The following is a 132,920-nucleotide window of genomic DNA, read 5'->3' on the forward strand; positions in this document are numbered from 1 at the left end:
GAAAATACCTATTAGCATGAATATTCAAATGGCACTGCAGGCCATTAAAACTCCATTTGGTCTACAAATAGAGCTCTTGATGATTTTGGAACCAGGCTCTTTTAAGTAGCATCAACAACAGAAACTTCTAGATCTTCAAAGTCAGTCTTTTGAGTTCACAATAAGAGGCAGGATTGTATCCATTTGCTGCATATGCCGTAAAGCTGGGAATTTAATCTCTATTTCTTCCTCATTTCCCAGGATCATGAGACTCTGAACTGTATCATAAATTCCAACTCCATGTTAGCAGTCAGTGGAGCCTGGACCAAATTTGTTGTTTCCTGCGGTTTAGTGGCATGGTCACTTGGAAATGGGCTGGGACCACCAGTGTTTCTCCAGCTCCGCCAAAATGTTTATAGCTCCAAGAAATTACTTCTGCCAACAGAAGCTTCATGCTGCAATAGACTTGAAGGAAATTCAATGCCTGACATACGGTGCAGAATGTAAAAAGATTGAACCCCTGAAAAAAGGGCACAGATTTCCCAAGTGGACTGTAAAGCAATATCCACAGATTTCCTTTCATCTTCCCTCTGACTAACGTGACCTGGTTACCATGTTCTAGGAGGAGACTGCCTAGGAGTGGTGGGGAAGAAGAAGAAAAAAGTGTCTCTGAGGCAGCCAGACAAGAAGCATGGGTTAACCACAATGCACTCCTCCCCTGGGACTCAGGAAGTGGATGTGTGCCATCCTTTATGACCAATATCTGAATTAATAAAATGTATGGGACTACAGTCTTTACCCTCAAGCAAGCATGGAGGTATGCATGATTATAAAGGAGGGAACAGTGCTTAGAACTTTGTCAAAGGAACACCCCATTACAATTTAGAATATGGCCATGACACCTGTGTCCCCGCCCCCAGTGACCTTTCTCATCTTCTAAAATGCATGCCAACAAACTGGGATTTTCTCAAGAATAGCCATAGGTGTTTTATGCTAAGAAATCTGTCTCAAAGGAACTAGCCACACAAATTGCAACCATGATAATCACGATTGTGGACTGCCTTGTACGCCCCAGGCGCTGTGCTAGGAGTTTATACACGGTATTGCCTTACATTTAATCTGCATAAAAGATGTTACTCTCCATGCTCAGATCTTCATCTGAGGCTAAGAGAAGTCAAGAGACTTCTTCCGGGTCAAGCACAGCCAGAAAATGGCTCAACTGGTGTTTGGACTTCCCTCAGTCTCACTCCAAGAATGAGTCTCTATTCTTGGCAAATATATTATACTGTCCTTAAAATATGATAATAATAATGATATTATTGTATTATTATTTGGTTGTTTCTCAGTAGGGGAAGATGGTACCCATGTGAGTTAACATCCAACACGTGAGCTCCATGTATAATGTGAGAGGAAAGTGATTTTGGGGGAGAGCTCCACCTGCCTGCTACACTTCTCCATAACCCTTGGGAGAGAGTCCATCCTTCACTAATGGGGTGAATAGAAGGCAATTCAAACCCCAGGTAGACTAGGTGGTAAAAGTCAAAGAAAGATCAAAGGTTCAAATCTGAACAAAATACAAACAGATAAAGCCTGATGGTCACCACTCATTTCTTCATTTATCACATATTTGTTGAGCATGTGTTACCTGTCAGACACTGAGGATAGGAACTGGGTATCCGTCCTCAACAGTGAACATGACAGACAAGGGCCCCGTCCCCATGGAGCTTTCATTCTCATGAGGAACATGGAAGCAAGAAAACAAATAAATATACACCCTGATTTCAGTTCAGGACGGATCTTTATGGCTTTACGTTGGATCAGCTCTGAGCCAAGTCCACTCTAAGTGAGGATTCCCAAGGCCAGAATTATAGACCCATAGCAGACTGCTATGGTTTCTGATTGGGCCAGTGATATTCAGTGACATCCGGAATGTAGTACATCCTATGAGAGGGTTTGCATCCTCACAATGTTCTGTCCCAAAGCCTCCATTTGTGGCTATGCTCCCATTTCTCCCCTTGGTTGGGCTCATTCCCTGTGTTCTGAGCTATTGTGGTTCCTACACTTTTCCCTCTGCTTCTCCCAACCTCCCCTTGCTCTTCCTGCCCTCACCCCCTCCCCATCTTCTCACCCATCCCTGTTGACCGTGACCCTCTTCATGGGGGAGTGTGGGCTGCTCTGCCAGCCCCTCCCCTCCCGCCAGAATCAACAGCAGTAGCAAGTCCACATGCTGTGGTTTGAAATGCAAGGAGAAGTCACCTCTGACCTCAAAGATCTCCCTCATTCATTCTCCAGGGAGCTAAAATGCCATTATTGGAGACTAATTCTTTGGGATTTTTACTCATCCAAACCCTTTTGTTAAGTGAGCAATTGTCTGAGTAGTACCACCTAATTCAAGGCTTTACTCCCAAGTCCCAATGTTTATGTGCAAATACTAAAAATCCCAGAGCTCTGCAAAGGGTCACCCTCCAGGAATCAGGCAGGGAATCTCCAAACAATATCTTGGGAGGAAGAAAGCAGGTGGAATCCTGCTTCCGCTGCGGCAGGCTTTGACTTTCTAACAAATATCTCCTGGAAATTGAGTTAGAACAATGCTGTGGCCTTTTTCTCTGCTGTGCATTGTGGTTTGAGAGGGGTGATGGGTTGATTAGTGTCTTCCCCCACAAGATATGTCCACTTGGAACCATGAATGTGACCTTATTTGGAAAAAAGGTCTTTGTAGGTTTTAATTAAGAATCTCAAGCTAAGGTCATCCTAGATCATCCAGGTGACCCTAAATCCAATGATAAGTGCCCTTAAAAGAGAGGAGCAGAGGGAGATTATACAGACAGAAGAGAAGGTTGTGTGGCCATAGAGGCAGAGGTTGGAGGGATGCGGCCACAAGCCCAGGAACACCTGGAGCCCCCAGAGGCTAGAGGAGGCAGGAAGGATCCTCCCCCAGAGCCCTCAGCAGCAGCATGCCTCCGCTGGCACCTTGATTTTGGACTTCTTCTCAAGAACTGAGAGAATACATTTCTGTAGTTGTAAGCCATCCAGTCTGTGATCATTTGTTATGACAACCCTAGGAAACTAAAGGATGGGGTGAAGAGAAGACACCTCTGTCCACAACAATCTTTCCATCAACTCTTCAGGAAGCCCACATGCCATTATTTGACATGACTCTTGTGGGTCTGGAGAGTTTCCCAGTTTTCAGAAGCTCTATATTAAAATGTGTTTGCTTAACATATTAAAAAGCTTAGTGGATATTAATCTTCCAAACGTAACATCTAGCAAAATAACAAGAACCTATAGTCATGAAATCCCATGTAGGTACCCAAAGAGAAGGTGCAGAATACAGGGTGGGGGCCGAGGCAGGAGGCACGTGAAACAAAGCTCCCCTACGAATATTTTTGTGTCACACACACACAAACACACACATGCACACAACGAATGACTTTTAAACCCAAAACTGTACCTTCTGTTTTCCGGAAGAGCTGAATGTGCCTTTATGACTGTTACATAGTTTTTAATGACTCACAAATCCTATTAATTTTTAATATGCAATTGATGCATTAAGCCCAGATGCAAGCTCCCTGGGAGATATTTACCAAGGCTGTTGTTAGGTTTTCCTAATTAGACACTCTGGAGTACAGATCTCCTGCTTACGCCATGCCTCTTTTATGTGAAATCACCCCACAAATTCAGTTCAACTGACACTGCTGTTTAGCCACAGACCATCAGCAGAAGTTAGCTGAAATAATTTAAAGAGGCAGTTATGTGCTTCTGGCAATAAAAAATAAAAATAAAATCAGCATTTCATGGCTTTCAGCTAGCTTGAGACAAAAATACGTGGGGATGCAGCAATTTCCTGCCATTTGAAGTTGACTGTACTTGCTTTCTTGTGGCGGCAGGACCCTGAAGAATGGCCTCCTGGGTCAGGAGCACCATGGGTAGAGGGACGGGGACACCAAGAGCAGTTGTGTACCCTGACTCAGTGGGTCATCCCAAGGGTGGGGAGATACAGGGCTGAAAAGAAGCTGACCCTCTCCTGGGAGAGGTAGTACGTGCATCTGGAGTTTATTAAAGGAGAGGCCCCAGGCTACAGGCGGCCCAGAATGGCAAACGTTCCGAGTTCATGCCTTTGGACCGACATAGGATGCTGGCCAAATCTCGGGCCATCTGTACTCACGGCCTTGGTGTATTTGAGACAAATCAGGACTCCCAGAAAGTGGCAATAGGTAACAAATTCATCAGTAGATGGTGCATTCTAGAAACCCACACAGCCAAACATTCTATTGGGTTTTTTTTTTTTTTTAAAGCACACACTAAATAACAAAACAAATCTGAATATTTGCATAGATACTGGTGACCGAAAGAATAGAAAATTCCCCCAACATAAGAGATACTTTGAAATAAGATCACAGGCAAGGCTGCAGAATAGCCAGAGTCCTCAGGGAAGTCCAGAACCTAAAGGGCAGTCATAAAGTTTAAGAATGTCAAGTCAAAAAGGGGTGGATTGACCAAGTAATGTAAGGAAGTTAAAGTCTATTTCAAGTGATGAAATACCTTTAGACCCGCTCCTCCTAAATGATTGTTCTATTTGCTTTGGAAAGACCAAGGGGCAAGCATTCCCCCTGAAGGCCACAGTTGACCTTTGCTTTCCGTGCAGACTCAGCCAGGGGAATTCAGCAGGAAGACTCAATAGCACCGTTAACTCCAAAATGGATTTTTAGTGGCCTGCAACATCAGACCCAACATTTATCCTTCCACTTCTTCTGGATCTCTTGGTAGGTCTTTGTGAGCCTTGGAGGCTAATCTGTTTCTCTGAGTTATCTCAGCAGAGGCCCTGACCCACTGAGAATTAACGTCTACATCAAAGCACCAGGGATGCTTGGGAGAAGAGGAGGGGATCTTAAAAGAGCGAGCAAATATTTTGCAGAAAGAGTAAACCCCAACGTTGTTATTAGAAAGGAAGAAATCATAGCTTCCAACTCTTTAAAGGAACATTATTTGACAAATTGCCTTTCAACTTGATTTTTGAGAGCTGGTACACTGTCAGTTAAAAGGTCATCTACCCTGGCTATGCCAGTCTGCAGCAAATGTCTCCACTTAAAAGGCTTTCTCAGGATTTCCAATATTTTGTTTGCACAGATAAAAGCTGCTTTAGAACACAAAGGTCATATTTACAGGGATTTATCTTTTAAAAGGAGGCATGCTGGGTGTCTTTTAAATAAAGTCATCCAGAATAGATTGAGAAAAACCTTTAAATGGCTAGCTGATGGATGGCGACTTGGGGAGTTCCCTTTCCCTAAACTACTTTGGCGAAAGTAAAAAGCTGCCATCTTTGATTACTGACAGGAAAATCGCTTTTGGTTTCCTCTTCTCATAAGTGTGACAGCACCCACTTACGGTGGACCTACTGTGTGCCCGGAACTTTCCCTTGCCTACTCTCTAACCTTCACAGCATCACTGGGAAACAGAGCCTCCATTCAACAGAGGAAACAATGAGGCTTGGGGATCTGGAATCACTTGCTTGGTTGCAGACATAAGACTTGAAAACAGACTCTTCTGGCTCTGACACCCCAGACTCAGAATTTCCCACTAGAGCCACTGGAATTGTTCCACTGAGTGAGCTAAGTCTGGTGAAGATTTATTCAACTCAACTAGCTGGGTGTTGAATATTAACAAATAACAGAAAATTTCAAAAAAAGAGGAAAAATTTGCCCTTGGCTTCTAGGAACTCAAAATTCTTTAGAAAATTAGGATTTGTGACAGTGAATTTTATGTGTCAGCTTGACTAGGTCGTGAGTGCCCAGACATTTGGTCCAACCACATAGTTCTGGGTATGTCTGTAGGGCGCTTTGGGATGAGATCAACATTTGAATTGGTAGACTGAGTATCGCAGATTGCCCTCCCCAATGTGGTGGGTCTTGTCTAATCAGTTAAAGGCCTGAATAGAACAAACAGTCTGGGTAGGAAGGAACTTCTCTCTCTGCCTAACTGCTGGAGTTGGGATGTTAGTCTACTGCCTTCAAACGCAGACTTGGACTTGAACTATGCCATTGACTCTCCGGGGTCTCCAGCAAGTCAGCTACAGATATCGGGACTTCCCGACCTCCATAATGACATGAGCGAATTCCTTTCCATTGTCTGGAGAACCTGACTAATACAGAACTCCTCAATATGCCTCAAGTTATTTTCTTTATTACTTGAATGTACTTCAGGGTCAAGAATCAGCCCTGGGGGTATGTAAAATTAGGCTGAGGATGAAGTAGTTTGATCTATAGCCCTCAGGATGAGCTACAGATCAGTCAAAACTGGGTTGAGCCTCAATTTTCCCATCTGAAAATCAGGATGATAAGAATAACAGTAACTGTCTCCAAGAGTTCTGAGGATTAAACGCATTTGTGCTTAGGAGAAAATGCATTCGAAGCATTTAGCTCAGTGCCAACATGTAAGTGCTTATTTAATGAATGCTAGCTATTCCTGCAGCAGTGTGTCACCATTAAAGAGTCATTCATTTGGTCTTGCAAACTTTAACATCTTTACAAGCTCATGGTAATCAATACATATAGCTCTGCCTAGCTGACATTTAAGCCATTCTCAGCCTTAACTACATTGACAAACCTTAGCTGACCACCAGCAAGAATAAGACTCAATGGCATGGGGGAAAAGGAACAGAAAGTGGGAAAGAAATGTGGGAAGGAAAGTAGAGGTGCAGAGGAGGCAGATGGGAGTGTTGGGAACACACAGAGGTGGGTGCCTGAGGCTAGCTCCCCCACTTCACAATTTTACCGAGGGCCAGCCCATGGGCTATCTACTATTTTTTAAATCTGGACAATTCCATATTGTTAATAACAATGATCATAAAATAACAGTAATAGACAATGTTTGTCGAGTGTTCATTACAAGCCCACCTCAGTGGTAAGTGGCCCCATATAAATATAATGTTGCTTTCCTTGGTATTAATGCTGATTTCATTCTTATCAAATTACATTTGTTCATGACTCAGTTGCAACACAGCAGTGAACATCATTTGAGGGTCTTGCTTACTGGGATTCTGAACACAGTTCCTTTAGAGAGGGATCCCCGAACTGTGTGCATCTTGGTGGATGGCCAGGCCAGGTGTGCCATGCTGACTGCTACTGAGTGGGTATGTGACCTCCACTCGGCTGGCAGGAAGCTCCTGCCCCAGCCTCTGCATCCAAGAGGGTGACCCAAAGATGCCGGGATGGTGGAGAAAGTTGCTCACAGTGGCTGCTAAACAGAGCGGGTATCCAGAGTGGCCTCTGCCCCCAGGGCATGTCAGCATTGGCATTCAGTGTCCAGGAGGGACCACACTGCCAGCAACAATGACCTGACTGGAGGGCCCTTGGCTCCAGCCCTGCTGCTGAGTCTACCTGGGTCACTGCTCTTTCTCTGAGTCAAATTTTCCAGGCTTCCCTTTAGTTCTGGAAGTTTCCAGGGACTTCCTCTCTGCTTCACCCTAGAGATTTTGACAGTTCACTCACTGACTAAATGGTCCTGGCGATCAGGAAATGGATATGCTAATATCTGGGCCAGCAATGCCTAGTGATGTAAGTCACGTGGGTGCGTGTCACCCCCCCCCCCCGTGACTCCCTGACTAGTTTACATTTCATATGAGCATCTGTATTATTAACATGCATTCCTTCATTCAACAAATAATACTGAGAGCCTCCTCTATGCTAGTTGTAGAAGATGGCATGTCTTTGAGCAAAGAAATAGAGCCTGAGATTTACGTAGGTCTTTCTTCATCAGCAATTAAAAGATATGCTAAAGTTTCCCTCCCACCCACCACCCACACCCCTTTCTAGAGGGGTGGGGTAGGGAAGGTGGGAGGGAGACGCAAGACGGAGGGGATATGGGGATATATGTATACATATAGCTGATTCACTTTGTGATACAGCAGAAACTAACACAACATTGTAAAGCAGTTATACTCCAATACAGATGTTAAAAAATAAAATAAAGTAAAATGTGTTGGTCACCCTTAAAAAAAAAAAAAAGTATGCCATATCTCACAAAGCCAGCTTTTTCCAAGAGAAATTAGAAACTCACTCAAGGACACAGAGGACTAACTATAAGTGAGGCAGATAAATCTCCATTCCGTGTCTGTGCTTCAAAAGTCGCATTTTTCAAAACATCGTTATAATAATTGATCTGAGTGACAAAATAGATGGGTTTTGGCTTTACAATCGAACCATCGGCAAGGGCTTTATGAAGAGAGATGTGCAGATTCCTTCAGCCCTTGGTGTCCATGGTTGTGAAAACTTTCAGCTACCATAGAGAACAGTGCCAGCCAGAGATGAGGAAGAGATTCCAGTTCTCATTTAAGGAAATTTATACTTGCTATATCTCCTAGCCTGCCTCAGTCATCAGGTGTGAGGAAAAACTGGAAGCTTCCTTCTGTTCCATTCAACTTCTAACTGTGGTCGATACAAATGAATAAGATGCAGAGGTGGCCACGGAGGAGGTTCTGGTCCAGGTGCACATAACGCACCATCAATCAGTCTGACGTCCTAGACACGCAGCCGCTAACGTGGTGATGGACTGACTTTGTCATTCTCACTCCTGGGGACTCTTCTTGTGCCCTCTGCTGCTTCCCCTGGGTCAGGAGGCAACCTGGACATCATGGGATCTTTCCCTGTGTGATCCCTTCCTGCTGGGATGGTGCAGCAGAACCAGGGCATCAACCCTCAGCTTTTGAGTTCAAAAATGCCCTTTGCAACTCACTGGAGAAAGCATGGTTTACAAGAAAAGCCATTTGAGTCACAGAAACTAAAATCCTGACGGATCCAGGGATATACATTTTATACCATAAACAACAGATTTGGAAGAACATAGGATAAAGTGAGAGCCAGTTTTTCCTGCCCCATGGGAGAATTTTTAATCATCCCCAGGCTGGGATGAAGGAGCACAGAAAAGGGTGCCTGACAGTTAGGGGTCAGTGGGTGTCCTGAAAAAGGGCCCAGGCTGGTCTGTCCTCTGGAGCCAAGTCATGCGCGGAGGGGTGTGATAGTTAATGTCATATGTCAACTTGGACAGGCCAGGGTGCCTGCTCGGGTGGTCAAACACCAGCTTAGATGACGCTGTGAAGGTATCTTGTAGATACGAAAAAGATCTAAATCGGTAGACTTTGAGTAAAGCAGATTACCCTCCATAATGCAGGTGGGTCTCGTCCAATCAGTTGGAGACCTTAAGAACAAAGGCTGAGCTTTCCCAGAGAGGAAGGAATTCAGCTGGAGATTGCAACATAGAAATCCTGCCTGAGATTCCAGCCTGCTGCCCTGTGCAACTTGAACTCAGGACTGAGACTTGACCTCTCACTGGAATTTCAAGCCTGTTGGCCTGACCTACAGGTTTCACACTTGCCAGTTCTCACAATCACACAATTCTGTGAAACAATTCTTTAGAATAAATCTCTCTTGCTCTCCCCTCTGTCAATAGACAGATAGATGAGAGGAAAGAGAGAAAAAAAAGAGAGATCCTATTGGTTCTGCTTCTTTGAAGACCCCTGAGTAATACAAGGTGCGGATGACAGACGTCCCCTCCCCACCTAGAGAAGTTAGGGCACCCAAGAGTAGAGGCAATCTGTGCCTTACTTCTTAGCTGGGGACCGACATCCACCACCCCAGGTGGTGTGATACAAAGTGACCACTGGTGCAGCCCCGCAAAGTTCCACACAAAACAGAGTGTCTCTTCTGTAATAGTCAGGGTTCTCCAGAGAAACAAAACCAAGAGACCAATAAGAGAAAGACAGAGAGAGAGACAGAGATTAATTATAAGCATTAGTTCACGTTGTTATGGAGGCAAAATTCCCACAAAACTAGGAAATCTGATGGTGTAATTCAGCCTCAGGCTAAACCAGTTGGGAAGGGGTGTAAGTCTTGGAGTCCAAAGGCCAGAGAAACAGGGGAGCCAATGTCATGGGCAGAAGATGGTTTTCACAGCTCAGGAAGAGAGAGAACTTGCCTTTCTTCCACCTTTTGTTCTGTTTGGGCCACTCCGGAGGGTGGATGAGTCTTCTGATTCAAATGCTAATCTCTTCCAGAAACACCCTCACAGACATGCCCAGAAATGATGTTTTAGCTGTCTGGGCATCCCTTAGCCCAGTCAATTGACACATAAAATTAACAATTACACCTTCCCTGCTGAGAATTGCTCAGTGGATGCTGAAGGGGAGGTCAAGGACACCTGCCAAGGGCTCCAGGTAGAAAGATCTGGGTGGACCAGTGACCCCCAATTAAATGGGAATGTGGATGTCTCAGAAGCTCGCAAGAGTAGACAATGGCATCCAAGGACAAGACGCCCCCTCCCGCCCAGGGTACGACACTTTCTAAACTCATGGCCCTTGAGTGGACTCACCACGATGTGGGGAAAAGGAGGAACCCTTAATTCCCCGAGAAACCCCTGAACTGGCTGTGCTTGTGTTTAATGAACCAGGACTCATTCATTTGCACCATTTAGTGGGAGCTTAGGGTATACCTGAAACGAGATTGCCTTTTGGATGCTTGGGTTTGAGGACTGACTCTTGCTCTCTGCAGCAGCTTGAATACTAACGTGGCAAATTCTACACCTTCACTCAGGAAAGTTAAAAAATATTCTCTGTCATAAGTCATGGTGTTTTTCAATCTGGAGTCTATAAATTCATGGAGAGCACTCAAGTCCTATAATGATAGGGATCTTTCTATTGATGTTAACCTTTAAAAGCATAAACATAATCTGAGATCCTGGACATTCAGGTTTGCCTCTGATTCTGTGATAATATTAGACGAGGTTGCAACCAGATAAGGAAGGGGGTCCCCAGAAAAAGAGAACCAGGCATGGTTTTCTTGACATAAGAGAAGCCATTTCTGGCCTAAGCCTGGTCACAATGCTTGCCCTTGAACAGGTCTCAGTAATGAGTCTTAAGGGAACAAAATAAGGCAGAAACAAACAACTGTTATCAGGCAAGCAAAGTAACAATAGCAAAGATAATGTATCAGTTGTAAGGGCCCCCAGTTCTGTTTCAGTGGTAAGGATTGGCCTGAAGATCAGCCACCAGATCAACTGGAACCTAAGGGAGGATGATGTGGACCTTTTCTGACCCTCATGACTTCAGTCAACTAAAGATTGAACTCGTTGACCACCCAAGCCCCTTCATGAATATACACATGCCCTTAGCCTAAAACATCCCCAATTTTGCTGTTCCAGGGAGACACTGCTTTGGGAAAGACCCCTGGGTGTTCTCCTTACTTACTGCAAGGAGTAAATCCTTCCTTCTCCCATCTTTGGCTTGGTTGTGTCTTTTGGCTGGACACCCATCAAAAGGTGAACCCAGTTTTCAGGTAATAATGTGATCACCAAACTGGCAGCATTTCCCTTTTGTGTTTCTCTCAGGGATCCGTACGAAGGCTTTTTCCCTTTCCAAGGGGTCTGTACAATACTAGTAAAGAAGAACGTAGAGGAACTGGGTCAGAAGACTTGATCTCGAGTCCTGGGAACGTCACTCCCTCATCTCTGGTCAGTTTCCTCACCTCCAGTGGTCATTTTGGAAATTAAATCAACTAAAACACAAAATGTGTGCTGCAAATTATAAGGCCCTGTAGAACTGTAATATCCATTGAAATTCAGTTAGATGTTCTAGTAGTTTTCATGGCAGTTTGCTGTGTATGTGAGTGTGTGTGTGTGTGTGTGTGTGTGTGTGTGTGTGTGTGTGTGTATTTTGAAAAGGAAAATGGAACTAAATGTCTAACATTAAAACTATAACCGTGGAAGTCCTTTGCTTTCGTATTGCAAAACAAACAAACACCTATTTTGTCCATTGAGGACACAGCAGTTTGTATAAACTGGTACTGCTATTGAAACCTGTGGGGCTCCTGGGCATGGAAGCCTTTCAAAACATTGCTACTCTGGGAAGGGAGGGGGTGCAGAGACAAGGGAGGAGTGGTCAAAAAACAATAGCGCAGCCTTGGGGCAGGGTCCTGGTTCCACCACAAGAGGTACATATAATATCTTTGAGCTCTTTACAGAACGAAAACCCTCAATAAATGGAAGATGTTAGCATTCTTCATTCCGGAGAAGCTCATCAAGAGACCACCTGAGGCCAGATTAAAGGAGTGCAGGCTCTGCCCACACCCTGATCCTTATCAGCAAACTTTCCCTTGAACCTTTGCTGTAAAACTCCTCACCAAGCCCTCCCAGGTTGGGACACACAGTTTTGAGGGCATTAGCCCACTGTGTCCTCCTTTGCCTGGCAAAGCAATAAAGCTATTCTTTTCTACTTCACCCAAAACTCTGTCTCTGAGATTCGATTCAGCATTGTTGCAAAGAGGCTGAGTTTTTAGCATCACTATTTTGAAAAAAAACAATTTATTAATTTTGGAGTCCAAATGAAAATGAATTCAAAACAGCTGGTGGGGCTGGAGAGTGTGGATCAGGGCATCTATTATCTTTCTCTTTTCCTTTAAAGAGCTTGATGACTTCTTACACAGGATCTTGATTCTGGCTCATGGCCTAGGGCACTAAGCGTGTCATAGCCACTTGGGAGCAAGATGATTATGCTATTAAATTGAGTGCAAAGTCAATCAACAATCTATCATCAAAATAAAAATGTAGCTTCTAAATGTAATTTGGCTTCCCCATGATATGCTTGTGTTGGAAGCACAGAAAACCTAATCTAAAATGCCTGGACGTTTCCTAGCCAGAGGCAAAAAAGAGACACCGTGATTTAAAGTGATAGAAATACTTTAAGGGGTCATTCACAAGGAGGATGTTGAATGTTCTTCTTTTTCCCTAATCTTCTGACTATTCTAGTCTTCCCTAATAGAGTAGGAACCATTGCCTCTTCACAAGGTATTTAAAAACACTTTCAAAACAGGGTATGAATAAGAGATAATGTGGCTATTGAAAGCATAACCCTGTGGGGCTTCTGGACACAGAAGCCTTTCTGTCCCCCATTTCTTGTTTGTAGGGAATAGACTCCAGTCTCCGTGACCTGCCCTGAGTTCCAAAGGGCAGATTCTTAAGCTTTTCTGCAGCGCTAAAAACCCCACCAAACCGAAGATGTTCCAGAGAGAAGGTCACAGTTTGATTACCTCGAAGCGCATCAGGAGACCACCTGAGGCCAGAGTAAAGGAGTGCAGGCCCCGAACACACCCTGATCCTTATCAGCAAACTTGCCCTTGAACCATTGCTATAAAACTCCTCGCCAAATCCTCCTGGATCATACTTTTTCAGGGCAGGAGCCTGCTGTGTCCCCCTTTGCCTGGCAAAGCAATAAAGCTATTCTTTTCTGCTTCACCCAAAAACTCTCCAAAATTTGATTCAGCACCAGTGCACAGAGGCCAAGTTTTTAGCATCACTATGACATAATTTCTATATGAACATGAGTTTGAACCTCTCAGAGTAGTCACCTTCTGTCTCCAGAAGCTGTTTCAGTGATGCTAAAACATATAAAGCCATGTTGGAATGGCTTTCTGAACTTATTTATAAGTGATCCAAGAAATACAGGCTTAAATTTTTTATTTATACTCCGTTTTTAACTCGCAGAGAAGGCCTCAGGCTAATCCCCTTTACTCACTAGTCTCAATTCTGAAAGACTTTAGACAATTTCAAAAATTAAAATCCACCATCAAAGAGCAAGGGTTTGCCAACAGTGAGAAGAACGGGTCTGTCTTTGAAAGAATTTGTTGTTTACCACTATATGCCTAGTTCCAGCCCATAGGACTTGTTAAGTGAACAGCCATACTTCTGAACTTGTTCAAAATGTTTTGGATGTGTGCTGTAGAGGAAGAAAAACTTAACTTTTTTTTCCTCTACCATTTTAGGCTTATTGGCTGGAACCCTGTAAACTAGACTGACAAAAGTCAGATTAACAAGAGGAAAACAGAAGTTTGTTGAAACGTGCAGCTTCTATACACAAGAGAGTACCCAATGATGAGTAACTCGGTGGTTAGAACTTGGGCGTGTATAGCACCTTAACAAAAGAACAACACATTTTCATAGAAGTGATAAGACATAGAAAAAGGACTTTGAACTTCTAGGGAAGGCAAACTCTGGGAAGGTGAATATATGAGGACACTAATGGAAGAAAAGGGCTACCTAGTAAAGTGAGTTTTGTAGGCTTCTCTGGGGCATCTCTGGGCTGATAAAGGTCCAAAGTTGTCTCCAAGGACTATCTTCTGTCCTTTCTTGTAGTGTGGGAATGGGGGAACACCTCTACAAATGTATAATCTGCTTTTAGGCAAATAGGGGGAGGGCAGGGAATTTTTCTTATATTGGCTTTATCGTCATCTCAAAATACTCTTTATTTCAAAGTGTCATATTTGGGGATGGCATATTCTGCTACCCTTCAGTGTTGTAAGCCAAGTGTGACTATTCAGGGATATGCTTGGTTTCTTTTTTATTTCAATATATTAAAACATTCTTGTATTTATATGCTGAAATAAATATAAAATTGAAAGTTATATGTATATAAATCTATTCTTTTTCAGATTCTTTTCCATTATAGGTTATTACAAGATATTGAATATAGTTTCCTGTGCTATACAGTAGACCCTTTTTGGTTATTAATAGATGTTTACTGAGTGCAAACAGTGAGTCAAGCACTGCAGGCTCACAGATTAGGAAAACATGCTACTACTTCCTGAAAGGCTCATAGTTGAGGTCATTTTCTCAGAACCAGAAACTGGTTTGGGGGCTGGATAATCCTTTGCTGTGGGGGCCATCCTGTGCCTTATAAAATGTTTAACAGCATCTCTGGCCTCTACTCACTAGATGCTGTTAGCAACCCCCAAAGAGTGACCACATAAAAAGTCTCCAGATATCATCAAATTCCTCTGGGTGGGGAGAGTGGTTCAAAAGCTGAGTAGTTGAGAACTACTGCTCTAGGGGAGCAAGAGAGACAGTTAGCAGGGGACGCAATCCCGGGTGGTGAATGCATGATGGAAACACACAGAGAAGCCCCATCCGCATCCTGCCTCCTGCAGCCTGAGGGACCAGAGATGGGTGCCAGAAGGGCAGCATGACCTGAGTCTTGAAGAATAAGTGGAGATTATGAAAATAAAATTTCAGGGAAAAATATTGTTTTTAGGGTAATAATGACCCAATCATATGGAGATGTCTGGTAAGCACTTGAAAATTCAGAGATCACACAAATAGAAGTGGATGCTGAAATCCTGGGTTTTAGTGAAATTAGGAGAGAACATCCAGGAACAGGATAAAAAAGCACAGCAAGTGGGGAAAGATGTGTCAAAAAAAGGATCCCTCAAGGGAAACACCAAAGAAAAGAACAGAGGGGGAGAGTTTGTAACAGTAAACACGGCTGGATGTTTGGGTGTGGAGAAAGCTGAGAAGAAGACTCTTGGCTTCTTCAAGAGGTCAAGAGGTCACTTGAGGACCTTACAGGGAACTTTCAGAAACCAGAGTATAAAGGACACATGTGGGAGACGAGGCTGTTGTGAAAGGGGAGAGGGAGTGTAGTTTTAAAGCGTTGTCAAGGTTGAAAGAAAAAATGGATTTGTTTAGAAGAGCAAAAACATAGAGCTGTTTGGAAGCCAAAGGAGCAGAAAAGGAGCGAAGGGAGATTCCAGGGAAAGGGCATACACTTCATGGAGCAGGGCCTCAAGGGCTCAGAAACAAGAGAACAAACAGGATGCTTCCTTTCAAAGGAAGAGTGTCTGCTTTTGCCTCAGGCGAGGATGTAGTCAGGCCAATGCTCCTACTGATATAATCACAAAAATGTGGATAAAGTACAGAATTATATTTTCAAGGCATCAAAGAACTGTGGAAATGATAAGGTCTAGAGGAGCTAAGATTCCACATATGGGAAAACCATTCTGAGGTGAAATGATGGTGGCCATCCGTGTTTCCACAGGGGCACTTTCCATTCCTGGTGGGTGCCGGGGATAAGGAAAAGCAGAGAGCTTCTGTTGAAACAAAGAGAAGCAGCAAAGCATGTAAGGGCAAATGAGACTGCTGTGACAAACTGGAAACGAGAGGGGCCTCAGGACAGCTTCTGGGCTCTGGAGCGGTGTGGGAGACGATGGAAGCAAGCCAAGATCTCTCAACAACAAAGTGACTTTGCTTGCATTCTCTTGGTGCTTAAAAGACAAAGTTTTCCTGGGAGTCTGCCTCAAACACAAAGCAGATCTTCGCTGAAGTCGTATGCCAGATTTTGAAAAATGTGTGTGGAGGTGTGGCGGTTAAAAATACGTTCACAGATGCTTTGATACTCTTCCCTTCAGTGGAGCTAATTCCCCTTAGTGACTCTCTTCCAGGGAATAGAACGTGGCAGACATTGATGGAGTGTGACTTTTGAGCCTAGGTCATAAAGACGCTGTGATTTCGCCCTTGCTTTCTCTCTTGAGTCACTCTTTCTGAGAAAAACCACCTGCCATGTCATAAGGATGCACAAGTGCCCTGTAGAGAGGCTACGTAGTGAGGAAATAAATTCTCTGGCCAAGAGTCAGAGAAAAAAGGAGAGCTCAGGTGAACAGCCAGGTGACTAAGCTTGTAAGATCTTCCAGCTCCGGTCCAGTCTTCACCTCGATGGCAATCCCAGCCCACGTCTTGACTGCAACTTCGTGAGAGACCCTCAGCCAAATCACCCAGCTTAGCTGCTCCCAAAGTCATGACCTACAGAAACTGACATAATAATGTTGGTTGTTTTAAGCCTCTAAGTTTGGGGTAATTAGTTATGCAGAAATAAACAAATATTACACATATAAAGTTAAAGAGCTACTTTGAAAACCTCTGAAGGGCAGAACTGAACTTTCTGGTCTTTCACAGCTGAGATGAAGTCTTGCTAGGCTCTCTATCAAAAGCCAGAAACATGGGCTTCCCTGGTGGCGCAGTGGTTGAGAATCTGCCTGCCAATGCAGGGGACACGGGTTCGAGCCCTGGTCTGGGAAGATCCCACATGCCGCGGAACAACTGGGCCCGTGAGCCACGACTACTGAGCCTGCGCGTCTGGAGCCTGTGCTCCGCAACAAGAGAGGCCGCGACAGTGAGAGGCCTGCGCACCGCGATGAAGAGTGGCCCCCGCTCACCGCAACCAGAGAAAGCCCTCACACAGAAACGAAGACCCAACACAGCCAAAAAATAATAATAATAATAATAAATAAATAAATAAATAAAATTTATTAAAAAACCAGAAACATAGTGAAGCAGATGTAAGCTGAGTCTTACTAAAAGTGCTGCTCAGCACCTAACTCAGCTCAATCTTGATTACAGTAAGGTGATCAGTCTCTTATCTTCTCTGCCTAACAAAGGAAAAAGCAAGTCTTTCTGGTGGAAGATAACATCCCCTGGAGTCCCTACTGTTCTTTTATCAATATATACAGTATACATTTTAAAAATTAGATATGCAAAGAGGGGAGATCATATTGAGACAGGGGGGAAGGGACAGGGTACAACCTTTAAAAGAATGACACAGCCATTGAGGATACAATATAAACAGGTTAGAACCAACTAGGCCCAAGATGGCAGAAGATTCAACTTCCAGTGGACCTTGAGCTTTATTATAGGTTCGTTGTAATACATTAGCTAAATGACACACCCACAGTTGCCATGACTGTTTTGAGTCTAACCCTAAAAGGCCAAAAAGTGAGTGGTGACCCAATTCCTGGAAATCTCTCCCCCTTTCCCAAAATAGTTGGAATAATCCTCCCACTTGTTAGCCTATGAAAGTGTCCAACCCATAAAAACTAACTACCCCATATCTCAGAGCCTCTCTCCCTTCTGGGACAGACTGCATTCTGTCTATGGAATGTGTATCTCTCTAAATACAGTTGCTTTCACTTTACTATGGCTCTCTCTTGAATTCTTTCTTGCGTGAAGCCAAGGACCCTCACTTGGTGGCCCATCCTAGGGACTCGCCTGAGACTGAAGACATGACCATCCTCTTGCGCCCCATTTTCCTGCAACAATATGACAAATAGTCAATCGAAAAAGAAAAATTCAATAGAAGTAGAAACACAGATAAACTGGATATTGGAAATAGAAAACAAGGATTTTAACTTGATTGATATGGTTCTTTAAATGAAGGAGAAGAATCATAATATAGACAAAAAGATGAAGAATTTTTGCAGAGAACTTAAGTTCATAAAAAGCCAAATGAACATGTAAAATTGAAAAAAGTATAATATCTCAAGTTGAGACAATAATGGATAGATTTAACAGCAGACTGGACATGCAGAACACAGTATTAGTGAGTTGGAAGAAAAGCTAGTAGAAATCACCCAAATTGCAGAGAGAATAAAACAGTAGGAAAAACAAGAACGTAAATGGCCTATGGGATACTCTCAGAAGGTCCAACATATGTATGTTCAGTGTCCTAAAGGGAGAAAAAAAGAGGGAAAATTGGGCAGAAGTAATAGAGAGATAACAGCTGAGAATTTTCCAGCAATGAAAAAGGAAGAGAGATACTTTATCTTCTGAAATATTAATTAGCAAAAGAGAAGAGAGGAGGAAGAGGAATTCTGATGTTGAGGTGCAAGAAGCCATGTCTTCTCAGTGAAGCAGGACACAAGTTCACCTTCAGAGAGTGAGGCAGTTTAAGGAAGTCAGTGTGAAACTTGAAGAGAACAGAAAAGGGGTAGATCAGCCATTGTGGCAATTCACTAGGGAATTAACTAGAATAAACTACAAGAAATGTCAGGTAGCAAGGAGGCCTCAGATGAGGTTATATAATAAAATAATTTTGTGATGAGAGCAATGAATGTGATTGAGTATCTTTTTCTAATAACATCTACAAGCTCAACATCAAGACCACACACTCACACACACACACACACACACACACACACACACACACACGAATCTAATCAAAGTTAGGCAAAAGCAAAAGGGGGGTCAAGAAATCAAACAGGTACTGAAACTTAGGACACTAGTAATAGAACAGTTAAAATGGTTGATTATCTAATCCAGACAAAGTGGGGAAACTAAGATAAAAGAATACTGCTGGACTGGGAAAAGTAGGGGAAGGTTGCAGGACTGCTGGTTTGATGGAGGGGTAAAAAAGGACATTCAGAGTGAGACAGTGGAAGATACCAAAGGTCGTAGCCATGGTGAGGAAGTTTCCCTCCTTGAAGGCAGAGTAACTCTCAGTGGTTATAAGATCCAGAAAAGGGCCATCAATAACAGTTTTTGAAATGAAATTGAGGTGAAGATTGTTGATGTCAAAATGGTTGAAAACTGTGAAGCCAAAAGTTGCTTCATTTCCCTAGATCTGAGGAAAGAACCCAGGTGAGACCCCTACACTCTCCCCTATATTTTCTCTCTCCACACAGTTTCCTACCTTAAGCTAAAACGTAGTGTTTTTACTGGGATTTTTAGTTAAGTTCGAATTTTTAAGGAAAGTTTCATTCCGCAAGCTTCCTTGCTGACATGAAGTATTCTTTTTAAATGTCTGCTCAAACGGTTAAAACTAAAAATAGAGAAATAGCATTCTTTGAAAAGTCACCCTTTTATAAATGCTTGCCTATTTTCTTTTTGAATCCCAGCTAAAGATAACATACAAACTTATAGAATTTGTACTTCCAAAAAACTCCACCTGGCTCTTGAAATTCAAGGTGAGAAACAGGCCAGCACGTTTTTAAAAAAGAAGCAGGTAAGAACATCCAGCTCAACCTGGCAGCTCAGCTTATCCATAAAACATCAGCACTGATAGAAGCAAGTTGTTGGGACAACTTAGAGAAGAGGTGACTTGGAAAATGCAACAATGCTATGTGTGACCATGGCCTCCCCTTTACCCTGACTAGATAATTAATGCTGCCTGTTTGCCTGATGGTGAGCTATACCTTGTGGAGTTACAGGTGGTAATTTGTGAAACATAGTGTTGAAATAGTCTATAGATTTGTGGTTGTAAGGCACTTGGAGCATCAGTTAACTCTCCAATGCATGTTAGATGTCTCTCAAAAGGGGCTCCATGATTTAATCACACATCCATAGAAATGTCTTCATCCTCAGATGAAGTTAACTCCGAGAACCTCAGAAGTGTCACTTCTTTTCATGAAACTTAGTTTCTTGCCATTGTTTCTTTAAATTGAGTACTTATAGGCAAAATCCACCTTTATTTTCTTTCTTTTTATTGAAATATAGTTAATTTACAATGTTGTGTTAATTTCTGCTGTACATCAAAGTGATTCAGTTATACATATATATATATACATTCTTTTTTTATATTCTTTTCCATTACAGTTATTCACAGGATATTGAATATAGTCGCCTGTGCTATACAGTAGGACCTTGTTGGTTATCCATCCTATATATAAAAGGTTACATCTGCTAACCCCAAACTCCCACCCCATCCTTCCCCAACCCCCTCGCCTTAGGCAACCACCAATCTATTCTTTATGTCCGTGAAAATCCACCTTTAAAGCCAAGGACAGTTAGTGGACTTACATAATTTTCTAAAATACTATTTCTATTTTGTTTTATTCTGTCATGTACCATACCTCCCCAAGGTCAGAACTTATTTTAAAAATCTATTTTGCAGTGTTTATTGAGAGTGCTAAAACTAGAAAGAGACTAATTTTTCATAAGCTTCATTTCATTTCCATGACATTGGCCTGTACTTCTAAGTTTTAAAGACATTAGTAAGCTTCTAGAAATAGTTCTTCGAACAATAGCTGAGAGAACATGACCAGTTTTTATCAGCAGGAAGCATGACTATCTTTGGATGTACTTTTTCTTTTGTAGCATAATAAGTTCATTTTATAAAATTCACCTTGGATTTGGGACTTAGGAACAAAGTGCCAAAGAAAATCCAATGGAAATTTGTAAGGACCTACATAAACATTTTCCTAGCTTTGCACCAAAGTGACTAATGCACGATTTTTAGTTTCTTAAATCATTATCTCCACATTGATAGGAGATAGCTTGTTCTAGGGTGACTTTAAGCTTTTCTTTCTCCAATTTAGAGCTTTTGTGTGGCATAACATCAACAATATTCAAAAGCAGTCACTCTCTCTTCTGCCAACTGCAGTCTCAATAAAATCAGTGAATAAACCCAAAGAAACCATCACTACATTGTCGATAGCTTTGCAAACAAAGCATCTTTTTAATGTTGGGCTTACCAAATTAAAAGTTGCAACGGTAAACCTGTGAATTAAAATCCCACAGCCATTTTAGCTTACTAACAATTCTGCTTTTTTGAGAAAAGTTTGCAGAGCCTGTTACACTAGCCCATTGCATCTCGACAGGTTACTTCTATTTTTAGCAATAAGAACTTTAATTTTCTCTAAGGTCATCCTCCATGGAGAGCTAAGTATTGAAACTTACATGTTTATGTTTTATAAACTCTATGTTCATCACTTCCTCTTGAAAATCACTATTTTAACACAATTCATTAGAGCTGTAGTCTGAGCCAGGCTTCTTCTCAGGCTACGAGGAGAACCCTGAACTCAGGGTTCAGAAGGAGTAGGAAATAATGTAACAAAGCACAAGATACATCTTCCCTAAAGATTGATTGTATTTCCTGAGGGGTAATTTACAAGGCAAACGCTGGAGAATAGAATAAACATTCATGTGAATTTTGGGGACAGAACACCAGATTTCAAACACCTTTGGGCCTTTGGGCTGGTCATGTCCTGGGCTGGACATGACATTAAATTTAACTTAGAGTTTTTGTTTCTATGGTCTCAGAAAGTAAGTCTAAACAGAGCAGCCACTGCAGAACTTGAGTTTCAAAACAGATTTCCTCTATGATGCAAAACACCCCAAGTTAAGATATGTAGGAAAAGTTCCAGAAGTGGCAGGTTGCCCTGCAACGGTCTTTGAATTCTATGCCTTGGGCTGGTTTGGCCCTATTATAAGATGTTGGACACAGCTAATCCTCTCGGGCAGCGTTCATTCAGCAAAAATTCATTGAATGTTTGCAAAGGTGCCAGGTATTGAGCTGTGCCCGCAACTCAACTATCCTCCCCCAGGTCTGCTGTGTTGGCCCTCTCTCCTCAAATTCTGGAACATTTAGCCCCCTTTTGAGGTCCGTTCTGGGGGACCCCATTCAATTCACAGCTGAACCAAATGGTTTTTATTAATATTTAGATCCAGTAATAATAAAAACCATAGTGGGAAACCACAATTACATCTCTACTAGATAAGATCCTACTGTGTGCCAGACCTGAGTGTCTTGAGAGTGAGGAAAGGCAGATAGCCTAATTCTTGTCTTTAAAGAATTGGTCATCTCAGTGTGCAGAAGAGTGTACATGAGACAACAGATGAACAAACTTAAAAAAATAAACAGGAGAAAAAGTCTAACATGTCACAGTATATGCTGGGTATGTACAAAGTATAGGCAACCTAGACAGGGTAATTCACACAGTGCTATGTTCAGAGAATAGTCCAGACGTTGACCCTCAGGAGAAAACCAAGACTCAGATCTCAGCAAGGATATAGGAGCTGGAGAACCCTGAGGAACAGCCAGTAGAAAACCCAGAAGAGATGCAGAAAACAGAGGACTGCAATCAGGGGGCCCCAGACAGATCCACACCTGATTTTCCAGAGCAGAGCCAGCCCAAGGCATAAAATTCAAAGACTTTTGCAGAGCAACCTGCCATTTCTGGAGCTTTTCATACGTATCTTAACCTTCCCTTTCCAAGCATTTTGGCCCCAGGAGTGACCCAGAGTTGACAGGATGTGCCCGCCCTCAGGGTGGTCCAGCCCTTTCACCTGGGCTCTGCCTCTGTGTGGCCCAGTCATGTGCCATCACCTTCTCAGAACACAGAAAACCCTTCAACACCTGGTGTTAAGGTGCTTTCCCAGTGGTCGGGAGTGCTAACAAGCCCCAAGATCCTCTACGTGCTCTCTGTTCTGTACCTAGAGCACAACTGCTCCAGGACATTTCTGACGGAACGCCCACCCTTGCTGGGCCATCATATCCTGCATGACAGAGTGGCACATTTAATATGAATAGATTTTCTAGTTACCTCATTTGCTGCTTAATGACCTACTGTACATAATCTTCAGAATTTTTAATATATCAGATTAGCTGTACCACATTGGTTTCTAGCCTATTCTTTCTGGGAAGCATTTTTACAGACTCATTAGTCAACCATCCAGTCTTTGTGGAGGCAATGTATTTTCAGAATATCTTTTTTTTAATTGAAGTATAGTTCATTTACAATGTTGTGTTAGTTTCAGGTGTGCAGCAAAATGATGCGATTATACATATAAATGTATATAGGTGTATATAAATTCTTTTTCATATTTTTTTCCTTATGGTTTATTATAGGAGAATATCTCCCTTTTGATCAGTGTAAGAAACAAGAAACCCCCCAAATAGAAGAGCAGTGGTTAGGGCAAATGTATTAACTTCCAATGGCTGCTGTAATAAATCCTCTCACAGTTCTAGAGAAATCCAAAATCAAGGTGTTGACAGGGCCACACTCCCTCTGGATGCCCTAGGGAAGAGTCTTCTCCTTGCCTCTTCCAGCTTCTGGTGGCTCCTGGGGCTCCTTGGATTATGAAGGGATCAATCCATACTCTGCCTCTGTGATCACATGGCCTTCTTTTCTACCTGTATAATCTCCCTTGGTCTCATTCTCTTAAAGACCCTTGTCACTGGTTTTGAGGCCCCCCAGATAATCCATCATGATCTCCTCATTTCAGGACCTTTAACTTAATTACATCTACACAGACCCTTTTTCAGAATAAGATCATATTCACAGGTTCTAGGGGTTAGGATGGGGATACACCTTTTTGGTGACCATCTGTCCCAGTTTTCCTGAAGACGAGGGGTTTCCCAAGATGTGGGACTTTTAGCACCAACATGAAGACCAGCTGGTTACCCTAACGGTAAGAAGCAAACTTCAGAAGACGGACATCCTCAGGCAGAATTAGGCAGTGATTCTCAAAGTTTGGTCCCCAGACCAGCAGTGTCAGCGTCCCCTGGGAATTTGTTAGGAATGCAAATTCTTGGGCCCCACCCCAGATCTATGGAATCAGAAACTCTGAGGGTGAGGCTCAGAAATCTGTCTTAATAAGTGCTCGAGGTGATTTTAAATTACACTAAAGTTGGAGAATCACTAGAAGTAAGATTTGAGTCTTGGCCAAAATTTGGGCAAAGGAAAAAAACTAACTGGAACTGTGGCTCCCAGCTCTGGCAGCACATTTGAATCACATGAAAAGCACTGATGCTCAAGCCTCATAACTGGTCCAGGGTGGAGCCTGAACACTGGTGTTTTTCAGAAGCTCCCCAGGTGATTATAGTGTGAGTCAGGGCCAAGAACCTCAGCCACAAGACTTAATCCAGCATAATGAGTGTGTGACTGAATTTGGGTTTCAGAAGAGGTTTGCCTGGCCCCTTCTGCTCCAAGTCATAGCACAAACAAAACCATGCTTTTATTTTGAACTTAAAAAGAATGAAAGACCATATTTCTTTGGTCTAGTTACAGATGGACTACAAAATGTAATTTCAGGGTAATTCGAGAAAGAGAATTATGTGAATATTTTAGGTGTGAAAAAGGTCCCAAATTAAGACAGAGTAAGGTAAAGACTTAATGTGGAAAAAGAGCAGAAATACTGAATCTTTAGCTGGGCTGGAGGCTATTTCCCGCGCTTGATGATGTGGGCTCACTAAGGAATTACAGCATGTGGACAGCGTGCTGTCCTCTGCACATGTGACCCCAGCCACCATAGCAGCATTTTGACTCCCATCTTTTTCCCCCACATAATCTAAAATCAAGTTTTAGTTTTACCTCAGGAGTACCTTATATGGATGGAGCCTGAGCATTTAAAACCAGGAAGTTGGTGATGAAGATCTGGGAGCCAACTGATAGACGCCATGGGTATAAATAAGAGTATCCCGGAGAGAAGATATGAAGGTTGAGTGTAGAGCCTGTAGCAATTCGTCCACTTGTTAGCGAGTGGGAGGAAGAGGAAAACCCAGGAGAGGGAGAGAAGAAATCAGTAGAGAGGAGGGGCAGGGACAAGGGGGCAGAGAAACATGGGAGCATCTGTGAGAGGACACTGGGCAAGATCCTCATGACGAGTGACATGACGAGGGCTGGTCCACAAAGGTCAGGTGGGAAGTGCTTTCAAGCAGTTTAGACAACTTTTACAAAAATATGTGTCTGTAAAGGGTAGGATAGGAGTCTTAGGAAATACCAGGGTCATGGGATGAGTTTGTTTTTAAAGACAGAGCAGATCTAACCATATTTTACAGGGAAAAAAGAGGCTATGAAGACGGAGAGACCAAGGATTCAAGAGAAAGATCAAGACATGGAAACGACCTAAATGTCCATCGACAGATGAATGGATAAAGAAGATGTGGTACATATGTACAATGGAATATTGTACTCAGCCATAAAAAGAGTGAAATAATGCCATTTGCAGCAACACGGATGGACCTAGAGATGACCATACTAAGTGAAGTAAGTCAGACAGAGAAAGACAAATATTATAGCTTATCACTTATATGTGGAATCTAAAATATGACACGAACTTATCTGAGAAGCAGAAACAGACTCACAGACTTAAAAAACAAACATGGATACCAAAGGGGAAAGGGGGGAGAGATAAATTAGGAGTTTGGGATTAACAGATACACACTATTATACAGCAAGGGCCTCCTATATAGCACAGGGAACTATACTCTCTATTTTGTAATAACCTATAAGGGGAAGGAATCTGAATATATATATATAAACTGAATCTGAATACATATATAATCTAAATACATATATAATCTGAATATATGTATACATATATATATATATAACTGAATCACTTTGCTGTACACCTGAAACTAACACAACATTGTAAATCAACTATACTCCAATTAAAAAAAAAAAAGATTTAGGAGAAAGAGTAAGGCTGTGGAGCACCTTTCCTAAAGAGACCAGAAGGAGTAGATCCCGCAAAAGGGCAATTGTGCACATTTTGGAGGGAATAGGTATTCCTTCGTAAACAGGAGCAAGAGAAGAGGTGGGGCTGAGAAATGTTGTCCATGAGAGAAACGGAGTCAGGGACTTATGTTGAAATGGCTTCAGTCTGAGAAGTAAAATGAGAGGTGAGCCCGTCTACTGAGAGCTGAGGGAAGAGTTGGCAATAGGATGTGTGTGGCAGTTGTCGTGGGAAAGCAGCGGAGTTGGTTCTGAAGGAGGGAAAGGGCCCCAGGGAGGATGGGCCAAGTTTAGAGCTCAGGTGAGCAACAGGGAGACAGGTGTCACCGAAAACAAAAGCATTGATTGAAAGTCTCTGTAAGAACTGAGTTATCCACCTGGACCTGGCAGAAGGCTGAAGCTTATTCTATGGAGAGACTGAAACAGAGAGTATATAGAGTTGAGCTCAGAGTATAGACTGAGACACGGGAATTAAATCAAAGTTTACACACTCAATTGTAAGACCCTGGGCCCCTTTCCTTAGTTTGGAGCACACGGGCTGCCATGCTTAGACTCAACCCCCATGTCCTCACATTAGGGGGAGTTTGAGGATTTCTCTTCAGCTCTGACAATGACCTACACATAGCAATGAAAAGACCCAGCCAAGTTTCTCTTCTTTGAATCCACCAGTCAACGACCTCTTCCCATAGATACTCTTTAATGCATTGCGCTTTAAGTATGAACTGACAGTCAGGGATCAGCAGACGTTTGACAGAAGCATCCAGCATCACAGGGTTTCTCAACCTCCACACTATTGACATTTGGAGCTGGGTAATTTTTTCTTGTGGGGAAGGGGTGAGTATCCTGTGCACTATAAAATGCTTAACAGCATCCTTGACCTCTACCCACTAGAGAGGGTAGCACCCCTACCCTAGTGGGGGCAACCAAAAATATCTCTAGATATTGCCAAATATTCCCTGAGGGTAAAATCTTCCTCCTGTCAACCTGTTCACTCAGTGGAAAAGGAAAGACAAATCCTAAAACAAACAGGAAAAGGGAAACTAGGGTGATGAAAGGAGAATAATCTATCTTTGGGGAGAAAAAACTACAACTAATATCCTGATAAATATGGGTAGATACGGTTTTATTAAAATAAGAATAAAGTATATTGAGTACTTATTGAGGCAACAAAAAAACTAGATGTTGGAAACTAAAAATATGAGATCAAAATGGAAAAGATAAGAAAAGAATTAAAAGACAAAACTGAAAAGAAATCTTCCAGTTAGTTAGAGAAAATGATAGACAAATGAAAAAAATAGGAGAGAAAAATAAACAAAATGAAAGTATCATTCAAGAAACCAACATTCAAACAATAAATGTTTTAGAAAATGAGTTCGGAGAAAAATAGAGGGGAATAAATTACCAGATAAATAATCTAAGAAAATTTCCAGGAACTGAAGGACATGAGACTCCAGTTGGAAAGATGTCCTTAAACATTCAGTACAAGAGGATGAAAGCCACTTGACTTCAAAGCACATCTCTGTAAATTTTCAGAAAATTGGGATAAAGGGAAGCTCAATAACAAAAATTGGGGCACAGACAAAAATTTGGAAATAATAATGGTATTTGATTTATTTTCAGCAACAATGGAGCCTATAAAATAATAAAAAACACCTTTGAAAATCTTAAGAAACTACCAAGTGTTGACAAGGATCTTCAATTAATAGAACTCCCATACATTGCTGGTGGGAATGCAAAATATCACAGCCACTTTAGAACACAGTTTGGCCATTTTTTTATAAATCGAAACATAAACTTACCATATGATCCAGAAATCCTACCCACTTATAGAGAAAGAAAAGAAATAAAAATATATGTCCATATAAAACTTGTGTGTGATGTTTGTTGCAGAATCCAGTGTCCATCAGCTGGTGAAAGGACAGATTGCAGTATATTCATACTATGGGATACATCTCAGTTGTAAAAAGGAAAAAATATTAATGCATATAACAAAATGGATGAATCTCAAAAACATACTAGATGAAAAAAGACAAACACAAAAGTCTATAAACTGTAGGATTCCATTAATATGAAATTTTGGAAAAGGTAAAACTATAGTGACATAAAGCAGGGCAGTAGTTGCCTGAGAACTGACTGTAGAAGGACAAATTTTTAGAGTGATAAAACTGTTCTATATCTTGATTGCAGGGGTATTATTTACACAATTATACATAATTACCAAAATTATGAAGCTATATAATTTTTTTGAATTTTATTTATTTTTTTATACAGCAGGTTCTTATTAGTCATCAATTTTATACACAACAGTGTATACATGTCAAGCCCAATCGCCCAATTCATCACACCACCATCCCCACCCCCCCACAGCTTTCCCCCCTTGGTGTCCATACATTTGTTCTCTACATCTGTGTCTCAGCTTCTGCCCTGCAAACCAGTTCATCTGTACCATTTTTCTAGGTTCCACATACATGCATTAATATACGATATTTGTTTTTCTCTTTCTGACTTACTTTGCTCTGTATGACAGTCTCTAGATCCATCCACGTCTCAACAAATGACCCAATTTCGTTCCTTTTTATAGCTGAGTAATATTCCATTGTATATATGTACCACATCTTCTTTATCCATTCATCTGCGATGGGCATTTAGGTTGCGTCCGTGACCTGGCTATTGTAAATAGTGCTGCAATGAACATTGGGGTGCATGTGTCTTTTTGAATTATGGTTTTCTCTGGGTACATGCCCAGTAGTGGGATTGCTGGGTCATATGGTAATTCTATTTTTAGTTTTTTAAGGAACCTCCATACTGTTCTCCATAGTGGCTGTATCAGTTTACATTCCCACCAACAGTGCAAGAGGGTTCCCTTTTCTCCACACCCTCTCCAGCATTTGTTGTTTGCAGATTTTCTGATGATGCCCATTCTAACTGGTGTGAGGTGATACCTCATTGTAGTTTTGATTTCACTTCTCTAATAATTAGCGATGTTGAGCAGCTTTTCATGTGCTTCTTGGCCATCTGTATGTCTTCTTTGGAGAAATGTCTATTTAGGTCTTCTGCCCATTTTTGGATTGGGTTTTTTGTTTCTTTAATATTGAGCTGCATGAGCTGTTTATATATTTTGGAGATTAATCCTTTGTCCGTTGATTCATTTGCAAATATTTTCTCCCATTCTGAGAGTCGTCTTTTCGTCTTGTTTATGGTTTCCTTTGTTGTGCAAAAGCTTTTAAGTTTCATTAGGCCCCATTTGTTTATTTTTGTTTTTATTTCCATTACTCTAGGAGGTGGATCAAAAAAGATCTTGCTGTGATTTATGTCAAAGAGTGTTCTTCCTATGTTTTCTTCTAAGACTTTTATAGTGTCCGGTCTTAAATTTAGGTCTTGAATCCATTTTGAGTTTATTTTTGTGTATGGTGTTAGGGAGTGTTCTAATTTCATTCTTTTACATGTAGCTGTCCAGTTTTCCCAGCACCACTTATTGAAGAGACAGTCTTTTCTCCATTGTATATCCTTGCCTCCTTTATCATAGATTAGTTGACCATAGGTGCGTGGGTTTACCTCTGGGCTTTCTATCTTGTTCCATTGATCTATGTTTCTGTTTTTGTGCCAGAACCATACTGTCTTGATTACTGTAGCTTTGTAGTATAGTCTGAAGTCAGGGAGTCTGATTCCTCCAGCTACATTTTTTTACCTCAAGACTGCTTTGGCTATTCGGAGTCTTTTGTGTCTCCATACAAATTTTAAGATTTTTTGTTCTAGTTCTGTAAAAAATGCCATTGGTAATTTGATAGGGATTGCATTGAATCTGTAGATTGCTTTGGGTAGTATAGTCATTTTCACAATATTGATTCTTCCAATCCAAGAACACATCTCTCCATCTGTTGGTATCATCTTTAATTTCTTTCATCAGTTTCTTATAGTTTACTGCATACAGGTCTTTTGTCTCCCTAGGTAGGTTTATTCCTAAGTATTTTATTCTTTTCGTTGCAATGGTAAATGGGAGTGTTTCCTTAATTTCTCTTTCAGATTTTTCATCATTAGTGTATAGGAATGCAAGAGATTTCTGTGCATTAATTTTGTATCCTGCAACTTTACCAAATTCATTGATTAGCTCTAGTAGTTTTCTGGTGGCATTTTTAGGATTCTTTATGTATAGTATCATGTCATCTGCAAACAGTGACAGTTTTACTTCTTCTTTTCCAATTTGTATTCCTTTTATTTCTTTTTCTTCTCTGATTGCCATGGCTAGGACTTCCAAAACTATGTTGAATAATAGTGGTGAGAGTAGACATCCTTGTCTTGTTCCTGATCTTAGAGGAAATGCTTTCAGTTTTTCACCATTGAGAATGATGTTTGCTGTGGGTTTCTCATATATGGCCTTTATTATGTTGAGGTAGGTTCCCTCTATGCCCACTTTCTGAAGGGCTTTTATCATAAATGGGTGTTGAATTTTGTTGAAAGCTTTTTCTGCATCTATTGAGATGATCATATGGTTTTTTTTCTTCAATTTGTTAATATGATGTATGACATTGATTGCTTTGCATGTATTGAAGAATCCTTGCATCCCTGGGATAAATCCCACTTGATCATGGTGTATGATCCCTTTAATGTGTTGTTGGATTCTGTTTGCTAGTATTTTGAGGATTTTTGCATCTATATTCATCAGTGATATTGGTCTGTAATTTTCTTTTTTTGTAGTATCTTTTTCTGGTTTTAGTATCAGGATGATGGTGGCCTTATAGAATGAGTTTGGGAGTGTTCCTTCCTCTGCAATATTTTGGAAGAGTTTGAGAAGGATGGCTGTTAGCTCTTCTCTAAATGTTTGATAGAATTCACCTGTGAAGCCATCTGGTCCTGAACTTTTGTTTGTTGTAAGATTTTTAATCACAGTTTCAATTTCATTACTTGTGATTGGTCTGTTCATATTTTCTATTTCTTCCTGCTATTATCCCAAAAAATGTTTTCCTGCCTCTGTGGCTGCCCCTGTTGGAATGTCCCTTTCCCTATCTCCACACGTCCAATTTCTGTGCTTTCTTTAAGACCCATACTTTGCCATGAAGGATTCTTTGGGTTGAAATGTATCTCACTCCCTTCCCATTCTTCATCTATCTGTCTGCCAAAGAACATGCCACTTTTACCTTCTTTGTGGGCATGTCCATCACATCCATTAAAAATCAAGCTCCTTGCAGACAGATGGTCATGTCTTAACATCATGCTTAATCAAAGCAGACCTGAAAGAAAGATTTGTACCTAATTACATCATTCTCTCTATGTTCCTGTAGAATTGATACAATGCCTCCTATATAGCAGGTACCAAGTAAACTGATGCCAACTCAGACCCTCAGGTGCCCCCTTCCCCCATCCATGGATGGACCACGGCACTCCAGCTCCAAGGATGAAATCTACTGCATCTACAGTAACTGAGAGAAGATTTGCCAGAACTTTTAGCAGGCGTGTCCCCTAACTATGTCCTTGTCAAGGGCATGGTGAGAAATACTCTCTCTTACCTCAAAACCAAACTAGAGGGAAATTATTTTCTCTCCTCCTCTTTTTCTCTTCCCTTCCTCTCTTCCCCTTCTTTTTCTCTTGGATTCTTTTTTTTCAGTCTTACCCTTCCTCCAATCTCACTCCTCTCCTGGACTTTATTTCCTTAAACAAATATTTATTTCTTTGTGTCTATGTGTACAAGACAGATCTGGATCAATAATCGTAATGAAGTACAAAATTACACAAGCGTGTTTTTCGCTCTTTGGACTTCTGCAAGCCAGCAGAAAATTTTCTAGAACAGACGGGACAGCAGGGAGAGAGACAGTAACCCTGGTCCCCTCCTTCCCACCCTCCGTGAATCCAAGGCCCTCTTGCTTACAGATACGCTGCATGGCTCTATTCAGACAAGGTAGTTTGGATCCACCTCAAACGAGCTGCCAACTGACGTTTTGCAGCTTGATGCAGATTATGCTAGAGCTGCTGAAATGCAGTTCTGTGAGCAGCCAAAATAGAAATAAATTTCCAGTGACCTCTCACCCAAAGGTCAATAATTGTGCTTGGGGTACATATCATGCTCCACTAGCCAGCTTTTCTTCTTCGGCAGATGATCTTGTTAACATTTACTTCAGTCAACTTGGGGTATCTGCATTATCATCCTCGTTGATTGGTGTCATCCGGTTTCGGACCTAGACGGTAAGAACTTTGGCTGTTTCATCCTTGTCCATTGAGGTGTCCTTGAACAAGTCATTGTGGGGAGAAGAAAGATGAGACCCTCTCCAGAGTGAAGGAAAGAGCATGTCACCCTGTAAGCACTTTGCTCCAGCCAAGTCAGTGCCCAGTGATGAGTATGGGTCTGAGAACAGACTAGGGGACGTGTGGAGGAGGGTAACAATTGTGCCCACAAAGACCAACAGCCAGGCATCAGGGCTGTTAGAGGCTTTGTCATAGGAGCTAAAGGCACAGACCCTGAAAACAGTCTGCTCAGGTGAAAACAGCGGTTCACCCATTTACAAATGACATGGGACGTTGTTCAGAGGACTCTGTGCTTCTGTTTACTTATCTGTATAACAAAGAGCATCAACCCCAGAAGTTTCTTGTGAGAATTAAGATGATTAAAATGAGATGGTCCTTGCAAAGTCCTTAGCAGGGCACCTGGCTCAGAGGAAGTGCTCCCTGAGTATCAGCCAATGTCGGGGACTGGCCGGACGCCCACCGCCTCTGTCTCCTCCCTCTGAGCAAACAGAACGACTCTATTTCCCAGGCTCCCTTGCAAGTAGAGCTGTACTGTGCAACTAGTTCTGGGCAGTGGAATGTGGGTGGACTCTTGTGCCACTTCTAGGGCTGACAGTAAAACAAACCGTGTGTAGTGCGTTGAAGAGTGGCTCCCAAAAAGACATATCCAAGTCCCCAACCCCCAGAGCCTGTGAAGATGTCCTTATCTGTGAAAAGGGGTCTTTGCAGATGTAACAAAATCAAAGATCTTGAGATGAGATAATCTTGAGTCTAGGGTAGGCCTTAAATCAAATGACAGGTATCCTCGTAAGAGGAGAGAGAGAGAAAGAGAGAGAAAGAAGGAACACAGATACACAGTGAAGAGGTCCAAGTGTAGATAGAGGCGGAGATTGGAGTTATGCGTCTACAGCCAAAGAAACTCAAGAATTGTCAGAAACACAAGACGCTAGGAGAGAGGCATGGAATGGATTCTCCCTCAGTGTCTCCAGAAGGAACCAACCCTGCCAACATCTTGATCTTGAAATCTGGCCTCCAGAGCTGTGAGACAATAAATTTCTGTTGTTTTAAGCCCCCACTTAGTGTCCATTTTTTATGGAAGCCCTAGGAAACTAAGACACCAGGTAATCACTCAAGCTCTTTCTCTCACAAGCAAATGACCTAAGGAGAGCAGACTCACCCAAGAGATGGAGCCTGAATCCCTGAGTCACCACCTGGGTGGAGAGCTGCCCGGGAGAGCTGACAGCGCTCATCAGATTGTACAGGAGTGAGAAACACGCTTCTTGTATAGTGAACCGCTGAGATGTGGGGTTGTTTGTTACAGCAGCTAGCATTAATTACCCTAAGCAATACAACTATTATGATGAAGGGATCAAAAGTAGGAATCCAGGTGAGACAGAAAGGAAGAGCAACCCAAGAGCAGGAAAGTTGAACAGAAGAGGAGGCAAGCGGTTCCCCCTCCTCACCCTCAGTGGTCTATCAAGTTCTGGGTCTTGGGGATTCCCTGGCGGTCACTGCCAAAAAAAAAAAGTTCTGGGTCTTTCTCGTTCAGTTGCATTCAAAACTCTGCTGGTCCCACCTTTTCCTCAAAACCTGCTGGAGCTATTGTTGGCTCAGAGACATAGTCAGACCCCTTATTACAGAACAGGGCTGTCAAGTCCAGGACCCCATGGAGAAACACTGACATGATGTTCAGGGGAGACCTCACATAGAGGAGGAGCGTGGTCTCAGGCCAGAGCCAACCCAGGAGCACACCCAGGACCAAGCCAACCCTGCTCAGGCATCCGGGTTAAAGCAAGATAAAGATGGTATAATCTGTCCGGAAGACAACTCAGCTTGTCAGATCGTCCATTAAGAAAACTGGGGAATCATAGCCTGGGGCTTAGAAACTATAGGAAAAGAGGAGAGATGGGGCTCAGGAAATTCTGAGGGGCCACAGTGCAATCCGTGTCATCCCAAATGGAACTGATTTTAACTGGAATAGCTTATCATGGTCCTAGGACAGCACAGGTGCAGCCAGGATGCCTAGATCTTGTGTCCATCAGAGAATTATTGTCACAGGCATCAAGGACCCTCCTGGAAAGCAGTAACCCTCTGGCAGAGAGCCTTGAGGGAACAAGACTGGACCAAATGCAAGGGAGCGAGGATCATTTGGAGAGCAGCCTGGAGGGCAAGGGGGCCGGGGGAGACTCCACAAAAAGCAAGGAAGTGAACATCTGGAAGGAGCAGGGAGAGTGGGCCCTGGGGAGCATCCCTGGGGGGAGGGATGGGTGCACACATGCAGAGAGCATTACCCCTGTTCATCCTGAGATGCAGAAGCCACGTCCCAGAGACCTGAGCGCCAAGTCATAACAAATCAATAAAGAAGGCAGCGTCCCTGAAATGACCTGAAATTCCTGTTCTCTGACCTGAAAAAGCAGAGGAGCATTCACAGGAAATTCCCAAGAACAAGAGGGAGGGTTTCTTGGCTGAAGTTCCGGTGATGGAGCGGGTGAGGCTGCTCCAGAAACATAAGTCAATTCTTCCCATTTTTTAATTCTTAAGAAGCTGATTTCTTCATAAAAGGAGGTTGTAAAAAATATAATATAAACAAAACATATCTTCCATATGGTCCAGAATTCTTGGAACCTGGAGTTTTGGCTAAAAATGCCCACACGTCTCCCTTGTCTCACAGTCTTGGGCTGGATTCCCCCAGGAGCAAACTTTAAGGCAGGGATTTGGATGAAGGTGGTTTGACGGGGTGGTTGTCAGAGGGAGCGTGGGCAGGGAAGTGCTGACATGAGGCAGGAAGGGATAAAGCCAATCAAGAGCATGTGGTCGAGGAGGTCACTATGTGCTATTGGGGTTCACCTCCACCAGGGTCTCTGGAAGGCAGGGTGGTACAGCCTCGGAGTGACCCCACCTGAGGAGCAAGGGAGCCACGATGGTTATCCTCTGGCCCCCCATCGGGCATTGGCCAGGGACTGCCTTGAGTAGCAGTGATGTCCCATCACCACTGAGACCTGCATGCAGGCTGAGACCAGCCCCTGGGGAGTAGCAGAGGCTTGCAGGAGGCCATAAGCATTAACTGGAGTGACCAGGGCCAGGACACACGGGAGACACGCAGACCATTTGTCTCACCACATCAATCCCACCTCCCCAGACCAGACATACCAAGAGAAGTGGACAGACAGCAACTGTCCAGGGAACTTGGGCCATAGACAATGCCCATCTCTGTAGTTAGGCCACCAAAGGTGACCCTTGTGGCAGAGAATGTACCATCCCTCTATATCCATCCTCCCAGGTGTCCGTCCCATGTCCCCTTCCTGGAACTGGAATGTGGACATTATGGTGATCCATCTTAAACCAGAAGGGCAAGGGCAGGTCCTCAGGATGGATTCAAATGAGACAGAAGGAACGTGTTTCTGATCCCAGGAGCTGCTCTCCCAGCCCCAGAAGGCTTCACCCAGACTGTCACCTGTGAGACAAGCCTGTCGTTGGAGACACTTTTACTGGGGGTCTTGGTTAAAGCAGCTGAGCTCAAATCTTGACTGCCACCCCCCTACCCTCCGCTTTTCTGAGATTTGGACTGTAAAATAGCAATGGTGTGGCACCACATTTGTTTGTTTCTGAGCTTCTTCCACTTCCATTCCCAGGGAATTTTAGCGAAAGGTTGTGCAACCTGGCAAGTGGGTGGCCTCCTGAGGCCTGGCTGGAGGAAAGCACAGCCTCGTGTCTCTGATGGAAAGTCGGGGGTGTGTTGAATCAGCCCTGTTTGTGGGCTAAGCTTCATCAGGACACGCTGGCCCTTTAGGACTGTGGGCCGGGCCCAGGTGGTGCAGCCGTGGACCAGCCACTCCAGTTCTCGGAGCCTTGCTTTATTTGTTTATGAAACGCGGGGGTGGATGAGATCCCTATGGTGGCTTGAAGCATTGAACGCTTTTTGATTTATGAACAGGAAGCCACATAAGGGAGCGGTAGATGGGGGTGAGAGGACCGAGTCAGTGAGTGCTGGATTGAGAGCCCGCAAGTTCATTTAGACCCAGACAGTCACAGAAACCACTCCACAAACAGCTCCCTGGACTCACCCTCACACACCCAACTCGGAGGTTATCGAATTAATAAAGGATCCCGATTCCTGCTCTCCCATCCAACATGCATCTCCACCAGGAGGATGCACTTGGAGCTACGCTGCAGTGGGAGGGCGGCAATGCTGGGGGGGAAATTACAAATGCTTCAGAGTCTGCACTGCCCCCGCCCCACTCACGGCTCTGCAGCAGCAAAGCCATTCCCATGGCCACTGCGTTCACCAGCTTGACTCCGTGCCCTAGCGCTGCAAAGGCTGCCAGCTGGCTGGGTTGCAAACAGATCACACACAAAAGAGCCTGAGCAGCACCTGAACCACGAGAAGATCTGCGGCGACAGCCAGTGCTGGCCCCGGGCCAACCTCTGCAGCAGGACACGCCTATGTGTGCCCTTTGCCCACAGTTGTGTGGTCATGGCAGCTGCTGATGCCGTGATGCTGCCAGCTCACTTCAGCTGTCAACACCTCCCACCTTGGGGGATCCCACAGAAAATGTGGGTGTGACGATGTTATGCAGCTTCCATCCACAGAGACCCACGCTGGTGACACGGTGATCTGCCAGTCATCTCAATGGCCTCATCACTGGGCCACCATCTTGGACCTCAACAGATTTCTACTCGACGCGTTGATGTGTCTGCACTGTCCTTATGGAGAGAGGTAAACTGTGGTCTCCCCCTGCCAAGGGATTCTCCATTAGCTAGTGCGATAATAATTAACACACGCGTAGCAGGTAAGTTACAAGACCACACCAAGTGCTAAGGTACAAGAGATACAGCACAGAAAACACCACTGTATGAATTTCCTATTGCTGCTGTAACAAATTACAGCAAACCAGTACCTTGAAATAACACAAATTTACTATTACAGCTGTGGAGGTCAGGAGTCCAAAATGCATTTTAAGGATTGAAAATCAAGGTTTGGGCAGGGCTGAGCTCCTTTTAGAGGCTCTGACGGAAGAGCTGTTTCCCTGGCTTTTCCACCTTCTGGATGCCACCTGCATTCCTTGGCTCACAGCTGCTTCCTCCGTCTTCAAAGGGCATCACTCCAACCTCTATGCCATCATCATATCTTTTTCTAACATGATCCTCCTGCCTCCCTCTGATAAGGACCCCACGATTACGTTGGGTTCTCCCAGACAACCAGTATGATCTCTCTACCTCAAGATCCTTAACTTAATCACATCTGCAAAGGCCCTTTTGCCATCTAAGGTAACATATTTATATGTTCTGGGGATTAGAACATGAGCATCTTTAAGGACCATTATTTTATCTACCACCCCTGTTGGAATTCGGAGGCAAAAGGAACTCCTAAGGGCTTGAATGAATGAGGGAGGCATCATGGGGACCACTAAAGATTGTAGACCCCTAAAGCCACCCTATGTGCATAAGAAATTGGTATTTGATGCCTCGTACTGAGTGATACAGGTGTCAAAGACCGCAGGCTCTCAAGTAAGACCCAGGTGAGAGATTCCACTTCATCCCTCACTAACTGCATGACCCTAAGCATTTCCTGATCCTCTCTGAGCCTTAGTTTTCTCGTCTGTAAAATGGGGATAAAACACCTACTTTATAAGATTATTAAGATTAAATGAGATAATATATGTATAAACTGCTCAGTGGCTTGCTTCAGCCTGACACACAGAAGGGACTCTATTCCCTCCTTACCACCCTGGAGGCTTTATTATACCCACTTTACAGAGGGGGAAATTGAGACCAGTGGAAGTTATGGTTCTTGCCCAGAACAACACCGGTGGAAGTAACTGAGTTGGAGCCAAAGCCTGGCTCTTCTGACCACAGGTGCAGGGCGGTCTGCTTCCCTGGGAGGGTAGGTTGAGAGGAGGAGCTTCATTCCACATGGAAGGAATGACAAAAAATATGCTAAGCAGGATCCTGGATTTGCAGTGTTCAGACACCTGCTGTCCTTGCAGCCACCACAGGCTTGGGGATTTGTTTGCTTTTTCATTTTTATTTTTTGGAAGGAGGTGTCCTAGAAATGTACATGTCTTGGTGCCCATCTGTCCTGATTCTATTGTATGTCTACCCATTGTCAGCTGAGATGACTTAAAAAAATCCACCACACGGCTGCCTTTCTAAGACCCTCTTAAGAAAGAAAAATGAAGCATGAAGGCTGATTTTGAACTCTGACCACATCAAGGTCTTGCTTGGCTGTTGACTGAATGAAAACACAGGGTTCCTTTATGTCTCTCAAATATGGATCTTCATGCCCTCAAATACAATGGGAGCTGACTTCTTCAGAGTACATGCAACTTGGATATGTATTTATTCATTCACTCTCCCAGCAACTATTTAGCAAGCAACTAACTTGCCATCAAATGGATGTCCCTGACCTCACGGAGCTGAGCAGAGGATGTGACACTGATCAAAGAAGCACATAAATGCATGTGAAAGTGAAGCTGTAATAAGAGCCTTCAAGAACAGGACCTTATGTGTGGGGTGGGGGTGTGAGGGGAGGAGTTGTACCAGAAACAGTGGTGTGTTTCCTCCACCTCCTGAGCACACAGGTGGATGAATTTCCTGCTTCTCTAGAAAATAAGTGTAGCCACGTGCCTGCGTTCAGACCAGTGGAACTGCTTTGAGTCATTTCTGGGCCTGGCCCTTTACAAACCTTTGATGCCATCTTCCATGAGGAGGACAGCCACGGCTCAGAACACCTGCATCAGGCTCTGCATTGAGTAAGAAATAAGCTTCTATTGGGTGCAGTCTCCTGGATTTGGAGGCTGAGCTCTTCCAGCAGTTAGTTTTATCTCAACTGCTCCAGAAGGTAACTTGTCAGCTCAGAACTAAAGCATGATAGGAGGTAACCGGATGCAAAGACTGAGGGGCAGACTGAAACGCCCTGACATGGGAGGAAGGCCAGCACATCTGAAAAACTGAAATATCCAGAAAGTGAGGGGAGAAGGCACGTCAAGGAGATTGGCTTTATACTAAGAGCACAGTGAAGCTGGTGCAAGGTTTTAAGTGTGGGGGCAATAAGGCAAGGAAAAGGTGACACAATCAGATTCACATTCTTAAAAGAATACTCTGGCTGCTACAGGGGAATGTTCTAGAAAGAGAACACTGGGTGCAAAGTGGAGGAATCAGAGGAACGGTGAAGTGATCCCGGTGTGAGTGGTGAGGCTCTCTCCCTGTTATCAGGTCAACGCAGACCTTTGGACCAGTGGATCATTAGAGAGTGGGGCACAAGCTCTCCTGCCTCGAGCTGGATATGCTCCGTGTGTGGCTTCCACAGCACAGTGGATGGTTAAAGGACTAGGACACGGGGCGCCGTGGCAGTACCAGAGGGAAACATGTAGTCAGGGTGATGTTTCTGGCATCGGTAAGGTACACATGAGAACATGGCAGGGAAGACTTCTCCCAGTCTCACTGTGCTTTCACCTGCAACCAGGTGTCTCTGTGCAGGAATCCATCTCATGAGTCAATGACAGCCTGGCTTGGGACAAGACAGTCATCTCACTGGAACTCCTCAGTTCATTTCACAGGTGGGCTAGGAAATGGTTCTTTAGTTGAGGGGCTGTAAGAAAAACCCCTACCTGAAGCCCAAAAAGCATAACAGAGAAGCCCTTCTCCATCCACCCACCCTTTGTGAGCCATCACAACTTGTGTGATGGCATTTTTCTAAACTCTCAAGCAGCAGAGACCCTGCAGCACTGGCACATAGAAATAAGGAGAATGGTAGCTTCGGGAATTCAAAATCTTCATATTCACATCTGCTTTACAGGGCAAGGAGCAGAGAGAGGGCTAGTTCAGTGTTGTACTTTTGACAATCCTCTGGTCGTTTTATCCATAAACCCTGATGGGGCCTTATGCAAACCCATCATTATCCCTGCCCTGCAGACCCCTGACTCCCAGGGAGGTCACATAAAACAAAGCAACAGTCACCGGTATTCAATTAAGCATCTGTTAGCAAATGAACAAACTACTTCCAAAAGGGCAACATGTCACCGAGCAGAGTCCACTGTCACAGCTGTGAGGAAAACGTCAAAGCAGCAACTGAGAGGAAACAGTGGCAGTGAGAACACATCAGAGCCAGGTGGTCGATCAGTGGGGTTGTGGAGCAAGGCCAGTGTGTTATTCAGTCCAATCACATTACAGTAAAGGACTTTCGGGAGACCTGGTGAGCCCTGCTCCTGAGAAGGTGGATGTTGTGGACTGAATGTTTGTGTCCCTCCAAAATTCATAGGGTGAAACCCTAACTCCTAACACAATCATGTTAAGAGATGGTACCTTTGGGAGGTAACAGGGTTTAGCACAGGTCATGAGGGTGGACCCCCATGATGGGATTGGTGCCCTTATAAGAGAAGAAGAGACACCAGAGCTCTCTCTCTCCACCATGTGAGGACACAGCAAGAAGGAGGCTGTCTGCTTAGAGACAGACGGATGGTTGCCAAGGGGGGAGGGGGACGGATTGGGAGTGTGGGGTTAGCAGATGCAAACTATGATGTAGAGAATGGATCAACAACAAGGTCCTACTGTGTAGCACGGGAAACCATATTCAATATCCTGTGATAAACCGTAATGGAAAAGAATATGAAAAAGAATGTATATATATATATATATATACATATATATGTATATGTATGTGTGTGTATATATACGTATAACTGAATCACTTTGCTGTACAGTAGAAATTAACACATTGTAAATCAACTATATTTCACTAAAATAAATTTAAAAAGAAGAAGAAGGATGCCGTCTGCAAACCAGGAAGAGAGCCCTCACTGGGGAACCAAATCTGCTGGCACCTTGATCTTGGACTTCCAGCCTCCAGAACTGTGAGAAATAAATATTTATTGTTTAAGCCCCCCAGTTTATGGTATTATGTTATAGCAGCCCAAGCTAGGATATTGGACATTGCACAGTGACTGAAAAACCTCACCTGGATCATCCATGATTTGAATTGGAGTCAAGTGAAAACTCCTGAACATGCCATTAATATGAATCCTCACCTTAAACACAAATTCTAAATAAACTCTAATCGTAAACTTTTTCCCTCTATCTAATCTTCCCCTACAATTATACTAATTCATCGAGGTTAAACTTCAGGGTATACAAAATGTGTGCATTCAAATGTACAATAATAGGCTTGCAAGACTTGAGAAAAGACAACCCCATGAAGTTAAAATCAAACAACCCAAATAAATGACCTATGGAGATGCCTACCTCATGCATGAGATGGTTTCTCACTGTCACTTGAGATGGAAAAAAATCCCTATGCCTCCCTCAAAACACAAGGATGGAGTGTAAGGAAGACAAGAAAGAACAAAGAAAGAAGCTAAAAATAATAGAAAAGAAGAGAAAAAATATTGTTAATTACAGATCATAGATAAGACTGTCTGCTTGGAAATCTTAAAGAATCCACTGAAAAACGATCAGATATTATGTAGTTCAGTAAGATGAGTAGTTAATGAGTTAAATATACAGATATCAGTAGTTTTCCTAGAAAACAGCAAAACCAACTAGAGAACACTTTGGGGAAAGATTCTATTTAGAAGGACAAAAAAACTGTGAAATCCCTAGAAACAGAACAAAAAGAAATCTGCAAGACCTATATAAAGAAAACTATAAAACTTGACTGAAAGTCATAAAATGCTCTAAGGACAATAATATAAAGACATCAGTTCTTCCCTCACTGTACCCCAGTTTAGTTATAAATTCAACGTAATTCTGCTTGTCCGTGGCATTTTATTTTTTTCCTGCATGTCTTGGATGTTCTATTCTTGGATGTCTGTGAGACCCGAATAATTCTTTCTTTTTTTAGTTCGTGTGAGTGGGTTTCTGCTCATTTCAACCAAATGAGTCAACCTAGGCTGCCCTCCCGTCTCTTGTGGGCCCATATATCTTGGGTCTTGGACCCTCTCATGCATCCCCCTGCATCTCTCTCCACATGAACTTTTGCAGCTTCTTGCAAAAAAAAAAAAAAAAGTTTGTTTTAAGATTTTTGGGCAGCTTTAACCTGCCGCAATACCAGCTTCGGCCCCTACTCAATATCTCCTTCCCATTAACTGGCTCAGGTCCCATGACTCTTGGTTCAGACGCATGAGGAAAAGATTCCGATTGTCAGAGCCCACCTCTTGGGTCAGGTGCCCACCACTGGTCCAGATGGCTACAGCCGAGAGAAGCAGAGTCCCATGAATTGGGTTGACTCAAGAGAAAGGGTGCTGGTGATGGAGGTGATGATTGACTCTTTACCTCATGGTTTATCATTAATAATCTTCCGTTTATCACACACCCACAATGAGATATTTTAAGTCCCTAACATTTTCCCATCTAGCTTGCCAAGAAGATTTTATCATCACCTTGATGGTAAGGAGACCAGTTGCTCAAGGTAAATTTCTCTGTGGTCACTTGGCCGACCTGTAGGTCAGAGATGAATCCAGTTCCAAGTCCCAAGTGCTGGGGTCCTGTCTCCTGGCCTGCCCAAGTTTGGGTAGCAGTACACACCCCCCAAGCTGGGGTGTGCCAATACATTGTATCTCTGGGTCTGCAAAGTTCAGCACCTCCTTCTCCTGGGCTTTGCCCTGACTCTCTTCCACCAGCCAACCACCCAGGCTATTTAACTACAACTCCCATCATCTTTCAGATGGCTGCTGAGGGTGGCAATTCCTCAGGAAGACCTGAATGATTCTCCAAGCCTGGATGAGCTATTTTCTCTCTGTTGCACTGCAGTGTGAATCTCCCCATTTTACTGTCTATTTATCGGTTCCTCTTCCCCACCAGCCTGCCAGCACCGTGACAGCACCAAGTACATACATGTAGTAGGAGTCCAATAAACATGCATGAAACGAAACTGACACCATGTGCAGCCCAGCTCGGGAGCACCCTGGAGAGGAAAGTTCCATCCTCTTCTCTGCAATGAACACTGCAGCCCACGGGAGCAGAAAGGCCCTCCAAAGGCGGGAGCCATGAGACACTGTCCTTTCCTCTGGCTCCACGAATCCATAGACCCAACACATCCAATTCCATGCAGAAGGGGGCACATTTGGAGTCTCCCCCATTGCTGTTGGCTGGAGTTTTAGACTCTCATGAATCCACCTGGGAAGTAAAAAATTAAATTCATCCCTGTGGTTCACAAGAAGTCAGCTACACCCTTGTCCTGTGATTGGAATGAAGGTGTATCAGAATCATTGAGGGGTCTCTCCAAACGTCACAGCCCTCACCCCACTCCCCTCCTTTTGCTCCCATGGGGATTTGTCAGGGAGGGAGGGAGAGTTTCCTGTCCTTAGAACACTGGGGAAGAACCCCTCCCTCGGACTCCCTGCTTTGCACGAAAAGTCCCCTCTAGGGGGAGCACCCTCACTATAAAACCAGATTTGCTTCCAGATTTGTTGAACTGTGCTGGCCATCAGGTCCAGACACATCCAGCAAGGGGATAGCCCACTTCCTTTATGTGAAATATTCAGAGAATGAGGGAGCAGTGGGGTTGCTGTGAGGATGGGATGTAGAGGGAACTCATCTGAATTACTTAAGCACTTGATTTGTTCCCAACTTTCTTTACATTGGTGCTCCAGGGAACTCCTAAGAAGACTACGTCACATTCATACCCCTGCTGCCTAATGAAGCTTTTCTATGGAGAGTTCCCTCAACCCACTGTCCTCTTTTCAGTGGGGACCACAGGCCATCAGGAGTCCCAAGGAGCCCTGGCTGGTTGCCAGTGCTGCAATGATCCTAAGTAGTGCTTCTCTAATTGGAAACCCATCAGAGGAGCCCGCGTTTGCCCTGTCCCTAGCAGCCCCAGAGAACTGTCCAGTAAAAAGAATGAAGACGATAGCACAGGGAGAGCAGCTCGGTGGTGCTTTGTGACCACCTAGAGGGGTGGGATAGGGAGGGTGGGAGGGAGGGAGACGCAAGAGGGAAGAGATATGGGAACATATGTATATGTATAACTGATTCACTTTGTTATAAAGCAGAAACTAACACACCATTGTAAAGCAATTATACTCCAATAAAGATGTTAAAAAAGAACTGCTTTTGCTGCATCCCCAAAAAAAAAAAGCATAATTGCTTTCTTAAGCTAAAGGCAAAAATAAAACATTAAATACTAAAAAAAAAAAAAAAAAAAAGAATGAAGACGAAATGCAGCTTCCACATCAGGTTCTCATGTGGCAAAGCTCAAACCAACAGCCAGTCTCGGGGGCGGGGGGCTCCTGCCACCTGGGGCCCCAAGGCAGGCACTCACCCCGCCCCCTGGCTCTTGACTCGAAGGAGTATTCTCTGCATGTGACAGTCCTCTCCTCCCTGCCTACCCTTTGGGGTGTGGGAAGCAATTTACCTACGAGGTTTGCAGGGGAAGAGATGGGATGGGAGAGAACTTGCAGCTTCTCCAAATTGCAGGATGTGCTAAATAATCCTAACAGGTGGCAAATAACTCCCTGAGGGGTGTGAGGAGCTGGGGAGGGGGATGGAAGGGCAGAACAGAGAACCACCTGGCCCTGGAGCAGCACAGGTACGGAGAGCTGCAGGTGAGGGGCAGACCGGCCCTCGATAGTGGGGACATCCCCTGCGGAGCTCCGAAATGCGCACCTGCTGTGTAAACCTGGGTGACTCCCCCTAAACAGATGCATTGCCCTCCCACTTCTTGTTCTCCTGGATGAGTCTTAATTCCCCAGGGAACCTTCTGACTCTTTAGCACCCCAGGATCCAGGGCTCTAATCCCATCATAAGAGGAAAATTCATCACCATCGCCTGTCAGAGGTTAGAACTCTCCAAATGAGACAGGCACAGCTGAGAACGCATCTCCCATTCTCAGCAGGAAAGCTCCTCACAGAAGGCACCGTGTTTCAGCTCTAACTCTTAGAGGGAGAAGAAAATAGACATCTAGCCTTACTTCTGACAACGGTAACTTCCCAAGTTAATATAAAGGGAGAAGCGGAGGCAGACACTTGAATCATGCATCTCAACTCCATTTTATTACAACATCAAGGAAAATAATCAGTTGCAAGAGGAATGATACTGGAGATAAAGAGATATGAAGCGCTCACAATTGCATGGTCTATGCCTTCCTACAAGGGTATAAATATCACGGGTCTCTGTACATGCATTGCGGGACTGAGGTGCACGTGGGTATTGTGCGCAAATGATTTCCCTCGAGGGTGTTGTTCTTTTAATTTCTTGACAGGATGGTTGAAGGTGGTGTCTTCTGGCAGACTAGGAAGGGGCTCTCCCGCTAGGACTGGGACCCAGCCTTTTTCTTCTGGAATTTTCTGAACTGAGACTGAATGGCCACTGCTGCGCGTTCTGTCTCTGGCGCATCCATGTCGATGTCGAACTCCTCTTGAACCTTCTTCTGCCCATCTGGAGCAAGAAAAACACAAACATAAGGCAGTCACTGAGCTGCAAGCAGGAAGACGGACAGCAGCTCTGGATCAACAAAGCCTCCGGGGCACCACATGGCACCACCCCCAGCACAAGACCTAGTTTGCAACATACAAGCCGGTGGAGTGCATCCTGAACCTTCTCAGAGCTCAGAAGAAGCATCTTCTGGCTGACTGACCTCTACCCCTGCCAGGGAGGGACGATGAAACTCAAAGACACAGTCTCCACATCGTAGATACATTCTGTGCATGATTTTCTGTTCTTATGGCCCCATTTAACATTAGGATTAACAGATACACACTACTATGTGTAAAATAGATAAACAACAAGGACCTACTGTATAGCACAGGGAACTATACTCAATATCTTGTAATAACCTGTAATGAAAAAGAATCTGAAAAAGAATATATATATATATATATATATATATGTTTAACTGAATCTCTTTGCTGTACACTTGAAACTAACACAACACTGTAAATTAACTATACTTCAATTAAAAAATTTTTTTAAATGCTAGCAATGGTGTTACTTTCCTCTGGTTTCTCATGTAGATACAATTTAAATAGGGCTACAGATATGGACCCAGTGATACAACCGCTGGAGCTAAAAAAGTCGCTGAGTTTCTGTGCACACACCCTTCTATTACCAATGAGATTTACTTATTGAATTAGGGCTTCTGTTTTTATCATTGTCACAGATGGATGACACCATTCGACCTTCACAATCAAGCTGGACTTTCACAAGTCTTACATTTTGTGCCAACAAGGTAGGCTTCGCATTTTTTTTGCTAAGGCAGAGGATTGAACTCATTCACGGTTAAGAGCATTGAAAATAGGATATAAGCCAAAGCGAAGTGATCCCCTGTGCTGATTGTCCCTTTGTGCTGTGACCTTTCCAGCTAAATGCTGAAAACAAACAAATAAATAAAACCCTCTAATCACTCCTTCGGTCTAGTGAAAGTTAATCATTAGAATCATTAAAGACATTATTTATTTTGCTTTTTTTTTTTTGGACCAGGGATTAAACCCATGACCCCTGCAGTGGAAGCGCAGAGTCTTAACCACTGGACCGCCAGGCAAGTCCCAAAGGCATTATTTTTTAATACAGACACAAGGACCCACCCCAGACTCAGGGCTGCCTCTTTGTATGGCCACAGCGGAAGAGCTCCTGAGAACAAGACCAAGTTAGATAAATCAGCGTCCCTGGAGGTAGGGCCAGACAGCCCTACTTTTTTAAAAAGCCTCTCAGGTGATTCCAAGATGCAGGCAGAGTTGAGATCCAGCTACCTGGCTTCAGATGAAGTAACAAATAAGGTCCTGAGGTTAATTCCAGGAAGAACTGGGGGGAGAACCCACCTCTTGGCACCTGGACGGAGAGCAACCCTGCCACCCTGGGCTCACACCTGGAGCAGAGGGGCCGGACAGTGTGAAGAGCACATCTAGCTTGGGGATGGGAAAAGCGGGGGCATTTGTGGCAGGAGAGGAAGCCCAGCCAGGGAGCAGGGACAAGGCTCTATTCCTTGACTTTGTCACCAGGCAGCCTGAGTTCATCACTTAACCTAAATGTGGTCCATCTCTTCAATGCCTGTCTTAGTGCCCTTGGATGATAGTATTCAGGCAGCGCCCCCAGCACAGAGGGTAGAGGACACTGGGAATATGTGAGAGACAGGTTCCTTCTCTCCTGTTTACTCTGTCCTGTTCTCTCTCACACAATCTTTCTCTCTCTCTCTCTCTCTCTCTCTCTCTCATAAATAGCTAGCTAGATAGCTAGGTAGTTAGAAAAGATAGATAGATGATAGATAGGTAGATAGATATAGATAGATAGATAGATGGATAGATGGATAGATGATAGATAGAATGATAGAATAAGTAGATAGATGATAGAGAGAGAGAGAGATGCATCTGGTTGTGTGACATTTCCTTTGTAGACCCTTGAGCAGGCCCCTCTCAATTTTCCCAGAGACTAAGCAGGTTCTGCCCGGAGCCCTCCAATCCCACCTCCATCTGGGAGGAGAGGATGCTGGCTTTGTAAGCCTTGCCGGGACTGATTGGTCCATGATCTAAATCAGCAGAATTGTTTTCCTCTATCCCAGATTGACTGCCGAGGCCCCTAAATGCAGAGATTTTGAGTGCACGGATGTCCAGGGACTATTTGGGGCGATCTTCTTTAACCCATGAGAACCCAAATATGGAGAATAGTGGGATCGTCTCTTACTGCATCGGGTAACCATCCACATTTTAATCCACACTGCAGGACCCTTTCTTCAGAGACCCTCTAAGGGGCAGGACCATTAAGAGGGATAGGAGTTTCCTGAACCTCAAGTTCATCCTTTAAAAATGTTTCACTAATGTTATCACATGAGCCCGGGGCTAAAGTGCAAATATCTAGCAAACTTGAAATGTGATGGCTCCAGCTCACCTGCCCACAGCAGGGAGGAGAAGCAACAGCTTCTGTACCAAGATTGTCATAAATGGTTTGCAGACCCAAGTCCCTGTCCTCCCAGAGGAACCCTTGCATCTACTGTACCGTGATTGCAAAGGGGGAAAATGAGCTCTGACTCAACAGAAGATGGGAGATTTCTTTTTCAGATTTAAAATGTTGCTGCAGCCTGAAGCTTTTGAATAGCCTAGTTTATCTTTTCCCTTTTATGATAATGGAAGAAAACAGCAATATTATTTTTTGACACATGATGAATGAAGATGAAGAAAATTACATCTATTTAGGGAATGTATAATGAGACAGTAAGGGCGGGTCATAAAAATGAATTCCACATTTATATCTTCACCTAATATCTTCAGCCAAAAGTGGTTTATTGATTTCTCCCTCGTTTGAAAAGTATTCCAGTGTTTAGAAAAGAAACCACTAATCTTTCAGGAATCATTACTCTCTCTTTACTTTGTAGAGTCAAGCATTTCTTGGGGAAGGTCAGCCATGGTTACTCCTTCTGCCGAGCCGTCCAGGGATGTGCAAAGCAGGAGGGGGACCCAGTCTGTGATGGATAGGGGACAGCTAATTAGAATCGGTGGCACAGTGTTCAATGCAAATGATGTGAGGGCCTGGAGATGGGTCCATGTGGTCCTGGGAGCTAGAAAAGCAGAGCTCTGAGCACCCCAGACTCTGCAGGAGGGAAGGGATGATGGAGGAGAGCATCTGAGGGACCACTGCCAGTGCCCAGAGCCCCTGGCCCTGCAGAAATCTCAGTCATCAAGCTGCCTGCCAAGGCTCCCCTCCCATGTCTTGGGTGATGGTGACCACGGAGGGTGCAGGGTGGCCATACGAAAGCCTCCCTTCCCCGTCACTCCAGGGCAGAGGAGAGATGCCTACCACCAGCAGCAACTGAAACCCAAAGGTAGGACCTCAGCCATGCCCGCTGGGGACAGGAAGGGCCCCAGGAGGGTGTGCTCCCTCCAGGGCCCACCCCATCCCCTCCCCCCCGCATTGTGGCTCTTCTTGGGGTGATCACTATCTTATTCTACTTCCTGCGCTCCTCCCTGGTTTGTGGTCCATCGTCCCACTACAGCGTGAGCTCCGTAAGGGCGGGGACATCACCTGCCTTGTTCCAGTGGCTCCGCCAGGGCTTGGCACATAGTAGGTGTCCCATGAGTAACCGATGATTGCAAGTGAGTCCATTAATCAATAAGCCAGGCGGCTGTCCGGTGCAGGCCTTTCCTGGAGGACCTCACCAAGTCACTCACCCTGGGTGGGAACCGTTTCACTTCCACGTGGCAGGGGGTCCTCAGCCCCTCTTCCACCACCCGGCCTCTCGAGGAGGAGGCTGGAAGGTGCCATGGCAAAACCTCCGTGGGGCATTGACCTCAGGTGACATGGGGAAGAAGAGGCGAGGTCTCTCTCTCGGATGGAAAACGTGGCCACGTGGAATGACGTCAGGAAGCGTTGTCTAAAGGGTTACAGGGAATGGTCAGGGCCCTGGTGGGAGAAGGGGGGCCCAGGCGTGCAGAGGTGGGCATCTTCCGATACTCCTGCTGATGGTGGATTCTCATGCCAGGGAGCTCCGGGTGGGCTAAGCCCCTCCGTGCCCAGAGCAGTGCCTGCCACCAGCACCATGTCAGAGAGTAAACAAAAGGCAGGCCTCACGTCCGGCAGACACAGCTCTCCAGCCTCCTGGCGGATGGAGCTGACGCCTTCCCAGCCCTCGGACCCTCCCGCCCCGGATGAGGCCGCTGGCGGAAGCAGGGGTGCGGGTCAAGGCGAGGAGGATCGGGGGTGTCTCTGGCTGCTCTGTGGCTCTCAGGAAGCTTCCTCGCTTCTCTGAGTCTCAGTTTGCTCATCTCAAAAATGGAGAAGTAAAAATAGTTTTTTAAAAGCCTGCTCCGGGTGTTCCCTGGCGGCCTAGTGGTTAGGATTCTGGGCTTTCACTGCTATGGCCCAGGTTCAGTCCCTGGTCTGGGAACTGAGCTCCCACAAGCTATATAGCATGGCCAAAAAAATTTAAAAAAAAATTTTTTTTAAAGCCTGTTCCACCTAGTTACCAGTGTCATGTGCAAATCAAGGCCATGGTGTAAATTGCACGCAGGCCCAGTTGTGACAGGCAGGACTTGCTACGTCAGAGAAGGATGTGGGCAGTCACGTGGTTCTCCAGCCCGGCCAGGGCCCTGCATCCGCTCAGTGGTGAGACTTATGGATGCTTGGGCCCCAGCGCGAAGGGGAAGGGATGCTTTCCAGCAGGGCCGGCCATGCAACCGCCAAACACAGCCGGGCAGGGGCGTCAAGGCATCAGGCCCCTCAGGTGGCCTGTGGCATTTGCTGGGCTTGTGCTGGGATGGTCCCCGCTCAGCAACACAGAGCACAGAGACTTCTCCACCTAAAGAGGACTCCCAGGTCCTGTGAATAGACACCTGGGAGAGCGCAGAAGAAGGGTGGTGCTGCGGGAGGCCCTGAGGGCACTGGGCTCTGCACAGCTTCTCCATCAGAAGGGACAGTAGATCTGGGTGAGCTGTGCAGGGGGCCTGAGCCGTCTTCACTTCCAGATCTCCCTGCGGCCACCCCACTTGTCCTCTGCTGCCGCTCACATCTGCGCTGTGTGGGCTGCACCTGACGTTTTTATTCAGGGTCCCGATGCCTGACATGGACCGAACACATCCCACTCGGTTCCTGGTGGTGGCTTTTGAGCCTGAGCAGGCAGTATTTCACCAGAGCACCTTGTAAACTGCCGGGGACTGAACAGTCCTTCTCACCTGTATCTGTCTGGGGTCCTGGAATTTGATCATTTCTGTGTGTCCCTCCACGAAAGGAGTTCTAAAGCTTACCAGGAGAATGGTCAAGAGATTATTTATTCCAATCCGCTGGTGTGATACAAAAAGATAGCAATTGCCAACTGCCCTGGAGAATGAGAGGAAAACCCACTTCCTGACCGTAGAGCTCAGGAGGCATGAGCAGGACTCCAACTGCCATGTTCCGTGGACCAGGGCCCCCCACAGACCTTCAGACTTCACCCAAACACTGCCAGGCCCATTGCCTGGAGCATCTGGTCTCAGAGACATGAAGCAGTCCGAGGAGGTGAGGATTAAAACCTATCAGGCGGGACAGCTGACTGTTTCCACCACACTATCTGTCTACCTATCCGTTATCCAGCTCTCCGTGTCCCCATCCATCTTCTCTCTCAGAACAAAAGGCACAGCTGCAAAACCGTCCCAAGCAATTAGACTTTCCTCCCTGGGCAGACACTTCATCAAACAACCAAGGCACAGCACAGAGCACTGCCGATGGCCCCAGCCTGATGAAGAAATGATGCTCCCTGGGGCTTGGGATGTCTCAGGATTCAGTGTTGCCATGACCTCCCCACCAGGAAAAAACCCAATCCTATTCAGATTTATACTTTGCACGGCTCTAGGTATTCCTTACACCATTTTCCTGAAATATTGCCTTTTCCTTGCAGTAACTGAGACAGGGAATGGCCCTGCTGTTTTTCATTTTATTGTATCGTAAGAGAAACGTTGAGGTAGCCCTTCTTAAAGATGTCGTTATGTTAAGAACCAGTCTTCCCTGAGCATTAAATGGATCTTCCTTCCTAGACGTAAGTGGATATTCTTTTACAGATCATTTGATGGCAAATGGAAAATCGAGAATCATAAATATAAAAGGAAGGAACTGCTACCGGGTAAAGACAATCCCAAATGGATATGACAAGTCTATGATATTGTCATGAAAATCCATCCAATGGGAGAACGGTTTGATAGACTAAAAGCCCCTTTGCATGATAAACACAGATTGTGAACTGATAAACACAGATCAGCCCTACAGCCCATCAAAATTTCTTACTGAGCAGCTGTATTAACCAGTAGGGCTGCCGTTATGAAATGCCACAGACTAGGTGCCTTAAACAACAGACTTTTTTTTTTGTTTTTACAGTTCTGGAGCCTGGAAGCCCGAGACCAAGGTGTCAGATGCTGTGGTTTCTCCTGAGGCCTCCCTCCCTGGCTTGTAGACGACTGCCTTCTTGCCGTGTTCTCACATGGTCTGGGGTCTCTTCCTCTTCTTATAAGGACACCAGTCAGATTGGATTAGGACCCACCCTGATGACCTCATTTTAACTGAATCACCTCTTCAAAGGCACTATATCCAAATACAGTCACATTCTGAGGGACAATGGCAGTTGGGGGGGGCGGTCAGGGCTTCAGCATAGGAATTTGGGGGAGACACAATTCAGACCTAATCTAACTTTGGGGCTCTCTAGGTTTTAAAATAACTTTGCATTCTGTGCCTTGTCTGGCTTCTGCAAACGTTTATGAGAGCTGCAGGGGATATCCACCGTCCCCATTTTACAAAGGTTCAGAGACCATAAGGTGCCTCACCCAAGAGCACCCCGTGAGCGCTGGCCATGGGCTGATTCAGGATCCAGGTCTTGTTTTTATTCCCCAGTATGTTGTTACTTTCAGGGCCTTAGACAGAGGCCAAGATGACAGCCTTCTGTATGGACCAGTTAATGTTGCTTAGGGGGAAAAAAGAAATCTTAAATAGCCCAAGTCTAAACACATGGTACCATCTACCAGTTTGGAAAATCTGCCTGTTTACTAGGTGGTCCAGGAGAATTTAAACCAAATTCTGTCGTTCGGCAAATGACCTGGAAGGCCTCGTACGGGCCCATCACTGTTCTAGGGGCTGTGAGAAAACAGAGAACAAGCACCAAACCCTGCTCTCCTGGGAAAAGAGAAAATAAAAAGGTAAATTCACGGATAAGTATTAGAATTTCAGAAATTTCAAAAACAAAGCAGAGTGCTGAGTGGGAGAGCAAAGGTGCATGCTTTAAGGTGGCCAGGTAAGGTCTCTGGGAAGGGGACAGAGTGGAGGGAGGAGGCCCGAACCCAAAGCGAAACTCACACCCACCTGCCCAGATTGGGAGGGGGGACAGGGGCCCTTCACCAATGAGAAAACACTTTTTGAAAAATTATTCTTCACTTGTTGAAAAAGTATTCTTCACCCATGCAGTTACCATCAAGGTGGCAGACTTCAAATAATTAGCATAAATGCTTTAGAAATTAACAGACATGTAGCCATCCAGGGTATAACAGAGCTATTCATGGATCCCGCAACAGCTCAGGATATGATTTTAAAAGTTGGAAATTCAGCATCATTCCAAAATGTATCATATTAACCACCATGCTTGATCAAAGGAACTCTCATTTGAGACAGTTGTAAACAACTCATATTTGTTTACAATGATGCAAAGTCATTGCCTAAAGATACTGGCAGTAATTCGTGAACACAGGGGCTTGTGCGCACACACACACACACACACACACACACACACAGGTAAAGGCTTTCGTTTACACATTTATAACCCTCCATATTTTAGGATTTATTTTCTAGAAACATATTACCTCCTAAGGCCTAATCATGTAGATCAGAAATTTGCACATAAGCAGTAAATTGGGATATAATTGTCCTGAGTAGGAGTTTGCCTTGATTAGGAGGCAAAGCATAGAGCGTACTATAAAAGGACCTAAATTTTAGCACGCCATCAAGAAATAACAGTCATTTAACTTAAGTATGCCCTGCAAATGGGGTATTTTAATGCCAAATTTCTTAGAATGTCCTACCTTCTTTCAACGTATAATGTTAACTTGGAAAGAATTAACACCTGTCAGTTGGGTTGCCCTTGATACATAGAAGCTAACTGACATTGTGCTTGGGCTCCTGGGGACTCTGAGAGCTGCCCACTGACCCCCCCGCCCCCGGACCAGGGCTGCCACCGAGTGGCCCAAGCACAGCCAGCGTGGCTTCCTTCGTAAGGATCCAAACTCAGCCCTCCAGGCAGGAAAAGCAAAGGGGCAAACAAGAAAAGCAAGAATTGGAATGTTTATCCCTTAAGCCTCAAATTGGATCAAAATACATCCAGAGAACAAGGTAGCTAGTGTTAGGGAAAAGGTCAATTCCTCCTGAGAAAAAAATAATAATAAAAATAAATTGGTATACCTAGTTCATCACGATGTTGGCACAGAGCAGCCATTTCATGAAACGCCAATAAAAACAAAGACAACACATTCTTTAAAAGGCTGGAAATGACCAGGAAGGAAGAGGCCACCGCATCCTCAGCCAGTTGTTCCTGAGTTAAAACAGTGCCTCCCTTGCTGGGCGGGAGCGTGGAATCCTAGCAAGCCAGCTCCGAGCTCCCGGCTCCGGGCGATTTCTCGCTCCTGCCCGCTGGCTCAGGATTTATTGAATGGAGGCTGCTAGTGCGGAGAATTGCAATTTTCCAGCTCTCTGCTAAGCGGCAGAGATTAATGAGCAGGGTCAGGCATTAGCGGCGGCAGGCAAGGGGGTGGCTTTCCGCATCTGCCGTGTTCTCTCTCGCATCCAATGAAAACACATTTCCCATTTCTCCTAACTTTGCATTTACCAAGTTAGTGCACTTTTGGTACTTAACAGCTTTTTCCAAGAGAGAGAAATCCTCTTTTGTCCTAAAATAGAGGCATTCTGAAACCCACAGCCTCCACTGTTCACGTCGGGCTTTGGTAATGTAAAGCCTCTCTCTCTCATAATCCCATTCCTCTGGCCCCTACCTGGATGCACCTTGCTCAGATGACTACCCAGCTGTGGCATTTAGGTAATCAAATAAGTGCACATCTGTGGGAATCAATGGAAAAGAATAAGCACTGGTGAGATCAAAAATTTCCCCAAACTCATTAAGTCTAGGAAGAGAACCAAAAAAAGATATAAATATCATTGAAAAAAGTTTTTCTATTGGGAAGGCAAAATCGGTTTCCTAGTTGTATTAGTCTGCTAGGGCTGCCTTAACAAACCACCACAAACTGTGCAGCTTACACAGCAGACATTTATTGGCTCCTAGTCCTGGAGGTTGGAAGTCCAAGGTCAAGGTGTGAGCAGGCTTGGTTCCTCTGAGGCCTCTCTCCCTGGCATGTAGACGGCCGTCTTCTCACTGTGTCTTCACACACTCTTCCCTCTATGTGTACCTGTGTCCTGATTTCTACTTATAAGGACACCAGGCATCTTGGATTAAGGCCCACCCTAATGACCTCATTTTACCTTCATTACCTCTTTAAAGGCCATATTTCTAAATACAGTCACATTCTGAAGCACTAGGGGTTAGGGTTTCAACAGATGAATTTTAGGACATATAATTCAGCCCATGACACTAGCCAAAATGCCTACATCTTCTAGGAAAAAAATAAAGGCCGAAGAGGTATGATAAGAAACAGCTTCGCTAGAGAAGCCTCAAATTCAAGTTCCAACTGACTGAGTGTGGTCAGATTTGCCTTTCTGAGGTTCACATCCTCCCCTGTGTTTGCAATGGGGGTGATAATGAATCGAGGCTTGTTTCTGTCTCAAGACATTTACAAGAGAGTGTGCACTGGCTGCTTTGTAATGCGTAAAGAACAATGACAAAGGCAGGGTTATCTCCTGGTGGTAACAGATGGGGGCCTACAGGCTGGGTCGCCCAGTACCCTCTCTTTCCACCTTCTCCCTCCACCACAGGTGTCCTGGGAGCAGAATTCTGCTGCCCAGGTGAAGGGCCAGCCCAACAGGTGCAGCGTGGCAGGATCTGAGAAGGCAGAAGTGAACCCAGCGGAGGCAACCAAACATAGGAAGAGCCCCCGTCCGGCAGAGGCATCCACAGGGTTTCGCCAGGGCAGTCGGCAGACATCAAGCATCCTGTGCCCTGTGCCAAGGGCCGGGCAGCAGCAACAGCAGCGGGGCTTCTGCTGGAAGAACTTGCTGTGTGGTTGAGTGTTTCCATATGCATTGTTCCTGGCTGTGTACAGCCAGGGCTGGGTTCTCTGCCTCCCAGAAATTCTGCAAGGCACCGATAACCTGTAATAAACCCCTTTCGGCTGAATCTAGCAAGAGTGGATTCTGCTGTCTGTGCCAGCATCTCCTTCCTACAGGCACACCTAGCTTACGTGGGGCTGTGGGAGGAGAGGGGAGTTGTGTAAGGAAAGGGATGACATCAGATAGCAGGCTTTCATTTTATTTGCATAGAAAATTCTTTAGTATGTGCTGGAGAATAACTTGAATGAAAGTAGGTAAATAAGAACACTGTCGGACACGAGGATAACACGTCAGGTGTTTCTTTCCTCTTCGGAGTACGTGGTGAAAATTCCTTCCCAGGAATCAGCAGCTAACTTACTTAACAGCAGACCTCTCAGAAAAGCCACAGTTTTCCCTCCTTCACACTCTGAAGACTTCAAGCTTATTAAGGATAAGGGGAATATGGAGAACTTACGAGTCATCTAACACCTTAGACCTGCCCTCCATGCAAGCCAGCCAGGTATGTAAGTGCTCGAGAAACTCCACTAGTAGAAATGTGTTGTGGCCGAGTTGATTTCTTGCCTCTATTGACCCCCTTTTTCTTAGTTATAAAACCCCTGATTTGGTGCTGGGCACATGGTTACCCAGAATAAGCTTTTTATCCTCCTTACTGTTGGGTGACCTAGGTTCTGATCAGTGCAATGTGGGTAGAAAGAAAGAGATCTCATTAAAAGAAAGCTAACCCTTTGCCCTTTTTACTTATTCCTATCTGCTTCCTACTAGCTGGAATGCAGATGAAATGGCTGGTGCTCGGGCAACTATTTTGGACCATAAGCCTTATGCTAAGGATGGCAAAACAGTAATACAGATGCTTGCTGTTCCTTGAAATTATCCTGACTGCCCTCAACTACCTACCTCTAGACTCCTTTTGTATGAGAGAGGAATAAACGTTTTTGTTTAAGCCATTGTTATTTTAGGGTTTCAGCTTCTTATAGATAAACCTCATCTACTTACACATATGTCATTATAAGGGTATAGTTCATTTAAAAGCATTTTGTTTCAAGCTGATAACAAATTCAAATACACATCCCTGTGCATAGTATGGCTTCATTGTCTTCACCTAACTACATGTTCTTCTGATATATACATCTGTCCAATTTATGATACAGCTGGCCATTTCTTTATAGCACTTAATACTTTAAAAACCTCAGGAGTTTTTTTACAGAAATATTGCCTGCATATCCAGTAACCTTTGCCAACCATCACTCTCAGGTTTTCCTGCTTCATCTCTCCTTTTCTCCTCATGGGGCATCAGCTTCTCTCACCACACCCTTCCCCTTCTAGCTTTTGAAAGTATGTAGATTTTCAAGTGCTTGAAAATTTAGGAAATGAACATGAGCTAGGTGGAGCTCCTAGGAAGGCATTTTCCCCAACCAGGTTTTGGCCCGCTCCTTGCATTCTGCTTCAGGTCCATTTTTTTCTCTTCCTTTCAGAGCTTTGAAATAATTGGAGGGTTTTCCTTTCATTTATGTTACCTGGTTTTACCATTTCAGAAGGATGGAACCTTCTCAGACTCACTTTTGCCCCAGTGTCTAAACTTCAAAATACCAGCTTTAAAGGATTAAACTCTGAAAATTTCACCAATATAGAGAATTTTCTAAAGTTCCCCAGTTTGAAATAGGAAGAAAAGTCACATGCAATCATAATCACAGGACATGTTCAAGTAGCTTCAAAGCAGCATTAATGCACCTAATTAATACTAAAAAACCTCACTTGACCCCATTGAATTTCTAACTCCCCTCACTCCATCATTCTAGATTTGATTTAAAGGGGAAAGGTAGGTATCACCTCATACAAGTCAGAATGGCTATCATCAAAAAATCCACAAACGATAAATGCTGGAGAGGGTGTGAAGAGAAGGGAACCCTTTTGCACTGTTGGTGGGAATGTAAATTGGTACAGCCACTATGGAAAACAGTATGGAGGTTCCTTAAGAAACTAAAAATAGAACTACCATATGACCCTGCAATCCCACTCCTGGGCATATACCCTGAGAAAAACACGGTCCGAAAGGATACATGCACCCCAGTGTTCATTGCAGTGCTGTAAACATTAGCCAAGACATGGAAGCAACCTAAATGTCCATCGACAGAAGAATGGATAAAGAAGATGTGGTACATATATACGATGGAATATTACTCAGCCATAAAAAAGAATGAAATAATGCCATTTGCAGCAACATGGATGGACCTAGAGATCCTCATACTGAGTGAAGTCAGACAGAGAAAAAGAAACATAGTATGATATTGCTTATATGCAAATCTAAAAAAGAAAAATTGACATAAATGAACTTATTTACAAAACAGAAACAGACTCACTGACTTAGAGAAGGAACTTATGGTTACCAGGGGGGAAGGGTGGGGAGAAGGCATAGTTAAAGGAGTTTGGGATTGACGTACACACTGCTATATTTAAAATACATAACCAACAAGGACCTACTGTATAGCACAGGGAACTCTGCTCAGTATTCTGTAATAACCTAAATGTGAAAAGAATTTGAAAAAGAATAGATACATGGGTATGTATAACTGAACCACTTTGCGGTACACCTGAAACTAACGCAACATTATTAATCAACTATACTCCAATATAAAATAAAAAGTGGAAAAAAAAGGGTGGGGGGAAGGTAGGTGCTAAGGCAGATGGAATGCATTCCAGAACTCCATGCCGGAGGAGAAAAGCTGATGAAGACAAAGGCCAGACAAGCCTTGGGGTTCTCGTGAAATTTGCCAAGCTTTGTGAATGACGTGGAAAGCAAACAGCATTGTGTGTTGGAAAATCATCACATGGACACCAGAGAGGGACCAAAGCTGTTTTCACACTCTGGGACCGGGGTTCTCTTTTCCTCCCCTTTGCTCTCTGCGGCAGGCACTGACAGATTAGAGAGGCCTTTCTCCAGCAGCGTCACAGGTGCTTCTGCATCCTTCCTGGACCCCCGCCAGCAGCTGAGCAAGGCGGTGCACTCTCTCCCCTGACACATCCCGCTGCAGCTCTTCAGCCCTGCGCCTTTAATCCAGGCGGACAGGTGTTTTCCTTGGCAGATTTTCAGGGATTACAAGATTTCTTAGACGCACAAGACCATTGGGCAGATGTGTCCATTGTGTATATAGAATTTGACTTTGGGAACAAAGCTTTGAAAGCAGGTCTGTGAGGCATAGGCAGAGCTTGGTACCTACCAGGTCCAGCTGCAGCCAGACCAATAAATACCCATTACAGCTCAACATCTTAAACCCGAGGCTGCCATCCGCATTGATTTCCCCATCTGGCGACGCACCTTGTGCTTCACAAATGTCCTAAGACAGGGAAGGGCTCTTCATCGAGGTATGAGCCTCTGTTCACAAATGTGTCTTTACATGTCAACAGAGATGTACATTCAGCTCCGGGAACTGCCGGCCCGTGGGTTTAGACTCAACACCTTCTGGTCTCTTGATCCCACAGTGTCAGTCTTCCTTCCACACCCCATTTTGTAGGTTTCAGGCAAAAACACATCACTTCTGTTTGCTTTTTTAAAGTGACACTATCTTAAGAGCCCATGACCAAGTGCTTGCTGATTTGTTGGAAAGAGCTTTTTAGACGTGAGTCATTTTAAGCTTTGGGCTTTGTTATTCTACTTACCAGGAAGATGGGTTCACATATTTGTAAAAAGAGAATAAAATCAAACACCCAAGGAAGAATAAAATGATGTGATTTCTGGGCGAGGTAGCTCAATCACACAGAGCGTCTCAGATTCGGGAGGACTAGCTCACAGTAGAGTTTGGGTTTTAGTTTTAAGCATTATTTAATAATAATGTTCTGACGAGTAATCCCAAGAAGAAATGAATAAGAAGTGCTTTCCCAGGTAAGTGGAAATGTGCTAAAGCTCCAGAGTCCTCTCTACTGGTTCAGGTGAAGAACACCTGGGAAGAATCCAGATGTGGGCTGCGCTCGGTCCCACGAGCCCTGCTTAACCAGGGCCTTATGTGATCCTGTGACAGGAAAGCAAGGCCTTGAACTTTGTACAGACAGACCATCTGACCCCTCCCCCCCATCCAGAAGTTCTTACAGACCGAAAATAAAGCAGAATATTTTTATTACAAGAACTCCAAAAAGAAAACAATTTCCAGTGTCAGGCAACATAATCAAAAAGTATTTAATTTTGAAATAAATTTTTAATAACGTAATTTTTCAAAGGACCGGCATGAAAATATTGTCCCTTGAAGCATTCTAATTATCAACGGAGGTAGTAGAAGCATTACTGTCTAGATTAAAAATGGAAGCAGTGATAAAATATCCATTTTTGGTGGCAGCAGCTCAAGGGAGCATTAAGTAGAGGCTGATGACAAGGAACATTTAGATAGAATGCTAGGGGGAGAAAAAGTCTAACATCAGTCTGTTCGAGAACAAAGCGCTCCCCAGAGCCATAGTATCTGACCTTTCACTAAAGTCATTTTAAGCTGAACTGAAAAACTACACAGCAGGGACTTCTATTTTGCCAGCTGTGAATGGCCAACCTAGCAGGCTGCTTCCAGCCCAGATATGTAATTGGCAAGATTTTTGGTTTGTTTTGTTCACCTTTGAGGTGTGTGAACAGAAAAAGACTGAACATCTTATCTGCAGCTCGCTCACAATGTCTTCGAAGACCCTACGCTAGCCTTCCCTACGCTAATCTAGCTCATGATTTCAAATTATAGTGCCGTTCCTGCACGCCTTGCTGTCATTTAAGATGTCAATGGGTTGGATTGACAGAAAATGCAAGTGAGACATTTTCCAGAAGTAGCTGCAACTCAATATTCAATTGCCATGGGGCTGGGGAGGGTACCCCACTGACAACCTCACATACCATTCCAATGATGCAGGGCACCCGGTGGCATTGCCTGGGCCCACAAGGGAAATGGTTATAAAGTTTCAAAAGAAAATTGGAATACCTTCTGGCTGCAAAATCACAGCAGCAATTTAATTTTAGGGGTTAAGGGAGCACTGACAGCAAACCTCTTTATGTGCATAGGTGTGCCCGTTTTCGCCCTAGGAGGCGACCCACCTCTTTGTGTCCCTTTCATGCATGGACTCTTGTTGTCTACACCTGTCCTTGCCTGGAGGCCTGTCCCCAGCCGGGCAGCCTCGTTGTCAACCTGAATGAACACCACAGAAACATCCACGGAAATAAGCCACGTTCGGAAATGCAGTTTGTCCAGATAAAAGGCCGTATTTTTCCATTTTCACCCATTTTGTTGAAATAGTTAACATTAGTTATCACATGTTCACAGCCAGTGACAATCCGATTCAGATTCTATCCACTGTACTTTCTTTCCCCTCTCCTGCTTCCACCAAGAAATAGCATCTCATTTCTTCTTTGGACTCACCGGCAACATTCCCTCGATGTGTACAGAAAAGAGACAGAATCAGAAAGTGGCCAAATTAGACAAGAGTCCAAAGAGAGCATCGTCCCACAAAGAGGACATGGGGACCAAAAAAGTGAAATGATTCACTGTGAGTGAACCACCAGCAAATGGCCAAAGCACAGAATGGCAGGGACCAGAAACTTCGGGGATTCACCCTTCCCCCACCCCCTTCACAAGAAAACTGAGACTCAGAAGGGGTTTTCGGGCCAGACCATGCAGCCGAGCAGGCTCAGAAGCTCTGCAATCAGGGGAATGGCTAAAAAGTAAAGAACCTTACAAGCAATCGACTGAAACGGGAAAAGCCCTGCAGAGGAGGCAGGTGTGGTGTCAGCTCTTCCATGGATAGACCCAGCAAAAATTTGATGCTAAACATTTCTCTATTCCTTTTGAAATTCCTAGGAAACAATTAGTGAGCGCGACTACCTGGGAGGAACATTTAGAGCACTTTAGGCGGCCAGAAAATGCACTGTCATCTATAACAGGCATCGCCATGGGCTGCGTCTGATGACCCAGCCCATCTTTAAAGCTCACTATAAAAACAAGGTCTTTATGGGCTGGTGGGAAATTGAACTTTTGGTGAGTGCACATCAATTCAAACTGCCAAGAGGTTCATGTTTGTCTTGAAACTCTGAAACCCTGAAGCCTAAGAAAGGCCAGAGACGAGAAGCCTCATCTCACTGTGATGAGCACAGTTAGTGATGACTGTGGTGTGGGAAATGCGCCCTGCCATGCAGGACGCTTGGCTCTGTGAGCTGACTGTGATTGGACGAGTCTAAAGGGAGAGTGACTTCCCTCGCATCAGCACCAAAGCCACGAAAGCATCGCTCTGACATCGGAGAAGATTTTGCTTTCCAAATGAATGCCAGAGCGCAGTTCAATTTTTCAATTATCTTCAGGGTCTGGGACGGGGGGAAGGGTAGAGAGAGAAGAATGTGCTTTGGAGAGATTGAAGAAGCCACTTGCCAAGCACAAAAATAGCAGCAAGCTTCCATTTCGCATAATCATAAGTTACTGGAAAGAGCGTTCTCATAAATACTGTGAGGAAGGCCATCTCGTCATCTGCCCATTTCCCGTCCTTCCCCTGCGGCCCCGCAGGTCTGGCTCTGTCGAATCAATACATATTTCAGCTGATCATTGGTCGACTCAATTCCAGATCCCAACAGGAAGAAGGAAAGTGGCAGCTGGAACAGGATAGCTGTAGCAAGAACCCAAAAGCATCCCAGCGGGTTGATAAGAAGCATCTATTCTTTAGTTCGCTTTTTGAGAGAAAGGGGGTAATCTTCAAGAAAAATATAATTTTTTAATGTCTTATTAAATTAAATCTAGTAATATGCAAATAATTGACCTTCTCACTCATAAGTGGCAATTTCTGTAAATAATAATAATAAATATTCCTTCACCTTCATGCTGGAAAAAGTGAAGTCTATAAATAATTATCTTTTCAATTCAATGATCCCACAGTATTGGTTAATCTTCTTCCTCCTGAAGTTTCAAAGTCTGGCTTATATTAAAGGGGCTCAAATCCTCATTTCTTTGGGAAATATCTTCACCGTGGTGCCCGAAAGAACAATCTCCCTGGTTGTGTGGGGAAGGGGAGGGATGAAGATTTGGGTTCTGGTTTGTACTTAATTAAAAGAAAGAGATGGTCATTTCTCATATTCTTCTAAGCAGCTGATCTCACAGTCACAAGTTTGAAGTTTAATTCAAAGTTCTGGGACCCAGGAATCCAAGAGGGACCAGAATGAAAGCACATCTGCTCTTTGACGCCCCCCCAGGACAGTGAAGGCAAAGGTTAGCATCTCTAATCTGCAGCGCTGGCTGGGAGAGCACGGTGCCCTCCATCCCAGATCAATACCCCTGCCCCAGGCCAGACGGCAGTTTGTCCAGGCCTCCCGGGGGACACCTGGAGTCCTGGCAGCCCCCCTTCTCTCACCTTTCTGGTGGCCAGGGCGGCTGGCTGCGTTATGCACAGACACAGTAGATCCCACACACACACTGAAAGCAGTTTTTCTGGAAACTGGTGTGGTTTCCAGCCCCAGTTCACTGGAGGGGGCCTGGCCATGCCCCATCCCTATGTGGGCCCTGGTGGCCCCAAACCCCAGGAGGCTGTAAGCTGCTGTTCTCTCCCTACTGCCCCAATAACCCTGACTTCAGGGGGGATCCAGGCCTGCTCTGCCCCCCACCCCCTTTCCTGGCTGGCCTGTCTCCATCAGGGTTTCCCTTCAGACTGGACTGAGAGGCGGACACCCTCACCCCCGTCCTGGCTGCATTCCCAGTAAGCACCCCCCATCTCCGGCCACCTCCCTTGACCCTTGAATGACACCCGAGTTGGGCTGGGAGGCTAAAACTGACTGTGTGAGCACACATTAACCTTTACAGGGACAGCCTAATTGCTCTAAGAATGTCAGATACGTCATCTTTCCCAGAAGGTCTGACAGTTTTCCTTCTTTTAAAATTATTAAGCCAACCAACAACACCGCAGTTAAAATGAAAGGATGATACTGATGGACTGCTTTTCTTTTCTTTCCTTTTTTTTTTTTTTCCTGAAACCAATCCAGAATTTGGGTACAAAAATCACTCCTGCTCTGTCTTTGTAAAGCTGCAATCACTTACGGTGTAACAGGCTACATTTTTAATTAGGGAAGACTGAGAGGGGCACGGGTGACCTGGCCCACAGCCCAGTCGGAGAAGTGCTGGGGTAAGATGCAAGGCAATTCTCACCTCTCGCCCCTCCTGATTCACTCTCCACCCTTGCCCTAACTATTGTGCTGTGGCTTTGGTTGGATTCATCCCAAGGGTGGTCCTACAGGCAATCAGAAGACAGACAGAACGAGATCTGGGTATTTATTCCCTTGCCTCCTTTCCTGCTAGGGTTGTCAGATACAATACAGACTGTTCAGTTCAATCTGAATTTCAGATAAAAAACAACAAAAAAAGTTTAGTATAAGTATGCTCCAAATATTCCATGGGATATATACTTATACTTTTTTTTTTTTTTTTTTTTCCTTATCTGACATTGAAATTTAACTGGGCATTCTGTATTTTTATTTGCTGAATCTGGCAACCCTAGAAGTTTGCAGAATTGCCCGAGGCTTAGCTATGTCTTTCAACAGAAGACCACAGCCCCTGTCAGGCTGCTTCTGCACACAGCACCCTCTCTGGATTCTCTTGCCTCCCTGCAGGCCCTGAGGTTTCTAGTCTGAGGTGCTACACTGTTCTTTGTGGGTTTCCCTAAACCCTGCACGCACCTTTGCAAATGGTCCCTTGGGAGTAAACTCTCCTCGAATTACTCACATGGAAGGTGCCCTCTAGTTCCTCCCAGGACCCTGGCTGATGCATTCATTACTAAGGACGTCCGACCTCACTCTCCCAGCATTGCTTTTCTCAAGTATCGCATCCCCAGCTCTGAGTACCATCTCCAACTTATATTAGGTGCTTAGCAAATATTTCCTGAATAAATGGGTGAATGAAAGAATGAGCAAAACCAAGCTAGAGTCCAGAGTGTTTTGCAGCATCTCTTTTCTGGTTATTAAAGACCCAAAGGTCTGCATCCTGAAGGGATGCTATACTAACCAGCAAAGAAAATGATCCAGGATGTACTTGAAGGAGGGCGGGGTGAGTGAAGGAGAAGCAACCGATGGGTTAGCAAAGCTGAGAGGGTAACACGTGTCCCAGTTAACTATTCCTGGGGAATGAATCACTCCAAATTAGCAGCTTAGGCACAAGACCTGAGTATTCTTCCTCCCAGTTCTGTAGGTTGGCAAGCTCAGCTGAGCTCCTCTTGGACGGGGACTCCCACACGGTTGCAGCCAGAAGGCCCTGGGGCTGGGGTCACCCGAGGACCTTCACCCACACATCTGCCAGCCGGGTGGGCATCTCTCCAAATGGCTGCCCCACGAGCTAGCTGGGCTTCCTCACAGCCTGATGGTTTAAGGTAGCAGGACTTCTTAAGTGGCAACTGGCTACTCCCACAGCAAACATTCCCAGAGAGAAACAGCAGAAGCTGCCAGTTTCCTAAGGTCCCAGCCCGGAAACTCACAGGCCTCCCCTCTGCTGTGTGCTATTGGCCTGAGGAGTCCCAGCTGCCCCAAAGCAAGAGGAGGGGATTTAGAACTCCCTCTCCACCAGCCGAAGACTCTGTAGCCATCTTTAGTCCTCTTCAAAGTCAGAACCCAAACCAGAAATCATACAGAGTCACAACCAATATGCAAAGTGATCCAGGAATATTCGCCAAGGCCATTAAAAGGTAAGGAAACATATAAAGAGAAGGGAAGTTTTACACCTCTGACTTGGAAAATTAATTAGATGCAAATCAGTTTTCATACTAAAAAGTTCCCATTATCTATCTGCTGTGCTTAAACCAGGGTAGCAATTTAGACAGTGCTGGGAAAAAACATATTGTGAAATGAATGATACATATTGAATTCTTTTTAAAAAGGAGTTTGTATGTGGCACCCCTCAGGCCGGCTACACGGCAGGCAACGTGTGCAGGGACCCTCACTCGGAAGAGCCAGGGCTTGACTGAATGATCTGCTTAATAATTTTTAAGAAGGAGCCCATGCTTTCAATATTCCCTGGACCCTACAACTGATACAGCCGGCCCTGTCCTTTGCAGAGAGCCAAAGATGTAAAGAGGCAGCAATCAGAGAACAGCTGAGGATGAGCTTATAGGGGCTTGTCTTCTAGAGCCTGTGGCTGGGTGACGTCATGCCAACCTCGAGACAAACTCCACTGTGTGGTGATCCACGGCCTTTGTTCTCCTGTCTCCCCCCCAAAGTGGGAGGCACCTGCCCTCTGTGAGGCAAAGCTACATTGATGCAGCTGGTCTGCTAGACTAGCTTTTAGCGCAGGGCTAAAAACCCACTATCACATTTTGAAGTCACTCTTAAGAAGAGGATTCCAGATCAAGAAGATGTGAGATACACACACACACACACACACACACACACTGGAATACTATTCAGCCATAAAAAAGAATGACATTTTGCCATTTGCAGCAACAGTGATGGACTTGGAGGATGTTATGCTGAGTGAAATGAGTCAGACAGAGAAAGACAAAAAAATACTCTATGACACCACTTATACATGGAATCTAAAAAAAATACAACAAACTAGCGAATGTAACAAAAAAGAAGTCACAGATATAGAGAACAAACTAGTGGTAACCAGTGGGGAGAGGAAGGGGAGGGGTAATATAGGGATAGCGAAGTAAGAGGTTCAAACTACTAGGTGTAAAAAAAGCTACAAGGGTATACTGTACAACATGGGGAATACAGCCAATATTTTCTAATAACTATAAATGGAGTATAACCTTTAAAAATGTCCATTGTTATTGTACACCTGTAACTTATGTAATATTGTAGAGTAGTTATACTTCAATTTAAAAATTTTTTTAAAAGAGGACTCAGAGCCAGCCTGTTCTTAGCTTGCCAAAGTTAGTGAAAAGTGGTCACTTCCTGAGCACGAGGGGCCCACTTAGGAGAGAATAAAAAATTGTACTCGGAGTGAAATAGCACCATTTCTTGACTGAATCGTCTGAATTCAGAGCCAAATCTTGGCAATTAATTACTATTGATTGGGAACTCCAACTCGTTACTGATTAAGAATGTTGGACGAAACCAATCAATCGTGTTGTGTGGATTTTACAGAAACTCACAACAGTCCCCCGGTGCTCACCCCAAAATGACGTTCTAGAATCGCTGGCAGAGAACTTTCTGGTGAGACCCAGGGAGACTTCTGCCCTAGGGTCTGACTGAGTTCTGTGGTTGCTCTAAGGATGCCAGGAGATGATCACAGAGACACGGAGATTTCCTTTTCCTGCACAACTCAGTTAAGAGAGCAGGTCCAGCCTAAGAGGAGGTCCAGTCTCTGAAGACAATTCAGCTCACTCTGTTGCCCAAAAGGATTTCTACATGCCTTTGTAATCACAGATACACCTACTGATAGGAACCCTACAAATTTCAACCATCTTAGCTTAGGCTGAAATGTAGCTCAGGCTGAAATTCTAGTTGTTTCCCTCTTCTGAAAAGCTGTTTGTTGTGCAAATTAATTCTATAAATAAAATTATGAATGTATCACCTACTTAAAAGAGCAAAACATATTCAAGCACTTGAGACGTATTACGCCCATACAAATAATTGATAAGCAGAATAGGAAATACTCCTATCTCCTGATTGGGGCAAAGGATAGAGGGATCATCATTTTCCTGGAACAAGCTACTTCATAGGCTTAAAAAGATCTTGAGTGGCAATTCTTTTAATTAGTTATAATTTATAACTTCATTATTTTCGCTGAAGCATATGGGCCTTCTCCATATGATACAAAATTCTATCTTCAGTTGGTCTAAAGCTGTCTAACATATAATCTCAAAAAGACAGGAAGAGAGGAGGGAAGGGAAGAGGAAATAAAGATAAGCCTACAAATTAGAATATTGCTTCAGTTTTTTAGTTTTGAAAATTAGCAGGGCTGTCCCTGTAATTAGTCTGTGATCACACCTCTTTGCCAGAGAACAGTTAACTAAACTGATGAAATGATGGTGCTGATGAGACTATGGTTTCCAGCCTGGCCACGGTGTAAGTCTGTTAACTTCCTTCAGTTCTATGGGCTCAGACCACAGCCCACCCCAGTGGCCAGTTTACACCCAAGACTCCCGGTCAAGGAGAACTCACCAGAGAGCGAACTTGGGGACAAGCTGGTGTGTTTAGACGGCAGGCCAGATGACCTGCTGTCTTTCCTGTGATTTATGTGACCTTGGGGCCTATCACCTGACTTCTCAAGGAACTTGGCCTGACATCACCTCCCCCACCCACCTCCCAAGTCTGCCACAGAATTGGTTGTGTGTGAGAGCATTTTAAACTATGCAAACACCTACAGCCATAGAGAATTATAACCAGGAGCATGTAAAAAGCTCCACGTCTATTAACAATGCTTCAAGCATGTTTACTCCAAGGACAGTGAATTAGAAGCATCGTATTTATCCAAGGTATTACTAGCGCATTGACATTATTATAATGCTCAGCCTGAAGGGGGGAAATCACCCTTGTAACTAAGATTGGCAGTAATAAATTCCCTGTCAGCACTAATCCCTAAAATAACCTTCACAAAGAATCGATTCACTTGTTGAACGATATTACCCATTGACCAGGTGTGTGTGGATACCCTGATTTAAAACCCTGGCTTCATAAGCAATTCCAATTTCATTCCTTCCCCATCTGGATCAATATCAGAAGCAAACTTGTGTATCCATATCTTCCTTCCGGAACAGAGATTCTTTAGAGAGTTCAGAGCCAATAGCACAAAGGGCACGTCCTGCTAATAGTATTTGGAAGCCGTGTTCGTATTTCATCCATTCTTGTTTTGAATTTTTTTTTCTGGTTACTTCAAATGCAGAAAAAGAAGGGGAGAAAGGGCCAAGCGACCCCTGACAGAGACCAGAGCCATTTGATTTTTCACCTTGAAAGCTCTGTGTGACTTGGGGTTCAGGGCAGCACACACAATACATCAGTCCAGGTGAATTCAAGACTTCATGCAGGTTTTAGCGCTCTAACAGGAAACCGATTTAGAGCTTCTTGGCCTGGGAATCGTTGCACACCTTAGTGATTGATTACTTTAGGGAGGTGCTTTTCCCACAGCCAGATGCAGTCTCTGAAAGTTTAACCTACACATTTCTGAGACCCGTGGCAGCTCAACATTTGAGGTTATCGTTTTCCCTGTTTGAAGGGGCTTAGAGGCTCAGTGCAGTAAGTTTCCACCTAAACTCGTACTGAGATTTATGCAGAATTGGCATATTACATCCTCAGGGTGGAGGAGAGCTTTACAGCCCCCCTGGCTTCCAGATCCCTGCACACAGCAGCCTGCAGAACCGACACGCATCCAAATTCTCTCCATCCAGCCTCAGACTCTGATTTATCCCATCTGGTATTTGAAGCAGAACCGAGTCATGTCTCCACCTCAGGCAGTTATGATCCCTCCATGGCCTTTCTGGAAATTGCATTTCCCCCCTTGCCTTCCATCCTAACCTCCCTGGGCCCAGGAACCAGACCAGCCCAGCAGCACCTCCTGCCAGAACTGACCTTCTCTCTTGGGTGCGGTAGTAAGCACACAGTCAGTCCCCTTCTGTTCCTGGCCCCAAAGCAGTCCCTTTCTATTCCAAGCTGATCTTCCATCCTTGCACACAAGACCTTGCCCCACACACTTCCACAAACCAAGGAGAGGTGATAGACTAAATGCACCCCAGACAATCTGCCCAAGTCGATGCGTAGGCATAGAAAGGTCATCAAGAACACCACAGGAAAAAAATGGGGTGTCTGCTGGGTGGTCTGGAGCCAAGGGGAAAAGGGGGCGGGTGGTGTGTAAAGTGCTTTGGGAATAAATATTTGAATTTTATTTCTTATTTGAAAAATCAGGCTCAGATAAATGCTAATGTATCTATTTGTCTATGAATGCATTTCCTTCTCAATCAATTTCTCTCTCTACCTACTTGATAGCAGAAAAACAAAATTACTGTGTGTGTATGTGTGTGTGTGTGTGTGTGTGTGTGTGTGTGTTCCCTCAAATCCAAAGGTGAGATAAACTTAAATGTCTATGATTTTTAGTTTTATTCAAAACAAGGAGAGGAGAGTACCCAGTACAACAACATTTGATCTTATTCATTGTTAGTAATTGTATAATCATATCAAAGCAAACTAAATCTTAGGTGCTCCTAGCATAATCCCACACCTACTAGAAATTTCTCAAGCCATGACCTCTTTTCCAAAGAAGAAGCACCTATTCAAGTGGTGCTAAGTTTTTGCTCGGCTACTCACATCTCAAAGAAACTACAATGGCGGTGAGCCCCACGGTATTTCAGAACGATACCTTCCTTCTGGGCATTTACCTACAGCCTGGATTGGGGTGGCGGGGATTCTCTTATCAAACTCAGGTATGTCCACATGCCTCTCACCTCCAAAGACAGACTTTTGGAAACAAATATATCACAGTTCACTAAGTCAAAAGAAATCCATTCCAGTTTTAGAAATTCAATTTAGCTTTGGTAAGCCTCCAAGCTCTGAAAAGTAAGCTCCATCAGAAGTTTATTACTTATAATCTTTCTTTTGGATTGGAAGTCTCCCAGCAGCCACTCTACTTCCAGTATTTTCCTATTTTTGTAGGTCAATAAAGGAATTTAACTCTTAGAGTCTCTCTGAAAGATGACTATCAAGATATAAATCAAGAGACCCAGTGAAATTATTGTCTTACAAAAAAATCTTTTGGTTGTGTCCAAACTGGTGACTACTGGTGACTAATCTAGATTCAGATGGTAGTGTCTGTATTTATAAACATGTTTGAATTTAATGTAGCAGATGAGCTGTAACTGAAGGTCTGAACTGTTGTTTCACTCAAGTAGGGCATTATATCCAGAAAACAAATGAAGTCCTTAGCCTAAACTACTCAAATCATAAGGATACTTTGTTCATATAGGAATGAAAATCTCTGAACCAACAAGATCCTAATGAATTTATTTTTTAAATTAAAACATAATACAACCCTAATATTTCTGAAAAAAAATGTCTTCACACTGCAGATGAGATGAGGAACATCCGGATTTGCTGGGTTGTGTATCCAGAGGTTGGTGTCCTGGAGAATAAGGACAATTTCAGGGTTGTTCTGGATAGTATGGGGTGGATATATGTCAAATTTCACATCAATAAATACCACGGCAACAACAACAATGACACAAAAATAAACCTTAAACGAATCCAGATCCCAAGCCAATAGCTCTTTTGAGATAATACTCAATATAACAAAATTTCAGCAGAGCCCAAGACTTTAGATCCCGCTGGGGTTTTAATGTATCTGACTTGTGTCTTCTGTGATCCAATTTAGAATTTCAAGTCATCCATAATTCACTACGATAGTCTTCATTGCTTTGTGTTACAGACCTCAAATAAATTTATAATATTTGAAATAAGAACACTTTGGCTTGTAGTCAACTAACAAAATTGAGAGATGTTCATTTTACAATTAATTGACTACTATCCCAACCTCATAACATTTTGATAGTCTACGTCTCATATTTCTGCTCTCATGGGGCCCTGTTCCTTCCACATGTGTAGGCAGCTTCATTTGTATTAATAGGAAATATACATTAGATAAAAGCTCTCTCTAGATACCCGTGATGACAGAGTAAAATAATCTGAATTTCAATGGAATGTAATATTAGGTTAAAACAGAAACTCCAAGGTGATCGTCTCATATTATGAATTTAAGAATAAGGAATTACACATTTTTAGGAAAACACCTTTTAGACCACTTCTAGAAATCTTTACCCCAATCTTTGTTGGGTTGTTATCAGCTTTTGTCTTTGTCCATCTTTAGAGGCAAATGCACAAACTTAATAATATAATAAAATACCATGTATGGGGCTTCCCTGGTGGCGCAGTGGTTGAGAGTCTGCCTGCTAATGCAGGGGACACGGGTTCGAGCCCTGGTCTGGGAAGATCCCACATGCTGTGGAGCGACTGGGCCCGTGAGCCACAGCTGCTGAGCCTGCACGTCTGGAGCCTGTGCCCCGCAACGGGAGGGGCCGCGATAGTGAAAGGCCCGCGCACCGCGATGAAGAGTGGTCCCCACTTGCCACAGCTAGAGAAAGCCCTCGCACAGAAACAAAGACCCAACACAGCCAAAAATAAATAAATAAATAAATAAATAAATAAATAAATAAATAAAGTAGCTATTAAAAAAAAAATACCATGTACGTATATCACACATGAGCAGTTTTATCTGAAATTAAGACAGAACATGTTAATAACAATTTGAATGTATACAGCACCTTTATTTTATAACTATCAAATAATCTCTAACTTTTTCTATTCAAAAATGAGTATCCTCTAATATCTAGAATTACATAAAGAAAAGTTTTATCCATAGCACCTTGAATTTTTTTTCTTTCTATTAATTTTTATACCTCCAGAAAAGGCACACGCAATTTTCACTAGAGTGGATCAATTTTTATCTGAAGGAAATTTCATGCCTTAGAATAGCAGAAAGTAGTGTCTTCTATAACAGCTGGTAATTCCCTCTGGTGCAAAGCAGAGCGTGTAGACTTGCTTTGAAGGACCCGTGGATGCCAGGGGAAAACAGCGCTGCAGAGGCATCAAGCACAAAGGACCTAGTCCCGCCTTGGTCACCACTCTGCTTGATCTCAGACTCCAGGCTCCTCCTGTATGACCTGGGAGTTACCTAGAGCAGCAGTTCTCAAAGTGTGGACCAGGTACCCTGGGGGCACTTCCTTCCTTTGAGGGAGCCCACAAAATCAAAATTATTTTTTAATGGTACTAAGGTATTAGTAGCTTTTTAAAATCTCATCCGCTCATAGGTGCACATAGAAAATTCTCATAGAATTTTCTAGAGGCTACACAACACGTGATATTACAACAGATTGAATGGAGAAGCAGCCGTCTTCCATGAAGCCAGACATTAAAGCGATTTGCAAAAATACAAAATTCCACTAAATTTTTTTTTTCTGCCTTGGAAAATATCATTAATTTTTATTTTTAAAATGTTATTTATGTTAACATGTCATAGGTTTGTCACTTTATTGTTAATGAATGAATAAGTAAACCCTTTAACAATTTCTCCATTTTAATTCCTAATGGGGGAACCATCAACAGATATAGCCAACAAAAATGGAAGTTCTTAGGGGTCTTTAAGAATTTTTAAGAATGGAAAGAAGTTGTGAGAGGAAAATGTTTGAGAACTGCTGCACAAGGGCATCTCTGAGAAGCCTTTTGACTCTAAATTCAATGATTCCAAGGTTGGCAGATTCCATGGACGTGAACTCCAATGATGAGATGGATATGAATCTGTGAACCCGGCAAACCGGGAAGAACCCATGTGGCAGCCCTTCCTTCTCTGTTTGAGCAGCTCTCACTTTGCTCCTCTCTGCTTCCTGACCTCCTTGCTAATAACCCACCCCCACCGCAACCCACACAGAGAAGATGAGAAAAGCCGTGGGCATCGTGAAAGGCTTATGAAAGAATTTATTTCCTCTCCCACCCTCCCCAACCCCCCAGGTCTGATCAGGACATTCTTGAGCACCAACCCCTCTGCTTATTAATATAATGACCATTTCATCCCAGCGGTCACCACCCCACAGACCCTGTCCAGTACGATGGTGCCAAACAGGCAGCTGAGTCAGCAAGGCCCCAGATGAGCACACCACAGAGAAAGATTCTAGTACCTTAGTCTTGTTCAGGCCGCACTCAAACTCATGACTGAGGACCCTAAGTGGTTTTCAGGGCTCTAAGGAATGTTTACAGCTGGTATTTGACATTGGCATTATCCACAATTGGATGAACACCAGCCTAAATTCCATCCAGCAGGAAGCAGGAGTAGTTTTCCGTAAAAGGTGTATTCATTTTGTAACTAAGAAAAAGTAGGAACACCCAGAACCTAACCTCACCAGAACCATAACTAACCCTCGGTGCTTACTTGGCGATTTTTTATTATGACAAGTCACCCTCTATCACGACCGCTAAAGCTGGGGAGCTGGGCTTCCTCCCAGCTCTGTCTCTTTCCAAGTCCACGCTCTTCCCATTCCTGGCCATATCCCAGCTCTTCTGTTCCCAGTCTGTTTCCCCATCCATAAAATTTAATGCTCATTCCTACAATTTAAGGCTGAGGTGGAGACTGGAATCAAGGAGGCACATGCTCTGGTCTCTGCTATTATTTTTATCTGCTGGTGAATCCCCGCCATGATCCACCAGCCCAGCACCGCGCTCTGTGTACGAGGGAGAGCGAAGCGAGTTTTAACCCTCTTTTCCTGTGAAGTTGAGCCCTTCACAGTTTTCAAAGCGCTTCTCTCATTTGATCTCATTTTATCCTCACAACAACTAGGATGATTCTCACCAACGCTAATGAAGAAAGCAGAGAACAATATTTGCATCATAATCATGTTGCCCAAAATGGGAGTCCTCCTTTGGGAGGGAAAGTGCTCTCATCACTGAATTTATCTCAGTTTTCTTTGTAAAACCTGACCACGGTGCTTGCTTTGAGTTGCTAAAATCCACTCCAAACCAAAGTGCAGACGTATATAGTAGCCGATTAGGATGGAAGTTATGATTCGCACCTGCCACATGCCCAAGGCTACAGATGGGAAAAAAGTAGCTGGACTATTCATGGGGTCTTACCATTTTCACCAGAGGTCTTGTCTTTTCCATTGGTTGCCCCAGCTCCTTGTCGCTAAAGGCATGAAAAAAAAAAAAAGAAAGAAATTGTTATCAGACACTTTCAGGAGGATTTTTGTCTCTCTTATTGTTTCAAATACCTCTTGCATTATATCAAGTTCTATGTCACTTTAGCTCAGATGGTTAAAGCACGATGCTCATGAGACCAGGAAAAGATCAGCCCATGAAAGGAGGTACCGGAACGTCGCAGACCACCATCCCACCGGACCAGATCCACTGCTCTATGCATGCAGTTCACTAGTCACAAGGAAACCAGAGAGGAGACGGTTGATGGAGCAGAACAGCATCAAAAATATGAGGGAAACAGCCAAGAGTTTGTGCCAGCTGCGAGAAGATTAGAGCTGTCCCTTTTGTCAAAGATTACACTGCTATATTTTTGTTCCAACCGCTATGTTCAATGCCTCGTCTTCAAATAAATTGGAATCAACTAAAAACTCTTATATCAATAGAGTTTCTCCTATTGTTGGGTTATTTTTCTGTCCGTGTTTATGTTGATAACAGCTGTGTGTTTTCATTTTACCAGGTTGACCAAAAGTATGAACATATTATGGTTAGTCTTGAATCTTTGGGCATGATTCTCTGGATATGTGGTCTGGGGAGCTATGTGCACTGTATTGTATATGCAAACGTATAAGCATGTTTCCTTGAAGCTTGCCCAGTGACTGTCTTTAATTAACATGATGTTCGGAATTGTTCTAGTCCGTGGAGAGAGAAGTATCTCATTAATCCAATTTTCTGGTCATTATCAGAAAATATGCTTTGAGTTGAAAAAAAATAAAGTGATTGTAAAGTCTCTAAGTTTCAGGTGAAGAAAATGAGGCCAGGCAGGGAGCCTGATTTGTCCAAGGTCATGTAGCTAATTGGATGGAAGTTTTGACTGGAGACTGGACTTCCTTGCCAAGGTTAGTGTCTTTCAGGAATTGTCATCGTTATGTAACTATCTGATGGGATCGTGGAAAGAGAGGCAAGGCACTGACCAAGGAGAAAATCAATATAGATGACTTCCACCAGGGATAAGTGTGCCCCTAAAATTTATATTTGGGTCCAAGACTTCAGCCTAAAAACAATATTAAAAAAATAATAATCAGTTCCCAATATTGCTCAGTGTTGTCATGAGAAATTCCCAGGTCCTTGGCCAACGCTTGATTAACAGAAGCCGGATCATGTGGGAAAATCTTGCTTTCAAGTTCTGATTAGTGTAAATAAACAGGGTGAATGAATGATATAGACTTATGCGAACAAAATTAACCACCCCTCTGTACGCTTATTACCTGGTACATTTGATAACTCGAGAGAGAGGCAAAGCCAAGCCTCCCGTTTATTTCCAACCCCACCACACACATGCCGCACACGCGTGTGCACGCACACACACTCACACACACACACGCCCCATCCCAGTCAACGAGAAGCGCAAACTCCCACCCAGGTCACGGGGGTGCTCTGCCTCGTTCTGAGAAGAAAAACCACCACTCTCTGGCAGGAAGTGGAAGGAAAGGCTAGATAAGTGTGGGTTCTTTCTTCATATTTCACTTGAAAGTTCTTGAGTTTTCAGAACCCAGACCTGCCCATGTTCCCACGGAGGAAGAAGGCTGCATCTGGCCAAACATCAACTGATCTTCAATAAACTCCATCTAGCTCCCCATGTCATAGCATCATTATCTAAAATCTCAACCTGTAATACACATCATCTTGATTTAAACCAAATTACACCTTTCTTGAATACAGTAGATTTGCAAGTAAAAATGCCACTTTCTTCTTGCCTGTGCTTATTCTGTCTCCTCTTTTTAAACACAAAGCTGGTAAGTTCGCTGCTCGATGGAAATCTGATCACTATTGTGAAGGATCAAACTAGAGGCACAGCAGCCATCCCTGGGGGCTGAACCGCTCCAGGGTTTAAACCCTCCATCCTTCCTCACATAATTCATAGACGACTCAAAAAACAAAGTGAATTCCACGGAATAAAAGGACAGGGTTTTAGAGTTGAATAAAGTCAAATTCAATGGTATAGAAGTACAAAATAGGTGCACACCCAGCCCCACTATCTTTAAATACCTTAAACACTGACATTTTTCAAATGTTGTGAATACTTCGTTCCATAAAAGATTACCTTTTAGAAACCTAAAGAAAACCAAAATGAAGTGTGCACAGGGGAGAAGAGGGGTTCATTTTTAAGGATTTCTAAGGTAGGGGTTTTGGGTCAGGTCTTATATGATGAAGGTAAAATGAAGCTGATAGATGTCATAAGGAGATGGTGTCTCAGATCAGAAAATGATCCTGACAGAAAAGAAGTAGTCTTTGAAAGCACCTCATTTCAGAATTCTTTGAGACCTGGCAACATTTTGAAGGCAAGGTTGAGAGCAGTGGGGGAACATCCAAGAGCTTTCCTGTTCCTGGGGTCTACAGCAGTCATCACACATGATTTTTTTTATCACCAGGTGAAGTGGCTGAAATTCCCTTGAATCTGTACCTGGAGAGGGTCTGAGTCAGGCTGGATGTCGAGGTGCCGAAGCCAGACATGCTCCAAGTGGTCCTGGGCATCAGTGAATTCTGACGGCATCCCTAACCAGGTAGATAGCGCCCCTGTCCTCATCAACATCACTCTACACATTGTATCCCCCGGCACAGAGGACGTGCTCAAGGTCACACAGCGGGGAGGTGGCAAAGCCTGAGCTCCAACCCAGAGGCACTGGCTCCAGAGTTGCCCTGGGAGCCACTGAGCCTGCGCATCCCCCAATATCCTCCTGAGGCCCCACCCCAGCAGGTGGGGAGATTTCCGCGTGGAGGGAAGGAAGACAGCACCACAGAGAAAAATAACGTAAGAGAAAATGCATCACCATTAAAACCCGCTCCTTCTATCTTGCGCCCATTTCACCATCAGGAAATGGTAGGTCCCCATCTAAGGACACAGCCCAAGAAGTTAACATGACATACAGCATTGGAGTCGCCTTCTTCTGCAGCACAAGCTGGAGGCCTGCATGATGTTGGGGAGTCTGCAGAGCGGTTGTGAGGGGATGCGAAGGAACAAGGCAGAACAACGGCCGGGAGAGGTCTTCTCTGGGTCCTCAACCCTTAAACCCTCACCTGGCAACTCCCACGGGTCTCGGGAGGGAGGTTTCCTTCCTCGGTGATGTTAACTAACACAAGGATAGCATTTCAGAGTTTAATAAACCCCAGTTAAAAGGAGCCTAAATGAAGAGTGAGTATATATACAGTAAGTCCCCTACGTACGAACAAGTTCTGTTCCCAGAGTGTGCTAGTAAGTCCAATTTGTTCGCAAGTCCAACAGAGTTAGTCTAGGTACCCAACGAATACAATTGGCTATATATTGCTGCTTTTACGCTTGCTTCTGGACATCCTGGGCTTGAAATAAAGATACTGTACTGCTATAGTCTATACAGTACTGTACAGTAAAGTACACAAAAGCACAACCACTTGTAGAGGGTGCACGCACGTGACAATGTACACCAGACGCGTGAACTAACTTATGTGTTTGGACATGCGAATGCACGTTCGCATCTTTGAAAGTTCGCAACTAAGTTTCACGTGTAGGAGACTTACTGTAGTTCCTCTGGTAGTCCAGCAGGTGCCAAGGATTTGTAAAAAGGCAGGATCGGTATTTAAAAGTATGATTTTTGAAGTGATTTTTCCTGACAGCCCCCTTGCACCGAGGGCTACAGGAAAATAACAAGGAATATGTCTTAGTTTGGTTTCCCAGAAAGCAGAGCCTGAGGCAAGAGCCATTTGTGCTACAACTCAGTTGGGGAGGGAGGTGCCAGTAATGAGGCGGGAGGAGGGGGAGCGGGGCCCAGACAGCCCACACGAGGACTCGTCATCCCGCTGGCACTGCCGGGCGCACCCAGACCCCGAGCCTGCGCCCTCCGGCAATGCTGGAACTGCGTCCGCCAGCTCCCATCTCGCACTGACCCGAGACACGCGCCACAGAACTTAATTCCGGATACTTCTAGTCTGGGCCGCGTCTCCAACCTGACATCTGCTCGGGAACAAGGAGGACGCCCTGGGGAAGGAGGTGGGGACACACGGTGTGGGCAGGAGGTGACACGTTGTCACTTCAGACCTGCCTGAAGTCTGCGGAGCCCACGCCAGCCGGCCACCCACAGGGGCCTCAAGTGACACGAGAGACGTGTCTCACTCACATATCAGTTTGGCTGGGTGGCTCTTTTCCACCAAGTTGCAAAGTCACGGACGGTCCTTTCATATTAGATGCTTCACTAGTGGAATAGGCCACACCAATTTTCCGGCACGTAAGCGGCTTCGGATCTATTTCCTCCTATACTTTGAGCTGAGAGTGGACGTTACAGTGTGTCTGACCACTTTGGTGCTACACGTAGAGGCCGTGCACACATCAGGAATACTTGTCTCAACGACGCCGGCTTGAATAGGAAGCATGCTGGCGTCCTGCCCATCACGAACAGTCTCAAACACAAGCCTGCTGCGTGTCCGTCACAAGCCTCCGTGTGCTGTCACCTCTCAGCCCTCTACTCTTCCCCGTGAAATCGATCACAAAACCTGAGTTCTTGGAGTAATCACCAGTAGGTTAGGAGAGAGAGGCATTCGCCTTGGGCACAGAATTTAAGAGGGCACCAAGAAACCCATTAATCAGGACAAACGCTGTCTGGGATCACTTATATGTGCAATCTGGGGTTGGGGGTCATAGGAGCAGAGAGCAGGATGGTGACTGCCAGGGGCTGGGCGGGGGGAAACAGGAGGCGCGGGTAAAAGGGTACAAACCGCGTTATGAGCAAGGTCTGAGTGGCCAGTGCATAACACGCTGACTGTCGTTGATAGCACTCTGTGATAAAATTGAAATTTGCCAAGAGCGTGAAACTTAAGAGCTCTCACCAAAAAAAAAAAAAAAAAAAAAAAAGGTAAATATGTGAGGTGATGGATGTGGAAATTAACTCGATGGTGGGAATCCTTTCACAACATACATATATGTCAAATTATCCGGTTGTACACTTTCAGTATGTTACAATTTCATTTGTCCATTATACTTCAATAAAGCTGAAAGAAGGCAAATAATATCTTAATGCAATATTTTAGAAAGTCTAAAGTACTGCGAAAAGTCATAAACAAAATGGCAACATTCTACACGGAGACGGGTGGCTCGTACCGCTGAAATTCTCTTTTATCCCAGGCTCCTGTGGGCGCTACCATGCGCTGGCCACACGTTTCCCCAAAGCAAGTAACAGATTCAAGAAGTCAAGTCATTTCAAGGATTTAGAAAATTATTCTAATACGGCCTTTGAAACTTTTCATCTGCAGCTTTCTCACGGGCCATGACTGTGGGTCATGAATCTGTGCCGTCATTTTGTGGGTTTTTATTATACGATTTCTAGAATACTGTCATACTTTGCCATTGATACCCATAAAACTGGGTATGCCAATCATATGTCGTACGGGACACGGAATCACAAAAACCTGCTTCCTCATTAATGCAAACTCAGAACCCTGGACAGATTATGTCTACTTGGGAAATCATTCAGCCAGTATATATTGTTTTCATCTTTAGGATAAAACACAAGTTCCCATGAAAAGATATTTATTTTTCATTCTAGAAGTTTGGAAAGAATGAAATATGAAATGAATTCCAGCAGGTGAAATTTGGGGCACAACGGACAGTCCAAGAATATTTTCTGAATCTACACCTATTAAGTGGATAAACCTGTCTTCACTCTAGAACTTGACTTGATACTTAATTTGGTGCAATATGACTAGAGGGTGACCAGTTCCAAAGGCCCCTTAGAGTCGGGGGACGAAGTGCCTTCTGAAGCAGTAAGGGTCCCCGGTCATCCCCAGGGTCCCCAGGGTCCCCCCCAAGTCTCCACCCCTTCCTCCATCTTCCCAAGCAACTCGCCCATTGTGCCACAAAATTCTGGAAAGAGCTCCCTCTATGCATGCATTTGCTTTGACAACCCTGGAGAAAAGACGACAACCCTCATGGAGCCAGGTCCACAGGGGACAAAGGACAGAAGGGCCCACGGAAGCCTTTGGCTCACAGAGGCATTTCTTCTCAGCCCCGTTATCCAGCCATCAGGGGAGGAAGTGAATGGTCTCCTCACAGTCCTGGGGTCAGCCTGTCACCACTGCTGCATTAGGAAAACTCCCCAGTTAGAGGACTCTGGTCTCTCCCAGGCTAAGAAATAAAAGATTCTTTTCAAAAGCAGATTATCAAAATTAGGTACATTCACCGATGCACAAAACCATGGGCAGCGAAGGTCACGGATTCAGTGTCAGACAGAGGCCCGGAAGCAACCTGGGGGGTGACTCGCTCCTGGACTAACAATTTACTTTTCCTTCTACGAGGCAGGCCCTGGGCCGGGCCCTGAGGGTCCCCAGGAGAAGGGCACATCCTCTGACTTTGCTTGGCTCACAGCCTAGAGGGACGGAGACTAAACCAACCATCTCATACGGTGGGTAAGAGCTTGACAAAAGATGACCAAGATCAGGGGCACGGAGAAGGGTCCCCAGCTCACACTGGAGTGGGTGAGGGCAAGGGGTGTTCCACATCTCGAGGGAGGCCCATGAGTCCCAGCGACCCCACCAGCTGGGCACGGCTGGGGAAATCCCTTATCGAGTCTCTGTTCCCTCCTGAGAAGGAAAGATGCTAACCTCTGCCTCCTGCTGTCACATGTAGGGACCTGACACGCAGCAAGTGTGCTCTCCCTGTCTGTCCATCAGTGAAGGAGTTTTCCAGTAGAGGCACTATTTATTGGGCAATGTCAAGTGGATGGCATCTCTGTATCAAGGGGAAGGAAAATACATGTTTCAAGGCATCTTTTAACCTTTTCCACTCTGTCCCCAACATCTGGCCTCTGTTGGACTCTGTCTACCAAGGATTTGCAGAGATTTGGCAAAAGAGGGAAAGAAAAATCCATCCCATCCCCAGGGTGGCTTGGAAGCTCTTGTTTAGCAAGTGTTACTTCACACCATCTATCCCCTGATGACGCATTTCCTCTGAAGTTATTTTTCTGCGTGGCACTGTTTTCCTTTTGTGCTGTTGCATCCTGATATTCAGATTGCTAATGGGTTCGGGGATTCTGAAGCCACTGAAATGGCAGCATCGTGACAAGCAGAGCCTCAAATGGGTCATAAATAAGAGGGAAAACACCGATCTGCATGTCTGGCGTAGAAGGGACACAGGGACCATGAAGGCTCAGATACTGCATATTCTTACCAAGGTCAATATCCTTCACAGGAGAGATGACAAGATGCAGAACCAGCCCCAAAGATCTCAGTCCGCCCTTCTGAGGTTTTTTTTTTGATCACTGTGTTTATAAAGAAACAAAAAGGCATGTTCCTAGGGTATTATATTAAGGCGTGTTTCTACGGTATTTTATATATAATGTTTTATTGACGAAAGATCGTGAGTGTCTTAGATGAAATATCAGATTTTAAATGGACAGAGCTGGGAAATCACAGCGATCGTGCAGTGAAATAAGATAAACAGCTGCGTCAGCCAGCAGGTCGCCGATGGTGCTCAGAGCCACCACAGTCATTAAACCAATGGCTTCTCAGTGACATCAAAGGCACACCGTGAAAGGCCCCTTCCAAATCAAATGCCCTGAATCTGTCTGAAGAGCAGAGGGGTCTTTTCTGCCAACATTTTGTGATAAGGACAGAATCGATTTAATTTCTTGCCACTGGTATATTAAAACCATCTATGTTTCTCCTGGTAACATTCCAAACACTGAGTATTCAAAAAATCCACTAATTTAATGCCTAAAGGTGTAGAAACCAATTTCAGAAGAGAACTTCAGCTGCAGGGGTTTCAAAGAAAGCCAAGAAGTTGGTTAAAAAGAGAATGACAGGATCTTGCATGACAAATGCGTTAACCTTTATTATTCCTCCTAATTCTTCCACCCCCTGCTTGCACCTCTGAAAGACAAATAATTCCGCCTCTAATACTATATTCAGCTTCTAGCATTTTCATCCTGACCTTTATGGTAATAGAAGCAATTATCATGGCTATAGTGAGGCAGACCATTTATGAAAGATCCCTCATTTTTAGGGATTGGTGGTTTGCCTTATTGAAATTTGCTTTATACTCTATCTTATAGCTGTATATTTTAAATTAGTATTTTCTACCCTTAAAAACCTTCTCTGTGCCCATCTTCTTTTCCAATAACACTGTTTTCTATTTATAAAAGTGGGAGATGGTCACGATGAAAATTTTGGAAAATAAACACACAAGGAGGAAAGCAAAAAACTACTTATAATCCAACTATTCAGAGTTAATCTAGGTAATCTTCCATGAAATATTCCAGAGTATTTGCTTCCCATTTTTTTCTGTGTGGACATACATAAATATAGCCTCCGTTTTATAAAAATGGCATATGCCACCCATACAATTTCACAACAGGTAAAGGTTGCAATTTAAAGAATAGTTGCTGTAACGGCTTCTGTATGGGATGCTCTAATTTTATAGACGCGATGATGAGTCCTATGAGTTCATCGTGGGATGAGTTCATGTCCTATTAAATTCACTTACAGTAAATACCTCTAAATTTTCAAATCCAAGTATCTCAAATATGCCAATAAAATCACTTTGCTTCATTTATTCAACTTAGCTCAACAAAGAGTCACGATGACACATGCGTTGCTGTCAACTATCCTTGAAAATGAAAGGCATGGAAGGTTCCAAATGGTCTTTGAAATTGGGTGGAAGGCACCGCCACATTTGCAGTGTTACTTGTTGAATTGTGTGTCCCCAGAATTGGAGCCCTAATCCCCAGGACCTCAGAAAGTGGCCTGATTGGGAGATCGGGTCCTTACAGAGGTGATCGAGTTAAAGTGAGGTCATTAGGACAGGCCTTAATCCAATAGGCTGGTGTCCTTATAAAAAGGGGAAATTTGGACACAGACACACATAAAGGGAGGACAATATGAAGAGACAAAGGGAGAAGATGTAACCTACAAGCCAAGGACGGAAACCCAGAGCAGATTCTCCTTCACAGCCCTCAGCAAAAACTAACCCTCCTGACACCTTCACCTCGAACTTGTGGCCTCCAGGACCAAGAGAGAATATACTTCTATGGTTTAAGGCAGCTGGTCTGTGGGGTTTGTTACGGCAGTCCTGGCAAACGAATAATGCAAATAAGCACCACGTCAAAGGGCAGAGTCCTCCACTTGGGCTGAACACTAGATGCACATAGAAGAAAGCTCTGCACTGGCCTTGCCCCGCGTGCCCTGGACCCTGGTCCCAGAGCGCACAGGGGCAAACTCCTTCCGCATCACTTTGGGTGCCTGCTCTCCATGGCTGTGCCATTCTGTGGGAGGGGGCTGAATTCTCCCCTGAACCCCAAAGTGCACGGAGGCAGGATGCTGTCTCGGGCTAGAAAGAAGGTAAGTGTTCTCTTTAAACCACAGGACATGACTCAGAACCAGCCCAGAGCCAGGGCTTTCCCAGCTGCATCACGGACGTCCTTGTCTGCAGCCACATGGGTGCAGAGATGAGAGATGCAGGGCAGAGCGGCGGCAGAGGGGCCCTGCTGGCTGGAAGCCCCTCGCTGGTTTCTGCGTGGTCACAGAAGCCTGGCCAGAGCCAGGCCCCGTGAGCGGGATCAGGTAGTGATGCTGAACGTCGGTTTAAGGGCCAGGACAGACACCCACATGGAGACTGTGCTGAGGCTGTTGGGCAGAAGCTGAGCACCCCCTACTTTACAGCGTAGCCTGTCTGCTCTGTGAGACCCTGGAGTGATTGACGAGGACCCGGATTGTCACCCCTCCCTGGTCATTGTTTTTTTACACTTCTAATACATCAGCTCTCAACTGTAAAGCACCATTTGGAAATTGTTGCAATATACGATTTAAATTATTTTCAACTATGTGATCATGCTATTCTCTAGACACTGTAAACACCTTGCATAACCAGTTGGGTTTACTTTTATTTAAGGTGTGATGCTGAAGAACCTGGGTTCTGGGGCTAAGAGTAGAGCCAGGGGACTGACTCCAAAGGGACACGAAAGAACTTCTGGGAGTCTGACAGTCTATATAGTCTGATAATCTATATCTCAAGTGTAAGACTGTAAACATGTCAAAACTCATCCACTGTGCAGGTTTAAAAAGGGTAATTTTACTATATATAAAATATACCTTAATAAACCTGACTTTAAAAAAAAAGAAAAGAAAGAGAGCCCTGGAATCAGGCTGTCCAGGCTCTCCAGCCCTGTCACTCAGCAGCTGTGTGACCCTGCTCACAACACATAACTTCGCTGAGCCTCAGTTTCTGCTTCTATAAAATGGGCATAACAATACATCGACCTCATCAGGTTGTGAGAATTCAATGAGATAAAAATAGTCACATTGCCTGGAGGTGGTCCCTAGAAAAAAGTCAGACTGCAAAGTAATGGTAAAAGAGGCTTGGAAAGACAAATGCCTCCTTCTTTTCCATCGTATTCAACTTGCAGTAAATTAAGGTAACAGAGGCACATGGGGCTCAGCAGTTTGAGGAAAGAGGAAACCCAGCTCTGAAATGTGGCTGAAGGACCCTGAACAAGTGATTTCACTCAGCTTCTTCTTCGCCTGCTCAGTTTCTTCTTCGTGGAGAATTAAAATAAATACGACTAAATTAAGCATGTATTTCACGTGGCTATGATAAGAATCCAAAGACAGACTATTGGTCTCCATGTTCATTTTTTGTCATAAACTCTGCAGCCTCTGCCTGTTAGTTGTTGTTACTTTCAGTTGAAGTTTCCTGGGCCTCTGCTTCTGCTGTGGATGCATTTGTGTTTTTGGTATAAATCACTGATTTATTTTCTTTCTAGAAAGAGAAGATGCAGGAGGAGGGTAGACGATGACCAGAGAAGGAAGGTGGAAGGAAGCTGGAAGGACCTAGTGACCCCCTTACATCGTGTGTGCCTCTCGCCCAGTCGGCAGACTCTCCCCAAGCCTGAGCTTGAATAAAAGGACGTGTGGGTCAATATACAGCCACAGTCAACTCAACCTGCCTGGGCCATCTTTAGAAGCCCCAAGGATCTGTAAGATGCTGGAACAGGGCTCCAGGACCCTGCAGACAGCTCTCTCTCCGTAATTCCCTCTGTCTGGGTGTCCCGATTTATTTTCACACGTTTAACTAGCTTCATAAACTCTTGCCTGGACACTCCTCCTAAGAAAGCCAAAGCTCGGTCCCTGTACGTTGACTTCTTGTGACGCAGTGCAGATGTTGACTCAGCCCCACTCGCTACTCTGTGGGCTTCTCCAGAAGGGGGCTGTTCCAGGCTTCAGAAGCTAGAGTCTTTCTTTTTTGGTAATAAAAAAGCAGCCAGGGTTTTTTTTCCCACTCAAGTAAAACAAAAATAGCTTCAGAACAGGGTAGAAGTCTGAGGTTTTATACTCTTGGAAGAGAGGGGAAGGCTTTGTCCTAAATCAGCTGTCACAGCTCAAGAAGAGACTTGAGAGAAATTAGAAGACAGGAGAAAAGCTATACTATATATAAAATAGATAAACAACAAGGACCTTCCGTAGAGCACAGGGAACTCTATATTTTGTAATAACCTATAAGGGAAAAGAATCTGAAAAAGAATATATATATTATATATATGTCTGTATAAATGACTCACTTTGCTGTACACCTGAAACTAACACAACACTATAAATCAACTATGCTTCAAAAATAAATAAATAAAATGAAAAACAGAAAAAAGCTACACGGGCCATTGAATCAGCTGCCCTCTGGGGAGGTGAAAATTCTAGCACTCTCTCCACTTAAAACAAAACATACACAGGTCCCACACACCCAGAAGCACCGACCAGCTCAGTCTAATGTCTCTGCCTTCTTCACAAGCAATATTGCTCCAAATTTTATTTTCAAATCCCTCTGAAATCCAGAACAACTTAATTTGCTGGAAAACGAACCCAGCTGTAATTTAGTTGAAGGTTTCCTTCCAGGGACGGGGGCTGTTAAAAATGGAGGAAGCTCACGCCATCAACCTGTCTCATACCCGCCCACCTGGCTCTTACTATGGTTAGAGCTTTGCACTTCCCAAGCCCAAAAATGTTCCCTTAATTGGGCAAGCCTAACACACCTGCCCTCTGTGTCCCCTGACATCACACACACAAGGAGAAAAGGGTGAGGGCGGAAGGCTTAAGTGCAGGAAAAGTCTCAGGACGAAACGGGCTCCTCAGAGTCAGCAACCTCACTCAGTAAAGATGTTTGGAATCCGACTTGGGGGAATTTTTCACACTAAGGTTATAGCTTAGCATTTATATGGTCTTTAAAAAATATATGCTTTCCAAGTGTTTTTGAATCAGTTTTATGGCTCCAACCTCATGACAGTCGCACGGGGTCAGACAGTACCATTGATTCCTTGTTCAAGCATGTCCCTGGGTGGGCTTCCTCCAAGCTGGCATGAAAGCTCCATCTGATTTGTGGCTAAGACCCTCAAGCCACCTTGCTTCCATGGTCAGGCGTGGGCCATTCCGGAAGCCTCCACTTGGAGAGGGGAAAACCATATATAAAAGGCTCCAGGCATGGCAAAGGGATAATGGAATTAGGTTTCATCACTCTGTCTCTCTCTTTTGTTTTTTTTGGTTTTTTTTTTAACATTTTTATTGGAGTATAATTGCTTTACAATGGTGTGATAGTTTCTGCTTTGTAACAAAGTGGATCAGCTATACATATACGTATATCCCCATATCTCCTCCCTCTTGTGTCTTCCTCCCACCCTCCCTATCCTACCCCTCTAGGTGGTCACAAAGCACCAAGCTGATCTCCCTGTGCTATGCGGCTGCTTCCCACTAGCCATCTATTTTACATTTGGTAGTGTATATATGTCCATGACACTCTCTCACTTCGTCCCAGCTTACCCTTCCCCCTCCCCATGTCCTCAATTCCATTCTCTACGTCTGCATCTTTATTTCTGTCCTGCGCCTAGGTTCTTCAGAACAATTTTTTTTTTTTTTTTTTTTAGATTCCATATATATGTGTTAGCATACGGTATTTGTTTTTCTCTTTCTGACTTACTTCACTCTGTATGACAGACTCTAGGTCCATCCACCTTACTACAAATAACTCAATTTTGTTTCTTTTTATGGCTGAGTAATATTCCATTGTATATATGTGCCACATCTTCTTTATCCATTCATCTGCTGATGGACACTTAGGTTGCTTCCATGTCCTGGCTATTGTAAATAGAGCTGCAATGAACATTTTGGTACATGACTCTTTCTGAATTATGGTTTTCTCAGGGTATATGCCCAGTAGTGGGACTGCTGTGTCATATGGTAGTTCTATTTTTAGTTTTGTTTTTTTCACTAAAAAGCAATCGGCAGCCCCCATTTCCACACCTCCCTGCCCCCACCTCACTGGGGCCAGCCCTGTGACACTTGCAGTCCCCTACAGGGTCCCTCGCTTAAAGGGCCCACACTTGGCGTCACGTTCTCGAAATTCTTTATCATGTTCAACATGGAGCACCACATTTCTATTTTTCACTGTCCCCCCAGATCGTGTCACTGGTCTTCTCCCCACCACCCAATGGCAGGCTCACTTAGACTGCCCAGCTCTGAGCTCCTGTCACCTGGAAAGAGGTTTATGGCAGAGGTAGACTGGAGCAAAAGATGACAGAGCTGTGGCTTGTTTTCAAGTGACCTCATTTCTGATGGGAATCTGCTCTACTCTTCAGCCTCTGTCCTGCTTCCTTGTTGTAATACTGAAGGGACACAGGAGCAGAGCAAGGTCCCCTGAGGGCCCTGCTTGTAACCCTACAGTTATATTACACGGCATATATATTTGTGTCAGGTGAGAATTCCAAATCCTCATCCAAAATTCAGCTGTGCAGGAGCTCTTGCGTGTATTTCAGTCAAATCTGGCTCTCAGCAAGAACTCAGCATAAAAATGATGACATGGAAATTCACAAAATAGTGCCCCCCAAACGAACTGAATCTGCTTTGAAGTTGGGAAAGATGAAATCTAGATGAAAAAATAACAGTGAACTTGCAAGAGGTATTTGGTGGAAGTACAAATTGACAAATTGGTACATCTATTTTAAGAAGATATCAAGAGGAAGTAAAATAGCCCACATTTTGGAGGTATAGAACATTGCCAGAAATAATATTTGCGATGTGGCACTGTATTATCTCGGTATTTTGACAGGACTTATGCATATGTGAGAACTGAGCTATAAATACAGGGATGAGCCCACGCCCTGAACGAACTCCAATGACAAGAAAATAATAATAATGCTTAAGAAGCCACCCGGGGCTCTGAGATACAAAGCGTGCAATGATATTCTGCCATGGACAAATGTTAATACCCTCACAGAAGATAGATTACAGGCATATCTAAATTCACTTAGGCATTTCTCACAATTAGAATATGGAACTTTTAAAATAACACAATATGCACAATTCCAAAAATCTTATTGACTGTCCTCATGTAATCTGCTTCCAAAGTGCTGAACAGGTTTATTTTCACTTAACACTTTTAAAGAAAGATATGACAAGTCAGTAGAACCCAACTATTCATTAATAAGGATGAAAAAAATGTCCAGCATGTTTAAAGCAATTTACATCACTAAGCAGGAGTTAGAAATCAACTACAGTCAGCCCTCTGTATCCGACAGCTCTGAATCTGAGATTCAACCAACCGCAGATTTAAAATATTTTTAAAAAATTCCAGGAAGTTCCAAAAAGCAAAACTTGAATTTGCTGCATGATAGCAACTATTTACTTAGCACTTACATTGTATTTACAACTATTGACATAATTTACATTGTATTAGGCATTATAAGTAATCTGGAGGTGATTTAAAGTATATGGGAGGATGTGTGTAGGTTACATGCAAATATTATGCCATTTTATATAAGGGACTTGAGCATCTTTGGATTGGTATCCATCCGTGGGCAAGGTGGTCCTGGAACCAAACAATCCCCCTAGGATACCAAGGGATAACTGAATAGTATCCTAATAGATGTGTATCCATTCATTGGACCTGAAGATTGCTAAATTTGCATGAGGGTCTAACATACATGACTTTTAAGATTAACCATTATTTATAGTGGTTATTCTTCAACCAACATGTACTGAGCCCCTACTTTTGTAAGCATTGACTCTTTGGGAAGGTTTTGCTGGTCACATCCTTCTTCCCCTTCCCAGGTCTGCACGATGATGTTAACCAATGCTTCCCTGGCACTTGGTCTATACACTGAGTAGCCCCGTACCCTGTATGGACCCCGTCATCCAGTTAATTTTATGTGAACTCTGTCTCCCCCAGTAGCCTATAAGCTCCTTGAGGGGTGGGGCCCGTTCACCCAGCACAATGTCCAACATATAATGGATTCTCCATCAATGTGGGTTGAATGGTATGTGCTCGGGAGATGGAAGGGTGTAGAAGACACAGTCTCTGTCTTTTAAAGGTTCATAATCTAGAAGGCAAACAAATTTGAAAGAGTAAGTAATTACCAATTACAGGCATATCTCATTTTATTGCACTTTGCAAATATTGCATTTTTTACAAATTGAAGGTTTGTGGCAATGGTGTGTCAAGCAAGTCTATCGGCGCCATTTTTCCAAAAGCATTTACTCACTTTGTGTCTCTGTGTCACATTTTGGCAATTCTCACTATGTTTCACACTTTTTCATTATTATATTTGTTATGGTGATCTGTGATCAGTCATCTTTGATGTGACTGTGCAAAATGAGTATGCCTCGCTGAAGGCTCAGATGATAGCATCTTTTCAGCAATACAGCATTTTTAATTAAGGTAGGTACTTTTTCTTAGACATAATGCTATTGCACACTTAATAATAGACTACAGTGCAGTGTAAATGTAAATTTTATATGCACTGGGAAACAAAAACATTTGTGTGAGTCCCTTTGTTGAGATATTCACTTTATTTCAGTTCCAGTGGTCTGGAACTGAACCCAAAATACATCCAAGGTCTGCCTGTACATGCAATGGTTTTGACCATAGAAAAGGACTCTGTTCACTGAGCCAACTATTTCTAAGAGTTTGATTTTGGGGGTTTAGAGTGGTCTTGCACATTCAAACAGAGCCAAGGAGGGTAAGGCAAGGAATGAAGGTCACTGGTGTAAACTCAAAGTCAAGGAAACTCTGCTGGACGATGCAGAAGAAAACTTTGTGAACAGAGATCTTTAAGAGATATTGTACAAGAGTAGCAATACTGACATTTACCAACTTCATGTGTGATTGGGGTGGGAGGATGAGGGGGTCGGCTTGGATACTTGAATCTCTAGAAACAAAGTGGAAGCCCTGGTGAAGGAAAGAATAACTTTGTCAAGATTTCTGTGGTTGTTCTTTTTTTACTCTGAAAAAAATAATCCAGGACAATATTAGTTTTAATATGTTTCATGTCCAAGTCCTAAATGGAATTGGGACAGGTATAAAAGAAATTGGGCTGTATCCAGGATATGTCAGAAAATGAGAAATTTAATAGGATAGGAAATGTGTAAGTGAAACCTAGCCTGACTTTTCCTCAAGAATCTCTGTGATTTTGAACAGGATTAGCCTTGGGGCACTCAGTTCCCTATTTTAAATGACTACTTGGAATGAAATGACAATAGGGCATCCTTTAATTCTAAGCAGGACGGTAGAAACAACCTTCTTTCTCTGGCTCAATGGTCTTTAAGCAGGCCAGCTGCGCCCCAGGAAGGGGCAGGGCCACCATGTTCAGCTGCACAGGTTGTGCACTGCACAATTCCAGAGGGCACCACTGACACAGACTCAAGTATGGATGGCACCTCAGGGATTGTAAGGTGCTCAACTCTTACAACTATGCATGGTGCAGAGAATTTTAGAATGTCTATTTATATCAGTTTAGGATCTAAGATCAGTAAGAAAGAAATTAGATTTTACCAGTAGCTATTATCTGGATTGATATCGACATCATCATTTGGTGGGTGGGAAACAGTGGAAATCCCACGACTGAGGATTGTCCAGAACACCCTCCCTCTTTTTTCCCCTTTTTTTTTTTAATTGAAGTATAGTGATTTACAATGTTGTGTTAGTTTCAGGTGTGCAGCAAAATGATTCAGTTTTATATATACATATTATATATAATATATATATACTATTTCAGATTCTTTTCCATTATAGGTTTTTACAAGATACTGAATATAGCTCCCTGTGCTATACAGATGGACCTTGTTGCTTATCTGTTTTATATATAGTGGTATGTATCCATTAATCCTCCTCCCACCACTTTCCCCTTTGGTAACCATGAGTTTGTTTTCTATGACTCCCTCACTCTTGAGTTGCTCTTGGAATATCACCACATGCTGCACTGCAGTTCCTTGTGCTCCGGTAAGAGGATTTATATTTATACACCTACCTTTAACCAACCTAATCCCACCACAGTAGGTAAGTGGCTTTAAAAAATTCCTGCATAGTCACATGCTACAACATGGATGAAACTTGAGGACCTGATGCTAAGTAATACAAGCCCGTTACAAAAAAAAGACAAATATTGTATAATTCCACTTATATGAGGTGCTTAAAGTAGTCAAATTCATAGAGACAGAAAGCAGAAAGGTGGTTAACAGGGGATAGAGAGAGGAGAACAGGGAGTTGTTTAATGGGTAGAATTTCAGTTTTACAAGATGAAAAAGTTCTGGAGATCTGTTTCACAACAAAGTAAATAAACCGTACGACTGAATTATACACTTAAAAATGAGAAAGATGGTAAATTTTCTGTTTTTTACAGGAATTAAAAAATTCCTGCATAAAATTTTCACAGATATTAATACTTCCAGCAAAAGAAACAGGGAAACAATGGAAACACTACCTAACACTTCTCCTATTAGAATATCTTCACAAGTGCCAATACAAGCTTAAAAATCACAGTCAACAAATTCGGCTCAAAAAGAAGTGCAGGACTTCCCTTGTGGCACAGTGGTTAAGAATCTGCCTGCCAATGCAGGGGACAAGGGTTCGAGCCCTGGTCCAGGAAGATCCCACATGCCGCAGAGCAACTAAGCCCGTGCACCACAACTACTGAGCCTGTGCTCTAGAGCCCGTGAGCCACAACTAATGAGCCCATGTGCCACATCTACTAGAGCATGTGCTCCGCAACAAGAGAAGCCACCGCAATGAGAAGTCCGCGCACCACAACGAAGAGTAGCACCTGCTCGTCGTAACTAGAGAAAGCCAGCGCACAGCAACAAAGACCCAACGCAGCCAAAAATAAACAAAATAAAATAAATAAATAAATGATTTTTTTTTAAAAAGTGCAGTTACCAAGACTATTTGAACTATAGATTTCCACGTTTTCCATCAACAATTATCTCTCACAAGTATATACGGTGCCTTGAAATTTTGACTAAGATTAATAAAGCCATCACAATTAGCAAGATATCTAAAGTATAGCTTATTTCATCATTCTCTCATTCTTTTCAGTGCTTATTTTTTGTATGTTTCATAACTGCACTTAAGAGATGAGCACATTAGCATGAATAAATAATTTTAAAATAAGTAAATAAAAAATTATTGTGCACGCATGCTCCAGTTTTTTTCCTGAGAGGGTACGCTATCAAAGGCTTTGAAGACCACTCTTCTTGAGAATTGATACCCACGGTCACTGTGTACACCATTCCATTGCTCTGTCACGGATCTGCAGGATGACTGAGGAAATGGTTCCCCAAAAGCTGATAAGCTTTGAATGTTAGTTTTTAAGTACTTGTGGTTGTTTATTATTAGAATTACCGCAGCTAATGGTGAAAAAGTCAAAGAAAGGAAGGGGCAGGATAGCAATGGTTTCACTAGGGAGAGACCAGAATCATTTCAAACCACCTTGAATTGTTTCAGGGATGTGTTCCTATGGCATAATAGTTTGAAGTTTTGCTTGTTGCATCTCCATCTACAGCTCTTTGAGACTCATAAGGAGAGAGGATCTTTATAGAGTGTTCAACACACTCTGCCACCTTGAATGTGGGCAGGTTTGTGTCAACACCTGTGTCTACTGATGACCTCTCAACCCTCCCAGATGAGGAGACCATCACAATGGATGCTCTCAGGCTCAGAATTTGACCAGTTCACGGCCTCAGGGATTCTTTTGCACATCAAACAAGCGTGTGGAAATGTGAAAAAGAAAAGCCTAGGTACAATTAGCCATTTTGCCAGGCTCAAGAAAATAAAGTGATATTTTTCTAACAACCCCTAAGGAGACAGTGGATAATACTTAATAAGGAAATTATATATATAAGAATCTTACACTTTAGAACAAGTGTAATTTCTTAATTCGTTTTTAAATATTGGAACTTAACCACATGACTGACAGAAAAGTGTATTGGCTAAAAAAAAAAATTTCAAAAAGATCTTGGGAAAAAGAAAGAACATATTTCCTTGCTATATTTTTACTCTCTTGGTTGGTTAAGACCAATGTTAATGAGTATTGTCAATCTCTGGGGTCCTCTTCTCAGGCATTGTATAAAATTAAAATAACTAGTCACTTTGTTAGAACCTTGGCCACGATACAGGTGCAGTGTTATGGGGACAAATGACCATTTCTTTCACAGTGCCACTCCACAACAGTTTTGGATTGTAATAGCCAGAAAAGCATAATCTCACGTCAATCCAGATAGAAACTCAGTTATCAAATCGCCATAAACAAGTATTTGAAGACTAACATTCAAAAGATATTCCAGGCCATTTGGTGAAGGATTGCAATATGGATGACTTGAGATATTTCAGTCTTAGGAAATCCACCAGTGTCCTCAAACTGGAGGCTGAAACCTCCCAGAGCAAAGGACCCCCTGTTCTTCCTTATAGTTCCATCATGATATGAAAATTGCCCTGTTTGAGTGGGGCAGTTCACACTTTTTGGCTTCTTCCCTTTAGATGTCCTGCAGGGGCGTTTTCAATTTGTGGATGATTACCTTCTTACTTTACGATTCTAGTTTGTCTTCCTTTTATTTATAAAGTGGCAGTTTAAGAGTAAAATATAAAATAATGGCGTTTAGTGGGTGCTTGATTTTTCCACTGGCAATGTTATAAATATAGCCAAGCGTTTCCCTTTCAGATATGGAACAAGGAGTCATTTAGTGAGATTCTGAAGCATAAATTTAGGGCTACTTGCAAGGCACAAACAATATTCAAGCAGATTGTTGCCTGGAATGTGTAACTTATACTGAATTGTTCATGTAAAACAGCCCAGAAATGGATGTTGGATTTATGGGTTTTGGGTCGTTGCCAGATGTGGCAAGCTTGCTTGGCTTATGACACAAAACAATGAGCTATAGAACATTCTCCTATCCATACCCAAAGGGCACCTGTACCAAATCGAACGGAAAATGTTTCTCCATTCCTTATTTATACCTCACTTCGTTCCAAAGACTGGAAGAACGGTAAGTAGTTTGTGCCTGGGGACAATAAAAAAAGTGGAGACAGACCCCACAAGACTGCACAGCAGCCTGGAAGCACCATTCAGTGTCCTGCTTCCCAGGAGGACAAATAGGAATTGATGTCTTTTTGCATATGAATCATCCTGTATTCCTACTGCAAATATAAATTAATGTGCAATATTTAAATATGCACCTATAGTTAAAATATTTGTTTTAATTAGTACTAACATCGGTGCTTCATTTTGAAGTATTCATTAAAATATTTCAATACACAACTTGCTTTCTGTATGCTAGATATATTGCACCTGCAACAATACTCCAGAATTCACAGTTTGGCTGATGACGACTGGGCATACGGAGCTAACTTACTAAAGATCAGTTTGGACTATTTCTTTTTCGCCTCTAATCCCAGGCAAATTGGTTTGCTATTTCAATACAGCAGCCGTTTTTCAAGGTAGTCATGGGATCTGCCCCTCAGGTTACCACCCCTTTTTGTTTGAATTTCACAGAACTTATCTGAAGCAAAATAGTCTCAATGAAGAATAACCCCAAACTGAAGGATATTAGAATTCTCCATCCCTCCCTCAGCTCCCTATTTTCCTTGACATTTTCCCAAATGTCAAGAGTTCTTTCTATTGAGATTCTTCTAAGTTTTTCTCATTTTCTTTGTCTGCTGTGAAAGTATTTATTTTGCATGTATAACAATGCACCCATTTCCAATTTAAAAGGATTTAAATGGCAAACACAGGTTTCAAACCCGTAAACAACAAAAGAGAGAACTTCTTTCTCTCCAAATTCACCTGGACCACAAATCTCAACATTTAGAGAAGAGGGTGCTGGTCTGTTGGTCACAGTAACTGATAAGTCCACAACCTGAAATCTACTGATTCATCCGGTAGATTAATCTACTGAACATTACAAAGTGCCAAACCACGAGCCAGGTCTATGGATGACTCAGGAAGTTCAAAGTCTAGGTAGGATAATTCTAATAAATAAAATGCAACCCATAATACTTGCTATGGTCTGGATGTTTGTGTCCCCCAAAATTCACATGCTGAAATCCTAACACCCAAAGGTGATGGCATTAGGATGTGGGGCCTTTGGGAGGTGATTAAGTCATGAGGGTGGAGCCCTCATGGATGGGATTAGTGCCTTTATAAAAGAGACCCCAGAAGGCTCCTTCACCCCTCCCACCAGGTGAGGATACAGTGGGAAGTCTGCAACCCAGAAGAGATCCTTCACCTGAGGATGCTGACACCCTGGTCTCAGACTGTCAGCCTCCAGAACCGTGAGCAATAAATTTCTATTGTTTATAAGCCACTCAGTCTGTGGTACTTTGTTATAGCAGCCCAGATAAATCAAGATAATACTTTAACAGCATGATCTTTATTCCTGTGTTTTATAAAAATATCAATCAAACATAATATATACCTGTGCATATGTATCCCCTAAAATCTTTCTTTTCCCCCACTATGAAGCCCTTTCTGGGAAGTCATTCTAAATTAATGGAAAGCCCCAGGCTTGGGTTCATGATATCATTCAGGTGTTCAAATAGTCCAGTATGCCCAGTGGACCAAGAACAGAAAGACCCCAAGCAAATTGTGAATGCCTTCCACCTATGACAACACCTCTGATAAAGCACTGAGAGCAGAAATTAGAATTTTAAAACATAATGCAGAGAACGTGTTCATCATAAATTCAAGGCACTTTCCATTACAAAAGCTCATGTTTCCTCTTCATCTTGATCACACTATTCCACTAAACCCCTAATAAAATCAATTGTGAGTCATTTATTCAATTTTTCTCTCTAAAAAAAAAATACATCTTGCATTCTGTCATTCTTAGAATTCAAAAGAGGAAAAACGGTGAGACTTCTTAATCCCACAGCATTCGTTAATGAAATGCAGGATTGGGGAAATCAATCTTATAATAATCCATTACCATCACCAGCCCAGCAAACACATTCTCCTGCTTCACTGTGGCCTCTTCCCACTTAGGAAATGTTGAAACTCGAACCCAAGTTGCAATTGGTGTCTTTCTAGACCTATTGTTCCCAATTAGAGTAGAGAGAGCATCTATCAATGTGTGATCCAGCAAAGCCATATGGATCTTGCTGGATCTTCCTATATCTCCCCTCAGGTATATCCCCAAATGAGGTTAAAATCACGTAAGAAATCGCATTTTCATTTGACCTTCTTTTGCTAAGCCTTTTGGGCCAGTTGCAAAATCTACATTGTGCAGTTACCCTCAGAATCCGGGCTTAACTGGTCTAAATTATACTGTTCCTTGCAAACCTATTACTCACCCGTCAGCACCTGTTTCAGTTCACTATTACATCATAGGAAGCACACAACTATACTAATTTTCATTTTAGGCCTGTTTCATCTTACTACTTCTCTCACCAAAGGGTTACACTGAGAGCTGAGTAGGTGAGCCCTAAACCAGTGTCATATGTGATTTTTAAACCAATGGCTACTTCCGGAAAAAAAATCAAGTCTTTTCCATCCCCTGTCCCCCAATATAAGTGGGCATAGCTTTCCCTTGCAATCTCTGTCCAGAACAATACTGTTCACTGCTTTCTTCTTGCTTTAGAGATTTAATGTATCAGGCAAGTAGCTTCTGATTCTGTGCTAAGGATACACATGTGGTTCTAAAGATTTGACCCACAAAATTCCTCGGTGTGTTCAAACCATGCCTTGACAGGTGTGGTCCTTTTGTCGTGGCCAATGTCTGGATGGGAGAAAGGCCCAGAAACCTGGCATCAAATTGCAACATCCCATCCAAGCCGATGCCAGAAAAGAGACTGTGAACAGCAACAGGGAAGCGTCCGGAGAACGCTTTCCCAAAGGAGTCTCAAGTCTGATTCACAGCTGTCAACGGATGCATTATGCAACTGTGAACTCCCCGATCCTCTCACAAACAGGGCGATGGTGTGTGTCATTTTTTAAATCAACTCTCCAAATGTGTGCCTTTATGCATTAAAATCTTGCTCCTGGCTCTCCTAAATAAGTTCTTTTGAAAAGCAACTTAAAAACAGACACCTGAATGAGAAGATGGAACTGATTGTCATTGTTGGTGGAACTTTTCTTCAAATGGTATTTTTAGGTCACTAAAAAAAAAAAAGGAGCATTTTTCTTTCTTGGGCAGGGAAGAGATGAGAATACATTTTGTAAACTTCGACCTTGGTGTTTAGGATTTTTGATCCAGTGAATGTACCTAAGCCTGTATCTTGATCCTGGCTAAATTATCTTCCAGCTCATTTCATAGATTGCTCCAGGCACATCTGACACACTTTAATACTGAAATGCCAATTAGACACCCCTGCAAACCACCTCCACTCTCTCACGTTACCCTAAATTTGGACTTGACTTTCTTTGCTATACTTGAGCTGCTCTTTTCAATCACATGCCATTTACCCCCAAAAAGCGTCGTTAAAGGGGAAAAAGATGTGTTGTCGTAAAGTCACCCAGTTTAAAGCCAGCTCCAGGCTCAGTCCCCCACTAAAGGCTGCAAGAACTCAAAGAGAGAGCTCACCTCAGGGAGCCTTTGGCCCTTTGGGGGCCTCTCCTCCCAGCCCAGCTGTGAGCTAGGGAATTTCTGCAGCCTACACTATACCCTGACAGCTGGAGCAGGAACTCTGTGCCCATCAGACTCAAATAAATCCTGAAGTCAGGGGAAAGTCTGACAAAATCCATTGCTTTGGCCCTCTGGGGTAATTAGTTACACAGTTAAGTAAATGATCATCTGAAATCCATCCCCGCCTAAGAATTATTAAAATTAGAAGCCACATGGAAGTCATCCAACTAAAGAAAAGCTTAGGGGGGAGGGGGGAGAGATCCCGTCCTCTACCCAGAAAGGAGCTTCTGTTCAACTTTATTAAATGTTTTAAGCAGATTTAAGTTTGAGTCAAGGGACAAATTTCCGCCCTCCGAGGGGCACGCTCCCAGAAACTTGGAGATGAGCCGCAGAGCTGGTCACCGGGGCTGCACGTGACGTGGGGCGAGGGATGGGCGCAGGAGGGAGAAAGGCAGAGAGAGCTGGAAGGGAAGCAAAGGGGGGCAAAGGTGTGAGATGTTCACGTTGTGGGATTTTATCAACATTCAAGGAAGAAGGCAGAGTTCTTGGAAGAGCCCGCAAAGGCCTCTGACGGAATGCTGAGGGGCGGGGCCGCGGCTGCAGAGCTGCCCTAATTACATGTTCAGCAGAAACGAGGTTGTGATCCTAATGATGGGTGAGCTCTGGGAAGTTTGCTGTCTCCCTGGGGACCCACAGTTAGGTGACACTGCCAAGCTGAGGCATTCTGGAAAGCTCATGAGTATGGCACGGGACAAGGAGCCTCTGCTGAAGATGGGGTGACAGCCACAGGGGAGAGCCAGCGGGAGGATCCCCACTCCCGAAGAGTCCCCTTTAGCTAACTTGATCGAAGACAGGGAGCCCCCTGGGCTACACAGGTTTCTAAGTCCTTCTTCTATCTGAAACTATTAAGTTGTATAAAAAAAAACCCACCCCACATGGCCATCCCTTCTACTTGCAAGCAAGGTGAGCCGATGCAAACAGAGAAGATACTGAAATCTCTGTCGACTCTGCAGAAAGCCCCTCACCTGAGCATTCAGGAAAAGAAGGCCTGGCTCTCATTGCCCTGTCTCTGTTTCAGAGCCCCAGCTTCCTGGCCTCAGCTCCCCGCCCTCCACCTCTTTCACTTTCTCTGGCATGCACTGTTCATACGGATCAGAAAATTCCATACGCAATTTGGACATCAAGACCCACCCAAGTTCTGGATCTGCCCTTCACTAGCTGGTGGCTTTGAGCCAGCTGACCTTGAACTTCTCTGCTCCTGTTTCCTCATCTGTCAATTGCGAATCATAATAGCACCTACTTCACAGGCTTGTGGGGAAGTTCAAATAAGGTAACTAGATGCCCTGCTTGGTACTGGGGACACTGGGCAAACAGGAGCTGCTGTGGTGGAAGGTTTGTTGCTGCTGGAAGGTTTCTGCCTTCCCATCTTCCATCCACACTCGCACTCTTCCTTGCCCGATCCCTTGGCTCCATCCCAAACCCTGTTCCTAAATTGTATAACACTTTGCCTGCTCCGTCTTCATGTCATGTTTATATCAAAAGTCACCCATCAGAGAGGTGAAAGCAGGGAAGAGGCATTTTATTTCTGAAGTTGTTAATTTTACTGTAGATTTCCCAAAAAAAAGGATCACCCGTCTGTCAAAAAAAAAAAAAAAAAAGGCAAAATAAAAGATTTTTAAAAACAATGATTTAAGTGCCAGCCAAAAGGATATGAAAGTGGATTTGTCTCAGCTACCAAGTGGAATTAGAGGGTGATGGTGTACAACCCCAAAACTGCCTTTTTGAAAAGAGAGACAGAGAATAGGATCTTTTAAAAAATACAATGAGCTATCAGTTTGCCCCAACAAACTCTTCCGGATAAACAGATACAGAGCAGTGACTTTCAATTGAAAACTGGAGCCAGAGTTTCTCCCGTCTTAGACCGACACACCCATACATGCAGATTTTTTGTGGTTCATACAATTTGCATTTCTCTACTGGTTTTACTCTGATTAACTGCAGATGTAGTTTGTACAGGCAATGCTTCCACATGGTCACGCAATGCAATCCTTCCCTCACTTCTCTTCTGAGGCTGACTTTCGCCAGCTGGCCTGCCTGCTCACATTCTGACAGGTACCCACCAAGGAAAACACTTGAAGACACACACGCTGCAAGAGTGCAAATCTTCGCAAGAGACTAAAAACACTCAGCTTTCTCTCCTGAGGTCTAAACCCCAAAGCACCTTCCAAAGTCACAATTAAATCACAAGCAAAATGATGAATCCCTTTCTCTACCTAAGGTGAATTTTTAAAAGTTGCAAAATTAACCAATGTCTGCACTTACCATGCAAACCCAGATATGAACAGAGTCAGTCCCCCAAGCAAACAGTTCCAGGGTCGAAGGGTTCTACATTTTCTGAGCCTAACTGAGCCCCTTCTCACCCCCAGGTTTCCCTCCAGGAGTCAAAGCCCCACTCACCTCACTCATGGTGCTGTAACAGCAGCTCCGGTATCTCTACCAGCCACACGGAGAGCACTGCTCAGGGGTCGCTGCTCCCAGGCCCTGGCTTTTCTCTTAAAAAGGGCTGCCCAGTGGCATCATGCCTCCCGTGAACCAATGAGATTCATTCACCTGTCTGAACGCCTGGCAGATATCTGAGGGCTCCCAGGGCCACCTAGTGGAGCAAAGGAAGAAGGCGGGCTCGGTCACATCTCCAAGTCCTGCCAGGGAGGGAAGGAAACCACAGATGACAAAAGAGTCAAAGTCAGAGGCACACAGATCATCACAGGTTTGCTTTTGTTCATAATTTCAGGGGGTACAGGATTTAGACATGTGAAAAATGCACTTTCAATGTCGGTGGACAGAAGGGGGTTTTTTTTAGAAGGAAGACCAGTTCTGAAAACACCGGTGCCGGCCGTTCCACACCCCCCTGGTTTTCTCGGGAGCTGCCATTTCCTCATCATTGTCGCACAGTCTCAGCCTTCAGAGCCGAGCATTCTCCACTCCTCCTCCTCCAGCCCCAAACCTGCCAGCCTGCTTGAACCCCAGGTACTCATCCCCTGGTGGGAGGATGTGAGCAGTTGGGGTCATGGACTTGGAGAGTCACGCTGTGACCTCAGAGGAGAGCAGCTCCCCCAGCTTTGCCTGTGGGCGTCATAGCCTCGCAAGAACCAGGAGGAAAATGGCTCTGACCCTGGAATCTGCCCGTCCAACCTGGCTGTGAAGATCCTTTTGCCCAGGTCTGGACTCCTGAGACCCTGAGGAGCATCCGAGTGGGTCCTTGATTTTCACAAGGCAGACGTCACGGGTGAGAATGTAGCCGATGCCCAGAACTGAGATGCGTGTGACTGCCTGTCTCCTTGGTCCTTCCTGCAACTTGCCGGCTTCAGCTGGGCCCAGATTCAAGCACAGGAGCCCCAGAGTGGTAACAACGATGCCTTCTCATGGCAAATACTCGGAAGGGTAACAGTAACTCCTCACATGCCAAGGACCTACTGGAAATACAAACATACCCAAGTGATGACTATGGAATAGCTCATGTAGATAAATAAATGAGGACCTGGGTACAGCGATAGGATCCTCAGATGCCCCACGGGCCTCACCTTTCACCCAGAGCACAGACATTCAATCAGCAGCTGCTCTTGGAATCAGTGCCAGTCACAGCCCCGTCTCTGACTCTCCTCCATCGGCTTCCATCACCTCCATCACCTCAGCAGCGTCTCCCTTCAACTTCCTCCTCCACGGCTCCTCCCTCCCTCACTTCACGCCCCATGGGGTTCTCAGGCCACCTCCATGCCCTCCTTCTCCAGGCTTTCTGTTCCCAGTGGGCACCCCCAGCTCTGCACCCCAACAATCATGGCAAATCTTAATTCTCTCCGCATTCCCTGTTCTTTCCTGATTGTCACTGCCTGGGAATGGCCCACGGTGACTGCTCCTGGGTGGAGTCCCACCATCTCTACCTCGCAGCCACCCTGGGACGCAGATGCCCTGGTGGGACCTGGGAATATTTGGGTGACCTACTCTTTGAAACCCAAACTGTTGGATCCACAGAAGCTACTTCCTGAGTTTGGAGGAGGAAGTAAGAAGTGGTGACCGCAGGGCAGGTGCAAGATTTAAGGAGGCACTCACTCTCAGGTCCTTGCACATGCTGACGCTGCACTTGCTCAAACCCGAGAATCAGCGCCTCCTTAAATTGTGTGCCCTGGGTGCCGGGATTGTGCCAGCCTGGTCCTGGCCCTGCTGGCAGCTCCCCACTTCCCAGGAGGGGGTTGATGAGCTTCATACCAAAGAATAAAAGCATGGTAAAAGGAGAGAACAGAACCCCTCTGGATGCCATCAAAGAAGAGGCTTGAACGTGGTTCTTTGGGGAGTGTTCGAACCAGAATGCACATTTCAAGATGGAACCAGAACAGATAAATACAATCAACAGCATGAGCACCGGATGGAAACTTCAAAACCTGTGAGCACAGGCTGCCCGAGGAGGCTGAGGCAGAAGCGCTGGGTCCGAGCCCTCATCTGTGCCTTGTGAGCACAAGTGAGCAGGACCATGAAGCAGCAAAAAACACGAGTCTCCTATGGCTTGTGGGAACCCATCTTCTTAATTTATAGCCGCTTTAGGTAGGAATTGTGTCTGTAGAAAGGCCCCTTTCAATGGGAAGATTGGTACATTCATTATAATAAATCGTATTTCACAGAGCAACAGAAAGGGACTTAATATATAAATTATGCATACATGTACATATCCTAACCACACAAAGCATTTGCAAGCTATCAAAGCGTCTGCCTGCTGGAACATCCTGACAGCATGTTCCTTAAATTCTCACTCTCCTTCCTCCCGCCCCCTGTCCCCAATTTCACACGTGGGAGAGCCCAGGTGGGATGCTTTTAGGACTCCACAGCGGGTTAGAAAGTGGAGTTGGGGAGAGGAAGGTCAAGGTGGAGAACTGGGACTGCAGTGCTATCCGCAAATGTACCACAGACCAGAGGAGAGAGAGCAGGACTCTGTCCTCCCCTTGAGGAGCAGAACCACACGCTCCGAAGGGGAGCCTGTGTGGCTGGGAATTCTGAGCACCCGGTGCCTGGAGGGAACGGGGGAGCTCTCCCAGTGGCAACCTTGGTGGGGTCCCGTGGTTTTGCAGGCTGTGCTCAGGCAGAGGGGACAAGAGAAGGGACACCAAGAACCAGCCTGTGCTCTGCTGCCCTGGCTCTGGTGCAGACACGGATTTTCTCCTCCCACAGACACACGTGTAGAATTGCAACAGCTGAGGTTTAGGGATCAGTAAGTACACTGTAGTGGGGGTTCCCCAAGGGAGGGGCCAGGATTGGTGGTGTGCAGAGTGTGGGCTGTGGCTTTACTGAGTAGAGCGTGCAATTGTTTGGGACAAACTGGGGGTGTGTGTGTGTAAAGGTTATGGATAGATGATGTTATAGGCTGAATTGTGTCCCCCACAAAATTCATGTATCAAGGTTCTAAACCATCATACCTCCGAATGTGACTGTGTTTGGAGATAGGGCCTTAAAAGAGGTAATTAAAGTAAAATGAGGTCATATGGATAGTCCCAAGTCCAGTAGGACTGGTGTTTATAAGAAGAGGAAATTTGGACACAGTCCCACTACAGAGAGAAGAAGATGTGAGGACACAGGGAGAAGATGGCCATCTACAAGACAAGGAGAAAGGCCTCAGGAGAAACCAACCCTGACAACACCTTGATATTGGACTTCCAGCCTCCAGAACTGAGAGAAAGTAACTTTCTATTGGTTAAGCCTCCCATCCTGCAGTGCTTTGTTATGGTGATTCAAGCAAACATATAGAAAACCTAGCAAGCACTTGCAGAAGACTTTTGGGGAAAGGCTAGAAGGACCTTAAAGGGGATTTCATCAGTGTTTGCCACGTGGCACACAATTTAACACTATTCATTCCCCAGGGCATCTTTAGTAAAGCAGATATCTCTTGTTAATAAGTTGTGAGACAGGATAAGAGAGTGTCATGGACATATATACACTACCAAATGTAAAATAGATAGCTAGTGGGAAGCAGCCGCATAGCACAGGGAGATCAGCTCGGTGCTTTGTGACCACCTAGAGGGGTGGGATGGGGAGGGTGGGAGGGAGGGAGATGCAAGAGGGAAGAGAAATGGGAACATATTGTATATGTATAACTGATTCACTTTGTTATAAAGCAGAAGCTAACACACTATTGTAAGGCAATTATACTTCAATAAAGATGTTTAAAAAAATAAATAAATAAGTTGTGAAGTTGTGTCTGTTTTAGAAAACACAAGGCAGAGACGGCTTCAAGATGGCGGAAGACTAAGACTTGGAGATCACCTTCCTCCCCACAAATACATCAGAAATACATCTACATGTGGAACAACCCCTACAGAACACCTACTGAACGCTGGCAGAAGACCTTAGACCTCTCAAAAGGCAAGAAACTCCCCACGTACCTGGGTAGGGCAAAAGAAAAAAGAAAAAGCAGAGACAAAAGAATAGGGACGGGACCTGCACCAGTGGGAGGAGCTGTGAAGGAGGAAAGGTGTCCACACATCAGGAAGCCCCTTTGCGGGCGGAGACTGCGGGTGGCGGAGGGGGGAAGCTTCGGAGCCATGGAGGAGAGCGCAGCCACAGGGGTGCGGAGGGCAAAGCGGAGAGATTCCAGCACAGAGGATCGGTGCCGACCAACACTCACCAACCCGAGAGGCTTGTCTGCTCACCCGCCCGGGCGGGCGGGGGCTGGGAGCTGAGGCTCGGGCTTCGGTCGGATCGCAGGGAGAGGACTGGGGTTGGCTGCGTGAACACAGCCTGAAGGGGGCTAGTGTGCCACGGCTAGCCGGGAGGGAGTCTGGGAAAAGGTCTGCAGCTGCCGAACAGGCAAGAGACCACTGTTTCGGGGTGCACGAGGAGAGGGGATTCAGGGCACCTCCTAAACGAGCTCCAGAGACGGGCACGAGCCCCAGCTATCAGCACGGACCCCAGAGACGGGCATGAGATGCTAAGGCTGCTGCTGCCGCCACCAAGAAGCCTGTGTGCGAGCCCAGGTCACTCTCCACACTGCCCCTCCCGGGAGCCTGTGCCGCCCGCCACTGCCAGGGTCCCGTGATCCAGGGACAACTTCGCTGGGAGAACGCACGGTGCACCTCGGGCTGCTGCAACGTCACGATGCCTCTGCCGCAGCAGGCTCGCCCCGCCTCCTCCGTACCGCTCCCTCACCCCGGCCTGAGTGAGCCAGAGCCCCCGAAGCAGCTGCTCCTTTAACCCCATCCTGTCTGAGCGAAGAACAGATGCCCTCAGGCGACCTACACGCAGAGGCGGGGCCACATCCAAAGCTGAACCCCGGGAGCTGTGCGAACAAAGAGGAGAAAGGGAAATCTCTCCCCGAAGCCTCAGAAGCAGCGGATTAAATCTCCACAATCAACCTGTTGTACCTGCATCTGTGGAATACCTGAATAGACAACGAATCATCCCAAATTTAGGAGGTGGACTTTGGGAACAATGATATATATATATTTTTTCCCCTTTTTCTCTTTTTGTGAGTTTGTATGTGTATGCTTCTGTGTGTGATTTTGTCTGTATAGCCTTCCTTCTACGATTTGTCCTAGGGTTCTGTCTGTCTGTTTTTTTTTTTTTTTGATTTGTTTTTAGTATAGTTTTTAGTGCTTGTTGTCATTGGTGGATTTGTTTTTTGATTTGGTTGCTCTCTTCTTTCTTTCTTTTTTTTTACTATAAAAAATTTTTTTAATAATTATTTTTTATTTTAATAACTTTATTTTAATTTATTTTATGTTATTTTCTTCTTTCTTTCTTTCTTTTTCTTCTCCCTTTTATTCTGAGCCGTGTGGATGACAGGCTCTTGGTGCTCCAACCAGGCATCAGGGCTGTGCATCTGAGGTGGGATAGCCAACTTCAGGACACTGGCCCACAAAAGACCTCCCAGCTCCACGTAATATCAAACAGCGAAAATCTCCCAGAGATCTCCATCTCAATGCCAAGACCCAGCTCCACTCAATGACCAGTAAGCAACAGTGCAGGACACCCTATGCCAAAAAACTAGCAAGACAGGAACACAACCCCACCCATTAGCAGAAAGGCTGCCTAAAATCATAATAAGGCCACAGACACCCCAAAACACACCACCAGATGTGGACCTGCCTACCAGAAAGACAAGCTCCAGCCTCATCCACCAGAGCACAGGCACTAGTCCCCTCCACCAGGAAGCCTACACAACCCACCGAACCAACCTTAGCCACTGGGGACAGACACCAAAAACAAAGGGAACTACGAACTTTCAGCCTGCGAAAAGGAGACCCCAAACACAGTAAGTTAAGCAAATTGAGAAGACAGAGAAACACACAGCAGATGAAGGAGCAATACACAAACCCACCAGACCTATCAAATGAAGAGGAAATAGGCAGTCTACCTGAAAAAGAATTCAGAATGTTGATAGTAAAGATGATCCAAAATCTTGGAAATAGAATGGAGAAAATACAAGAACTATTTAACAAGGACCTAGAAGAACTAAAGAGCAAATAAACAGTGATGAACAACACAATATATGAAATTAAACATTCTCTAGAAGGGATCAATAGCAGAATAACTGAGGGAGAAGAACGAATAAGTGACCTGGAAGATAAAATAGTGGAAATAACTACTGCAGAGCAGAATAAAGAAAAAAGAATGAAAAGGATTGAGGACAGTCTCAGAGATTTCTGGGACAACATTAAACGCACCAACATTCGAATTATAGGGGTCCCAGAAGAAGAAGAGAAAAAGAAAGGGACTGAGAAAATATTTGAAGAGATTATAGTTGAAAACTTCCCTAATATGGGAAAGGAAATAGTCAATCAAGTCCAGGAAGTGCAGACAGTCCCATACAGGATAAATCCAAGGAGAAACAAGCCAAGACATGTATTAATCAAACTATCAAAGTTTAAATACAAAGAAAAAATATTAAAAGCAGCAAGGGAAAAACAACAAATAACACACAAGGGAATCCCCATAAGGTTAACAGCTGATCTTTCAGAAGAAACTCTGCAAGCCAGAAGGGAGTGGCAGGACATATTTAAAGTGATGAAAGGGAAAAACCTACAACCAAGATTACTCTACCCAGCAAGGATCTCATTCAGATTTGACAGAGAAATTAAAATCTTTACAGACAAGCAAAAGCTAAGAGAATTCAGCACCACCAAACCAGCTCTACAACAAATGCTAAAGGAACTTCTCTAGGCAGGAAACACAAGAGAAGGAAAAGACCTACAATAACAAACCCAAAACCATTAAGAAAATGGTAATAGGAACATACACATCAATAATTACCTTAATGTAAATGGATTAAATGCTCCAACCAAAAGACATAGACTGGCTGAATGGATACAAAAACAAGACCCATATATATGCTATCTACAAGAGACCCACTTCAGACCTAGGGACACATACAGACTGAAAGTGAGGGGATGGAAAAAGATATTCCATGCAAATGGAAATCAAAAGAAAGCTGGAGTAGCAATACTCATATCAGAAAAAATAGACTTTAAAACAAAGATTATTACAAGAGACAAAGAAAGACACTACATAATGATCAAGGGATCAATCCAAGAGGAAGATATAACAATTGTAAATATTTATGCACCCAACATAGGAGCACCTCAATACATAAGGCAAATACTAACAGCCATAAAAGGGGAAATCAACAGTAACACAATCATAGTAGGGGACTTTAACACCCCACTTTCACCAATGGACAGGTCATCCAAAACGAAAATAAATAAGGAAACACAAGCTTTAAATGATACATTAAACAAGATGGACTTAATTGATATTTAAAGGACATTCCATCCAAAAACAACAGAATACACTTTCTTCTCAAGTGCTCATGGAACATTCTCCAGGATAGATGTATCTTGGGTCACAAGTCAAGCCTTGGTAAATTTAAGAAAATTGAAATCTTATCAAGTATCTTTTCTGACCACAACGCTATGAGACTAGATATCAATTACAGGAAAAAATCTGTAAAAAATACAAACACATGGAGGCTAAACAATACACTACTTAATAAACAAGAGATCACTGAATAAATCAAAGGGGAAATCAAAAAATACCTAGAAACAAATGACAATGAAAACACAATGACCCAAAACCTATGGGATGCAACAAAAGCAGTTCTAAGAGGGAAGTTTATAGCAATACAATCCTACCTTAAGAAACAAGAAACATCTCAAATAAACAACCTAACATTACACCTAAAGCAATTAGAGAAAGAAGAACAAAAAAACCCCAAAGTTAGCAGAAGGAAAGAAATCATAAAGATCAGATCAGAAATAAATGAAAAAGAAATGAAGGAAATGATAGCAAAGATCAATAAAACCAAAAGCTGGTTCTTTGAGAAGATAAACAAAATTGATAAACCATTAGCCAGACTCATCAAGAAAAAAAGAGAGAAGACTCACATCAATAGAATTAGAAATGAAAAAGGAGAAGTAACAGATGACACTGCAGAAATACAAAGGATCATGAGAGATTACTACAAGCAACTATATGCCAATAAAATGGACAACCTGGAAGAAATGGACAAGTTCTTAGAAAAGCACAACTTTCCGAGACTGAACCAGGAAGAAATAGAAAATATGAACAGACCAATCACCAGCACTGAAATTGAAATTGTGATTAAAAATCTTCCAACAAACAAAAGCCCAGGACCAGATGGCTTCACAGGTGAATTCTATCAAACATTTAGAGAAGAGATAACACCTATGCTTCTCAAGCTCTTCCAAAATATAGCAGAGGGAGGAACACTCCCAAAGTCATTCTACGAGACCACCATCACCCTGATACCAAAACCAGACAAAAATGTCACAAAGAAAGAAAACTATAGGCCAATATCACTGATGAACATAGATGCAAATATCCTCAACAAAATACTAGCAAACAGAATCCAACAGCACATTAAAAGGATCATACACCATGATCAAGTGGGATTTATCCCAGGAATGCAAGGATTCTTCAATATACATAAATCAATCAATGTGATACACCATATTAACAAATTGAAGGAGAAAAACCATATGATCATCTCAATAGACGCAGAGAAAGCTTTCAACAAAATGCAACACCCATTTATGTTAAAAAGCCTCCAGAAAGTAGGCATAGAGGGAACTTTCCTCAACATAACAAAGGCCATATATGACAAACCCACAGCCAACATCGTCCTTGATGGTGAAAAACAGAAACCATTTCCACTAAGATCAGGAACAAGACAAGGTTGCCCACTCTCAGCGCTATTATTCAACATAGTTTTGGAAGTTTTAGCCACAGCAATCAGAGAAGAAAAAGAAATAAAAGGAATCCAAATAGGAAGAGAAGAAGTAAAGCTGTCACTGTTTGCAGATGACATGATACTATACATAGAGAATCCTAAAGATGCTACCAGAAAACTACTAGAGCTAATCAATGAATTTGGTAACGTAGCAGGATACAACATTAATGCACAGAAATCTCTTGCATTCCTATACACGAATGATGAAAAATCTGAAAGGGAAATTAAGAAAACACTCCCATTTACCATTGCAACAAAAAGAATAAAATATCTAGGAGTAAACCTCCCTAAGGAGACAAAAGACATGTATGCAGAAAACTATAAGACACTGATGAAAGAAATTAAAGATCATACAAATAGATGGAGACATATACCATGTTCCTGGATTGGAAGAATCAACATTGTGAAAATGGCTCTACTACCCAAAGCAATCTACAGATTCAATGCAATCCCTATCAAACTACCACTGGCATTTTGCACAGAACTAGAACAAAAAATTTCACAATTTGTATGGAAACACAAAAGACCCCGAATAGCCAAAGCAATCTTGAGAAAGAAAAACAGAGCTGGAGAAATCAGGCTCCCTGACTTCAGACTGTACTACAAAGCTACAGTAATCAAGACAGTATGGTTCTGGCACAAAAAGAGAAATATAGATCAATGGAACAAGATAGAAAGCCCAGAGATAAACCCACGCACATATGGTCACCTTTTCTTTGATAAAGGAGGCAAGAATATACAGTGGAGAAAAGACAGTCTCTTCAATAAGTGGTGCTGGGAAAACTGGACAGCTACATGTAAAAGAATGAAATTAGAACACTCCCTAACACCATACACAAAAATAAACTCAAAATGGATTAAAGACCTAAATGTAAGGCCAGACACTATCAAACTCAGAAGAAAACATAAGCAGAACACTCTATGACATAAATCACAGCAAGATCCTTTTTGACCCACCTCTTAGAGAAATGGAAATAAAAACAAAAATAAACAAATGGGACCTAATGAAACTTAAAAGCTTTTGCACAGCAAAGGAAAGCATAAACAAGACAAAAAGACAACCCTCAGAATGGGAGAAAATATTTGCAAATGAAGCAACTGACAAAGGATTAATCTCCAAAATTTACAAGCATCTCATGCAGCTCAATATCAAAAAAACAAACAGCCCAAACCAAAAATGGGCAGAAGACCTAAATAGACATTTCTTCAAAGAAGATATACAGATTGCCAACAAACACATGAAAGAATGCTAGACATCATTAATCATTAGAGAAATGCAAATCAAAACTACAATGAGATATCATTTCACACTGGTCAGAATGGCCATCATCAAAAACTCTAAAAACAATAAATGCTGGAGAGGGTGTGGAGAAAAGGGAACACTCTTGAACTGTTGGTGGGAATGTAAATTGATACAGCCACTATGGAGAACAGTATGGAGGTTCCTTAAAAAACTAAAAATAGAACTACCATGCGACCCAGCAATCACACTACTGGGCATATACCCTGAGAAGACCATAATTCAAAACAGTCATGTACCAAAATGTTCATTGCAGCTCTATTTACAATAGTTAGGACATGGAAGCAACCTAAGTGTCCATCAGCAGATGAATGGATAAAGAAGATGTGGCACATATATACAATGGAATATTACTCAGCCATAAAAAGGAACGAAACTGAGTTATTTGTAGTCAGGTGGATGGACCTAGAGACTGTCATACAGAGTGAAGTAAGTCACAAAGAGAAAAACAAATACCTTATGCTAACACATATATATGGAATCTAAAAAAAAAAAAAAAGGGTCATGAAGAACCTAGGGTCAAGATGGGAATAAAGACACAGACCTAGTAGAGAATGGACTTGAGGATACGGGGAGGGGGAAGGGTAAGCTGGGACAAAGTGAGAGAGTGGCATGGACATATATACACTACCAAATGTAAAATAGATAGCTAGTGGGAAGCAGCTGCATAGCACAGGGAGATCAGCGCGGTGCTTTGTGACCACCTAGAGGGGTGGGACAGGGAGGGTGGGAGGGAGGGAGAGGCGAGAGCGAAGAGATATGGGGACATATGTATATGTATAACTGATTCACTTTGTTATAAAGCAGAAACTAACACACCATTGTAAAGCATTTATACTCCAATAAAGATGTTTTAAAAAAAGAAAACACAAGGCAAATGCTGAGTGTGGCCACAGAGGGAGAAGCAAGCTGCCCGTGGGAAATCAGTGCCCACGGGTGACACAGGATGCATCTGCATGTGCGCCCCACACGTCTCCACGATGCTCGCTGGCCAGTTCCACGGGCGCCCTGACACTGAGTGCTCCTCTGTCACGTGCCCAGGTGGGCTCTTGGACCACAAATCTCAGCCATCCATGCTCTTGGGGCACTGGTGTCCCAACCAGCCATGAGACCAAGGATGGCAAAGACTCCATGGTCCTCATCTTGGACTCCCCAAGGACAAGGGTAATAAACAATAAACGGATGGTCTTTAAACTTTGCCATGTCGTTCTGATAAGCAGTCAGGTTTGAGAATCACTGCTTGAAGCAGTGATAGGACACACACACACACACACACACACACACACATCACTTACTCACTCCTTCCAAACTTCCCAGGCTCCGTCTTGCCACCTACCCCCACTCCCCTTGCCTCCTGTTAGGATGTGCACAGACATTGCTGATTCTTACATGGACCAGTCTTATTTAAACAGCTTCAACACATCCCTATCCTATGACCCTCCTCAGATCAGCCAAACACCATATTACATGATAGATGGAGCCAGGAACCAGAAGCTTAGAACTTTAATCCTTGACAGGAGCAATCGTTTTCCCTATGACCTTGGCCAAGCCTCTACATTCCTCACCATCTCATTTCCTCCACTGGTAATATAGAAGTATTAAAACCTCACATCTGCCAACATAAGCAAAAATATATACACTAAATATATTGAGCTGGGAAATAAATTTTGAAGGAACTTCAGGAGAATTAGATCTAGAGCTTCATATATTAGACCTGGGGGAATACTTCAGCCTTGCTGAATTAAAATACAGACATGTGGTTCTATAATGTATGAAAAAATATACAATATGGTTAGATTATTTTCATCTTCTTGGAAGCGTGATCCTGCCTGAAGGTGCAGAGTTGGACCAGGAAGTCTTTCAAATCTTCCTTTGGGCTTACTTAGAGGGATACTATATATTGATGACCTAAGGCTTCTCCTCAGACTTTCAGACCCAATGCATCACTTGCGTACAATGGCAGGAGATGTGGGAGTTTTAAAAATATCCACCTCCTCTTTCATTTCTCCACCTTTGCTTCTCTACCGCTTCATCCTTTGTGGCTTTTTGTGAACTCCATGTGCAGCTGCAGTGCGGTCCTAATCCCTGAACATGAAAGGCTTCAGGACAGAGAATGTGGTCATCCTCCCATGATGGAAGATTCACCAGCTGAGCATCAGCGGCTGGTTTTCCCCCTCCCTTCTGCCTTTACTGCTCCCCAACCAGAAGCCAACACTGGTCCCTTGGGGACTATAGGTCCCCACCCCCAAGTCTCGGCATCCCCACCCTAATGGGCAGACCCAGTGGGCTCCTGTCTTTGATTCCCCACCTTGTTTCCTGCTGCCTTGAATTCTTATCCTTCCTACAGATCCCAGCCCTCTGCCAACCTCTGGATGTCACATGGTCCAGAGCCGGGAGGCTACCCTGGTTGTATCTACAAAAGTGGAAATGCAACCTAATTCTACAAACCTCTCCTAGAAACACTTCTTTATCATAATGCTTCATTCATGTGTTTGCTGTTTACACAAATCTAGTCTCTCCTTGACTTTAAGTCTCTTGAAAGAGAATGAAACCATCCCACCCAGTACACTTTTCCGCTGCCCCTGCCCAGCATGGTGTCAGCTCCCATCACGACTTTCCAACAAATAAGTATCCTATTGGTCACTAAGTGTGAATGTTGCTATATAAAGAGAACACTTTTCTACAAAATTAGATTCACTTTCCAAAGCTAATGTGTAAGAATTTTCTCTTTTGAAAAGGAGAAAAGAGGATATTTCAAAAATCTCTATGCTATTAAGCCAACTTTTTAAAACACTTTTAAAAATCGCTGGCCATTAAAAAGAATGAAATAATGCCATTTGCAGCAACGTGGATGGACCTGGAGATGATCACACTAAGTGAAGTAAGTCAGACAGAGAAAGAAAAGTATCATATGATACCACATGTGCAGAATCTAAAAAAATGATACAAATGAACTTCTTTACAAAACAGAAACAGACTCACAGACTTAGAGAATGAACTTATGGTTACCAAGGGGGAATGGTGGAAGGGTGAGGTGGGTAGGGATAATTAGGGAGTTTGGGCTTGACATGTACACACTGCTATATTTAAAATAGATAACCAGGGCTTCCCTGGTGGCGCAGTGGTTGAGAATCTGCCTGCCAATGCAGGGGACATGGGTTCGAGCCCTGGTCTGGGAAGATCCCACATGCCACGGAGCAACTGGGCCCGTGAGCCACAATTACTGAGCCTGCGCGTCTGGAGCCTGTGCTCCGCAACAAGAGAGGCCGCGATGGTGAGAGGCCCGCGCACCGCGATGAAGAGTGGTCCCCACTTGCCGCAACTAGAGAAAGCCCTCACACAGAAACGAAGACTCAACACAGTCATAAATAAATAAATAAAAGAACGTGAATTTCTTTAAAAAAAAAAGCAAACTGGGCTATTCATTTCAGTAACAGTCAAGTGGTCTTAGTTTGCATTCAATTTCCAATCAGTTTAAAAAAAAAAAAAAAATAGATAACCAACAAGGACCTACTGTGAATAAATTAATTAATTAATTAATTAATTGCTGGCAAGATTGACTTGTGGTAAACCTCCAAGACTGTGTTTTACTGCCTTTTTAAAGAAAAAATAGATTAATAGAAATATTCAGTCATGGCCTTCCAAGGTTTTTAGCAAATATCACACAGCTGCCATCCTGCCCCTGCTACTTTGCCGCTGCCCAACACGTGGGTTCCCCATGTTCTGTGCTCTAGAGCAACAGTCCCCAACCCTTTTGGCGCCAGGGACCAGTTTAGTGGAAGACAATTTTTCTAAGGGCTGGTGGCGAGGTGGGAGGGGAGCAGGGGGGGAGGGATGGCTCAGGCGGTAATGCGAGCTATGGGGAGCGTAGGTGAAGCTTCACTCACTCGCTGTTCACCTCCTGCTGTGCGGTCCGGTTCCTAACAGGCCGTGGACCGGTACTGGTCCGCAGCCCGGGGGTGGGGACCCCTGCTCTAGAGGTCACCCTTAACTGGCCACTCTGGATGATATATGTGTACATTTTATTACTTCTGGAAGGCATTGCAAGTTTGTTATCTTTGAGCTTTCTCTTCTCTCCCACCCACCCCATATCTCTCTGTCTCAGCTAAAATAACTTGAGTTTACTTATCCAAACTTCCACCCCACCTTGACCCTTGGTGAGGTCACTCTTTCTTCACAAAAGGCTCCACCAGCAGGAGAGAAAGGGGGATTATATGGGAGACGGACACATACGGGTCAAACCCCTCTGCCACTGTTCTGTGGACCCTCTCTCTTGTCTCTTCTCCTAATTTCAAGTGCAACAGTCTTACCTGAAGCTGCTACTATTCTCAAGGTTTAAATCACTCCCAGTTTAGGGACTTCCCTGATGGTGCAGTGGTTAAGACTTCACCTTCCAATGCAGGGGTTGCGGGTTTGATCCCTGGTTGGGGAACTAAGATCCCATATGCCTCATGGCCAAAACACCAAAACATAAAACAGAAGCAATATTGTAACAAATTCAATAAAGACTTTAAAAATGGTCCACATCAAAAAAAAATCTTTAAAATAAAAAACATTTTTAAATCACTCCCTGTTTATAAATGAAAAGGTCATCTTATAACCTGTGGTCCCTTTTAGCCCAATTAAATGTCCAAGTCGGTCCCTGGGATGAGGCCTCCTGGACAGCCCCCAGAGCCAGCGTGCCACCCCCTGCAGCGTGCTCTTTGATGGAAAGGTCAGTGGGTGTTTGTATTCAAAGAGCCCCTTCTCGGAAGGCCAACGTTGGGACCTGCTGGGAGGACTGTCCCATCTCGGCAGCCGTGACAGCATTCAGAATCGTGCTTTGTTGAGTCCTTAATTATTCTCCCTGTCTTTCCTTCCTACACAGGTGAACTCCTCCAATTCACTCTCCAACAACTGTACTCAAATTTTCAAATCAGTGATTCTGCAGAGCCAGCCCACTTGTCTGGCGTTACAGGCTGAATTGTGGCCCCCATTCCCCACCCCCAATTCATACATTGAAGTCCTAACACCCATGTGACTGTACTTGCAGATGGGGCCTTTAATGACATAATGAAGGTGAAATGAAGTCATATGGATGGACCCTGATCTAATATGGCTGGAGTCCTTATGAGAAGAGGAGATTAGGACACAAACACACACAGAGGGATGACCTCTTGAGGACACAGGGAGGACATGGCATCTACAAGCCAAGGAGAGAGGTCCCAGGAGACCAACCCTGCTGGCACTTTGATCTTGGACTTCCAGCCTCCAGACTGTGAGATAATAAATGTCGGTTGTTTAAGCCGCCCGGTGTGTGGTCCTGTGTTATGGAAGCTCAAGCAGACTTGGACACTGGACCGTGGCTGAGGTTCCTTCTATGGAGGACGCTCCAGTGGCCACCCCAGACCCTCGCCCTCCCAGGACGGAAGCCCTGATTCCCCGGCTGCTGAGTGTCGGTGATGGTGATGGACTCAGCCCTGTACTTAGTCCCCCAGGGAACCTGCGCTCAACCCAAGGGAGCTGCCTCACCCAAAGCTGCTATGCCATGCCGGTGACACATCCACATCCAACAAAGGCCTGGCCCCCTTGTCGCAATTCAGGACAATTCTGCAGGGTTACCCATCCCAGCTCTGAAGCTTCCTGTGGGATCTGCTGGAATCACGGCCCACATTCCCCCTCTGCTCCACCCTGGCCTTCACTCTGTCGACTGGAAAAAGGAAAAGCACAACCTAAAAGTTGAGAATGACATTTTATTTGGTAGGCAAAGCTGAGGATTTAAGCCTGGGACGCAGCATCTCAGATCACTCTGAAGGACTGATCTGAAGAGGTCAGGAAGGATCCAGGATATATGGGAGTTTTTGCAACAAAAACCAGGTAGTGAGAACATCAAAAGATCACTGTTAATTAAAGAAAACCAGACATCTCAAGTTAATGACTTTAGCGCTTTTCTCTGTATGGGAAGATGCAAGAGTCTGGGCTCATTGAAATCACTCCTTTGATATGCACCTTAACCATCTAGGGCCGGTATCCTGCTTTTCTCCACCCTGAATCCGTTCACAGCGCACAGTTGGGGGGGCAGCTGCAGTGGCTGAGGGCTTGACAGGGGGCAGCCCATTTGTCCCCCTCCTGAGTCCCCTCAGGGCTCACCAATGGGGTGGCTGTGGTAGAGTGATGGCTGCAACATCCTTTGTTTACTGATATGCCAGGCAGCCCTTATTCACTCACAACCCCCACATGGCTATAATGACAGGACACCCCCTCGATCACCCTGCGAATATTTTAACCTCCACCTCAGAGTCTACTTACAGGTACGACCTGACACAGACAGTTGTGATGGGAGAAAGCAGACCCTGACCTGGGGATGGGAGCTGGACCGCCTGCTGGCCAGCTGGCCAGGAGAACCCCCAATGGCAGCAGGTAGAGCGCGGAGGCCCCTGGGGTGCAGCCACGCGGGGGCTGAAACGTTCACCCTGGTGAGGTGGGGTGCTACCCCTGCAGAAGTGAGCATGCAGGGTAAGGAGACGCGTGTCAGGCTTTCGAGAAATAGGTAGGAAAGGGTAACCATAAGGACAGCAGAATGAGATGGCTGTTGCTGGGGAAATCAAGGCTTTGGAGAAAAATAAGGCAAGGCTGGGGTGATTAATTAGGAATTGAAGACTAAGTGTGAAGCCAAGGGCACCAGGGAGACTGAGGTTTGCAAGACTGAAAAGCAGAAAAGAGGCTGCAGCAGGGAGAGAGCTGCAGAGATCTGCAGAGTTTCCCTTGAATCTTGGACTGAACAGTGATCTATGCAAAAGCCACTCCTTGATGCCAAAGTGGAAGAAACCTCCCAGCGCTGGGGAAGAGCCCCTGAAGAATCCCTGGAAGTCCCACAGAACTGGAAACCATGCCTGTTGCCACCAGGCAAAGAGGAGCAATCTAGGGCATCAGGTCAAGGCCTCAACGGCCCATGCCTTAGTAATAGTGTTAAACTAGTCCCAGAGTAAAGACTGTTCTTGGCTCACATAACAAAGCCTGACAGCAAGCCTCAAAAGACTCAGACCGATCCACAGTTGACTTAATCATGTGCCAGAAAAATAACCCAACACTCTTTGAAAGAATGCAGTAAAATCCAGCACCCGACAATCTGATATTCATAGTGTCTGGCATCAGAAAATTCACCAGGCATACAAAAAAAAGCAGGAAAATACGATTCATTCACTTCATAGAAACTGATCACAAAGGGGATGGAATTAGTAGGCTCTCCCTCCTATATCCCTGCTCCACGATCCTATATGTGGGATTCTGCAATGCACGTTTCGGCTTGGCCAGCCACTCGTTTCCAGAATCAGCCAAGAGGGAGCACGGGAGGGAGGCTTCAAGGGTGGAGGAGGAAGGAGAGATGTGTTCCTGTTTCTTTCTTGCCCTTCCTGCTTGATTCCTGTTCCTCTCGGTGGCAGCACCTCTTCACCCCAGCAGTGCAACTCCTCCTGGCTGGATCTCCTTGCTGGTTTTGCGTACATTTGCAGAACAAGCCTCACCGGGCTCCTTCCAGACACACCAGCCCGAGCCACGCCCCCATCCTCAGAGGTCTGAACCTCAGCTCCGCGAGGCCCTTCCTCTAAGCTTCTAAGTTTTAATAATTCTTCCAATTCTTCCCTTTGTTCCCTCAGCCCCAAGGGTGGGAGCTGCTTCCCATACTTGCTTCCTCTAGGACACCTTAGTGTTTTCTTTTTGCTCCTTTGGTCCCTAGTCAACAACTTTACTCGTTATCAATTTTTATACCAACTCCAATCCGAGCAAAAACTGGTGTGATTTCTGCCTCCTGATAAAGCCCGCCTGGATAGCCCCTTAGGTGCCTCATTACATTTAGTACTCACAAAACTGAATAAGGTAGGGAATTCTATTAAGCTCGTGTTTTCAGATAAAGAACCAGTGGTTCAGAGAAATTGGTAATTTGCCTGAAGTCCCACAGTTAGTAACTGTAAAGGTTTGTTTTTAGAAACAAGCAGCATGGCTCCAAAATGTGTGTGCTGATTGCAAGGCAGCCTGTAATGATAACATGGCTGGACTCACTGGTATCGGGGGAAGTGTCCGTCAGAGGCTAGAGAGGGGTTAGGAGGATTCGTAAATACTACACACGCTCAGCCCGTGATCACAAGAGCACCCAGGAGAAGTCCTCAGGGGTCATGTGGGATGAAATGAGTCTTGCGTCTCGGACAGTGTCTACATGAGAAACCCCAAGTGATCCGGAAATAAAAGTACCAGGGAACAGGTGGTTTATTTGTTGTTACTCACCCACAATATAACTCTCAATTCCCTGAGTTCAGACAATCCACCTATTTTCCCTCAAGAGAAAAAAAAATAATAGTTTACATGGTAGTAAAATTTAAAAATTTGATCATTGTTTTTCTTCTTGGGTGTATAACCTGGTGGATACCCCTGTCTCATTCCCTCAAACCCCTTAATAGAGCCCTTTCCTTGTAGCAAGCGTTGTTCAGGACAAAGATTTGGAGGGGGGGCGGGCAGTGTGTACGCGTGTGTGTGTCCCAAGGGCTGGAGAGAGGGGCAGACAGAAAGTAAACAATCATAACGTATCCCCAGTGGCACCTTCTAAGTCAAACAGCATTTAAATGGGTCATGAAAGAATTATATATGGTGCCCACTCTCTGGACCTAATGCATATGTCAATAGATGCTGGGAAATTGTGCTAGAATCTTCCAAGATGAAAGCAAAAATGTTGTCCACATTTGATCTCCTGCAAAACCTTCCTGTCATTTTAGTCATTTCAAGACAGTAAAACATTCGCATAAAAAATAAGTTCATTCCATTTAATATGAACACTTGCTTTAAATAATTCCAAATATTAAATCACGCCAAAGAACTTATTACCAATACAGTAAAAATTAGAAAAAAATCTCAGTCAGTTCAATTCAGTGAAATAAAGTCTTTAGAAAAATTTAATTCCCTATTAAGCAGCTGGCGGGGTGGGGAGGACGAATGCAATGTTCCCCCCACAGTGGCTGCAGAGTTACTAAGCTCATAGATGAGATATTCTGACTAAGACGTAATTGTGGAGAAGGAAGGTTAAAAAGGCATAAATGCCATCATATACTTGGATTCCAAAAGGCAAGGCCATTTTCATCACATAGAGAACTTAGAAAAAAAGCTTTCATTCATCTGATGAAAAATAGCTTTTGCAAACAGGTGCCTACAAGTCAAAAATATTTTGAGTGATAACATTCTATTCAGTGGTCCTATTTTGGCCTGAACAGTCTAGGAGCCAGAATGTCATTTATAGCAATTCCCTTACCCAAAATATTAAAATGTGGATGAGCTCGCTGCCCACTCCCCCATAAACACATATTCTTTAATAGTAATAGCAATGCCTTTAATAAGATCCAGCCCACTCCCCCATAAACACATATTCTTTAATAGTAATAGCAATGTCTTTAATAAGATCCACAGGGACATATAATTCTTCCGGAGGCTGTGCATCCTTTGATCCCTAGGGCCATGGAAAAATACCTAAAACTTCATGAAGTACTTGAACTATTTAAAGAGCAGCAAGAAACATGTGAGATACCAGCCTGGGGGTGGGGGGTAGAGATATAGGGTATGAGATGAACGGCTACAGGGAGGGGCTTTATCCCTGGGAGAAGGGAGGGGCCCAGCAGTGGGGAGGAAGCATGACACTCACCATATATGAAGTCTGTCCTGGGAGGACCAAGGACGAGCAGAGACTGGAGGGAGGGCGGAGTCAAGATACAGGAAAGGAGGAGCCAGGGGAAGTTCCCCAAAAGGTCTCCCAAAGAGTCACTGAGTGCAGGAGAGGGAAAGAGGCCCAGAGCCAAGGAATGGAAATGGTCCGAGATTATGTGTACATACATCACGCTTTAAATGAGAGGGGTCAGGCAGGGCCAGCGAAGTCAGGAACTCGGAGTCAGACAGTCAGGTTGCAATGCTAGGTAGGAAAGGCAGGCAATTCTGGGCGTTGGTCTGAAGAGGAAAAGCTGCATCTTCTGCGACCCTGGATTGTCCTATTAGGTGTGGCGAATTCTTACAGATGAAACTAGGCTGAACTAAGGGGTTGACCAGGAGGGACTTCACGGGCACCAGCGCCATCTACCTGAAAGCTGACCCAAAGGACACCCGCCAGGAATGCGTCTTCTGTTACCGGCCATTGTGTCTGTCCACTGTAATGCACGGGGTGGTTATCATTCTGGGCCACGACAGCGCTGGGTTCGCTCACTTCCAGATGTCGGGAAAACAAGAGTACGTTTTGCGGAGCACACAAAAAGGAATCTCATCTCTGACACATTCCCCCTGGGGAGATAACGGGGCTATTTCATCCCCCCACTCACCCAGTCGCCGCTCCATCCCTGAGTTATTCTGGGACAGGGTGGAGGTGACAGGTTTTTCAGGGAGCAGGAGTTATGCAGCATGGGTCATAAATGGCCAGCACCCATCGAGGACCTCCTGCACTCGGCATTCCCCACACACAATCTCATTTACTTCTTACCACATCCCAATGAAGTAAGTGGTACCGTAGGGTAGAAAGGTTCGCCACCACTGAGCACAGCCCATGGCCCCAGAGCCAACAGGTGTTGGTTTCAATGCTGAGCAGTCCGCTGCAAAGCCTCAGGTCACCACTGTGTCACTCTGCCTTAGTCCAGGGGCCTCGGCAGCCAGCCCGCTCACCTCTGGCGTCTGTGGGCATGGCTCTTGTCCTCACCTGCTTGCTTTTTGAATGTAGGGTAAGCCCCACAAAACCAAAGGGAGAGTATCAGCATGAAAACCAGAAGTCAAGCAATGGACAGCCTGTGTTTCAGCTCCATGGTTAAACACCTGACGGCCCCTCAGCATCACAGAGAGATCACATTACCAAGGTTTCAGTTGCCAATGCCTTACTTTGGTTTCTAAAGCACATTCATCTGCCTTATGACATTTAATCCCTCCTTGATCTAGGCATAATTAGCCTGTTTTAAATATGAAGAAAAACCTGAGGTTCAGAGAATTGAAGTGACCTGCCTTGGTTTCCTATTGTTTCTTATATGCTCCTGCCATCATGAGGTTTGGGATCATGGGAAGTCCAGGGCCTACTCAATAGGCCCTTCCCCCAGCCTCCCAAGGAGGGAGGAAAAATAAATGAATGAAGTGGATTCAGACATGAAGAATCCAGACCAAGGCCTGGAGCAAAGCCAGGGCCTCTGCAGGAGCTGGGTTCAGTTCCAAAACACTAGAAGTTATCTAGAATCCTGATGATTCACCTTGAAAGTCAACTCCAGAAAAAAAGTTCCAGAAAATTCTCAAATCTCAAAGAATTTCCCTAAGTGCCTGATGAGCTGAGAATTTGATTCCCATTGTGTAACAGGTATAATCCATTTTTTAAATAAATTAAGTATATTATTTTTCATAACAATGGGATCTGATATTTATAATTAAAAAAACAAAAGAAGTGTAGGGTAGATGTCTCCTGCTGTCATCATTCCTTTCAGTATCTGAGGATGGAACTTTTTCACATATAATTCTATTAGTCGATGTTGAAACTATTATTTCCAAGTAGTTTGGTGACTTTTATGAAGAGGAAACCTTGAAGATAATTAAGCTAGAATACTTAAGCGGTAACAATCTGAATGCAAGGAAAGTAGCTGCTCCCCATGCCCACAAAAAAATCAGTGGGATGAAAGACATTCACAGGTCATAGTTATTTGATGTGGCATGCACCCATGTTCTTACTTTGAATTGTAGCTCAATTATAATAATGCTTGTCCATTTTATTAAAATTAGCCACATGATAAACAGGTGAATATTGGATCCACTTCCAGTTAAATAACAAGACCGATTTCAAAGAAGGATTTCAAGAAAAAAAAAATGTGTTTAAGTTGGGAAACCAAGAATTTTTCCTTTATAAATTGTTTTAATTAATAACAGCTTTCAGTGTCACAAGTAATTTGCCTTTTTAAGTATGGAAAGTTCACCTTGATCCATGAAAGCTAAGTTTTTCTACTCTAAAAATATTAACCTCCTGTGGAGTCAAATTTAGATGAGCATCTTCACATTTGCATGAAGTTCAACTTTATTTTCTAGAGAGGGAGTCTGAAGCATGCTCATTTTTACATCCCCCTGTGTGTGCAAAGGTAGAGCAGAGAGAGTCCTCTTGCTTAGGCTTATTTTGGTTTTGAAAAATAGCAACCGTATCCAGCTCGCTTAAGCCCAAGAGGATTGATTAAAGGGAAGCAGCCTGCCTCCTAGAAGTCAAGGGCAAGGTGAGGATGAACGAAGAAGGCTGGGGGTGGGGGGTGGAGGTTGCTAGGGAACCAGGAAGCGCTAGTGATTGGCTTCTACCCTCTTTCACTGCAAACTGGGCTTCTCGGCTACTCAAGGCCCACGTGGATGGAGGACGACCACTGCAAGCCCAAGTTCACATGTAGTGATTCCAGCCACATTCGGTCTCTGTGTGCACAGATTTCCCAGAAATCAGCCCAACATGGCGTACACCCCTGGGTGAATCAACTATGCCTGGGATGCGGTCACGTACCAGAATCATGTTCCCCAGGAGCCCTCCCTGAGCCTGGCAGGACCAGCACATCCTCAAAAGGGGGCTGGTCAGACAGCCCGTCAGCTACTCACAGAAAGAAACGCCCCCTTTGAAGGCTCAGAATGATTGGATTCTAACGCCAAAGAAACCTGGGGTTGACTCCCCGTGGAGCCCAAGTTCCTAAAGAGGAAGCAACTGGCCCTGGAGCAAAATGACTGATCGTGGGTCATGACCACGCCACATTTTACAGGATGCTTCGCACCCCTGGCCCACCCAGTAAATGCCAAAGGGGACCCTCCCTGGTCATTGTGACTCTGAACCTGCCCACTTTGCTTTAAGTACCTCCTCAGATCACAGCACTGCATCCTGTTGAAAAGCACTGAATTTTAGTCCAAACTTCTTGAAACACATAGGTATGGTTCCCGAGCCCTTAAGTAAGGTGCAAAATAGTGCAAGCTATTTAGTATAAGACAGCTGTCTCTGCCAGCCTACCGGCTCTGCGAGATGAAGCAAATACCCTAACCTCCCTGAACTGTGGTTCCTCACCATCCAAAAAATTAATCAAATGACACTTGCCCCATAAACGTATTGTGAGGATTAAGTGAAATTATGTATTAGGTTAAACCATGGGAAATGTCTGGTTTCGTAGGTCAATTGCAGTTGAATATCTGCAATTTCATAGAGCTCAGACCAACATCCCAAGGCTTTAGCACTGCACCTGGCACCTAAGAAGAGCTCAATAAATGGTAAATATGAACCCTACAAGGATGTAAGTTGAACTTGGATTGCGCAAAATACAATAAAAAATAATAATTTCTAAGTAAGGACTCTGTGTCCCATCCTCCAACCTTGGACAGAATATAGCACATGCCATGAACTAAGGTATAAACAATGATGGGAAGACAGTATCCTTTGGGGAAATTTTAGTTAAACGCCATCTGTGACAGCTGAGACAATCGGAAGAGCGAAAATGAGGCACCTTCCCAGTGGAGCCTTAGAGCATGGTGGCCAGCTGTCCTCCGTTTATGGGAGACGCTGGAGAAAGCTAGAGAAAGTCATCTGTGATGACTCAACAGTCATCCCCAGGAAGACAAAACAAAGCCTTCCTCTCCTCTCCAGAAACAAGGAAGTGGGGCTGCGATGGGTAGCTGAAGGGATTGTGGACTTGGAGATGATTTTCATTTTTCATTGTTTCAGACTTACCTTTTGCATCATTTTCCATAAAAGAAATATCTTTTCTTTCAAGCTCCCCAAGGCCCTCATCACTTGCATACAAAGGCCACCTTCTGGCCCTTCAACTGGCCAGCAGGTCAGGAAAGCCCAGAGTACGTGAATTGCCTGGGTACAGCGGGAGAAAGTTCCTTGGCACTTTCCACTTGCAGTTAACTTTTAATTAAAAGGTAAAAAAGACATTAATTATTGGTTAACAAATTTCAATCTCTATTCAGACAAGGGAATTAATGTGTTTAAAAAAGACCTCGATAATTATTTCTTGCAGTTTAGAAAAGAGGTGATGATAAAAGTATACCCCTGCCCTCACTCTTCCCTTCGGGTTTCAGGAAGCTTGAATGCCAGGGCAGCCATAACCAACTCCTGTTGGAGCGTTCAAGATTTAAAGGCCCCGTTATAGAAAACTTCAGGAGGTGGGGCACATCCCCCAGTGGAAAGGGAAGCTGTTGGCAGGCTGGTCACCTTAGGAAGCTGGTCCTGCACTAGACTCCCTTCCAGATCATTCTTTTCTTAAGTTTATTCCTGCTTTGCCCCCCACAGAGCTTGGCTTTCTAAATGCAGGTAGGAATACCACAAAGTCAGGAAGGATTTTCTCCACATTCAGAAGTTGCTAGAGCTCAAAGAAAAATGTTCCCAGGTGGGAAAACAAGGCGACCTCTCCTCTCATCACCTTAACAGATCTCATGTGGCAGAGCTGACCAGTGGAGAGAAATGCTTCTCTACCCCTCTTCCTGAGTTATTTATTCTTTGTGATTTTTTTCTCTCCAAACTCTCCTTCTGAGACATTCTTCAGTTTTTTCAGAACCCGCCTTTTCTTTCCTTCCTTTCTTTCCTTGGAAGGAAATTTGAACTGGTAACGTTTACTTGATAAGAGTAAGTCAGCCACTGAGAATGGAAAATGGGGTTTGGGGGGAGGTCAAAGGCTTTCAGCTCCTCTGATGAAGCCGTGTCAGATGGCAACATGCTGAGAGGCCGCCCACCCCGTGAATAAATTAGAACCTGGATCGAATATAGCAAATCCATCCTCTTTCACTTGATAGACCTCAATGTAGGTCATTTTTTAGCTGCTCCGCTGGACCCCCAGCACATTTTGAGGTCACAGAACTGAGGACTCCCCAGGGCTCGAGCCTCATAGACCAAAGGGCAGAGGAGAAAGGTTTGCAAAGGTAAAGCCAGAGTGCAGCCACCCACTGCGATCAAAGACACTCATTCTCAGAAGGAGGGGAAACGTGCCCAAACAGACCCTCCCCTCTGTGCCCATGGGCGGGTCGCTCAGCCTGGAGTCTGCCCCCAACCTGGGCCAGCTGTCCTCAAGCCCTGCCCAGGTGTCCCCTCCACCTCCCGCATCGCTGCCCCCTCTGAGAATCCGCCCTGCAGCCTCCTGCTGATGGCCTTGCCTCTCCACGGAGCCACCGCCAGGACGAAGGCTTCTTCCTGATTATAGACCATCTCATGTTGAAACCCAAAACCCTGCCGACCCCAATGCCTTCCTCAGGAAGTCAGAGTGTCCTAAGTCATGCAAAAGCACATGACTTCCTGGCTTTCGGGGTTGTTTTAGTTACTGGGGCCACAAAATACCACAGAATGGGTGGCTTAAACAGCAGACATTGATTTCTCACAGTTTTGGAGGCTGGAATTCCAAGATCAGGTGCTGGTGAGAAACTGCTTCCTGGCTTGCACGGGCCACCTCCTTCTTACATTCTTATATGCCCTTTATTTAGTGCATGCCTGTGGAGGGAGAGCTCTCATGTCTCTCCCTCTTCTTATAAGGGCACTAATCCCATCACGGACCCCACCCTCATGACCTCATCTAACCCTAATCATCTCCCAAAGGCCCCACCTCCCAACACCATCCCACTGTGGGTCAGGGCTTCAATATGTGAATCAGGGATGGGGAAAGACACAAGCATCCAGTCCATAGCAGAGCCCTGCTCCGCAAGTGAGCTGTGTGACTTTGAGAGAGCCGAGTGACCTCTCTGAGCCCTGCTCTCTCGCCCTTCAGTCAATCTGGGTCTGACCACAAGCTGTTGGTCCGCTCAGATGGGTTTAACAGAAAAGAGTTTACTGTGGAGACTGTGTACCCAAGTGTAGGCAGGATTAACAAAGCAGCAGAGGAAGTTAACCACCCAGGACCAATAACTTCAGGAAACTCTGTCAGCATCTCCCTCTGACTAAACGGAGTCAAGAGGCCTGGTCATTGCACTCCATGGGGCAGCTTCCAGGCTGAGCAGGCAGGAAGAGGGTGGAGAATGGTCATTGAGGGCAAGTGCAGAGCACAGGGCCAGTGGGAGCTGGGCTGGTTGGAGACATCTCAGCCTACGCTTTTGTATTGCTTCATACTCAAGTCATGCAAATGGGGTTCCTGTTCAAATAAATGAATATAAAGGAAAATTTCAATATTCAAGGAAGTCAATCACTGGGACACAGTGGGACCCAGAATGAGAGAGGAATTACACCCACCTGCTCCTCCCCTGCCCCGTTGTTCCACAAAAGGGGCAGAGAAGGGAAGAATCTCTACATGCCCCAGAGTAGAATCAACACATCAAAATGGAATCAAAATGGAAAAACAATAACAAAGAGTGATACACAGTGTAGGACTGTGGTCTTACTTTATTGTATCGTGTGCGGCTGCCACTGCGCAATCACTGGGGAAGATTTGGAAGTAAAACAATCTCATTAGAGCAGCGTCCTCCTCGCTGTGGGCAAAGACCCATTCACAGCCAGCAAGGAGGCGCCTGTAATGGAAGCTGGTTCTGGGAAGAAGCCAGACACTCCTGGGCACAGTGATGCCAGGGCTCATTGTTTTGCATGGGGCAATGAAAGGTCGTGTAACGGGAATGACAGGCTTTCATTGGGTGAGACCAACTACATTGTCACCAAGTAGAAATAGCACTCACCTTGGCAAGGTGCTGGCTTTGCAGGTGAGCTAGGAAGGCAGTCAACTGCCCATCTGGCTGGTGGTTGGACCAAACCAGAGGTGGGGAGTCTGCTTTCCTGAGCACCCCCTGGACAATGTTGACCCTTCCCCTTGGGGGTCTCAGCAGCAGTAACCTTCTCCACCAGCATCCAGACCAACCTGGAGGCTCTCAGCATCCAAGCCTCATGAAGGGACCACACTGAAGAAAGTCCGTCCTCTTAAGGGGAGGGGAGCAGTCTCCCGAAATCAACCTGACCCTTCAGTAAAGAAACTATGCCTCCATCCCCATCCATGATGAGTTTAGTAAAACATGGTTAAAGCCATGTGAAGATTTAAAGCCCCTCCTCTCCATCACCAAGCCCCTCTAGAAGATAAACCAGCACTTCCCAAATCAAATGAACATGAGAAAAATACACAGCAGTCTGAACCTTGGATAAATATGTAATTCTGAAACATATGATTGCTCTAACTTCAATGTGCATTTCCTTCCTATTGTTCATGCCCAATATCCTAAAACATCACTTCATAAAAGCTTTATTATATGAAACTTTTTGTACCATTCTCCTCTATTATAAAAGCATTGTTATTGCAGAGCTCTCAACTTATTTGGGCAGCTCCCTCACACAAGACACACACATGCGCGCACACACACCCACACATGCGTGCACATACACACAAATCCCATTGTCTTGTATAGATGAAGGTCAGGCTTTCAAGGCCAAGAAGTCCGGCATCCTAAATGTGAGGCTTGCATACCAGAAGCACTCACAAGACGCTCATGACTCTCGAAGGTAAAATTCCTTACCCTTTGCAACAGAGACTGAGCTATTTTACTGCCCTAGTGTGAGCAGCGGAGAGGTTCATTCATTCATTCAGTGTGCAAGGGATTAGTACTCTGGCACTCATGTAAGTAATATTTATTGAACACATATAGTGTGGAAAGCCATGAATTACCTCTGTGGGTGCCTATGGAACGTACAAGATGGGACTTCATCTTAGAAAAGTCAACATCTCATTAAGGGCAGTAGAACACCCACGAACAAGTAGAATACAAGGTTAAAATTGCCAAATGAGAGTTGTAGATGGTTATGTTGATATGTGGATTTTTTTTTTCTGCAATAGCTTGAAAAACTTCAAACTTACAGAAAAAGTCAAAGATTACAACAAACACCTATGTACATTTGACCCAAATTCACCAATTAAATCCTCCCAACATTTGAGTCCCCCCCTCCCTCTCTCTCTCCCTATTTGTTTATCATTTGAAAGTAAATTGAAGTCATCATAACACTTCATTCCCAAATCTTTTATTCCCAAATATTTCTTCTAAGGAAAAGGATATTTTTCTACATAACTTGAATCTCATTGTCACATCCAAGAAATTTAACACTGATAAATAATATTATCAAATATACAGTCCGTATTCAAATGTCCCAGCCATCTGAGACCTTATCAAGGATCATGCAATGTATTTAATCATCATGGCTCTCTGGCTTCCCTTTACCTAGAACAGATCCTTTGCCTATGTTTTTATTTTTGTTTTGTTGGCAACATTCTTTTTAAGAGGCCAGGCTGGTTGTTTTGTTGAATGTCCTACAGTCTGATTGAGTCTGACTGTGTCCTCAATGTTAGATTCAGGTTAAAACAACTTGGGCCAGAATGCTAAATATTTGATGCTGCGCCCTTCATCTTGCATCAGAGCAAGAGCCGGTGAAGTCAGCTTTTCCCATGACCCTGATGCCGACAGATGGCTGGGCTGGGAAGGGAAGTTTCCCTCGTAATTAATGAATAACCCAGGGAGTGTTACTCTGAGACCATGTGTCTATCCTGTTCCCCAACAATTTTTCATCCTATGACCTTCACCTGACTCTATTATAGTCATGATTGCAAAATAAAGATTTTCTAATTCCATCCTTTTCCATCTAATTCTGTCTCCTCCTTTCATTTTGTTCTGTTTTGCTTTTGCCACGTGGATTTGAAGGAAGGGGAGATTCTCCCTCTAGCTGGGATAATAAAGGAAACCTTAGGAAGGACAAGGCATTTGGAGATGCAGAAGGAGATTGAAAAGGCCATCAGGACAACAAGTTGTTAGGCTCTTGAGACGACAAGAGAAGGTCAGGGTCTGTTCTTTACCCTGCCGCATGGAAAGCTCAATACACCTCATGCTGAATCCCATCCCCAGACACTGTGCAGCTCAGCTGTGCCAAGTACCCCCCCGTCCCTCAGACACACCCCTGTAGGGCACACCTGCTCGACACAGCATCCCAAAGCATCAGTGTGACTTGAGGGTTTGGGGAAATAGACATTTTTATGTTAAAACAAGTGGGAATGTGATTAAGAACGTAAATCATAGGGGTAAGTGGGAAACTGAAATAGGAGATTACACAAAAATGTTGTGCTTTTGGTAAGTCATTCTGGGTTATCCCCCAGAACCGCAGGGACACACATCTCTCTCTTCTGCAAAGAGAACGCTGAGAGAAACATTTTGGAAAAACTGTCCAAAGCCAATGAAGCAATGAGGGGACCACAAACATCAGCGATCAGGCAGGAAAAATACACAAGGGGCAACTCGACTGTACAACAGCAAGTGGGAAACTAACAGTATTGACTTCCTTGAAATCAATATTGCGGTCACATGACAGGAAGATTACTAACAACTGGATGTTTAAACATTTTGGTCTTCATAACATCCTTATTGGTAGAGAGGGCTTTAGTTGGTCTCCTTTGTCTTATCCTCCAAATACTTCATGGAATGTGTTAGTAAAGAAAATACAGGTTCGAACTTTTTTTAGCGTTTAATTTTAGGGATTTTATTTTAGGGTTCAAATTTTATATTTTGCACAGAGAGAGAATGAAAGAGAAACAGAGCACTCAAAAAAGGAAACCAATCAAACAGAATAAGCATCCCAAAATCTTAGGAGGATTTGGAAACTGGCCCATCATGTCATAAAAAGGAGAAAAGAAATTGAAGCTTTAAAAAGAAGAGAATGAAGTCACTATTTTTATGAAATTTTTAAAAATCCAAACTCTGAGGGCTCAGATTTAGCTAAGCCACCATAAAATGAAAACCAATAAAGCCTGTAAGTGTACATTTTCATGAAGTGGAAGCTATGCTAATTTTTATAATTGCAAAGTAGGAGACTTCTTTGGGTCCGTCTGTCAATTTTAATTCAGGCGCTCTTAAATATTTAGTTTATTGCCTCTTTGGAACCAGAGTCTCAGCAGATAAAATTTTAACGGTGTTAGAAAGCACACTCCGTTCTCACCTCTGGCTGTGTCCGTGGAGCGTGTTGGATAACAGACCTCTCGCTCGTGGAGGACAGCCGTTCGCATTTAAAAACCCGTAGCCTCTAAGGCAGCCTGGGCAGCTTATCACTGTGCCCTTGGTCCTTCCTACAGGGGACCTGCGTCAGGGCTCAGAGGACGGCAAAGTAAGTGACTGAGCACAGAGCCCCACCCACCTCTGCACCAGCCGATTCTGGAACCATCTAAACTGCATCCTTCCTGATTGATCAGTTTATAGTTACGTGTTTATTTGTCTAAGGTCTGTCTCCCCCTGCTAGACTGGAAGTTCCAAGAGGCTGGGGATTGTGCTGCTAGTCTAAAGGATGAACGTTTGTTGGATGAATGCATGAATGCATGATGCTCCCCAAGGAGCAGTCATTGAGTCTCAGAGTTTTCCTCCTTGCCTGGACATCAGTTATTTCACCAAATGGGGAGGCTCCAGGCTCCAGCTTCCTGTAAATTGTCATTCATCCAGCTCATGTTCTCTGAGGCCCTATCACGTCCCAGGCGCTGAGAATAGAAAGATGAATGAGATGCAAACAAATGTGTGAACTCATCAATCAAATCAAAGCTTGCCTTCCAATAGTTCTTTTTCAGAGGTAAGTACATTGAATTTTTCACTCTTAAAATGCAAAAACTAAAAATAAAATAAAAACTCTGAAAGACCTGTAGGAAAAAAAAAATATGTTTAACAACAACATGATAAGTATAATTCACACTGCTGTATGTTATACTTGGAAGTTGTTAAGAGAGCAAATCCTCACGTTCTCATCATAGGGGAAAAAATTTTTTTTCCTATTTCTTTAATTTCATATCTATATGAGATGGATGTTCACTAAACGTACTGTGGTGATCATTTTCTGATGTGTGTAAGTCAAATCATTATGCTGTATACCTTAAACTTATACTGTGCTGTATGTCAATTATATCTCAATAAAACTAGAAGAAAAAAATAAAATTATACATTTATATGAAAAAAATGCAATATGAAAACAGAAATTATAAATTTAGGAAGAAAAACAAAAGAGGTGGCAACCTCAACTCACCAGTATCTAGGCCCAGAGAGGACAGGCTCTCTGCTTTCACTTCCTGTAGCCCCCAATTTTTCTCTCCTCGAAACAGCAGACATTAACAGAGACCCCCTAAATTTCCTATACACAGAGACTCTCAACAGCCAAATAGAAAATGGGGTTAGTCTCCAACGCCTACTCCTATTGGCTGGTAGTGTCTGCCTGGAGTCACGGGTGCCATATGCAAAGTGGGAAAAGACCACCATCAATTAGTGATGCAACAGGCACCGTGGGTGCCATATGCCATATTTTTGTCAGTCCTGCCCTAGGAGGTGGACATTAGTACAAGGCAGACATGGAGAAGATCAAAGGAGCTTTTTTCTGACCCTGCCTTAGCCCAGTATTGGGTGTACAGTAAAAGTGCTCAAGAAAAATTTAATTAGATTGATTAGTCTCTATGCTAGTAATGTTCACTTGGTGAGATTCATGCCACACTTTCTGTACCATTTTGTAGCTGAAGAGTTCATGGGAAAGTGATCACTTTAGGATGGAGACATTGAAAATAACCTTTCTTATGGTTCTCATATATGACTATCGAATAGAGTAACATTCTTCTATTGGACTCAGGTAGTAGAGCCCAAGACATTCCTGGCTTAATTTATGCCCAAGAAGATTCCTTGTGTTCCCCCATGACAGGCAGCCCTTACTGAACACTGTTATGATCATTTATTTATTCATCTGCCACTTCTGCAAAGACAGTGATGATTTCTAATTCATTTTTGTTTCATCAACTCGGGAATAGTAACTGCTACGTAACAGCTTCTTATTAAATTTTAATTAAATAAATGAACTGAAAAGTGGTTATGATATAACTACTGCCGATTATATATTTTTTGACAAAAATAGCACAAAAATATTATGATTTTTTAAATATATAAATGCAATTATAAGGAACTCAACAAGAAAATAAACAAACCAATTTAAAAGTGGGTAAAAAACTTGAAAATACATTTCTCCAAAGAAGATATTCAAATGGCTAAAAAGCACATGAAGAGATGCTCAATATCACTAATGATTAGGGAAATGCAAATCAAAATCACAATAAGATACAATGTCACACCCATTAAGATGGTTATTATCAAAAAAAAAAAAGAAAAGAAAAAGTGTTGGTGAGCATGTGGAGAAATTGGAATCCTTGT

The 132,920-nt window shown here is 44.1% G+C and overlaps 1 protein-coding gene across 1 annotated transcript; it reads right to left on the minus strand.

The window, feature by feature from the left end:
* Positions 1–44,982: 44,982 nt before the first annotated feature.
* PCP4 (Purkinje cell protein 4) lies at positions 44,983–100,769 on the minus strand. Its single transcript, XM_082393839.1, has 3 exons — positions 100,651–100,769; positions 74,248–74,299; positions 44,983–45,389 (listed from the first exon to the last, which is right to left on the minus strand). Exons 1-3 carry the CDS (start codon positions 100,657–100,659, stop codon positions 45,262–45,264), a joined length of 189 nt encoding a protein of 62 aa, XP_082249965.1. The 5' UTR covers positions 100,660–100,769; the 3' UTR covers positions 44,983–45,261.
* Positions 100,770–132,920: the final 32,151 nt, after the last annotated feature.

The sequence above is a fragment of the Balaenoptera borealis genome (genome assembly GCF_965194805.1).
Source record: "Balaenoptera borealis genome assembly, chromosome: 5".
NCBI classification, from domain to species: Eukaryota; Metazoa; Chordata; class Mammalia; order Artiodactyla; family Balaenopteridae; genus Balaenoptera; species Balaenoptera borealis.

Coding starts and splice junctions, on each gene's coding strand:
- PCP4 (XM_082393839.1), bottom strand. Junction 45,390..74,247: donor CAAGACCTCTGGTGAAAATG/GTAAGACCCCAT, acceptor TTCTTGCTCCAG/ATGGGCAGAAGAAGGTTCAA.